The 123957-nt window shown below is 37.1% G+C and overlaps 2 protein-coding genes across 2 annotated transcripts; one reads left to right on the forward strand and one right to left on the reverse strand.

Moving 5' to 3' along the window:
* Positions 1-2528: 2528 nt before the first annotated feature.
* LOC140150094 (uncharacterized) lies at positions 2529-71073 on the reverse strand. The gene is made up of 19 exons (XM_072172099.1): positions 70720-71073; positions 62575-62679; positions 42161-42203; positions 38712-38790; positions 36678-36775; positions 35928-36048; positions 34109-34196; positions 31920-32078; positions 31249-31418; positions 30671-30807; positions 29953-30055; positions 29334-29406; positions 29056-29194; positions 25081-25384; positions 15317-15334; positions 14568-14769; positions 12423-12752; positions 7961-8008; positions 2529-4398 (listed from the first exon to the last, which is right to left on the reverse strand). Exons 1-19 carry the CDS (start codon positions 70888-70890, stop codon positions 4168-4170), a joined length of 2619 nt encoding a protein of 872 aa, XP_072028200.1. The 5' UTR covers positions 70891-71073; the 3' UTR covers positions 2529-4167.
* Positions 71074-74047: 2974 nt separating this feature from the next.
* LOC140150757 (ATP-binding cassette sub-family B member 6-like) lies at positions 74048-117121 on the forward strand. The gene is made up of 20 exons (XM_072172860.1): positions 74048-74207; positions 77414-78113; positions 79133-79337; positions 79830-79928; positions 82561-82660; positions 88232-88321; positions 88911-89032; positions 91042-91151; positions 92873-92938; positions 93720-93845; positions 96034-96110; positions 96884-96947; positions 98813-98898; positions 100156-100213; positions 100934-101038; positions 110230-110303; positions 110918-111018; positions 111697-111809; positions 114800-114963; positions 116661-117121. The coding sequence occupies exons 2-20, from the start codon at positions 77466-77468 to the stop codon at positions 116797-116799; spliced, it is 2547 nt and encodes an 848-aa protein (XP_072028961.1). The 5' UTR covers positions 74048-74207; positions 77414-77465; the 3' UTR covers positions 116800-117121.
* Positions 117122-123957: the final 6836 nt, after the last annotated feature.

Consider the following 123957-nt stretch of genomic DNA (forward strand, 5'->3'; position numbering starts at 1 on the left):
TAATAAAGATACAGACGATTCACCAACAGGCAAAGTTAAGCATCATTTGTTAATAAGGGCCAATCGTTCCATGAAGCGTGTGCATAAATATGCAATCTGTTACAGCATATTTTTTTTAAAACAAGTCTCAACATATTTTTCGTAAATGTACAGGCACCATAGAGTTGAGTTCATGAAGTGCGTGATTTGTTAAACACATGATAGAACGATCGGCAAATATGCATGAATTCTCATTGCATTCAAAGAACAGGGACTTTGCCTGTTGGTGAATGATCTGTAGTTTATTAGTCTATGATCTTGGGTGATTATTGTTTATACACAGGCAGGTGTAATGAATCTGTGTGCTATCAGGCAGGTGTAATGAATCTGTGTGTAAAGTGTGCTGAGGCTTGTGGATCAACGTCTAGGCGTTGTGCCTGTGCGTAGCGCACTATAAATCACTGCGCTTTTTTTTTTTTTTTTTTTTTTATCTTTACATATGCACTAAGTGTGAGGATTCCTGGCCCTGTCCTGTGTCAGGTGTTCAGAAGAGGCCTAATAATGCTACCTGTTCTTAACACAACTTGGGTGCACCAAATGGGCTATTCCAGTTGAAATCCATACACCCCTTATGCAAGACATGACCTCAATCTCCCACACACAGGGTGTAGATTTCAAATGCAGTCACCCACTCAGGTAACCCCATTTGAAATTCACACTCCCTGTGGGAGATTAAGATCATGTCTTCCAAAAGGGTTGTATGGATTTCAACTGGAATAGCCCAATGCCTTCAGATTTAAGCACCTCACCATAACTACCGTACATTAAATAGCAATAAGAAAGCTTACGAAAATATGAAAAAGATGCGTTGTTCCGACTACAAAACGCAGAAGGCACACATATTAATAGGCTCTTCGGATTTTGCAAGGTGACTTTTAAACCTTTTCATAAAGATACAAAGTGAGCCATCCATATTCCCCGTAGAAGTGATGATATAACAGGATAACTACCATAGCAATTGGTTCAAACAATTTTTGAATATATTGCCCTGCACTACAAGCAGGTTGCACCCATTACCTGTGTATGTCTGCAATCATAGATTGAATAATACCGCCCTTTTTAAAGATACTAATCTTACAGGTGCGAGTGATCAGCACAATATGCATATTCCTTCGAGTTTCGATCTAGGTCTTTATCAGTGTTCTTTGACATCTATGATTCAATGCAGAGGTACTGTGTGAACGGACTAGTGCAGTACGGTACATGTATATTCAAAAATTGTTTGAACCAATTGCTATGGTAGTTAATCCTGTTACATCATCACTTCTACGGCGAATAGAATTTTCCAGTTTTGTTATTAAAATAACAGTCTATTGTATCTTAAAATTCAATCCCATTTATATATGATTCAATTTTGTGGTTAACAGAATAACCTCATGATCAACCACATGCTATGACAAAATATGTAAGTACAACAGCTGTTCACAGGCTTCGAAAAATAAAGCACATAGTAACTATGATGACAAGAATACAAATGGACTACTCCTTAATTCCAATAATATCCTACCAATTAACAAATTTGATTTGGTTTAAAACATTTTACTGTATAGTGTCAAATTTCTATGGCAACAGATACAATCAATAATTAGCATCGCCTCAAAATTGAAAGTTTCATCTCAAAAACGAAAGTTTCAATATTCAGACTATATGATGCTATTCATATAAGTTATTTTGTTACGACAATTTTCATTTTATGAATATAAATTTGCTTGCCCATATTACAGGCTAAAATATACTGAAAACACCATCCTAAAATATGTTGAGAACACCATCAAATTCAAATAAAATCTCTTTCCTGATTACTTTTATATTGCTGGAATACAATAATTTGAATACTTCCATTATACGTATCAATTTTCTGCTATATCCAACTTAAGGAATCTGGAATGAGCGTTTTAAGAGTTTCGACAGTATTTTTTGTGGGACATGAGAGCACATCAGGCATATCGAATTGCATTCTGAATACGCAGAATGTCTTTCTGATATCAAATAATTTTCATTTTTTGAAATTTACGATATAATACAAATTTTATGACAAATTATTAAAATTTGATATTTTTCACATTTTTGATATATAACAGTCCTCGAAGTAATTTGATCAATCTAATGATATATTCTTAAACTGTATGTAGCTGGGAGGAAAAGCCGACGATCAATTAAAAATGTTGACCTTTCATATTGAAGATATGGATTTTTTTCCCAAAAAGACCTAATTTTTTTGGGTGTTTTGGGGAAAAAAATCCATATCTTCAATACGAAAGGTCAAAATTTTCAATTGATCGTCGGCTTTTCATCCCACCTACATACACTTCAAGTATAAATCATCAGATTTATAAAGTTTACTTCGAGTACTGTTAAATATCAAAAATATCAATTTTTAACGATTTGCCATAAAATTTGTAATACATTTCAAATTTCAAAAATCAAAATTATTTGATATCAGAAGGACATTCTTCAGATTCAGAATGCAATTCGATATGTCTGATGTGCTCTAATGTCCCACAATAAATACTGTCCAAACGCTCATACCCCAGCCCTTAATCAATCTAATGAACATCATCACTAAAGATACCCTTTCAATTCGGTATCAATTCAATAAAACACTATCTCAACATGATATTGACCTTTTTGGTAAATCCCATAAGGCTTTGCGAGTACACCTGAGAACTTGTCATTTGACGTCACGACAACTTGCAATGCGCAGTAACAATGTTCGATAAACGATGTGCGCATCGGCGCAGATCGGCGTGACGTCAAATGATGACATATCAGGTGTGCTCGCAAAGGCTTATGGGATTTACCGAAAAAGTCAATTGATACTGCCATTTTGAAAGTCCACAGTACAAGATTGATTTCCCTCTTTTTCACCTTGCTCAGGAGACTGTACAATGGACAGTACTTATGCTAAGTTGCGCTAATACCCAAATGCTAGTCCCTATTGTTTTATGAAAAGGATTTTACCACATTTAGCATGTTTATACTGAGAATGATTACCACGTCGGATACAGTTCGACCTGTAATCATGCTCGGTTCAAACTGCCTGTGCCATTATTTCTGATCAACATGACACATCAATATAGGGTGCATTAACACCAAGCATGCAACGCGCTGGTCCAGTGCTAGTCCCTATTGTTTTCAGTGGAAACATCCGGGATGTAAAAGGTGTGTTGGTTATAGCACAGCAAAACGTGTATTGCCGTGTTGGAAGTAGAAACATGTTATTATTTTTAAAGACTAGCAAAGGTATTATCATTTCCCAAATTTTGATTTCTCTCCATCGGTCTAACAAATCTTTGAATGTCCATAGCATCAGCATGGAAAATAATAAAAGTTCATAACACAAACCTTCAAAGAGGCACTCGCTGTGTACAAAACGTGAGTGAAAAGTAACAAGGTTTCCTTTGTCAATAAGGCTATATGACGAATGTCACTTTCTGATATGAAATTTGTTCTCTAAATGATTATGTTTTCTAATAGTACAAAATTGAATTGAAATGTGACAAGGTTGACTTTGTCAGTAAGGCTTTGAACATTGTCATGTTTTTAGATACGAAAGATACTCCTTAAATGATATGGTTTTATAATTGTGAGAAGGCAATTGCTAAAAGGTATAGTGGAAGGCACTTTACCGTACATAAAATGCATCAGCGGAAATTAGTAGCCAATACGCTTAAAGTGAAGTGGAATTCATACTTACTAAAACAGGCTTACAGTATAATAGTGGACCTTGTCTGGATATTATCCACAAAAAGTGAAGTGTTGCTTTATGTTTATCAGAAGACATGTATCATGCATATCCAGTAAGTAAATCACATGATATATAAAAAGGCACCCAACAGCAGCTTTGGCCCAAATCCGATGTATATAGTCCATGTCCAGATAGCCACTAGTACAATGACGATGCAAGTTGAACCACATAGACAATTGAACCACTTACATGTAATATCTCCTATATGTTAGCATGAAAGTTCATCTATATTGATAATCCTATATTAATGAGTCGTGCGAGGTCTAGCAGCATCACGCCATCTACTAGTCAGTACATAACGCTACCCACGATGTCTCTCAAACAACCCCAACCATGTTTTTGTCCATTATACCCATGTGATCAATCACAGGCATATCGTATCACAGTTCCGTTGTCATCGTAGAGCGTTTATTGGATGACACATCTACACCCATAGGATCCCCATAGCCTTCTATCTGCCATGACGCATTACCATTCGACGCCATGATGGGTTGCGCAGGAGTTGTATACGTGGTTGGTTTCTTGTTACTTGTGAAACTCTTGTTGCTGCTCAGGCCAGAGAGCTTCTTCATACTGCCTGATGACGACTGTCTTTTGTTGGATTCCAATGCCTGTGGAAGGATAAAGCGATTAAATATATGTGATTAAACACAGTGGAAGTAACGCACATAAGCCATTTTTATGATTGAAACAATTATGGCATGGGGCTATTCCATTTAAAATCCACACTACCCCTGTGCAAGACTTTGGAACAGAGGGAGTATGAGTTTCAAATAGAATAGACAGTTGGGTAACTTCCATTTGAAATACTCTCTCCAGTTGTGGAAGATATAGGTAAAGCCATAATACAAGGGGAGTATGGGTTTCAAAATGATTAACCCTGACTAATTACATTTGAAAAACATACTCCTCCCTGTGGAAGATATTTCCAAAATCTTCCACAGGGGGAGTGTGGATTTTAAATGGAATAGCCCATTACAAACACTCTCAAATTATGCGCTGCTTCAAATCACCATTGAAACACAATGTTTTACTTCAAAGTGAGGCCTATAAGGCCAAAAAAAAAAAAGGTTTGTCTCAAAGCTCACAAGATTTTTTTATTTTTTTTATTCCCGACTTTTTTCATGGTATTTTGATAAAAAGTGATTTTCACGATTTTTTCTGGAAAAAACTAAAAACAAAAAAATTTGAAATAAAAAAATTTCCGCATTTCTTTTTTGTCAAATCGTGCGCTTTTACAAATGCGCGCGCAAGCTTTGAGACAAACCTTTTTTTTTGGCCTAATACTGATTTGCAAAATATCTCAATTTGCTGTCTGCAAAATGCCATAATTGTGCCAATCATAAGAATAATTGTCAATTAGAGGGAAGTAATATTCTTCCATTTTGAGACAATCACGGCAAGAACAGCAATCAGTGACCCACAATCAAGGACAGAAACAGAGCTCATAAACTTTTATTTAGTCAATAACATTTGTCACTTACCTTTTCAGGCTAAAATAAAATTACCTTTGAACCTGTCATCTATTTTGCACTTACAACTAAATATGTTTCCAGTTCGGATTGGTTTTATTTAACACACCACTTTATATACCTCATCTAAAGATTCCCGAAATCTGATTGGTTAAAAGAGCGGGCATAGTTTTGACTATGCCCGCAAAAGTAACTATTCCCCGGGCATAGTTCTGCGTGTGCGTTGTTCCCAATCACCGTAAAATGATATTACGCATTACGTTAATGTTTTCGCGCTATAATTACGCTGGAAATCGCAGATTGTAATGATCTGTGTCGTTCGCCTTGAAACTATTAATTTCTCTTCCCAAAATCGATGCTTTTAACCAAGCAGATGACAAGAATCTTAAGATTTGGTATATAAAACAAATATTGACAGCTTTTTATTCGGGGCATGGTTTAAATTATAGCCCCTCGATGATCTCAAAACCATGACTATGCCTAGTCATGGTTTTGAGATCACCTTGGGCCTATAATTTTAACCATGCCCCTCATAGCAGTCAATATTTGTATACTGGCAGTCAAGACATCATGCACATGTTGTTTATTCCCTTTGCACAAAATTGGGCAATTGCAGTTGAAATCCTTACACCCCCTACGAAGGACATGACCTTAATCTTCCACATATGGAGTGTGAATTTCAAATGGGTTTACCTGAATGGTGACTCCATTTGAAATCTACACCCCATGTGTGAGATGGGAGACACACAGACATATATCACATGTGCACAATTCTTTTATCGGTGCTTGTTGAGGTCAGTCTTTGTGGGCAATCAGTCTGACCAAGAGAATGTTTATGCTTATTTATTAAACTACAGTTATCAGGGATAAATAGTAAAGAAGCATGTATAAATTCAACCCTGCTTTTGATGTCAGTTTTCATATTAATTGCCTTTTTGGATTGGGGATAGACAGCATTATAAGTTGCAAAATGGATGACAAGTTCTGAAACAAAATATACACATCGTCTGCTTGGTACACACAAGTGCTAAATGCATTAGCTACTTGGTGCACAAATGAGTTAACTGCTGAGGTGAAATGAAAGCAGTTAACCTTTTTGTGCTCCAGACAGCTAATGCAGTAACCCATTTTGTGCTCCATGCAGTCAACGATGTCAGTGGAACACATCTGTACAAACAAAATATCTGTTTGGAATCATGCAAAACAACATCCATTTCGCAGTCAACTAAAATTTTAAAAGATAAGGAAACATTGATGTAAATATAAATTAAAACTTCCAACATAGGTAGCTAAAAACTTCATCAACATTGAACTTTTCCCGAAAGTGCCATTAAGATCATTGTCAACGCCTGTCAGACTTCGCACACCTTTCAACATTTCAATTATGTTGATGAAGTGTCACAGCACCAATGCAAAAAATTTAAAAAAAGAAACAACCAAACAAACATTTTAAACAACATTCAAAAATATTAAACCACATATTACATGCAAACAACAAAATTGAGAAAACAATAAATGACAAGTGTTTGATATTACGAAAGTACAAAATTAGCATGATCCACAACCAACACCGGCAATTTTACAGGTTACATTTCTGATGGAAGTTATGATTGAACAGTTACGTTAGCATAATGTGTTTCCCAGCCTTCACTACTGTTTGCAGTTAATCATGAAGTAAAGTGTTAATACCACCACCTTTAATAATGATGTGCTTTCAAATTGTAAGATATAGCTTGGTGACTTAGTAATGCGACCTTTGACATGCCTAGATCAGCGAGGAATGTAATGACATTGAAACGTATAACTTTTACATCATAAAATACATGTAAAATTGTTACGTCCTTGACTATTTTATTTGCATTGATTATTTTGTACATTTTAAATTCAAATTGCCTATTGCTATTAAAACCCATATGTGGGTGTGGCTGTTGCCTGGCTTCATCATCTACATCAACGTTTTTTATGATGTGCAGTTTTGAAGGTGTTAGGATTATCAAAGCCCAGGCTATTATATTACATCCTGGGTTTTTTTTTTCAATTACAAATTTCTAGGCTAAAAATTACATATAACAATATGCAATTCTTACTAGATTCTACCTGGGCACCTTGGGAGAATAATGCTAGTGCATTGAATGCTCAACCCAGGTTAAATAAGAAATAAATATGGGACAGCACATTTTGGGCCTGACCTTGACTCTCCTATTAATCCCTTTTTGTTGATGATTTTGGAGGAAATCAAGAAAAAATTCCAGGGGAAAATTACCAAATCTAATTTAATTTCTCTTCTAAAACTGTGTTTTTTTTCACAAGAAAATCCTTGGATTAAGAGCAACTACGTCATAGTTTTTAAAGTATTTCTTTCAAAAATGATAACAAAATGAACAAAATATGTCAGGTTATGAAACACAGATATGCTGCAGCTGATGAAGTGAAATATTACACTGGACCCTAAAAACATAAATTATGAGAACGTGCAAAACTGTTTTATCTTTATTAGTGTTTACACCATCTTCATGAAAACTTTGGCTAAAAAAAGAAAGGTTTATAAAAATAAAAGTTTGAAGACATTTCATGCACATGAGAAGTATATCTACGCTACATTCTACAGAGCATGCTAACTAAATTTAGTTTTTGGATGCAAGCAAGCAAGCAAGCAATCACACACAAACACACAGAAGATATATAATTATCAGCAACATACTTCTAGCTTGTTGGCAGGGTTTGCTGCGCTAGTTGACGAAACCATTCTCTGTGGAGAAAAGAAGTGACCAACAAACAAAGCCACTCAAGTGAGTAAAATTTATGGTTTGTTTTTATCAACAAAACTGCCCAATGTGGATTAATTTCTGACAAAATTTATGCTGATATACCAGGGGCGGATCCAGGAATTTTCAATAGAGGGGGCGCTGAGCCACCACCGCTGCCGCGGAGGCTCGGCACCCACACAAAGTCAGGCGCCACTCTGCCAAAATACATAAAGTCAGGCACCGCTCTGCAAAAATTAGAGGGGGCGTGCGCCGGGTACACCCACTTTAAATCCGCCCCTGTATACAGTTCCTCATGTCCGCGGTACTATTCAGCACTTCTAATGTTAAACTTGTTCAGGTTCATTCCATTTTATACTTGGACTGACACAAAAGACTCAAATTTGGATGATGCAAGCAAATGTTTTGTTGGGCTTGTATCACTATCGCAATACTTATACATCAAATTGGCAGCTCTTATCCATGTGAAATTGTGGCACTATGGATGATGTCATTCCAACAGGGTTTGAATTCAAATGGAATAAACATCCTGGTTACAATGGCTGTCAGAACAGAACTTAACACATTTGGCAGATATGTTGATGCTATAAAATGCAGTTATTGCCTTTAATAAGATTGTGTTAGTGTTAGTAGATATATGCATTTAGATATGCTATCATTGACATAGCGGTTCTTTGATGTTATATCGACATTTCAATTGGTTCATTTCATTGCTTACACCTAATGGGCTATACCACTTAAAATCCATACACCTCCCATATGGAGACATAACCTTAATTTCACACACAAAGGTGTAGGTTTTGAATGGGGTCACCCAATCATGTAACACCATTTGAAATTCACACTACCCGTATGTAAGATTAAGGTTGTGTCTTCCATAGGGGTGTATGGATTTCAACTGGCATAACCCAAATATATCTTATCAATAGCTAAATGAATTGTTTGTTGCAAGATATCAGTGGAAATTTTTCAATAATATTCTTGCCCATTCCAATGGCTACAATTTGCTAAAAAAGGCATTGGATTTATGGTTCTTGAGTTGAAATGAACAACAAAGAAATACCACAAGAATAGAAAATTTGAACAGAACAAATGAAGAATAATCTTTCTTTCAACCGTATATGGAAATTGATTGGATCAGAACCTTTTGCAAATTACTTGAACCAACTTACAATTTAATGATAATTTTTTTATTATAACTTAGCCGGAGATCTGTTTAGATATTGGGAATCTACCAATGATTTCTGATTCCTTGACAAAAGTTGAGCATGATGTGCAGGCCCTGTATCCTAAATACAGGATCCAGATTCACAAAGCAATAGCAAAAAGTCCATGCTACTGTCGCACAGTTAAATTATTACAGTAATAGATGCATCTCTTGCTCACTACACATTACTCTGTTTGGTGAGTGGTGGCCCACTACAAGCACAAAAAAAATCCCTGACACAATGTTTTCAGTAATCTTTTAGTGATGTTGTGGGGGTGTGTGTGTGTGTGTAAATAAAAAAGTATGGTTGTTTTTATCAGATTGAAATCAGGTACCAAGTGATCATGAATGCATGACTTGAATCACTGTGCATGCACAACACAGCCATACATTGTACATTAGAAATCCTTATGTGTATGTGAAAGGTTGACCAGTCAAACATGATTAAACGTATGCACACATACATGTTGACAAGTCGAACAGGATCATGCACACATATCAATCTCATTCCAGAGCAAATTATGTAACTGGCTGTAGTGTCTTGCTTTGTTTTGTTTTGATGTGATCATTACAAGAATTGTATCAGTAAGTGTGAAAGGATAACTCTGAGACTCATCGCCGTGTTGAGACTCATCATTCATAATTAAGTTTACTAAATCTTGAATCAAGTTGATTGGTCAACTAAATCTTGAATCAAGTTGATTGGTCAAGATTTAGCATGCCTCAAATCTTGTGTAGTACAAATTATACTCATCAAACATGCACATCATGCTTCATAGGTGTCAAGAAATAGGCCAATTTATTTTCTATAATATTCATACTCTCAGCAAGTCACTGACTTCAGTGGCAATTTAATGGGGTACAGCTTCAAAATGCAATCGTTTACTAAAAAACATACCAAGGCACACATTTAAAGAAACCACATAGATACGCTTGTGAAACCACTCCCACATCAGTGACTCGCTGATAGTAACAATATCATAACTAGCTATTCGCTCACTTCCCACAACGCATCCTAATTGGATTGTAATCCAATTACAATGCATCATGGTATATGGGCAATTTATCAACCTAACGGATGATAAATTTCCATTTTACAGTCTCTAAATTGTGTGCAAGGTGCAATAGAAGTGAAAGACAGTGCAATGTCTTTTGATAGGGAAAAGTGACTTACACAAGTGAAAAATAAAAGAGTCAAGCATGGAGGTAGAAGAAATGGTTTTGGGGAAACATTCTATGATATATTTTTGGTTTCAATTCAATGTATTTTACATCATGCAGCATTGCTCCATGCACAGTGTGTACAGTCAGTTTATGCAGTTCAGTTCAATGCATCAGTGCTAAGTTAAGACAATGTGAAGGTTCTCTGGGACTACCTACATGGCACCATAGAGCCAATAGGAACATACATGACCAGCTGCAGTATATATGCAGTACTGTATAATTGATGACCTACTCCCGATTCTAGAATTTATTGTTACCGGTAGCTCACGTCGTTTGGCAGTGGCCCCTGAACATGTTTAAAACAAACTGCCAACAGGTTACATAGGAGGTTTTCCTATAAACATGTTCACGGCCAATGACACATACGAGGTTTTTCCTGCCCAACGACGTAATGTTGCATGTACTTTCTTTAACAATGTGTGGCCCATAATTGCCCCATACCCTCTGCATGCTCTTTCTGTTACTTGTGTGGACATGGGCTCGAATATGGCATTTAAAAATTTTCAACTGAAGGCACTCATTTAAAGGTTTATGGCCCGATTTTTTCAAATGGGTTTTGTACCCCTTACATTGAGTCCTATAACCGAAGCAACCCAATTCCAAATTTGGTTATTAGAAGCAAATCCGTGTATCCCAGTGGCCCATAGAACAGTAAGGATGGTACACCACCATGGGATGAGGGTGCTACTTTTTCATTCAAAACAAAACATATCTTAAGCCTAAAATTGTACTGGGTTATGAGAAAATCTGACCTTTCTGCTGATGCCAAAAAAAAATCTGAATTTTACCGCGGTAAATGGGGATGAGACTGTCAATCAGGTTACACACCTTTAAAACTCTCAATTGATCATATGCTCAGCGAATATTTGTCTCAAAAAACGTTTGCTAAAATTTTGGCAGGCTAGTTGTGACTCCAGCAACTGGACCAATGGGCAAGTTGATTAAAAAAAAGCATGAAACCTGTCGTTGGCACAGAAGAAATACCAAGCAACTTTAATAGGCAAAATCCACAGCTCCTGTAGATAGCCCCGTTGTGAACCTTAATCCAATTTGTTCAACAAAATAAGTACAGCAACTTTTGTGCAACAGCTATTCCATATGCCAATGTTCCTTGAAAAGAGTATTTTGTACCTCATATCAAAAGTGGAACCGGCACATAAAATTAGCATCAAATATGCCGTCACATCAAACTGAACAAAATGAAAACAATCGATTCCAAATGCTTCTTCATTTCACATTGTCTTAGAACTACCTGGCTTGTGCTTGGGAAATGAAATGAGCGACTCTTTGGTTTTGTCAAAAACAGACCACTGCTTATCTGTAGGTAATGGATCAAAAGCATTGAGAATACAACAAAGTATAAAAAATAACTTTTTTGGCAAAAACGGAACTTTGTTCCTTGCGAAAACTGAAAAAATAGCAACAAATTCAACTACTGGTGGGTAAAAAGAAGCAAAACTGAAAAAAGTAACAAACTCAACTACTGGTGCTATAAAAATAATGTTACAAAACAGAAAAAAATATAAGGAAAGTAGAAAACTGAATAATATAAATTAAAGCTAATTGCAACAAAGTAAAGAAATAATTCTCTCTACCTGTCTTGCGCCTAAGGTCAGAGGTTAAATGCTTTAGCCAAAAATCTGTATAAATGTATCAGCTTAGATGTACTGTACAGTTGTGCTCTACTTTTTGTGGCTATTAGCAGGGAATATATCTGACCTGATCTGTTATAATCAGTTTGAAATTTATGCCATGAAATTTTATGTTCAGAGGTCAAATCTGATTTATGATATCTTAGGGAGTAATCGTCTTGAAGTTCAACCGTCAACATATTTCTTTTTTTATAAAATTGACCTCTGAATGATAAATTTAACAGCAAGTTCAAACTAATTTAAACAGAACTGGGCACAGTTTAGGAGAGAGGGTGCAAACGGAAAGTGTGTCGCAAACTTTAAAAAAAAACATACCACATCACTTGGGTCGACAGACACTGCAGCAGTTGCAGACACAGATGACGAAATACCAGCAGTACTAAGGGGGTCTATCTCAAAATCATCGTCTGGCGTTGGAGGGAAAGCGCCAGCGCCGGGGCTTGATACCACGCTGCTGACACCTGATTGAGTGACTCCGTCAGTCATACTGGTGTCAAAGGTGAATGCGGTGGCACTAGCCCCGACGGTGGCGCTTGTTGCAGCCATGGAAATGGCTGCAGCGGCAGCCGTTATGTTATTGACTTTATCGTCTGCTGTGCGATTTGGGGTGTTGGGTGTTGCTCCGTGTGCTTTAAAACCATCATGCTAGAGAGGGTTGGGATTAGGGGGAAAGAGAATTGTAAGTTACGAGCAAAAAGAAGATCAAAAGTATACTTGTCATCCTAACTGGTGCAACAAAGTTTTATAGATTCTGTCATTGTTGCCGTATGCTATTGGAAATTTATATGACTACAGAATGCCAAGGGTTTTTTTTTGGGGGGGGGGTTGGTTCCTGAGATTTAAAGATAAGTTCTGAAGCAACCTGACGGACCAAAGACAAACACTCTGAATTATGAGATAAATAACTTTCTAAATCCATAAATGTGTTAACTTGTTTGTTTATTATGTCTGACAATTCTGGCAAACTCTTGAACACAGTTTTGAATTTTGGTTAATTGTTTTTGATTCTATGACATCTATGATTTGTGATACAAAAGGGATAGATTTTGCTTTAAATTCAGGATTTCAAAATTGAAATCATTCATTGGAAGTACAAAATAATTAGATATCGACATATTTCATCATTTGTGGTTTTTATCATGGTATGTACCTAATGAATTAGTTTTGAATATGAAATAAATAGTTGCTTAATTATCTGAACTGAATTATGGCATGTGATTAAATAAACTTGGATTAAAACACAATGAGGAATGTTTCAATGCTATCTAGTTTTTTGTTCTTTTCGTCTTTACTCAATGAAATTGAAATATGTTTATAATCTGTTAGATATTGAACAGAAAGTGAAACGAATATGGGGGTTCGGATTTGAAAAACAAAGTGTACAAAGTGGCACAACAAAAGAAAAATAAATAAAAGCATAAAAACAGAACATTACGAAAAACATGCCTCTAAAATGCATATTGAAAAATTGAGCAGTGTAGTTTTATGGCACGATAGGAAAGAAAAGTGAAACAGGTTTCATTCAGAAAATAAGCGATTTCATGCACAAGTATTTGTACACTATCTTGCATACCCACACCCTGACCAGAGACAAAAGAATCAGATTGCATATTCTGATCATAATAATTGGATGCTATAAAATGAGCAATGTTGCTATTGGTAAATTTGAATGGAGTTAGTTGATTTGGCACCCTCACTTTTAATGTTAACACTCAATACCATGATAAATGGATAAAGCAAACTTGATAAATACATTATAGTAATCAGAGTTAATGCACTCCCATTTTAATGGACTATTCAAAATTTACTCCTTACATCCAAAATTTAAAATTTCAAAAGTTGAGGGGAGGTGACTTTTATTTTCCTTTAAATCAAAATATCTATCAAACAATTTATCAAAACAAATTTCTTTCAAATTCCAAATCAGGATAACTTAGAAGGGAGTGAGGATAATATTTAGAATAGCCATTAAGTTCCCTCTGTTATGAAACAAACCATTTTGCTCAAAATATTACGATTGACCTTATCTATATGTCAATCATTTTGACTTGTATGCACATACACCCCCACCCCCACACCCACAAAACCCACCACATATACCTGGCAAACAGACAGATTTGTCATTGCCTTACCACAGACATACACATTTTGAGTTTTAGTCAGCTGACCACAGACTTAACGACAAGTGTCGACTCGCATGCTTTTTGATCAAGTAACACCTTCCAGGAAGTTCCTGTGCATCCACTTACACATAAGATTTGTCATGTGCATGTCCTCGTTTGCCATGTTTACAAACACTCCCTCACTATCATACACCCCCCCCCACACACACACCCCACCCCATACTCCCCCCACACACACACATGCCCCCACCCCATACTCACACATTAATAACTCATAGCCTTTATATCTAACAATCAAACATCATCATTTACTCCCAGCAACCCTGCCATTTGTTACCTGTAAGCTCGAAGCCGACCCCGATCCGTTCAAGTCCGGATTGCTAGCTGTACGGAATGACAGGTCTCCGTTGACTCCCGAGTGCATCTGATGGCTGTTTGTTGCCTTTCCCATCATGGCTGGTATATCCTCCGAGGAAGACATATCTAAGCACACACCTGGTGGTGTACACGGGTCTTCTAGGTCATCCATGTCTAATCCACTATGTAGATTATGAAAAGAAATTGGTTAATAATATATCAATTAGTACTCATTAACATTGATTGACTTGATATCTGTAGGTGTTTAAGTTAAATCTTAGGGTAAATTTTCCCTTTGCTAATTAACCAGGAATGTGCTTCAGACCACAAGTTTTCAATGTGGAGTTATATTTTTAAATGCTCGCCACAAGATAAATTGCACTTTCTGAAGTACATTTTGGATCATAATTTGCATGCTTTATCTCAAAAATTCAATGAATATTATGTTTCATCATAATGAAAAAAAATATGACCAGTAAGATCACCTTTTTTTATTAACATTATATAAGAATTACTTTTTTATTATTGGATAAGAAATAATCTGAATCATAAACAAAGATCTTTATATTTTAGAACCGCAAAAATGTACACAAAAAGTAAGGATAAACCAAAAATAAAACACTATCAGATATGAAAACTTATTTTTCAACAAGACTTGAAACCAAATTTCCACAAAAAGACACCCCTCTAATACATTTGCGCACATGTATTAACTTTATATAAACTCACATGAACTGTTGGCATGGCCTATTGGCATATAGTTGAATGCATGTGTAGAAAAGTGAATAAAAAAGGGTTAGTAGGTTAGTATGCCAATCACAAAATGACAACTATGAATGGTGGTTAGTTGCATATGTATAATATATCATTAGTATGAAAATGAGTTAAGATAATGTTTTAGTTATTACAGAGGTTGCTGACCAGCAGGTCATGACCCCATTTGAGGTTGTGAGCCTTGTGGGTTTAGCGAGACTACTTGGTGAATAAGGTAAGCCATTCTTTGCAAGTGGTTCCAAGTTTTAGAAAATGAAAATGAGCTGAAGTTAAACATATTCCTCTAAATGCTGTTGTCTGTAAAAGATAAAAAAGCAAGTTCTTTGATTTAGTAAGTGCATGCTATGCAGCATGTGTATATATATACAAGCTGTATCAAAATGATTGATACCTAGCAGTTTCCAGTGGTAAATTTGTCAATTAATATCTTGAAAGGTCATGCAACAATAAATTGTGTTCGTTTCAAAAGGATTAAATGTTGTATTTGTAAGAAGCGGTCTAACATAGAAACAAATGGGTAGCAATCATTATGATACAAAACATATGGTTAGTAGCAATACTGATATGAAGTTAGGTAAAAAAATTAATATTAAGTGCTGCAATGACTTTTTCTTTATGGTAATCAGCTATCATCTGATCAGAAGCAGAAGTTAAAACCAATAACTTCTGCATGTAGAGTGTGCCCAACTGCCAGCTCTGAGCCCTGCTAAAAGCAACATGTCCACTCAAGGGAAAGTACAAATTCACTTTGTCCGTTCTATTTTTTCCCTTTGCTCAAAGGCATTTTTAAACACCTTTCAATGTCTCCCCTGTATTATTGTATTATAGTTCCTACATGTATTCCTGAGAAATGTGTCATTTCGTGTTTTATTTTATTTTAGATGTATCATAAAAATCTACTTTGGCAACAAAGTCCTCAATTTACTTGCTTACACTACCAGATTCCTATTGCTGCCATCCCCAGAGGTCTACTGCCCAGATACTTCATTGGTACCTGTGTGGGTACTAAGGAGTACCCAGTACCCACATCAGATTCCCATGTACAGTCCACACACTGGTAGTGGATTGGCCCTGCACAGTAGAGTAGCCACAATGTAGAAGGGCAGCACTGTACCTCTGGGGTCAAATAGGAAGCTGGTAGTGTACAAAGTACTCAATTTGCTTGCTTACATTGCATCAAACATGCTGTGGATACCAATACGTAAGCAATACACTACAGTTAAGTGAAGCATTATATGCTATCAAAATATGCAATTAAAGCATAAATAGTGCAAGCAGCAAAACAGGAACAATGAATGAAATAAATGTATGATAAAATGGAGCATGCTTGGTGGATACTTAGCAAGCAAAATTACAAGCCTGTGCAAAAAATGAGTAGAAAATACAGGAATCAGAACATAGCCCTGTAAACTAGTTTGGTTAGAAAGGGAGGGGATTCAAAATATTGGTTATATTTTTTATCAGTGGCATTGCCAGGGGCAGTTTTCCTATGATTAGTATTGCCCCCCCCCCCCCTCCCATTCCTCCTACTCCCAAATGCTGACCACCCTCCCTGATATTTAAGAATTTGATGTACCTTTCAGTCCATTTATGATCATTTTCATCAAATCCCCCCTTGATTTGCCTTGCCCCACCATGCACCACCCCCCACCCCCCCCACCATGAAAATGTCCTGGCTACAATACTGTTTCTTTATACTAGTAAGAAACATCAATGTTATTTTGATCTGCTTCTGATTTTGTTACATATAGGGAGGGAGCAGCATTGTAACAAACTAGGTTGATCAATCACTTGCTTGATTCTCCGTGTTACAACAAGCAAGGTACAGCAAGCAGAGCAAATGTTGCTGGTTGTGGCTAAATTCCTCAATTTAATTTCTATCACATGACCTACATTTTACCATGCAATGCTCTTGAGGTATTAAAGTAAAGTTTCAAATTTGTTTTACCAGATAGTCATACATCATCAGAGAAGGTATCTTGCCCTTCCCAGAATCCTTTCCAACATCACCTCATTCCATCAAATGACACTCCAATCACTTTGTACACATTCCCTTTGTTTCACTTTGCGAATAGACTGGCTAAACATGGGTCGATAGTCAATCAATACACATAATTTACCAGATCTGGATGTGCTCTGCTCATTGAGGTACATTTTGTCACTATCAACCCATGTTGCAATGGATAGCAAATCAGTACAGATAACTGAAATGGGAGAAATGCATTTTGGGAAGTGTAAGCTACCTTCTCTGATCATATATTATGTAATCTTGACTGTAGGCAGACTGTGAGCTTTGTGATCTAAACAGAACTGGCAACAACTGTAAGCATGTGCCAAGTTGCCAAGTGCTGATGATATTCGACTATCTCAGGTAAAATTATTTTGAGGTCTTACTTTAATTATACAAAGATCACTATCTAGTCTACATTTACCTCTATAACTACTAATTATAGTCCATTTGGCCTCCTTGAGGAAGTGACATCAGTGTATGCTCCAGTGGGCACAGTATTAAGTCATATGTGTTGACTTAAAGAAGTGGCACATTTACAAAGGTGGCACACCAGTAAAGCTGAATTTATACTCCATCGCTGAGCGACGAGTGAACTTGACCAATGAGGTAGCGCGCTTTCACAACGGAACAAAATGCGCTCTACCTCATTGGCTAGAAACCAATCGCTATCGCTCAGCGATGTAGTATAAATTCAGCTTAACTGTGACAAAGTCCTGACATCATTGCCTTGAGGAAGCCAAATGGACTATAGTATAAATAAACATACAAAAAAAACTCATTTGAGGTGTAACACCTCTGCAACTATAACACAGAATCACATTTTGGCAAAAAGTCAATTGAACAAGGTTAATATATCAAAATGGTATCTGAAAACATTAAAGTGTTTAGCACCCAATTCAAGGGGAGACTAAGGATGACTTGGATGGTGTGGGATCAGTGATTTTGAAACTTTCTTCAGCCCACTTTTTGCAAGAAGTTATATGTAATTGTGGGGTGGTAATTGTTTATTTGTTTGATCTGAAATTGAAAGTTGAGCTCAGAATCATCTGTAGTACAATATCAACTTCTTTCTGTTCACAAAATGAAAATGCAAAAATGTGTTCCTGTTTTGCTACATAAAGCAACAAAAAAATGATGAACTAAAGAGGCATCATCATCCTAACATTTGGCACAAAGAAACCAGGTTCCAAATAAGATCTGAAGTCAATGTCAGTCTTATTGGATGACCTGAACTGTGCAATCTAGTGAGTGATGATGTCCATGACTTACACGCCTTGCATACTACTGTACTGTTTGGTGCCGGCAGTGGCAGCAGCTACCCTCTGGCGGGCATCGCCAGTAGCGTGGGGTGGTAAAGAGTTGTGACGCCTAAGAAAGATGATCAATGACACACGACAAAACACACCAGAGCACACAGAAAAATGAATAGGTGAAATTTTGTAACAGAAACTAAAATATAATACAATAAAATCACACTCAGGGAAGATTTTTTTTTTTTTTAGGTTTCATCAGATGGGTTTCCGAGTGCCTGCGTCACTGCATCAACTAACATCCCATAAAAGTTGCTGACACAGGACAGGTCCAGAACATATCTAAGAATTATTCAAATTAGCATGTCAGAGGAGAAGCACCCACTATTCCTTGCACCTGCCCGTGTGTGAACAAGGGATTGGATTATAATCACTCTGGATTGGCCCAAGCCATGATGAAGAGAATTCAAAACCCAAGAAGGAGTGGGAATCCCTAGGACCACTGTGTATTGGCATTTCAAAAAGTGCCCTTACACTAATTCTATATCGGTGCCTGCATCATGAACTGTTTGAAACCTTGATTTCAAAGTACCGCCCTTCAAGTACAGAAGTAGTGAGAAACAAACGAAGTTATTCTCATTGTAAATTTTGTTATCTTTATCCTAGGTCTCATAATGATGGTATGATCATCTTATGTCACTATCAATATAATTCCAATGAATCATAATTTGCACTAATAAAACTAATGGAAAAGGCATTTATCTACTAGAATACTTTCACTACCCAATTCACCTTTTCGGTAATCCCATAATCCTTTGCGGGTAGACCTGAGATGTCGTTATTTGATGTCACGCCGATGTGCACATTTTGTTTGACAAACACTATTACTGTGCATTTGAAAGCTGTGATGTGTGCAATAATGATGTGCGCATCAGTGTGACCATCAGAGGTCTACACGCAAAGGCTTAAAGATGAAGCCCCAACAAAGCAGTTCTTCTGGGGTGAAGCAAACCTGCCTGGTTATCAAATTAATCAGTGATAAGGTTATCTCTGAATTTGCTAGGTGCTAATTGATATTTTAATGTTATTGCATCAGTTAGCACCTGTCAAATTCAGAGACAACCTTGTCACTGATTAATTTGATAACCAGGCAGGTTTGGTTCACCCCAGAAGAACTGCTCTGGCGGGACTTCCTCTTAAAGGGATTTATCGAACAGTTGAATACAAAATTATTTCATTATCTCCTCTAGTGCTCTACCAAGTCATGTTGAGAAAGGCCCTTACTATACATGCAAAACAATTGATGCATGTTTCTACTGCAGTAAATTTAATACCTAGCATCATATCGCATGATCTACCTCATGCTCAATAGAAACATACAGATTGTTTCTGTTTGGGATGTTACATCTAGAAACACAGATTAAGATCACACAGCCAAAGAAATGCTGCTACAAGTTTTTGGTCCAATGTAATGCCACTATGCCACAATAAATTGTATTCAAAGACTTGTTTCAACAGTCACTGTACTGTATGTGCCATAATTCAGTCCTTTATTTCTGAAAAATGCAGGAGCTTTGTTAATTACTCTGATTTTTTGAGGAGCTTAATAACTAAATAAGGATAAAACACAGGATTTCAAATATTAAGGGGCTCTACAAATCACACTCCTATAATGCTGTTAAGGAGAGCTGTAGGAGCTCTGGAGTAATTGAGCTCCTTAAAAACGAAGGCCTGATAATTTGTAAGATCTGATATCTCTGATTATGCATGATAGTGAGCAAAGTTCATGTATTTGGTTCAACAATATGAGAATAACTAAGTTTGTCAATAGAGGTTGGTGAATTAAAAAAATAAATAAATGAATAAATTAAAGTTGAAGAGAGAAGCCAAGTGCTGAAATATCATCTGCAAATTATTGCACATCAATCATACACAAAATAGTACACCAAACAATGATGAATTGCTTTATGACGGGAAAATAAAAATAAAAATAATAAACATCTAAATCATGGCAAAACTTAATTGAAACAAAGACGATAATGAAATCTTAATTAAAACAATGAAGATAATGACATCTACTTTCATAAAATAGCAAAGATTTCCACAATACACTTGACAAAAAAAAATTGATATATTATTTTTACATAATCAATCAGTAATTTTCAAAATGTCACTTACCAGGTCAAACCCTATCAAATTTGTTATTTATTTTCTTGACATCTAAGATATTAACCACTTATAAATAAAATAATTACCAGTTTCTTATTTAACATAAATCCCATAAATTGTAATCATGTTTTGAAACAAATAACATGCTCTTTTTTTGTTAGTTGACTTTTCTTTGAAAATAATATTAATTCTGAAATCAATATTTTTTTCATTTTGTATAATTTATCCATTTTCTTTTCCCATGCAAGTAACACATATGGATAATAATTATTAGCATTAATATTAGCTCCCATCACCACACATGGAAATGAAAATGTTGTATATATTGCTTGGTTTGTGATTTTCTGCATTGCAATCAGAACTGTGTTATATAGCATTTTGCATGAAAACATCTGGCTGATGCCCAAGCTTATTGCTAAATTGAAAATATATTTTGCTGTAGGCTTGCTATAGTCTATATATCTACCTCAAATCACCGGTACAAGCTTTGAAGTTCAGAGCGTTCTGCCTTAGCTTAGTGTTACTTGGTGCGTGTACATACTTTTACACATGCGATCAAGGTGGCGAGGATGTACACGCAAGAAACATGGCGCTTATGTACACGCAAGAAACATGGCGCTTATGTACACGCAAGAAACAATGCTAAGCCAACGCAGCACACGCTGAACTTCAAAGCTAGTGCCAGTGACTCGAGGTAGATATATAGATTGATTGCTGCTAGGAATACGCAATTGCGTTATTTGCAGCGCAATTTGCGTATTTTGGCTCCAAATGCATTTTTTGACATTTTGGGAAAAAATAATTTAAAAAAAATTTCTTTGCCACGAATGATTGCAGTACTTCGGTCTAGGTCAAGGGACTCTCCAAATTTGTGAAAAATTTGTTTTAAAAAAAAAATCGCAAAAAATAATAATATTAATACTTCCTTATTTTTAAATTTTGCATTTTTGGAGGGAAATCTCAGATTTGTGCGGTTTTTGGCCTCCAAAATCGCATATTCCTAGCAGTCCTAGGCTAACTGCACCCATAAAACTCCATCCCTAGGTACCAAATGCGTTTGAAATCAGTCAGTCAAAAAGTGTGTTGCTGCACTTGTTTATTAATTATCACTTCAGAAGTGTGCCAATAGGAGAATAAGTTTGTGTCTAGCCCCTATTATTTTGGTCTAACTTTGTACAGTGTTTCAGTCTATGTGTCCTATGTGCCCTGATTTGTTACCTACACATGGTATAATCCAGTGCTAAATTCTGAGTGTTTATCTATTCGGACTTCAAGCTAGTTTCAGATGTGCTAGAGAACTCACTTTGAACTCACTTCAACAGAGTGCCATTATAGAGAAAATTTAATGTAATGCATTGTAAACTACCTGTGATGTATGCATTTTTAGCCTCCTGTCAGTAAAAAATTGTTTGAACTATGTGACTACCTTGAATTCACTTCAACAAGGTGCCATTATATATAGGAGAAACTGTGTGACTATTTACAGACTAGAGTGAACTCATCAGCTATCTTGAATAGTGCTACCTACACATGATGTAAAACCAGAGCCAGATTCTGAGTGCTTGCCTAGCGTGTTGGAAATTACCTCAACAAGAAGCCACGATAAGAGAAACTGTGTGATTATTGACAGACTAGATTGAACTTGGCTATCTTGAAATCACTTTAGTAGTGCTACCTACACATGATGTAAACAGGTGCTAAATTCTGAGTGTGTAACTAGTATAACAGTCAAGTTAGCTCAATCGATAAGGCGTTCAACTATGGTGCGAGAGGTTGCGGGTTTGAACCCTGGCGGTGCCTAGTATGCTCTCGTGGAAAAATCGAGTTAGCTTGAAATTCCCCTGGACAAGGAACTATAACTGCTAATTGTCTCGTTGTAACCCGTACGAAACTCGGGGAGCTGATCCTGGTTGCGATGGTTATTTGTGGAATGTCTAGGGTGTGCGCTCTTAAAGCAACAAAGTCCCTGATTTGTTGTTAAATGGTTTATGGAATGATGTGGTCCGTAGTGGTCAGCGACAACCTGTAAAGTGTGCTGAGGCTTGTGGATCAATGTCTAGGCGTTGTGCCTGTGCGTAGCGCACTATAAATCACTGCGCTTTTTTTTATATAGATATGCCTCAGTACATTTTAACTCTGTGACTACCTTGAGTTCACTTCAAGAAGGTGATGTAAACTGATGTTTAATTCTGAGAGTGTAACTACTTTGACTTTAAGTCATTTTCAGATGTGCAATAGTATATTTCAAATCTTGTGACAACCTTGAGTTCACTTCACCAAGGTGCCATTACAGATAAAGCTGTGACTATTGAGGAGCTAGAGTGTACAATCACTTCAATAGGGCTACCTACACACAGTGTTGCCAAAACTTTTCAGCTCCAAGGCGCGGCACATTGGCTCGCCAAGCCGCGGTAAATGAGTCTCAAGTAGCCCAATTTTTAAACTTCCTAAAAATATTTGGGCGGATTTACCCTAATTTAGAACGCAAATCAACCAATTGGGCGAAAAAGCACTTGACTTCAAAACTTCCGGTACTTAATGGGAAGTTAAGGACCGATCAATAAATGGTCACAAAATCCATTGTAAATGCAATTTCGAGCTTCAGTGACTCAAAACCTTTATAAATCGGCTAAATTGAAAGGAGAATACGTCAAATTACTGCCGCAGCCTGACAATGACAAAAGTAGCCCAATTTTAGGCAAGTAGCGGCATGCTTTTTTGAGTAGCGGCAAGTGATCGCCAAGTAGTCCAATTGTGCGCCTAAGGCGCGGCGTTGGCATCAGTGCCTACACATGATGTAAAACCAGTGCTAACTTCTGAGTACTTATTTATTTTGACCTCATGTCAGTTGTGCCTAGTATGTTGGAACTCTATGAATACCTTGAGTTCACTTCAACAAGGTGCCAATATAGAGAAAAGGTGACTATTTAGAGGCTAGAATGAAAATTGGTGCTAAATTCTGAGTGTGTAACTAGTTTGACCTAAAGTCATTTTCAGATGTGCCACAGTACATTTAACTGGCATTCATAACTTGCATTCACTTCACCAAGGTGCCATTTACAGAGAAGCTGTGACTATTGAGGAGCTAGAGTGTACTCAGCTATCTTGAAATCACTTCAATAGTGTCATTGCATTGCACATATCTGTAACCTTAATGTGCATTCATCTTACCAATAATAAATATCTGAATCAGGCCGCTTTTCTGGACTATGCAATGCACATCTACAGAAACAAATGACTCTCTAAAGGTCAATGCACTTGTTTCAAACTTGAGACTGTAAACATGGTAAATGATAATTGCATTGTTGGGAAAAAGTGCCATTCTCCCATTTGTCATAACCGTTGGTATATAGTTAATCATGTCGCTTAGGCTTATACCTAACTATTTTCGACACTACATGTAGCCACTTGGGTTGGTAATCCTAAAAGCAACCTACTGGCTCTACTACAAGAACAACTGACCCTATATTAAAATTATTTCTACGGATCTAAAATAGTTACTTATTTTAGAGTGTTAAGCTAACAGCCCTATCCTTATAATACTAACATATTCACTAATTACATGAAATTTTGACATGACAGTCCATTGCGTGAGCATCTTAAAACACAGGCACATTTCAAAGCGTGCAATTTGAAAGCTTGCCACACTTATTAATTATGTGAGAAACATGACCGAAATTTATGCAAAATGTACACAAGCAAAAAGAAATATGCAAAAGCTATGCTGATGCAAATTGACATGCAGCCGTTTTTTGAAAGAATTCCATTCAAAAGAAATCATTTTCCTGTAAAGTACAATGTACTCCAAATGCCCACAAGCATGCTAAATCTGGATTCAGCAAGAGTTTTTTTAAAAATAAGCTACTGTTGTCTATATGAAAATAAATATTGTCTTGGATATTCTGACCGATTTGGGAGATTCTATCAATGAGCATGACTTGTCTGAAGAAAGAAATAGTGGCTGCTTTATGTACAATTGGTAAAAGTTTTGTATTCATCAATATTCATTAATATTCAATCATCAGTAATGACTGGCTGGGAACTCTGGTAGTATGTTATCAGTCAGAATATGGTGTTGTCAATGATTCTCTATACATTATGTATGACATGTACTGTATGGTAGAGATATGATTATTGCTTGATTTTTTTATTCCTGTTAGTTGTCCCTTCACCAAAAGATTATGAGGCGTACCCAAAATCACAAAACAAAATTTGTTAAAAATATAAAGACATCATGTTCTTATATGAAGTGATAAATAATTGAAAAAACAAGAAAACAAATACCATACCTAAATTGCGAGTCGTCGACAGATAAATTGTTCTCGGGTTTCTGTAAGAGTTTATATTTGGCTTCTTCAACTTTTTCAACGTCAGTGGCTGGCATGCGATTCCTGGCGTCCATCTGCTCTTTTAGAGGGTTAAATTTGAGTTGGTCTGCTGTCAGCTGGCCACCGACAAGTAATTTGCTAGTCTGTTGGTTGTTGGGCGTCGACGTGAGGTTGTTGCCAACACGTAACCTGGCTGGATTGGGCGTGATGGCGCGGTTTCGTTTTTCGAGTCCTTTTAACTTGGCTTGAGCAAGTTCTGCTTCACCTATGAAATACATAATTTATATGGGTGTAAATCAGTTTATTATTAAATCAAAAGGTGGCTACAATATATGCATATCACACTGCCAAGGTTAAAGTTATTTACTATTAAGTTAAATGGAGATAACTTGGTGCATATCACACTTCACTGCTTCAACTGGGTATGGAAATTTCACAAGAAGTATCTAATAAGTTACAACTTCAGCTGAATACTTAGTCCAGCATCTTAGTGACAAGTATTTGTTTTTCTGACTGATGGCCTGAATGGTTCTTTCATAAACAGGAAAAAAAATAGCCAACTTGGTCAATTAGTTAAATCTCAAATACTTGTCCCTAGTGACTGTAGTAAGAATTAAGCTCTACATGTAATTTGATTATTACAATTAATTCAATGAACAAAGGAAAATACTCTACAACTATACTTCTTCAGTCAGTGATGCTAAAAAACTTCTACAGGAGTAAAGGTCACTTCATTACATATATGGGCATTTTGGGTTATTCCATTTGAAATCCATACAACCCCTATGGAAGACTTGAATTTAATCTTTCGCACAGGCAGTATGTATTCCAAATTGAGTAATCTGAATGGGTGACTCCATTTGAAGTCTACACCCCCTGTGTGGACAATTACGGTCATGTCTAACATAGGTGGTGTATGGATTTCGACTGGAATAGTCCATTGCTTTTTGCATATTAAATATAATGATGCATGTGTATGTGTATTTAAGGATTTGCTAGGGATGAGCTTTGCTGGTTCTCAGTGACCTGTGACTTTGGACTCACAACATCTCTAACTGACAAAGATAGAGGTAGGGGCAGTGATATCTACCCACCAGTATTGTTTACTACCCCTTTGCGCTATCCTAGACTCATACATGAGTGAGTATGAGACCATTAGCTGCCATTATATATCAGGCCAAAGTAACATTTGTCTGCATCTGTACCATCTTTTGAAGACGAATTTTGGTAGAATAGGCTTACTATGTATGCCAAAATTTATTGGACTAGTTGAATGAACATTTCTAATCATCTAATTCTTATCATCCTGATGAACATTTCCAAGCCACCCCTGCATTTTGAATGGACTCACGGACTCCATAAATTTGCATTACACAGATATTCAATACTCAGCGGCTACTTGCATTCAAAAAATGACACGAATAAGAAATAGAAAGGAATTATCAAACCTGTAGTGCAAGGGAAGCAAGGGAAGAAGTTCAAACTTTGAACACACATTTCATATATTTTGTGAGTCTAGGGGCGACATGTAGGGATGACATCAGAAGAACAGATGGAGTGAGCAAGGCAATAACTTTAAAAAGGGTGTTGCCTTCATGTTAGCCTAGTATCAAGACACAGATTATACAGCCCACAGAAATGAAGTCTTGACTATAGGCTAATTCAGTGTATGCTTACACAAAGGAAAAACCGGTAAGACAAGAGGTTCATGGATAATTTATACATCTACTGTAAAAACTTGATAGTTAGCATATGTGCTTACTATCGAGAGCTTTTTAAACATGCAAACATGAAGAGCCCCATCCACAAAAGTGTAAAGGGTTTTGAGCAAATCATTGATATATATATACATGTATTATATACGAGCAAGTAAACCTGCAAATGTGTGTCTCAACTCCATTAGCTCAGTTGGTAAAGCGCCAGACGTTGGTACAATTTCATGTTTTCAAAAGTGCTCGATAGTAAGCACATATGCTAAGTTTTTACAGTATACATCTTCTCTATGGGTATCCAAACATATCATTTGCAATCATAAGTGCCACACTGAAGGACAGCCATATATGAAGATGCAAAGCTATGAACGCAGGCATAATCTTACCATTAGATCCTGTGTGGTAAAACAGCGAGGACAAAGCAGTAAAATAGATAAAGGGTTGTATCATGTAAGTTTTCAAGAACATTAAAAAAAAGTTTTAAACTTGTAAATTGTGTGATATATTTTGTGTGAATATTAAAGAGCCAGGAACAAAATTGCAACTACCTGTACAGAACACTAAAAATATATGACCTCAAGTCACTTCATACATTATTGTACTAATGAACTTTCGCAAGGATTCTACAATAGGCTGCTAGGAAACAGAACTCTTAACCATTAGATTTTAATCACATAGCTAATCTCTTAGTCACCCAGTGCCATATCTTGTCTTGATGATGGGCTGCATGTGAAAAATTACAATTTCACACCATTTTGGCCCATATTCAAGTTAAATTTAGGTGTAAAACATGCCAAACAGATATGCACACTAAAATATTGGTACAATTTCTGCTTGGTAGACCGAGCTGGACAGCCCTATAAGCCACCCTTCAGAGCCCAATTTTACTAATCAAATTCCCAGTCCTTTACACCCTGGCTATGCCAATGTTACATTTTCAAGGTTTAGCTACGAGCAGGGTTGCCAAACCCGCGATTTGGTAGCCCAATTGGGCGACCTTTGAAGATTTTTCCCGCGACTTTTGACAATTTCCGGTCCCATAGAAAACAATGGTTAAGAAAAAAATTGGACGACTTTTCAACATTGGCTCCCGCGACTTCCGCTAGTTTCCTGCCCCATAGAAACCAATGGTTAAGAGAAAAATTGGGCGACTTTTCGATTATTTGACCCACGATTCGGGCTGAAATCTTTTGGCAACCCTGGCTACGAGGTGGATGCAGAGTGTGGACCAGATGTCATGGACAGATCACCGATACTGTAGATTGGACTTTGGACTCACTTTCCCACATGGTCTAAATATTCACAGTCTGTGCATAACAACCATATAGCACTCTAAATCAACCTTTTAGCTAAAACCTTGTAATTAATCACTTGAACCAAGGAAAGTCACCACAATTATTTTCCTAACAGTCAACTTATATACTGCGCCAATAAAATATCCTTACACTTGGAAAAATAATCACAATTCCCAAACTGAACAATATTGGGGTAAATTTGTTTTTTTAATAAATGCACTAGCTAATCGTGCACATTATGACACCACATTGAATCCAATGTGACTTCAAGAAGCAAAGTTACAAGCATTTGAAGGTCCGGTTTTGAAATTGACAAACTGACCTATTCAAAACTCCACAGACTAGACATCTGGTTTGAGAGTGGTGAATGGCTATGCGTTTGGCTTTAATTTAAAACAAAAGGAACAAAATAACTCACATATAAAATGAAAGTTATGAAAAGTACAGAGAAGTAAAAACTGAAATAAAAACTGCTTTAAATAACGCTTCATTGAAGAAACTGTGTTTCGCTTGTTGGAATCTTTTTGCCTTGTATAGGCCAGTTTGTCACTTTTAAAACTGGACCTTCGCTCTATTCAATTGCTTGTAACTTTACTTCTTGAGGTCACATTGGATTCAATGTGGTGTCATAATGTGCAGGATTAGATAGTGCATCTATTAAAAAACAAATTTAACCCAATTATGTCCAGTTTTAAAATTGTGATTATTTTTCCAAGTGTAAGGATACTTTATTGGTGCAGTATATTTCTACTTCACTGTGCATATCAAGGCTCAACAGAACCATGTTGAATCTTAGTGCAAATATATGTTATCTCATTTGCCTCACCTCACTCAGATGTAATGAGATAAATTTATAATAATTACAACTCTTCTGTCAGTTTCTTTTGAAAAAAAGACCTATGTAACTAAAGAAACAAGGTAAAACTTACTCATGCCGCTGTTCATATCAACTGTTTTCGGCTGATCAAACGACGATGACGACGACGACATCATCAAATCCCTATTGTTTGGTTTTCCTACCACTCCGATAACAACTTCCGACGTTGCACCCGTATCGACGTTTCGTCTCGGTCATCGCCTTGCAAACCCCGCCTGCAAGGGATGGGCTCTGAGATGGTGTGACGCGTGTTGCCGAGATACCACCCATGTTAGGCGAGAGAGCTGGCCGAGTGGTGGTCATAGCGTGAGGACTGAGTTCATTGTTTACATTAGCTGCTGTTTGATCTGTCGGTGATGATGGTACTGAATTGATGATGGCAACTTCTGTGCGATGAGTTGTCCTGCGGAAATCATTGGTTAAGAGGAGCAACACAGAATGTGTCAGCTTCTTATTTATTTCTCCTAATTATTTTAGCAAAAAAGTTTACAACTGTAATATGTTTTTTGCAAAACCTCATTGAATGGAACATACGTTAATTCACCTCAGGAAAATAATTATTTTAGCAAAAATGTTTAACCTGTAATGTATTTTTTGTAAAGCCTCGTTGAATGGAACATTCCTTATTTCACCTCATGAAAATATTCTTACTATTGTACTCATAAACATTCAATATTGGGCTATTCCATTTAAAATCCACACTACACCTGTGGAAGATTTTGGAAACACCTTCCACAGGGGGAGCAAGTTTTTCAAATGTAATTGGTCAAAGTTCCCATACTCCCCCTGTTTTACCGACATATTCCACAACTGGAGTGAGTATTTCAAATGGAAGTCACCAAATTGTCTATTCAATTCGAAACTTATATTCCCTCTGTTGAAGACTTGAGTTAAATCTTCCACAGGGGTAGTGTGTATTTTCAATGGAATATCCTATTTGTATACTTACCTATGATGTGATGATGCCTGATATGTAGGCGTACTGTCTGGAGTTATACCGGCAGCCGCTGCATGGGCTGCTGCCGCGTGAGCTGCTTCAGCTAACTGACGAGCTGTATACGGCAAATATAATGTGGGTAGCACAACTGGTTAGAGCAGGACGGTCCATTGGTTAAGGTTTTTGACTATGGTGCAAGAGGTCCCAGTTCAATTCCAAGTGGAAGCAAATATTTATTTTTACAAATTCACTCTAGATCTCAATTTCTGCATCTGAGTGTGTGGCAGAGCCGCAGATGCAGTGGAATACAAAGATCTCACAGCCATTTCAGATCAGGGTAATGCCTGACTGGCTGACTGACAACATGATCCGCCCAGATTAAGTAAGAAACATATATATCTTTTTAAATGGTCAATCACATATGTATGGCTTACAATTACAATTTTCGCAGGTTTTTTTTATTTGTACCAGGCAAGCAACTCATAATACGTATTTAGGGGTAAAAAGATACCATATTTTTGAGAAAAGTAGTTTTTCTGTTCACATTGTTTACGTAAGTTTCTCAATTTGGATTGTTATAAATTCCGCTCAGAATGGGGACATCTGTTGGCCTAATTTGGTCAAATTTTGGGGTACAATTTTGTTGTTTTGGTGGTTATTTTGGATGGTACAGTATTTAGAGGGTGCTGTGAAAAATTTAGTGCACACAAAGCTCTGCTAATTAATTTACATTCTATCCATCCATATGCATACCTCTTTTTTTGTGCATACGACGCTCGTCTTGAGAATCTCTGACTAGGTCGTCTTTCAAACTGCATGCTTCTTCTCGACTTATTCGTCTTGGCTGTCTGGAATTCAGTTCTACCACTGAAATACAAAGGAACATGCATATACAATTGAGCACAAGTTAATGTATTTGCAACTCGTATTTAGACTTCGTATATAAGATTGAACTTGCTACTTGATGCTGATACTAGTGTATAATGTCAGCTTAAAAAGTGAAACAATGAGATAGATGGATATATGTGAGGGAGGGAGGGAGGGAGGGAGAGAGGGAGGGAGAGAGGGATGGAGGGAAGGAGGGGGAAGGGAGAGTGGGGGAAGGGGAAGGGGAAGGGGAAGACAATGAGAGAGTAAAGGAAAGAGAAACACACTATGTAAAATTGTGGAAACAGAATTTTAGGGAAACATATAATAATACAGATGCTAGATTGACAATTTTTTATGCGTCGACTATTTAAATTAAACATTTTTTCAGATATGGACATATGTTCTGAAAGTGTCATTAATAACACACTAAGCTCATACCTATATCTGAATCTGGACCCCATTCTTATAAAACCCTGTCTCTGATTTTGTGTCCTAGCAGGTCCTCTTAGCCTGAAGAAAGCATGATGCTCTACTGCACAGCGCCATAGGTGCTTGCACGCCTTGGAGTTCTCCAAACGGAAGACAAATGTGTGTTCTTGTTCATGGCCCTGACAACAAGAGAAAAAAAATTATGTAAAATATTATTTAGAGAATAAAATGCACCTATCCCCACAGGCGATGCCATTATAATGGTTCCATGCATTATACCAGATGATAGATTCAAGACAAATGAATACCTCTATTGCCTTGTATCAATTAAGATATTTAATATTAAGAAGTAGGTAAATAAAAGGAAATCAGAGATCTTCCCTTGGAATTACCTAAATTTCAGAAAATCAATCCTGCTGTCAGCAAATCTTGTTTTAAAACATTTTCCTTCCTTCTTTTTTTAGAAACCTGTTCAGGTAGCCCCATTTGAAATTCACACTCCTTGTGTGAGATTAAGGTCATGCATTGTAAAGTTGCATAGTGGTGTATGGATATCAACTGAAATAGGTTATTCCTACCAATGTTTGATCATCAGCAACTTATTTCTCCGTCGGTACCATGGCTGATGTCATATAGGCATTACACAGAAAAAAAATGAAACATAAAACTTGACAACTTACATTTTCATCATCTTCTACTACAGCTAGGTTAAGCTTCTTGCCTCTGAAATCTAGCCTCGTCACTTTGGGCCAGAAAAATAAACCTATTTTAGTGTCGCCTTCAAACACCAGGATACCTGTTGGTGTTAATCCTAGCTTGTATTCATTATAATCTTTGCCCTGTAGTAGAAAAGAATGGAGAAAAATACAGAGGTAAATTTAATTTATTATGTGCTGTTGCATAATTCTGATAAAACAAAATTATTAGTTACAAAATTGTATACAAATGATGAAGTTCACACTTTAAAAGTTGCGATCCTTTTTTTCTAAAAATCAGAATTTCAGCAAAAACAATTGATTCTCCAATTCTCCTTGATGTAATTTTTAATCAAAGGACATAGCCAACTCTGGCAGGCAACATGTCAATGTTCATGGTGGACCCACAGAGGAGAGAGAAACAGAGAAAGTACCACCAGTCAAAGTCTCCGCATCATCCGATAATGAGGGCCGATTGTTCCATGAAATGCGACAGGTGAGACTGCTACGCAATTACCGCGTATTTTCATGGTCTATCGCGTAATCGCGAAAACACGCAACGCAGCGCTGGCGTGATTGTTTGACACGGCACGATCGAACAATCGGACCTCATGAATATGCGAGAACTCACCGTATGCAATACACGGGGACTTTGACTGGTGGTACGTACTCTGTAGTACTCTGTGGGTGGACCACATCAAAATGTCCCTTTAAAGCAGAGAGGATATATTACACTTCCCATAATGCATTTCTCCCATTTCAATTTTCTGTCTGATTTGCTATCTAGTGCAACATGGGTCGATAGTGTCGGATATTAATGCACCTCAATGAACAGAGCACATCCAGGTCTTGCAAAATGTGTTTCTTTCTTGACTGTTGACTCACATTTAGCCAATATTTTCTCAAAAGGAAATCAATGGTGAGCATCATTGATAAAATGAAGGGATGTATTATGTTGCAAAGGATTCTGGGAAGGGTAAAATATCTTCTCTGCCTTTCAAGTACATTGTTACAAATTGTAAAAAATAAATAGGTACATGTACACATATAACCAGTTCTTGGTCTCTATAAATATATCAGGTAGCAAGAGCAGATTAAGCATGATGCTGCCTGGTTGATAGGTAGGTCAACTTCGCTCAACTAGTAAAAAGGCAAACAGTGTTTCATTTTGGTTAGAATACACTTGTTGCCAATTGCGTCTCAACTTACACCAGTGTAAATTCACAAAAGCGTGGGCCAGTCACACAACATGTTAAATGTGTAATTGCCATAGGGGGTGACCTAGTTGCATGTTTGCTGTTCAATAGGAACCCACAATGTTATAAGTTTTGCCTATAATGAGTTGATCACTCAAGTGTACCGTATGTCACAGTAGCAGAAGGGAGTATCCCATTATGCTTTGCAGTACCATAATAGAACTGTACAGGCCAATGAAAATGTACACAAAATCCCTCACTTTCAATTACTCTCTTAAATTAATGGTGCTTAGATTTTTGTTTGAAAGAATATGACCCCTGAACTTAGTATTATGAAACTATCCATAGCTCTTAATAAGCAGCTCTTACTCATTTTTTGTATTGGAGCAAGCAAATACACTGCAATGCATGATGGGATACTGCCTTCAGCTGCTGTGACCATATGAATCTTTTATTATCCTCTGGTTGCATTTCAGATCATGATCATCTATCTATACTACTGTCTACCACATACTAGTTCAAATCAATGTTTCACTCAGAATCTTAGAAAGGATTTTACAAGTGCCTTAATCATTTTCACCAAAATTGGCTGTGCAAAATTTTAACATTTTGCACAGCCAATTTTGGTGAATTTTCAGAATTAAAATTCTGAAAACATAAACCAGACCTCTGCCCCATCTGGGGTTCAGTCAGTTCAAATAGCAAATTGCTATAGCCTGGATTTATATTATTATTAGTCAGGTTTTGTGTTGAGTTCTAAAAACTTATTCAAGCATTATTTTTAGAATTTAGCATATGTCACAAGATTAATTTTGCCTGTCCCATGAGCAAACTGCCTGTCCAAAATGACAGGTGGACTGCTAACACCCTGATCATTCAGTACACTATAACACAAGGCTACTGTCACACATACATATGTCTACAGAGGAAAAAATACTTCACTTCAACTAATTAATTAACAATTAACTTGTTCCTTACCATAACACTATGAATATCCACACCGTACATTTCTAACCATTTTGCTTTGTTTAAATAATTCATTTCTGCTTGCGCTGGGTTTTGTCCTCTGTGAAAAATAAATATAAAATGCAACTGGTGAGTAAGGTGATTAATTTTATTTACCTAGTTGTCATATATATGCTTACAAATACTTTGCACATTTTTTTTCAGAGCTTGGGAATACAAATATTATCATTAATAACCCTAAAACTGGTAACATGACTTTTCGCATAAAATTCCATCAAGTTTCAATTACCCGAACACATTTTAAAAGTATTTTTCATTCAAACAACATTCATAGGCTTAAAATATATTTGATATTGATGTTTAATACTCTTTCCACATATCTTTGAAATCTCTAGCAAATCTTGCAAGATCCCACACCCTGTATACCTACCCAGGCTGGAATAGGGTGGGGCTGGGTGACACACAAGGCACACCGTCCCCTACCCACACCACCCCGGTTGATTATGATATGGTTGATTCTGTTCGGTGATTTTCCCAGATATGTAGCAAAGAGGTACCGGTGTCCATTTACATGTTATATGGCCATGTTTGACCTCCCATGTCAGGAAATGCAAGGACATATATAGAACGACACACCCCTGATCTGGACTGATCTGCTTCTGCCAGGGTGCCCGTCTGTCAATTAGTTACAGTATTGACACAGTGACAGACATATAAATATCGGTTATCAATTTGAGTACACATCAAAACACGCAATATTGATAACCTCTTTATATATGCAAAGAACAAAGTATTGTTTTATGAAGGGATGATGACTCAATTTGTTACATTTTGAAAGGTGGTTTGTCATTTTAATAATTTATACACAATAATTATCAAGTAGTCTAAGAGCTTATAACTAGTCATAATTAGCTGGAACTGAGCAATTCTTAACCAAAATTAAAATCTGAAATATTTTACCAAAAATTCAAATAAAATTTTTAAGCGTCAAATACATAATGGATCAAGTTTAATAATGTTGAAGTTTACAGAAAATGCTTGTTTTGACCTTTGACCCAATAATATTCAATGTCAAGTTCTGACTGTTGACATTAGAACGTATCGCGATGAAAATTTCAACCAAAACGGCTCATGATAACACCAGTATGTCGTCACTGTGCAGGAATGTTTTTTGTTTTTTTGGCGTGCACTTTTACTGTTAGTTACCTGTTTTTTCAATAGGTAACAGTGCAAAACATCCAATTTAACGATATTACAAAGATGCCAGTCAGTGATGTCAAAAAATAATGAAATGGCAAAAAAATTCCTGAAAATGTACATTGCCTATACATTTGTACAGATCATCAAAGGAAAATTTCCTGAAGACTAGCAACACTGATATTGTCAAACTTTTCAAAGATAGTTTTTATGTGTACCCCCATGGTGTTGCATTTTTCAAAATGATAATTCCCAGGAAAATCATCGCTAGTACCATCTGGCGGTGCTGCGGCGTTCCACAAACAATAAGGAAGTTCTATGCACATGTAGATATCGTGAAGTTGGCAGTCGCATGCATCTTCGAAAATACGGGTAGTGGTACTGTATGATATTTTCAGCATTTATGGAACAGTTTGTTTGAAAATAAAATGGTGGGGCATTTATTGGAGAGGGGGGGGCTTTAAATAAGAAAGAGTACAGAAAGCGTTTTTGCCCAGCGACAATGTGCATTTTGCTATGTGTGACAGTTTTGTTCAGGTTGTGATGAATTTTATAATTTAAACGATGGACTTCTAACTTTTTTTCTTTTCAAGCAGCATGGATATAAATCTGAAATCACAACATTTATACATACTTGAAACCCTTGAATTTGTCCACGATGTCCTCTTCAAACTCCTCCGACTGCTCTGGGACAAATCGAAACTCTGATATCGCTTCTGGATTATGTTCCTCGATGTCATAGTCCCCAAGTTCAGCTGTGGAGAAAAAAAAGGGAAAACTTTAATGATGTAAAGTTGATTTCAATTAAGTTTTTGATCTACACACTATGTAGTGTATATATTGCTTTTGTGTGCATGATTTTGTGTTTTCATCATTTTTGCATTATATAGCTGACTGCAGGGAATTGGCACACATTGCCCCTTGTTCTTTTCTCGTTTGTTTTGTGTTTCTTCCTTTTGATCAGCTGTATGAGATTTGTGTTAAGGTACTTTATAAACCTCTTTTATTCTTATTATCATGTTTTCCAATTAGCCGAATCAGTATGGTAGTTAAGGTATCCAATTATCGAGGTTGTGAATGGCAAATATCGCTATTTCAGAAAATGAAAGTTGCATTACCGTTTCTGCCCCTTCCTAGCATGTTATTGATTCCGATAAGTGTGCAAATAGAAGGAAATTGCAATGAGCTGATGAAGATGACCATGAGAAACATGATTTTTTTATTTAAGAAATAAGGGGTAATGCAGTATGCAGTATCCTTTACACACAAATAATGCGTCTTTAACAGTAAAAACGTACATAATGGCTGAGGCGCAGTCGAACCCATTATTTTTTAAAAACATTTTTACTGCCCTTTGGTACATGTCCCTATCATTTATACTTACATTGCAATGCTAGTGCAGAGAGTTCTACAGCCGTCTCATACGGTGGCTCCAATCTTCCTGTTAATATATCTTGCTTTAATTGCAGAAAGAATAGATACCTGAAACAATAAATGCAAACAAATTCAACAAACTTATCCAATTTATACCAAAAACATAATCCTAAAATCTAACCCCAATCCTTACCTCTACCCCAGGGTCAGAATTTCGTTTCACAGTGCGAGAATCAATCTTGATTCTTGCAGAATAAATTTGAGGAAATCATTTGATTCTCGCAAATCAACTTCAGTGTAAACTACAAAAGTTTGCGGGAATCAACTTTGATTCACGCAAATCTGTTTACGAGAATCTTTGCGAGAATCGATTATCTGATTCCCGCCAAAATTCTGACCCTGCTACCCTAACCCAAACCCTTATTCTAAAAGCTAACCTTCATCCTAAAACCTAACCCTAATCCTAACATAAACCTAACCCTACTATTCTCATCTCTTGGGTGGCAGCACTCTAGTCTTGTCTGTCAATTATTGTTGAAAAAAAAAAGAACGCCTCCACTCTTCCCTTCTCCCACAGATTTAATAAAAGGATGAAGAGTTACATTTTCTCACTTGACATCATAGAACGTGCTATTCCAATTGAAATCCATACACCCCCCTATGGAAGACATAACCTTAATCTTCCACACAGGGAGTGTGAATTTCAAATGGGGTTACCTGAATGGGAGACTCCATTTGAAATCTACACCCCCTGTGTAGAAGATTACGGTCATATCTTCCATAGGGGGTGCATAGATTTCAACTGGAACAGCCCAATGCAAGCAAAGCAGCTGGTGAATAACTTGACCAAGATGTTTCTCTTGTAAGATGTTTTCCTGGATATGCTTCCTCTTGGTACAGCCCGATACACTATCCCACGTTACCTGATTGAGAAGCGCTTTGTCTCTTATTGACAGCGACACTTGGCTTGTAAACAACTATTTTGCGGCTGTTTGATTTCATAGGAAGTCTTAGCATCTCTAATTTTACGTTATCTGACGTGATCAATGATGTACGACTAAAGAGTACCGACTCTGCAATGTTTGCGTGCCATTAATGGCAGGCAAATAGTGTACCTCCGGATAATTTTGTTATTAGCCCAGCAAACGATCGAAAGTGAGTTGTTGCAACGTGTTGTCCTATGTGCTAAGCCCTGAGTGCACAAACCTTTGTAATGCTTAAGCTTTTAAATTATCACTCGATTTCAGGCTCATGCCAAAAAAACACTGTAAGTACAGTACACTATCTGCCCTCAAAAAATCAAAATGGCGGTTTATCATAGTGTTTTAACAGGGTAATTTTGAGTCGGTACTCTTTAAGTATAATCTCTTTGGACGTGATGTAATCATGAGAGTCTGCTATCCCTGACTGAATAGACATTGAATGCGCATCAGTTCTTTTTCAAGTACTGTGATAAATCAAAACACTTAAAATCTTGGAATATCCTGAGAGGGCACATCCTCACATATTCTTCCTTTTCTTTTGGAATATCCTCCTGACTTCCAAGAAAAGATAATAAAATTTCAAACAATTTCAAGAGTTTTAATTTTGTGCCACCTTGAAAGTACAAAAAGCCTGAATATCAGTGTCAAAAACCTTTTTACACACATCAATTGATCTTCCTTGTCTATAGAGGTAATTGCATCTGTCAGGTCTTCCCCAAGCCCAGGTGGATAGTTCAATACTATGAAAGCATAGGCCGTCAACAACATGATGAGAGTAACATTGAGATATATTTGGGTAATGTAAGTGTAAAAGTGGAAATTTTTGCGGTACATTAATTTTCACGCTTTTCGTGCTCAATGCAGCTACCGCGAAAATAAACACATGCGAATATGTTCTTTTTATGTATGGGCCTATGTAAGAAAATTCAAAATCGTGAATTTAAAAACGAGTGAAATGGTTAAAAATCGGCAAAACGCAAAAATTTACACACACGAAAATAACCACTTTTACAGTACACTACACATGCTATCACCAGATATCCATCTCTGCTGTTACTTACCTTGTAAGCTCTTCATGTAAGTTGTTGGGCTCCGATGAGTAGAATTTCACTCGAAATCTCAGTGTGTAGGGTGGACCAACTATATAATACAAACAACAAACAAAACAATTCAGATTTGATTACTATACGTGTAATGAGGGCATATTTCAGCTCAGGCCCATGCAGGATTTATTTTTCTGGGGTACAGGACTTCCAAAAATTGGACTTTTTCTGAATAAATGTGCTTGGGAAGATTTTTCGTAAAAAGTTTACCTTAACCCCTAATGTTCCTTTACCAGTGGCAGCGCCAGGAATTTTTTTCGGAGGGGCATGGGGGGGGGGCAAAGGGGTCAAAATTAGCAAATTTTGTGCAAAATTGCCACAGAATGTGGAAATTTACATGATTTGGGGTTTTTTTGCCTCAAAAGTGGAAGGGGGGGGGGCAAACTGGGGCAAAAGTGGACTGTTGCATGTTTGCTTCATTTGAATCTTTCAACATGTATTGTTATTATTGATGTACATGTTCCTGTTAAACCAAATTTAAAGTCAAACTCGCCACAAAAACAGCCCTAGTCCATTTCACTCAAAAACTGTCCACTGTTGCATTGTACAAGTAATCCAAATATACATGTACAACACAACAGCACCATGCATGTTTGGGTAGCTCAACCACAACTTGGTCTGACCCCATACACCTTCTGACCTTTTGACCTTTAGATGGGTAAGCGATGACAACTGAAGATGGGCTCATTTTTGCCGACTCTACATGTACACCTACTGCTAAAGAGTGTCTTACTTGATGCACACAACATGTATATTGTTAGGGAAAATATTGTGACAGTGGTCAAGAAAACAAGAGTCATACATGCAATCTCCAACTACTTTCATCATCTATATCACCCTACTAGTTATGGTGTAGTACTATAAAATCAGCTCTAAAGAAGAGATTTGAAGTCCATTTGGCTTCCCAAGAGTGATATCAATACTTTGGGTGTGACCGTGTGTATAAATGTAACACCTTTGATCACATGTATAAACGTACACCAGCTCTTGAGTCTATGTGTCCGATTTAATACTACCCGCATTGGATCACGCACTTACATCACTCTCTCAAGGAAGACAATGGACTAGGACTATAGTGTGAAGGCCATTGTATAGTCCATATTTGTCGCAGTATCTCGTGATGCTGTGATGGTGGGTTTCTTTAAATGTAGGGGAAATGAGCGATGAAATTGAAATATACTCATGCTATATAGCGCTATCATAAGGAAGATGTGACTATACCGTTTTATAAATTATTCTTTGGTGTTCACCAAAACTGCTCAGCCAATCAGGAGCGTAAAGCACTGAGATCTCAAAAAAATTCAACTCTCGGTGATAACTAGATTATCCATTAGGCAAAAAAAAAATATTGTTGTGTTGCCCTCAAGTGGAAAAATGGGAAAGTTGGGTCACAGGTCGGATTTCTTTTTTTTTTTTTTTTTTAACCTTCAGATTTTAAAAATCCCTCAAATATTAAATAATGCTTCTTCAATAAGGGGACATTCGCCAATTTTGACTTCTGGATACCTGTTAGACATCAATTAAAGACTAGTCTTTCAATATAATATTAATTTTAAGTGAAAAACATTGATTTTTTGAACAAATCTGTAAAAATCATCATTCAAAAAAAAAAAAAAAAAAATTACGACCCTGATTTTTCAGGATTTAGGACCGGACGGTTGAGGGCAACACAACAATTTTTTTTTTGGCCTTACTCAATGATAACTTTTATCGGTGAGGTTGTTAAACTCTGGTTTTAATCAATTAGGGTTAGAACAATGACTAGAGTTATTACTTCAGTATTCATGGTATTGTGTCTATTGAAAATAGATAATTTAATCCTAATTTGAAAGGGAAATAATTAATTCTGTTTTTCATTATGGATATGTTGTCGTCTTCTTGAGATCCTCAAATATGTTACAAATTTTGCCCAAAATCTTGATTGGCAAAGAATATTCTGAGACTGGGTCAAAGGGACCCACCCTCCCCTCCCTTGCCTACTATATTACTGGTGTACATGAGACCATGCACACTTAACGTTTCAAAACTTTTAAAATATCATTATAACCATATAAAGTTTTGTAAATACAAAATAAAAACTTTCTGCTGTTTTAGGTTGTATTACAATTATCCAATACATCAAAAGCATTTGATGCAATTGATCCATTGCCATGGAACCAATACATGGATATCCAGGTACTGAAACCTATAGCCACCGCCTCATCACAGTTCATTGACCTATGATTGGCTGGCATGAGCAGCAGCAATGTAAACCACAGGTAACCTGATGAAATGGAACCGCAAGCTCAATTTACAAGACTTTGATACCAACGACCCATATAGACATAGCTAAACAACCCATAGAAAGTAACTGTGGATCATTTATAATACATCGGGTATGGTGTTGATTTGGAGGCACAGAGAGGGCCATAGCTATGCTAATTAACCCCATAATTATGTTCAAGTTCAAGAACTTTTGTGCCTTAGAGAGAATGTGTGATGGAATAGAGACTTTTTTTTAAGAGTTACATATGGGTGAGTTAGGGAGTGAATTGGAGTGAGTTGTATATAGGTATGGTGTTGTTTGGAGGCACAGAGAGGGCCATAGCTTTGCCAATTAACTCCATTACTATTATGCACAAGTTCAAGAACTTTTGTGTCTCCCAAAGAATGTGTGCGGGGTTAAAGAGTTACACATGGTGAGTTGAGCGAGAGTTGGGGAGTGAGTTGTAGAGATGATGTTAATTTGGAGGCACTGACAGGACCATGGCATATATTAACCAACCCCATAATTATGCTCAAGTTCAAAATCGTTTATATCTCTGTGTGTGGATCAAAGGGTTGAACATGAAAGAGTTGTTTGCACCTGTGGATGAGATGCAGTCTGCATCACAGGCAGCAACTTAAAACTCAACTCACTTGCATTTATTTCTGAATGGCATGTTAGCAAGTTGTGGTGACATATTGCATCCTACTATTGTAGGGCAAATTGCCTTTGAAGCAAGTTGTATTAATAGTCCTTGCTTCATAGAGAGATTTATGTTCAACACTTCCAATCACCTAAGCATGTACAGTAGTCGATCAGACAAGGTACCTACACATATAAAACATTAGATATGTTCCTCTTGTGGATAGTATAACAGTTATAGTTTAAAGCGAGTTTAACAACTTGAACTCACCTGCATATTACTTGCTATTCAGACAACATCCCCTGTGAGTGCTACATTGTTTCAAACCTTGGGAAAAGCTGTACTTTGAACACGCTACTTAAGGATACAGAGTGAAAACATCACATTTTCTGCAGCATTTTGATGACATGAGACTGGTATTACGTAGCCAAGCCTGAGGGAACCAATTTCAATTTTCCTGATTACATAATTACGTAATTTTTATACAAAAAATCCGTATTAAGATTTGAGACTACTTACTTTTGATTTGCTTCTTTACTGTTTTGGTTGGATCAAGCCAGTGCTGAAAACAAAAGAAAAGAAAAGAGAAGATAAATCAATTAACTTACAAAATGTAATATAATGTTAATAATAATTATTTTACTATTTCAAAAATCAAAGAATTTTGAATTTTGGGAAGCAAAGACAATCTTTTCAAAATGATTAAAGAGGGAGTACAGTTGTCCACTTCAAATTTTTACTTATTTGGATAATGTTGGATTTAAGTATATTTTTCTACTTGAAATAGACTGAACATTTTCTTCTTACTGTTCTCAGGACTGTTCTGCCCTTTAAACCAGATAACATGATTGGTTAAACGAGAGTTCAACTTTCTCCCTATTAAAATAATGATATATTAGAATGAGAAAACTTGCACTCCATCAGGCATTTGTTATGGAAAATCTGCCACATTTCTAGAGAAACTTATTCAGTTACCTACATTTGTATGGGTTAAACTCGAGTTTTTAGAATGAGAGACCTTGTACTTCACCATGCATATCATATGCTATGGGAAATCTGTGACATTTCTAGAGAAACCTATTCAAAATATATGGACAAAACAATTCAACTGAATACATGAGTTAAACTGGAGTCCACCGTTTTGACTAATTAGATATTAGAACGAGAAAACCTGTACTCCTGAATGCATATCATTATGCTTTACAAGGGAAATCCACCACAATTCTAGCTAGAGAACCCTATTCAAAATAACCAGAGAAAACACTATGGCCCACAAGAGCCTCATCCCAATGACATAGTCCAATAACCTCAATTACATAATCATAGTGCAAAATTTGACCTCAAGTTGCAGAATATGAGTTTTTGTACCCAAATCTTCTAAGGTCATTCAATGAATGTACAAATGTATTGGGGTTTAAGAACTGTTCCCCTGGTAGATGAGCATGCTGTGGATCCTAGTAAAATGAATCAACTAAATACATCTATGGGTTAACAGTTCACCTTCTAATTTCTTCCTAATTAGATATTAGAACAAGGGAACTGTTACTCCACCACAAGGCATTAGCCAGAGGGGTGTCCAGTTGTCATTTGGACACCTTGTTTTCAATTTTGGACACCCTAAAATTCTGATATTTATAATGGAGTGAATAGGAAGTGGACACCCTGATTTTGTAGAATGAGGTATTTTTGACCATCTTGGACACCCTAAAGATACCCTCTGGCTAATGCCTTGCTCCATCATGCATATCATGCTACATGTATAAATGGGAAAGTATTTTTAGAGAAACCTATTCAAAATATTACACTGAATACAGTATGGGTTAGAGTCCACCTAAATTTCTTTTTTTGAAATTAATTGTCACAATGAGAAACTATATTTCTAGCTAAAAGTTCCAACTATTTCACTACAATTTTTGTACTTACACAGTAGCCCCATTTGCACAATCAGATGAAACTTTTCAAGTTGTGTTAGTGTTTAAAATATCAATATCATATACATATATTAACTCATAGCTCAAACAAGAAATTTATCTATTGCTACTGTTTGTCCAAGAAATTTATGTATTAGGCCCTTCACAATTAATTCTTAGTTTCCTGTTTCATGGTTGAAAACCAGGGATGAGGCGACTTTTAATTATTAATTATCTTTTATTTTCTTTATTTTAAAATAAGTGGTCGCAACCTACATCAAGCCATTTTGACAAGGAGCATGAATTAATTATTTTACTACTATGTTTGATTTTATACATAAGTAATGGTACAATTAGGTTCTATGTTTATTCATCATTATAGATGATATGATCAAATTCAGAAAGTAGCAAATGGTAGTCATTAAAAGTTATTTTTAAAGAGAAAATCCAAAATATAAATAAAATAATTAAATATTTTGCAATTCTCTACTTTGGACGCGGGCGGGAAACAGGAAACTAAGAATCAATTGTAATTGGCAATATGCTCAATTCCTCCAATTTCATGAAGTTTGCCAGCCATATGTCAAAATATTTGTAATACAGTATTTTCCCCTCCCTACGGGGTCTATAAATTCAATGCTTCCTCTCCGTCTGTTTTGTTATCATTATCTCAATTGGTAGATAGAGGTTCTTGGTTCAAATCTTGGAATAGTTAGTGTACATTTCCCCAAATTGTCAATGCATCATCTGTGCAGAACTCCCTCTTGAACAACAACTTCCATGGGGTTGAATGTTACGTGATAGACATGTACGACTGTCTGGCAAGCTTTAAAAACAATTAAAATTGACTTAAAGGCCCCTTCCCGGAAAATACACATCTCTGGGGTCATTTACAAAGAATGTTATGGGCTGATTAGTATAGCATGTGCCTTGTACACATACCTATTATCACCGATCATAGGTACTGCATTACTTTGCATTTTAGTTTTGATGTACTGTAATTCCCTTTTGATTGTATGGAATTCAAATATTACATGACATGCAAACAACATTCTGGTACCGAGGGCCCCTCTCCTCCTCATCATCACATGCATCCAATTATTAACCATTCTCCTTTACATGGATTATGTTGTGTTGTGACTGGTTATCATAGCAACATAGACTCTTGTGTAGTCTGACAATTTTCCTTTCAGTACATACAAGAACTATTGTACGTTTTATTCATGGGTAAGCATGGTAAGGAGACCAACTTGTGGGACAGCTGTTGTGCTCATGCTGTTTGGCAGTATATAATATTCACAAATTTTACTTTCACACTCTTTTGAAAGCATATGAAAGTACAGAAATCCTAAACAAAATATACTTTATATTTTCCCCTAGTAACACATTAGTTCACCTGCAAATTAAAAATCTGACACCAAGTGTCCTATATTTTGTACTTTAAGCTGTAAAACTTTTGTCATGTACAGTAAATATTGTTGCTATGGTGGAGAACCTTTGCATCTCATCATCTTGCTAAGGAGGATCACAAGGATGACTTCAGACAGATATGAATCATAAATGAAATGAATGATCTATCTGGCATGTGATGGCTGGCTGGCTGGATGATGAAACGGGTAAAAATAAGACCAATCATAATGCCCTAGCCACTCAACTACATGTATCTGCATGCAACTACTCGAGATATGATTATTTTAAATAGTCAGATTCTTTTCTTTGTTTGTTTCTATCTTTACAAAAACAAACCCTCTTGATTACTCACAGCACATGAAATTCAATTTCTCATTTTTTGAGTCATGTGTCTTGAATGATAGTAAAGTTGTAGCATCTTCAGTTTGTAATCACTTTTGGGCTCGTTGAAATCGTTCATTTGGTTCACCATGATCACACACGTTTTGTGCTGCATTACATAAACTCAAGAATGTTGCGTCTGACATCAAGGGAGAAGCGTCCCGTGATTGGTTGCCGACCTGCACATCACGGTATATTTCGTCTGATTAACAAGACATCAGACGTTTTAACCGTTGATATATCAATAATAATCAATAAAGCAACTACGGTATCCAATAATATTGATCACCAATATCACTTTCTGAACAAAATATATTCAAGTTGCTGATAATGAAAAAAAGTATCAAAAAATAAGGAAAAAGGACTGCATGAAATTGAGCTCCATAAGTCGCTGGAAGGTGGCTGGTGCATTTGTGAGTCCAAATGGCATAGCACTCCATAAGTTACTGGAAGGTGGCTGGCGCATTTGTGAGTCCAAATGGCATATAGCACTCCATAAGTTGCTGGAAGGTGGCTGGTGCATTTGTGAGTCCAAATGGCATTTATAAGTCCAAATCTATTGTTATGTCATAATAAATTTATCTGTGTTGGTAGTAAACATAATTTAGTGGTTTAAACCTTTGAATAAATTTATGGATGAATGTAGAAGATAGTAGCAAAATTGGGAGGAATTTTTTTTATCGATATTGAGTGGCCAATATATTGATTTTTCTAAATTGATGATCCTTCAAACACAACATTCCGAGTTTATCTCAGCCGGCGATTATATCATATATTTTATATACCCTTTATATAACCCAACATCCAAACATTTTCTGTAAAACATTTTGTGTTTGCAGAGATATCAAGTTGCAAGCAAATTTGAACAAGAACTAAATAATAACAGAGTGTACATCAAATATGAACAAGAATAACAAGAGTATACATGTACATAATGACATGAAAGCGCTTGTCACACCAATTCATGTGTAGCAAATTTCAGTATAGATGTGTGTTATCTTAGTAAGTTGCACATAATCCTACAGATCATGACAACGGCACAAATTCTATTGAGGGGAACAAAAAAATTCAACATTTTTGAACAACACAGCAACGAAGAATGTACATCAAAATATTTCTCTTCATGCCAAATTTACTTCAGTTTAGTAAGTTTCTGATAAGCACATGTTGAGTATTTTAAAAGTGTTTACATCAGAAAATAAGATCTGGGCATGGCTTGGGAAAACTTCCTCAGAATGAAAGAACGATTTCCTTTAACAAATTAAGGAGAACTATCAATTCTAAACAGGGTTGCCAAATCTAGCAGTTAAATTGCCACATCTGCGAGTTTAAAGCCCAAACCACGATTCATGACAGACTCTTTGATTTTTAAAATGCCACCGGGTGGCTTGATGACACACATTTCAGATCACCATTTTGTGTCATTTTGTGTCATTTCCTCATAATCTTATTAGAAAGGCTTTTTTTACAAGACCAATGTTTAGAATATAAAACTACCAAAAATGAAATAGAAATCGCCACTGGGTGGTGCTTATTGGTGGGTGCCTTTCTTTAAACTTCTACTAGTCTTAGAACCGGGCTGATGGTTAAACGGTGAGCATACAGCAAACAGGGTAGTTTTTTTAAAACCCTGGAGCTGACATAACAGACTGAACTCATCTGACTGTTAAGTGTTCATTAGGAAATAAAATTTTCACTGAACAAAAAAGGTATCACAGCTTAGAATAGAAGCTATTATTATGTCTAGCAAAATACTGCACTGGGAAATTGTAATTATATGGATGAGAACATTCTTTCGGTTTTGCAACCCTATTCAACTCAATACAACTTGATTGAAAAAGATCGCCATTTTAAAGACAAGTACAATGTACCTGTACAGAGGTGGTTAAAAAAACCTGCTTTGTAACAGTTTCTGAGGCTCCCAGCTTACATGTAATTCTAAAATGGTCTGAAACAACAACAACCATAACAATAACAACAATAATAAAAACAACAACAACAACAATTTAAATCACAATTTACATAAATATTGAATGATACCATAGTTACTTTCACATTCAGTAAATATCTATGGCAACAGAACAATTATATTGTAAACAGGTAGACTTGTTCACAATTCAATCAGCTCAAGTATTTACCCCAAACAAGGCTGTACTATTTATATATAATTTTTTAGAGGCTTTGCATAGTTGGTTGTGTAAGTTTTGATTTGATTGAGCTGGGAACAACTGAATAATATTTGCTATTATTATGATTAAACTTCTGTATTGCACACACAAGCAGGCATACAACTATAAAGCTTGGTCGGAACTCGCAAATGAAGGTGAACCAAAACCTAAGGCAATATACAGATACACAAGCAGTCAGTGTTTACTGTGCGTCAACTTTCCTGATTGTGATTTTCACAAAATTGTGGTAAAGTGTGAAATCATTGACTAATTTATACAAGAGCACCAATGGCGCTGTGGCTCTGTGCTTTTTTGAATGTGAAAGTAATTGCAGTCGAATGTGCAACAGGTGAAATCATATACATTGTATGTGCCAGATCACACGCAATCATACATCTTGCTGGTTGGTAGCTATATCTTATTTGCAGAGCATAATACATCCATCAATAAGTTTCATATCCACATGAGGTTTTAGTAATTTGACCACAGATGACCCTGAGTGACCTTGGATGACCCCAAAATGACATTCCAAAAATTTGGCTTGAAATGTTGACTGTACCCACCAAGTTTCATGCCCATGCGAGTTTTTAGTAACTTAACCTCAGATGACCCCTGGGTGTCCTCGGATGACCCCGAAACTTCCAAAAATTTGACTCTAAATGTTGACTGTACCCACAAAGTTTCATGCCCATACAACAGTTTTTAGTAATTTGACCTCAGATGACCCCTTGGTGACCTCAGATGACCCCAAAATAACCGTCTGAAAATTTGACTCTAAATGTTAAGTGTACCCACCAAGTTTCATGCCCATACAAGTTTTTAGTAATTTGACCTCAGGTGACCCCTTGGTGACCTTGGATGACCCCGAAATGACCGTCCGATAATTTGACTCTAAATGTTGACTGTACCCACCAAGTTTCATGCCCATACAACAGTTTTTAGTAATTTGACCTCAGATGACCCCTTGGTGACCTTGGATGACCCCGAAAATACCTTCCGAAACTTTGACTCATAATGTTAAGTGTATCCATCAAGTTTCATGCTCATACGACAGTTTTAGTAATTTGACCTCGGATGACCCCTAAGTGACCTCGGATGACCCCAAAATGACCGTCAGAAAATTTGACTCTAAATGTTAACTGTACCCACCAAGTTTCATGCCCATACGACAGTTTTGAGTAATTTGACCTTAGATGACCCCTGGATGACCTCGAGTGACCTTCACCCACTAACCAATACAAACTTGTTCTGTCTGGGGTCAAGATGCACCCGCCCACCAAGTTTAAGAATGTGCGACCCCTAGTCTCCGAGAAAAAAGGTTTTTGCATATTATGCATAAATTATGCAAATTAGGTAGGTAATTACCATATTTTGCGCTGAAAATCGAATCAGGTCGAGATCCTCTGGTCATGCTACCCCACCACGTTTCATCATCATAGGGCTTAGCATTCTTACGGATCCCCAGAAACAGCTTCACAAGGCGGATTTCTTCAGATTTCCAACCATTTTGTAGAAGCGTTCCGCATAAATTATGCAACTTAACAACTAAATGCGCATACTTTTCGCCAAAAACTAATCAGGTGATCAGCAGGTGTGTATCATTCCTGTCACAAGGTTTCGTTACCATGCACCGCTATCAATTTGCGCTGATATTCGCATAAATTATGCAAATTAGCTATGTTAATTTGCATATTTTCACCGAAAACATACAATTACGGAGCAAACTTGGATACCCTTCCTCCCACCAAGTAGCGTCCCCGTAGGTCTTACGGTTCCCCAGATACAGCTCCGGACAAACATTCGGACATCCCACCCCCACACACAGACGGAAATAGTGATTACTAAGTCCCATCCTGAACAAAGTTCAGAAATGAAATTTTATCAATTTGCGCTGATTTTTGCATAAATTATGCAAATTAGCTATGTTAATTTGCATTATTTTTCACCGAAAACATACAATTCGGAGCAAACTTAGATACCCTTCCTCCCACCAAGTAGCGTCCCACGTACTGCGTAGGTCTTACAGTTTCCCAGATACAGCTCCAGGCGGACACACGGACATCCACACCCCGGACAGACAGAAATACTGAGAGGCGAGACAAAAAATGAAATTTTATAACAAATTTTTGTGACTTGAGATCATTTGCATTTTTTTGTAACACCAAAACTGTTCTGTCCTGACATGTCTGTTGTGTCATGTGTGTTGAACCCGGTCCAACCGAACAATCATAAGTTCTGTTCGGATCTGGATCTGCCTGGTCTGGATGCTGTACTCCGATTAAGCAGGACTAGCCTACATCACATCAGTGTTTATTTCTGATAGATTTCACTTCATGATTTTTTCTTCAATTTCATCACTTACGAAAGTACAAAAGTAGACAATCTAGTAGTCAGTATAACCTCGGAGCAGTTCGTGTGAGACCTACGTACATGGAATAGTAGTACATGGCTTCCGAATTTGGAACTTCACATGTTCAACTTGTCATGCCTGTCGAGTCCCGCGTTTACTACTAAACTCCAACCACTTCTATATTAAGTCCATCGCTGAATTTTACAAATAACTTAAATAAACATCTTTATATTTAATAAAAAAATATTATGGTATGCTCAGTAAATGCTTCGAATGACATTTACCAGAAGCTCATGAGCTCAGAATGGTAAACAAACTAGCGTATTTTCACCTCGATAATGCACCGTAGCTCTCTGTGGTTGAGTTTGCAAGGTCAGTGGGTCAGTGAACTTAGTCTCCTATGCAGCCAGTTTGGTTACGCTCCCTCCACAAAAATGTTTGTGTGGAAGGGCGGAACCAAACTGGCTGCTGTGGAGACTACTGCAAGAATCGATCAATCACACAAAACTGTTTGCTGATTGGTTCAGAAATGGTGATGTCATCAATCAAGAAAAACTAATCGATTTATTGGTTCAAAATAGCCTCATAGAAAAGTACGAAGTTTGTTGAGCATCGCAGCTTATCGGTAAAAACGTGACCTTTAACAAAAAAATCGGCACAGTGCTTTTGTACTGCACTTGCGCAAGCCAAATAGTCCCCAGAAAAGTCATTTGTTCAGATTTATTCGGGATTTATTCAAGATTCAGACATGTTCTTGACTATTTTTTGACATTCCTTACCTATCTCTTTATTTAAATTATAAAGAAATAGTGAAGAAAAGTTAAGAAGTAGTCAAATAATTTCTGATCTGAACTAAATCTTAAGAAATGTACCTCCATTGGTTTCCGTCTGTATTACGCATCTTAAATTATACAGACCAGAATAATCTCTAGCACACACAGGGAACCAAGATATAACTCGATTATCGTGACTATTTTGGTCTTTTTTTACCCAAAAATAATACTTTTATCGCCTGAATTTCAATAAAATCTGGAGTGCAATCGATTCAAAATAACTTAGCCAAACTTAGAAACGAAACTTAAGTCTTCATATCAGTCATTAAATGATCCTTAGCATAAAAACCAACAGCGTATTGTGGCCTGAAAATGAATGCTAGTTAGTTGCATGACAAAGGCACTGATAAGCTCCGCTCAGAGCCAAAAATGGCAATGCCAAATCGAGCATGACTTCCATTGGTTCATGGCTGCTTTTATGTATATTTTACACATACACAGGTACAATGAGCTACCATATGTAGAGCATTTTGTACTTTACTACTTTGTCAGGCTTTTATTCTCCAGCCAAATTGATGTATACAATGAGTTTTTCGTATAGGCCTACATGTAGGTACATTGTACAATGTACATACGAAAAAGTCATTGTGGGGATACATCAATTTTGATGGAGAATAAAAGCCAGACAAAGTGCAAAATGCTCTCCATGGTAGCTCATGGTCAAATCAACTCACATGGTGCCTTCTGACATTATCCCAATTGATTAAAAATAATGGATTTAAAAATAAACCATTTTATATCAACTTACATGTGATTAAAGGGTGCTAGATGGGGATGATCCTGTTATAACCAATTAATTAATTTTCAACTCAACCAAGAACGTCACTGAAATCATTATTCCCATTTTGAACATACTTCTTATCTTCATTTGCTGGCCATATTAACATGATTAAAAATCAGGATTTCTTTTAGAATACCCTACCACTGTAGATTTTCATATCAATGGTGGGTCTTTTATGAAGGACCCATACACATATACCGTACTGTGAATGTAAAAAATGGTAGGGTATTCTAAAAGATAGCCAAAAATCCATTCAAAAGAATCAGACTTCATTATTTTTATTTAGAAATATGCTTTTAATTCAAACATAGTCACATGATTGATTATGACATGGTAAATTCAATTACCATGTCATAAAAGGGAAAAAATAACATCTGTGGGGTTTTTTTTTATAACTTTTGCTTGTTTTTGTATGTTAAAATACCAAGCAAGTGAGAGTTTCCTAGGATCTGTGGTTTGGAATACTCCTAAAAGTCACCACAGACTTGAAAACAAACATTATTTATAACTTGACTTCTGACACTAGGTATACTGAATCTGGCATCTCACTCCCTATTTCTCTCTTTACATGAACTGAAATCAGAGATCCGACTCATTGCTACCTGTAGGCACATTGGCAGTTCACATGAACTAGGATAAATATCTGAAGTTTATGTACATGCAATAAACATGCACAAACTTTTATACATCAGAGCTGCATGAGCTTGGATGTTAGGGTGGATCCAAGATTTGAGATGGATGGGTCGTATTGGAAGGCTAAAGGGTGGAGTTAGTTGGTGAGGCTCTGGTCTAGAATATTTCATCCTAATTCCATGTCATCCTTTTAGGGGGTTACATGTAGAGGGGCGTACATGTACACCACATTTCGTCATCCTGCTACGATGGCCTAACTCAGTTTTCAGCCGAATTGAGCTTTTTCCCTAAATCATGTCTCTATTACATTAGCATGTGCACTTGCTGTAATAATGCCATTAACATTGAGTCGAGCAACCATTTAGGAGAGGAAACAAAGATTCTTTGGTATGTCAAAAGAGGGGGGGGGAGGGGCAAGTGATTTTTTGCAGACTATTTTGAGAATTTGTCAATTGTCATCCCAGGTGTACACATATTAATTATTACACAGCCCCTTAATAATGTTTGCATGCGTTTATTGCAACACATATTTATTTTGTGATTCTAATAGGCCAATTAATAATAGACGAAGAATCAATAAATGTATAAATTTGACAAGAACATCACTTTCAACTTATAAATAAAAAATATCAATGAAGTGTAAAAAATAGAAAAAAGGGACAACTTCAATAATAATTATTTATACATTTCCTTGAATACACAAATCTTTATCAAGTGTCTTGACATGTAGCCCACATAGTCACCACACCTTGGAGTAGTTTCTATTTGCAGTATGGATTGCATTGATCAATTGATATCGGACCATCACACTACTACCACAAGAAATCAAATTGTTTGCCGTCACACTCAAACAAAACTTACTAAATCAAAAGTCGTGGACAAACATTGGGGTATTCAATACCACACAGGTGCAAATGAGACAATTATTAGTTTGCTGTTGTTGACATTATGAAACATTTTAAGGGAAGGGGTATGAACGTTTGGACAGTATTTATTGTGGGACATTAGAGCACATCAGACATATCAAATTGCATTCTGAATACGAAGAATGGCCTTCTGATATCAAATAATTTTGATTTTTTGAAATTCGCAATGTACGGTAATACACATTTTATGGCAAATCATTAAAATGGATATTTTGGATATAACAGTACTCGAAGTAAACTTTATAAATCTGATGATTTCTACCTAAAGTGTATGTAAGTGAGATGAAAAGCCGACGATCAATTGAAAATTTTGACCTTTCGTACACCAAAAAAATTAGGTCTTTTGGGGAAAAAAATCCATATCTTCAATATGAAAGGTCAAAATTTTCAATTGATCGTCAATTTTTCCTCCCAGCTACATACACTTTAAGACTATATCATTAAATTTATCAAATTTACTTCGAGGACTGTTATATCTCCAAAATGTGAAAAATATCAAATTTTGATCATTTGTCATAAAATTTGTATTATATCTTGAATTTCATAAAATGAAAATTATTTGATATCAGAAAGACATTCTTCGTATTCAGAATGCAATTCGATAGGTCTGATGTGCAATAATAATAATATGCAAAGCTCAGCTCACTAAATATACAAGCACAACATATACTTTGTTTTTGGCCTACAGAGCAGTGTGATGCTGTACTATCACCAACCAATATACTTGGAGATGAACTTCTCTATGATACTATATGCGTCATAAATCAATGTCTTATGAGTATTACACACACTGCCAAACTCCAATCTTATCCACAAATTAATTGCTTGCCTCAGCTTGCATGTAGGTATGTAAGATGATAATTATATAGGCCTATATTACAACATACTCAGGTACCAATTTTAATATTAGAGTTATTCGTAACATGTTTCTATTGACCATCCAGAATTTTTCCAGAGAAATTGTTCACAGGTGAACAGCGAAGAATGTCGAGGGAGGGGGGTTGAGACAAACTATTAATACCCTAAATTAAGATGGCCACAAATAAATTCATGCCCCCCAACTCAACCAAAACAGAAGTGTAAACAACAACACATGGGATTGCAGAATAATGTTGAGTACATTATTATTTACATAAATATGTAGTATTCATAATTAGAAGTCAAAGTTACATGGACATAAATTTGAATTGTTCATGCATCCATCATTAAAAAAATATCCTATAATATACATGCACGATTGCACGTAGTGCACATGCAATAAACTTGTACATTTTAAAGTACATCATAGAATCCATTCTGTCTGCATGTCTGGTGTGATAAAGGGAATGCAATATCTCTGTGGTGTGATCATGGCATGATCAAACTACATGAAGGTTTATGAGCAGATTTATGAGCCAGTTTCTGAAGAAACAAAATCCTTGCAACAACCACTACAACAAAGTACAGCCCACAAGAACAGAGAGCTGTCAGTTTTCCAGGTAACTTATTCACCTGATCTTGAAATTGGGTCATTTACTACACCTAGTTATTCCCTGTAGGCCTAAATAATTGGTATCAGACAACAATCTGTAATCATAGGTCAACTGAGGTCAACCCAAACACCTGCTGACCCTCACCCTCAATTTTTCACAATATTAAGGTCACAATGAAAGTTCTACCACTTCCATGTCATCCCACTATGACAGATTTGATTTAAAATGGATTATTTCATATGTGGAGAAATATGTATGGACACTTCACACTTGAAACATGCATAAATGACAAACAAATAAACTAGAGCCTTAATTAAGTTTTCTGTCTTCTACTTTTATTCTGTTTTATCAAATGTCACTTTCAATGTTTGGTTTTTTTTCGCTTTCTTGTGGATTTCTGTGTTTTGTCCATTAATAATGGCCCTGATGAATCTATTTCGCTAATTATAAGTTCGTTTTGACCAGTAATATTTGTTCGAAAGTTACTGTAGTATGATACCTGGAATTGCTACATTTGTTTGCTTGGGGAAAATGTCCAAAATTTTAACTTCAATCCACTATAAAAAACAACAAGAAGTGCCTCATTTTTAGCCCTTTAAAACAATTTTATGGAAATTCATAACCAATCAGTGATCATTATTTCGAGCTCGTCACCAGATGGTTTGTTTCCGGGGGAGGGGGGGGGGACTCAGCTATATTGGTGTACACATGCGTGAACACCGGTTTTAAAAACACCCCCTAAACAGGTTCTACTCTGTTTTTCAAAATCACCCCCTGAACAGGTTTTTAGCGTGCTTTCCCCCCCAAAAAGTACCCCCTAAACAGGTTCTGGTCAAAATTAGACCCCTTAGCAGGTTTTTGATTAATAACAACAATACACTTTAATGGAGAGGGTCACAATGGCTAAAAAAGGAATTACAATGTAGGGCCTACACATTCTTTTAAAATTCATCAGGTAAGCATTCAGAAACCGGTCACAAACTTACCAATTATCGGACTAATCCTCGGCTAAATCCCGGTGCAACATATTTCTTGAGTCTCCCGCAAAATATTAAAATCTCAGCAGAGAAAATGCCTCCCGTGGCTCTGTCACATGCTGCTCGTTCTTACTTCATCAACCGAGTAAAAACGATAGAGAAAGATCGAGCATGTGGTAGAGGCAATGGGTGGAAAATTCATCTTGTTTCATGCAGAAATGAACGCTATTGCTAGTATGGGGGACGGTCATCAATACACTGTATTGAGTATAGCATACATGGAGGGTCGAGATGGGGCGCTGTATTATCATAACGATTGGTACGATGCTAGTTCTTAATTGGGAAAATTTGCGAGGGGATCGACAAATGTTCAAAAATTTACCCCCTTAACACGTTTTGCTGGTTACCAAAAAAACACCCCTTTTTGTTGAAAAACTGCGTTTTTAGACCCCTAAACACGGAAAGCGCGTTACGCATTCGTCAAAAATTTGTTTATAGTGATGCAGCAAGAGATGACTGGGACAGAGACTATCCGCACTGTACAGTATATGTATAGGCTATATTCATGGACTACTGATAAACAAGAAGTTGTCTGCTGTCTGTGGACTTTAAAGCACCTTCTGAACCTACCAGGTGAAAGCTTCTCCATGACCCACTGGCAAATTAAAGGTACAGTAGGTCTATGGTATGACCCAGACAGATTTATGGCGGCCTACATTGATATACCACCCTTATTTATTAGCCTCAACTTTTCTGGGTTAGGATCACAGCTTCTGAAAATAAACATGGCACATGTACTGTGCTTCACCCATGTATTATTATGTCAGATTTACAAATTTGAACTAGCAAAAACCAGTGCACTGTACATATACTAAAATGACAATTTGTATCCAATGTATTAATATTACACATTGGCTATCGATCTAGATTAAAAATGATGTAATCTACATGAGCCCAATGGCCCATGCCCTTCATAATGAATATCCTGATATACCAGTATCTGCATGGCAGTGAACTTGACACAACATCATTGGTATGTATTATAAATAAGATTAGTTCCAGTTGACCTACCATACACAAAACAACAATGAATTTCAGTACAATAAGGGTGAAAGGGTCGCCCGGTCGCATGACCTAATTATTAAATCAGCAGGTACACAAACCCCCCATAAAAATTGTGGGATCAATCTCAATTCTCCAGCCTCTCACCTGCTACCACATAGAAAAATTACTGGTCAGCCACTACACTCAAAATGCCCTGAACAAAAAAGTTGCCGCTGGACCAAATAGTTCAGAAACAGTTCACTTGGAAAGCCAGCCCACTAAATACTTCATTTGCAATACACAATGAACTAATTACATTAGCTTTCAAAAGATTACCCAAAAGCCAAAAAAAAACACCACAATCCAGGTTGTGCAATTTTTAACTGTCCATTGTTATCCATTCTGGCATGAACTGTCATAATTCTTTGTTTTCACTTCAAATACGTTTTATAACAATAGCAACAAAGAAAACAAGTTGGGAATTGTAGGTCATGATCATCTCCCTTTATTCTCATTTCCAGTGGAGCAGTTCTTTAACCTCAATTGCGCCATCACATCTCACCTAAGTTGCAGCGGATGAGTTTTAGCACCAAACAAATTCAAAGGCCATTCAAAGTAGGCACAAACATAAGGGTTACTGAACTGTGTCCTGAAGGTTGAGCATGAGATCTTAGATAACATTACGTTTGACTGGGTGAACTTTCCCACAAATGCTAACAAGAGCACCAATGGCGCTGTGGCTCTGTGCTTTTTTGAATGTGAAAGTAATTGCAGTCGAATGTGCAACAGGTGAAATCATATACATTGTATGTGCCAGATCACACGCAATCATACATCTTGCTGGTTGGTAGCTATATCTTATTTGCAGAGCATAATACATCCATCAATAAGTTTCATATCCACATGAGGTTTTAGTAATTTGACCACAGATGACCCCTGAGTGACCCCAAAATGACATTCCAAAAATTTGGCTTGAAATGTTGACTGTACCCACCAAGTTTCATGCCCATGCGAGTTTTTAGTAACTTAACCTCAGATGACCCCTGGGTGACCTCGGATGACCCAAATGACCTTCCAAAATTTGACTCTAAATGTTGACTGTACCCACAAAGTTTCATGCCCATACAACAGTTTTTAGTAATTTGACCTCAGATGACCCCTTGGTGACCTCAGATGACCCCAAAATAACCGTCTGAAAATTTGACTCTAAATGTTAAGTGTACCCACCAAGTTTCATGCCCATACAAGTTTTTAGTAATTTGACCTCAGGTGACCCCTTGGTGACCTTGGATGACCCCGAAATGACCGTCAGAAAATTTGACTCATAATGTTAAGTGTATCCATCAAGTTTCATGCTCATACGACAGTTTTTAGTAATTTGACCTCGGATGACCCCTAAGTGACCTCGGATGACCCCAAAATGACCGTCAGAAAATTTGACTCTAAATGTTAACTGTACCCACCAAGTTTCATGCCCATCGACAGTTTTAGTAATTTGACCTTAGATGACCCTGGATGACCTCGAGTGACCTTCACCCACTAACCAATACAAACTTGTTCTGTCTGGGGTCAAGATGCACCCGCCCACCAAGTTTGAAGAATGTGCGACCCTAGTCTCCGAGAAAAAAGGTTTTTGCATATTATGCATAAATTATGCAAATTAGGTAGGTAATTACCATATTTTGCGCTGAAAATCGAATCGGGTCGAGATCCTCTGGTCATGCTACCCCCCACCACGTTTCATCATCATAGGGCTTAGCATTCTTACGGATCCCCAGAAACAGCTTCACAAGGCGGATTTCTTCAGATTTCCAACCATTTTGTAGAAGCGTTCCCGCATAAATTATGCAACTTAACAACTAAATGCGCATACTTTTCGCCAAAAACTAATCAGGTGATCAGCAGGTGTGTATCATTCCTGTCACAAGGTTTCGTTACCATGCACCGCTATCAATTTGCGCTGATATTCGCATAAATTATGCAAATTAGCGATGTTAATTTGCATATTTTCACGAAAACATACAATTACGGAGCAAACTTGGATACCCTTCCTCCCACCAAGTAGCGTCCCCGTAGGTCTTACGGTTCCCCAGATACAGCTCCGGACAAACATTCGGACATCCCACCCCCACACACAGGCGGAAATAGTGATTACTAAGTCCCATCCTGAACAAAGTTCAGAAATGAAATTTTATCAATTTGCGCTGATTTTTGCATAAATTATGCAAATTAGCTATGTTAATTTGCATTATTTTTTATTTATAACATACAATTACGGAGCAAACTTAGATACCCTTCCTCCCACCAAGTAGCGTCCACGTGCTGTGTAGGTCTTACAGTTTCCCAGATACAGCTCCAGACGGACACACGGACATCCACACCCCCGGACAGACAGAAATACTGAGGCGAGACAAAAATGAAATTTTATAACAAATTTTTGTGACTTGAGATCATTTGCATTTTTTGTAAACACCAAAACTGTTCTGTCCTGACATGTCTGTTGTGTCATGTGTATTGAACCAGTCCAACCGAACAATCGTAAGTTCTGTTCGGATCTGGATCTGCCTGGTCTGGATGCTGTACTCCGATTAAGCAGGACTAGCCTACATCACATCAGTGTTTATTTCTGATAGATTTCACTTCATGATTTTTTCTTCAATTTCATCACTTACGAAAGTACAAAAGTAGACAATCTAGTAGTCAGTATAACCTCGGAGCAGTTAGGTGTGAGACCTACCTACGTTACATGGAATAGTAGTACATGGCTTCCGAATTTGGAACTTCACATGTTCAACTTGTCATGCCGGTCGAGTCCCGTTTACAACTAAAATCAAACCACTTCTATATTAAGTCCATCGCTGAATTTTACAAATAACTTAAATAAACATCTTTATATTTGATAAAAAAAATATTATGGTATGCTCGTAAATGCTTCGGACCCGGGCTTGAATGACATTTACCAGAAGCTCATGAGCTCAGAATGGTAAACAAACTAGCGTATTTTCACCTCGATTATGCACCGTAGCTCTCTGTGGTTGAGTTTGCAAGGTCAGTGGGTCAGTGAACTTAGTCTCCTATGCAGCCAGTTTGGTTACGCTCCCTCCACAAAAATGTTTGTGTGGAAGGGGCGGAACCAAACTGGCTGCTGTGGAGACTACTGCAAGAATCGATCAATCACACAAAACTGTTTGCTGATTGGTTCAGAAATGGTGATGTCATCAATCAAGAAAAACTAATCGATTTATTGGTTCAAAATAGCCCCATAGAAAAGTACGAAGTTTGTTGAGCATCGCAGCTTATCGGTAAAAACGTGACCTTTAACAAAAAAAATCGGCACAGTGCTTTCGTACTGCACTTGCATAAGCCAAATAGTCCCCAGAAAAGTCATTTGTTCAGATTTATTCGGGATTTATTCAAGATTCAGACATGTTCTTGACTATTTTTGACATTCCTTACCTATCTCTTTATTTAAATTATAAAGAAATAGTGAAGAAAAGTTAAGAAGTAGTCAAATAATTTCTGATCTGAACTAAATCTTAAGAAATGTACCTCCATTGGTTTCCGTCTGTATTACGCATCTTAAATTATACATACCAGAATAATCTCTAGCACACACAGGGAACCAAGATATAACTTCGATTATCGTGACTATTTTGGTCTTTTTACCCAAAAATAATACTTTTATCGCCTGAATTTCAATAAAATCTGGAGTGCAATCGATTCAAAATAACTTAGCCAAACTTAGAAACGAAACTTAAGTCTTCATATCAGTCATTAAATGATCCTTAGCATAAAAACCAACAGCGTATTGTGGCCTGAAAATGAATGCTAGTTAGTTGCATGACAAAGGCACTGATAAGCTCCGCTCAGAGCCAAAAATCAGGTCTTGAACTTCAACAACTTCAGAAAGTTCAGGAAGTATTTTGTAACTCCAAATGACTTTGATTGTAACAGAATGTTTTGAACCACAATAAATAGCGATTCCATCTCTCTCTTCACAAAACGAGTTGACCTTCAATAGAATAATCACAAATTATATTGACTTTATGATTCATCTAAAATCAATTTGCCAAAACAGAAAATATCTATAGGCTCATAAAATACATATTTGCATGGCAACCGCATTTTATTTTTAAGTGAGACTAAACACTGGTATTCCCCAAAATGGTCAGGTACAAAGGTACATCGCCTAGATCTGTCAAAACTGAGAGCCTTTTTTGTGAAAACTTGGAATTTTAAAGCAAGTTCATCATAATAATTTTTGGTTTCATTGTTGTGTTTGTTGTGTTTTACAAAGTCAAACTAATAACTCATCATTAAGTTGACTATTCACTTAATGTTAAGTTGGGAAAATAATGTTTCTTATTTATCATTCATTTGACCAATTTTGATAATAATACGGCCATCTTTGAATTTGTTTTGGAATGGTGCTAATGGATGAATTAGGTTTTCATTCATATATTAGTAGTTTCACGACTAACCGATTGTTTATGCCAGAGGGCTGCTTACCACGTTCATACTTGTACCAGATCATTTTTTGATTCTCATTTCATCATAATAATTTTTTTTTAAACAAGTATTTTTTAAAGTGATTCTCCTTCATTTTCCCAAAACCGTGATTGCACACCCGGTTTATACAATGGCTCTCGACCAATTAGAAACATGGTAATGGTGTAAGTAAGTATGAACACATGATCAATCTTGATTTGTACCATTGTAATTGCTATTAGGTTCCCTAAATGCAGCATGATAACAACAAACACACATACATTGGACTCATGATCAATGTAAACTTGTACTTGGTGAAAATGACACGTCTGTGCACGGCGCCTCATGTGACAATCCTCTATTGAAAATAAATGAACAATTTACACTAATTTTCCCCACAACAAAGGCATAAGTGCAGCATGATACTCTGTTACCATGCTTACTAGCCAGTGAAAAACAAACTGATTAATTGATCCTGAATTTAGATTATTACATCAGGTGGTGTAGCCATTGCTAGTTTTTTCTGTACAGTGTAGTGCACGTTAGAATATGACCATTGCTAGGGCAACTGGATTACGCTTTCGTTGTTACGAACCAATGATTGAAATGATCACAAGTTGACAAAGCCTATGGCATATCATAATTCAGAATTTGGTGTATGAGCCTAGGCTTGAACCAGTAACCAATGGATACTGGATACTAACGTGCACTACGTCAGCGAACACAGTAGTAGTGCCTGTTGCTAGAAAATTAGCAAAAATAATGTTAATGTCTTCGACCTAAGTCGGAGAGAGCAGAGTTGCAACTCAAAAACACAACATTCCAAGCACGCACTCTGCGCCAGGTGCAAAACTTGCGATGCGCAGTAGGTCCAGTGACCTAATTTGATTGATCTGCATAAGTTGTTTTCACCGGCACTTGGTTGTTTTCACCGGCATGACGTAGTCCCAGCCTAATGCTTCAATGCAACAAGCTTCCTTGATACAGAGCTAGCCCAGAGGTTCCAAACTTAAATCCTGATCAATTTTGTTTTATTATGGACAACTTTTTAGGAGATAATATTTTGTGATCAAGATTTGAACCTCCCATTCTTATAATTTCTTCCATCAACAGATCATTTGTTTGTGGCAATTATGTGACATCAGTATTATTGTCTCTGGGTGAAGTGCAAGATGCAGGGACTGCCTTTTGAGACGAGTGAGAGCAATTGCTCTGAACTGCTCTCCTTAAATCTGATATAGGAGAGTAAATTTTAGCTCTCCTTAGTTGACCATTCTATCCTTACATTTTATTATAAATGCTCTAAACAGCTCTCCTTGAAGGCCCCAGAAGAGCTATTTATTAATGCTCTCCTGCAAATTCCGAAAGACAGTCCCTGAAGATGATTAAAGTTTACCTAAAGTTTAACATCCAGTTCCTTAATTAAGTTTCAACATGTCCTACAAGTACAAGCAAGCAGCTTGCAATGTTGCTTGACTGGTCAAATTCACTAGACTAGATGCCATGGTGCAAAAAGAGTTTGGGAAGCTACACTTGTTGTTATACAGAAAAATATCTTACCTGTACTTGCATAGCATCCATGAAGCTCAAGCCAAAGTAATCCTTTTCTACTATGTCCAACGAGTACAAAACTTGCTCAAACAGCTCTTTGGATTTGGCATTTTTCTGTAATGAACAAAAACAGTAATAATTTTGTTAGTTCCGATACCACACAAAGCTTAACACTACCTTTAGGTTGATAGAAGCAACCACTTTTTAGGTACATGTATTGGATTCTCATTCATGAGAACCAAAATAGCGTACATGTCCCGGGGTACATGTACATTGTACCTCCAGCTTATTATCAGCAAATGCCCAATAATCAAATGATACATGTACACATACATGTAAGTGGCGTACAGGATTTCGAGCATACCATTTATCACCTGCAAATGCCACTAAATCATAACAACAGTCCACCCATTACCAGGGACAGGCGATTTGCGCAGAACTTTTTTTCCGCGCAATCTCCGCGCAATTGGCTATTTTTTTCCAATGGGCAGGGATACATGGTGAAATAATCTGGATAGTTCTATACATTTTTGCCCTCCATAAGAGACAAGAATTACACAAACATGGCTGAGTCTATACTCTCCAATAAAATCTCTTTGGTTGGAATTTTGCCTTTAAACATTTGGTTAAAGGGAAGGGAATTACTGATCAGATCTTACACATGCCTACCAAAAGGTTAGTTGAAGTGCAATTGTCTACATCTACCATACATGTTTACTGAAGATTCAGACACCATTTGGAAATCATTTGAATCCAGTTTAGCTCTAGGCCTAAGATACTGGATACATTAACACTTCTATATTTAGCTCATAATGTTTTAATGAGTGACATCATTTGGAAGTTGGCCAATGTTTGATTTATAAACTTGTGGCTACCTCTGGTCTCTGTGTGGCGAAAACAAATCAATTATCAAACAAATCACAAACTATTTCCTAAATATTTAATTTCACTGCTTATCATTAAACATTTCTAGAGAAAACATGTCAAGATAAATTCAACTAAAATTGTGCGGTTCTCGGCTCGGGTTGCACGTTCTTGACGCAGAGTGTTGGCAACAATACCTCCACCTTGGCACATATCATTTTATCCAGGGGATTTCACTTGGTGGAATTTTGTTTAAATCCCAATTAAAAAATAAATAAATTTAATAAAATAAAAAATAAATTTATGCAAATGAGCTGCCACCTTATGACCATAGTTGGCAGTGGTATACAAACCCACACCTTTTTATTTCAAACCCACCCTTTTTATTTTATACCCTTTATACCAAAACTCCGAAACCCACCCTTTCTAAACGTGGTTACTAATCATGTAGATAAGTGGTTATGATGGTCCAGGAGGTGCAGATTTGCATCCAAAGAGAATTACATATTGAAGTTTTAGATGACCATTGACCAAACACTACAGAACGGGATTTCAATATTTTTTGTGTTTCATTTTAATAGTGTCATTCAATCGGAAATTACAGTAAGCTTTGAGATTGCAATTTTTGACTTCTAAACCCACCCTTTTTATCAGTGACCACCCTTTATACTTGGACACGCATTTTAACCAGAAATTCTTCAAACCCACCCTTTTAAGCATTTTGTGGACCTCTCAAACCCACCCTTTCTAAAGCGTGGGTTACCAACAGTGTTATCACTTATCAGTTCATTGCACTCAGGGAAACAAATTTATGCAAATTAGCATATTGACGAAAACCTAATTTGAAGACCGCTAACGCTGCAAAGCTTGTCCGTCGACTTTTTTAAAACCCCATGGGAACTGCATTTCTTACAGTGCCCCCAATTGGTGAATTATATGATAATCATCTGAGTACGGTAACCAATCAAAATAGGACTTTTCAGATATTTTGAACTTAAATCCCATTCAGCCTTTGTTTGCCTAAATTCTGATTGGCTCAATATGGCGCCTGCTCTTTGTAATAACCAATCAAGAAGGTTTTTACCTGGGGTTTTTAGAGACCAATAATTCAACCGGCAAACCAGCCCACAGTCTTCTTCATGTCTTGCACTTGAAGGACTATTGTACTCTGGAATAAAGTATCACTTCATTTTTGCAGACCTACATTTTACACAAAACTGGTCACTGGAATTGTGTTTGCACACAATGAGTTTTCAGGTTATGCCAACATTCTCAGAGTATTTCATATACCCAACACAAAAGAAAATAGGCACAATGTGTGTATGTGTCTATAACCGACATTACCAACAAAGTTTGTGAAAAACAATGTAGGCCTACATCATGGTAACATGGATCTATAGGGCCTACAGGTACAATATTCATTCCATGAACCACCCATGCACTTGAGTAAAATGTATCATATTAAAAAATAATAGCCAAAATAAATTTCCAAGAGTGAAATCAAAGCATGACCAATTGACCATTTATCAGGAATCAAAAATTAGAGAGTTACAAAGTATATACCGTACTGACGCGAGCATAGTCCCACCTTCGAGTAAAGTCCCACCCCCAAAGTTTTTTTATTTTTTTCGGTTTTGTAGTGTCCCTGGACCTAGACCTAAATGCTAGGATCATTCATGGTTGACCTAAAAAATAAAAAAAAATAAAAAAATCTCAAGATGTTTTGTATTTTTAATATGAAAATTGATAATTTGGATAAAATGTCATACTCTATTAATGATTTCAAAATGCATTGAATTTGAATTTTTTTTTTTTTTTTTAATTCGAGTATAGTCCCACCCCCCAATTTTGAAAAATGTTCACCCAAAAACGGGGTGGGAATATACTCGCGTCAGTACGGTACCTGGTAAACTTATACCCCCCTAGAGATGTAATTTAAATGATATTGTAAATGAAATTGCTCAACCATAAAAATTAATGGAAATTATTAGCACTTGCCTAAATGCAGATTCCATTTTCAAATAAACATAACATAAACATAAACAATGTGATTTATAAAGCGCCTTTTACAAAAGTAGGCAAAGCGCTAAAAGAGAGAAAGACAAGAAAGGAAAAAGAGCTAATAGGAGATGGTTTACATTTAAAGCTGCCTTCTTGCACAATCTCGGCACAACAATAACATTTCATTGACTTGGACATTTCAAAGGGCTAGTGCAAGCTGCAATTGCTGCCTCTGCATTCTATATTGTATACGGCCATGTGTCTTGAACTCACCTCCCAAATTAGGTGGAGGCGTTGCGCTTTTCTGTATCTCTCTGTAATAAATTTACTGTAACTTTACAACCATGCAAGCAACATCTTTGGTTGTGGTATCATTTTAAAGCTTAAACTGCCTTTTCAGTGCTGTGCAAAATTCATAATATCAAGTTGCAGGATACTGGAGAAGTGTCATTTTGTATTGTGAGTATTGAGGGTGGAGGAGGAGGCGGAAGCGGAGGTACAGAAGCGGCCCTGTACAAACCCTATGGAAGGCACTATATTGCACTTGGTTTTTAAAATTGCTAACACTTCATACATGTATGTAAGTATGAGGTCCCTGTCCATGCAACTTGGACATAAGAGTCCATGAGTGAAGAGGTATTAGCTAAGCTATGTTTTAGGTCACACGTGGGGTCAAAGGTCACATGTCAAAGGTCATTTGAGGTCATTTACCAAAGCAGTAGTATACCCTACCCCTATACAAGTATACATTTTCTGAAGGAAAATTTCATGGAGAGTTCAAATATGATGAGAAATCAAAGGTAGGGGTAGATGTTAAAAAATTGTGGCTTGAAAGATAAAAAATTAAAAAGTTAATTTTTAGCTGATATTTTCAGTCTGGACAACTTTACCCTACTTCCTATAGTTTTTTCAATGCCAGGTGCATATGTAAAATGTTATGTTGATTTCAAGCTCGAAGGATGTAAATATGCTCAAAAAGGCTGCGCAACGCAAAATGGGCGAGCTCAAGACACGTAGCCATACCGTACATCTGACACATGGCAGCTATTGCACACAAGGACTGACCAGGCCTTACGATTTATTTGGATTTGCAACTACTGGCCAGTACGTAAGGCCTAAAAAAAATTGTTTGAATGGCTTAACATAAAAAAAAATTGGGTATATCGGTAGGCATATTTTTTACATGGTTTTTAAGCCGTAAATTGTGTATGATAAAGGTTGTGGAACTTTTTTTTTCTTTTTTTTTTTTCTTTTTTGCAAAAAAATAAGAAAAAAGGCTAGGGTCGGGCCTATTTTTAAAGTCGGTGTCGGTTCGGTTACGCCAATCAAACAATTTTTTAGGCCCAGCCGTACATATGTGTATTTGTACGTTTGTATTTTGTACATTATACCGATACCTAATTTTGACATCTTTGTGGGCGTACCCAAAATCACTTTTTGACAGGAAGAAGGCTTTTTAAGAAGCTCCTGGATAATGTTAAAAAATAATAATCCAGGGCAAGCTACAGCTTCAATACCTTTCCAACATCCACACAGCAATTAAACTATAGATGGATGAGGGAACCAGCTGTTTCAGTTGGCTTTCCAAAGTATAGGCAATTTCACCTGTATGAGTGAATTTTAATTGAAAATTAATGTTAATTAGTTTTGTTGCTTTTCAATGGACTTTACTATTTTGTACTGAAAATACCAAAAAGATACTGTAAATTTACACAAATGAAACAAAAATTAATAAGATAGAAACAAATGCAATGTCCACATGGTCCAAATCCCTTTAAAACGGGACGTCTGGTTGAATTTAAATTTTATAGAATTCTTGTTCTAGAAACAAAGTAAAACATAGGAATACAGTTTTTATACAACACTCAAAATCAACATTGATCAGCGACAAATACAACTCGCTCCTCTTGACAATTGTGATGGGAAGTGTCCCATTTGCTTATATTCAAGGGGGAGGCACTCAGACATGACAGGCTTGGCAGCGTACCCAAAAAACCCCAATGTACGCAAACTATGCATACCTGTACTGTGAACAATTTTTTTTAGCACCCACTATTAACAAGTTTTTCTCTGTGAGCAGTGAGCACAAATTTTACCCCCAAGCAAGTTTTTAGCATGTTTCTCCCAAAAGTTGATCAATCCCTAAACAAGTTTTTGCCCAAATTTGACTCCTAAACAAGTTTGATATAAAATTGGATTGATTCAGCCCATATTTATTCGTCGAGCTATGAGTTTTGAAATATTGGACGAGATGCATCGCATTTTGCTGCACAATCTATGTTAACTATAACTAAAATTCACATGAAAAGCATCCATCTCAGTCTAGGTTGGTGATGTTACCTGATGAAGGAGACTCTACCGACATGACAGATACAGATCCAGATCTAGCCAAAATGCTATACAATCACACAAACATATGTCATTGCTATACATAATTATTGCTATACACATAACAAATAAAACTTTGTCACAATTTTGCTATATATGCAAAATTCTGACACTTAAATTATGCCCTGACAAGATGTGTTTGACTAAGAAAGTGGAGTCCAATTGACATTTTGAACTCATAGCGAGACCAATAAATATTGGGTGCATAAAAGCATCTAATTTTATCATTATTATGTTTTGGATCCAATATTTTGACACACTTGGATTCATCAAAACAATTAATGGTCCAAAAGAAACACAAAGTAACCCCACTTCATGATGACACATGGCCATACAAGAAAATCAATATCACTGTGACATGTGAATTGGCATGCACCAGTGACTTTTTCCTCAATATTTTATTATTGTGTTGACTGACTGATGTACCAGTACATTCTGTGTTGTAAACCTGATTGCATTCTCTTATTTCCATGATTTGACTGATTTAAGTTTGTTATTCTTTCATTTGAGTTATACAACTTAGGACTGTCAAGAGATAGTACTATTTACTCATGCTGTCAAGTGAAGGAAATTTAAATTTTCTGACAGAGATTCCTATAAATTTTTATAAGGTAAACTAGTGGTTTGGGGATTGCATGTTAAAACTATCTTCAGAGTTGCATTCTACATGTACCAAAAAGTAGACCATTTTGGGGCTGTGTATATATGGTGGTGTACATTAGTGCCGTCGTCGACATGCCTTATGTCGACATAATGTCGACGTTGGCACGAATCCCGACATGTCGACATCAAAAAAAAATTCTTAAAAAAAAAAAAATTTTTTTTTTTTTTTTTTTTTTTTTAATTTTCAAAAAATATTTTTGGCCAGAAAAGTAAGTTATAGGCCCAAAATTACTTGTTATTCAAGGTTGGAACCAGAGAAATACTGCTACTAAAAAATAAAAAAAAATGCCAATTTTTTTTTACAAAGTTGGATAAATTTGTTTATTTTGATTACCTTTGCTTCTATTGAACAGTCAGGGACACATTGAATTAGTATGCATTGCTAGCTGTTCAATAGAAGCAAAAGTAATTAAAATATACAAATGTATCCAACTTTGTAAAAAAAAATTGGCATTTTTTTTTTTGAGTAGCAGTATTTCTCTGGTTTCCAACCTTGAATAACAAGTCATTTTGGGCCTATAACTTGCTTTTCTGGCCAAAAATATTTTTTGAAAATTAAAAAAAAAAAAAAAAAAAAAAATTTTTAGAATTTTTTTATGTCGACACACTGTCGACGTCGGTATACGAATTTTATCGACATGTCGACATTAAAAAACGGTGCCAACGACGGCACTAGTGTACATGTCATGTTTTGAATATTGAGTGGAAAGTGAGACTAGTGAGTATATTCCCAACAGCACAAGTGAAATGTTGGACCTTTACTTTATTTTATACCAACCAGGCATAGCATAGCTTTTATTATAAATACATGTAGTTGCATGATACCGTCCGCATAACTACAAGTACAAGTAGCAAAATTGCCATTCGAAGGGTGAACTATTTTTGCCTAGTTTGTAGGTATGAGAGGGAAACATCAGTTTTTGCTAGTCGGCAAAAATGGCCTAAACCGGCAATACAAATTTACATTGAAATTTAAAAGAACCGCTTGAAAACCTACATAAATGTTGTCTATACTTCACTTGACCCAAATATATGATTTTTTTTGGTGATGAGAGACTCGCACATGGAATTTCAGATGGATTTTGATAGCAGTTCCATTAAAAAAAGCTGCTATCGTCATGAGACTAAGATAGATCTAGAAACACCCCCCGAAATGTTTTTTTTGGGAATTTTGCTAGCTGAATCTTTTTGATGAAAGTCAATCTTTGACTAGATGTAACTTTGCTACGGAAAGTGCTATGACAAAAAGGTTTTCAGTGTTGGCTTTCTTTACTCAAGGGCTTTAAGTTGATATATAAAATGATGCAGTTTGATGGCAAATTTGAATTCACCTGGCATACCATAGATTGTGTAGCAAAAATGCGACTATGATTATGAAATCTGATTGATACCAGCTGAGCCTGATCATAATCATCATATTTTTTATACAAACGTCGTCTGTAGGCCTACCCTAAAAATGCGGTATTTTTATTAATATTTTTTATTTATAAACAGATTAAACACATGAACATGCATTTAAACATGTCCACGGATGTGCATATTGGCTAACACTTTCATATTGATATGAATGACCCTCCCCTTCAACTTTGCTCAAGAAATCTAGCCAAGAACTTGCTCACCGATAGTTTCACATTCAAGGCTAGAGACCATTGCATTCAAAATTTAGTCGGATTCGCCGAAGCATGACACCGTGTAAAGCAAAGGAAGTTCAGAAGTAAACACAGCCGATCACGACAGGCGATTGCATCAAAAATGTTGCTAAAATTGCACTTCAGCAAAATTTTAGACTCTCCAAAATAGGCAAATCTTGCTCAAAAGACACAGTTGACTCATCGAAATAACTTTCATCCAAATTTCAACATTAACAGAATAAATAACCTCCGGTGCAAAAAATTGCATCGCTGTCCGACCGAAAAATGATACCAACGCACTCTAGCATGCTAGCATCGAATGCGTAACTATCGTGTGCAAATTCGAAGCTAGAGTTCTCGAGTAACTTCAACTCAGTAAAGATCCATAGATGATGGAATAATGGATAGAGAACAAGGGTACTCCGTCCTCCGACTCATCAGCTGGTTCAGCATTACAAAACCATGAAACAAGTTCAAGGCCACTCATCATGACATGATCTTCTGTCATGATAATAACAAAACATTCACGGAATTTTCACCCTCTTTTCCAAACTGTATCGTCACTTTAATACATCATATTTAGGCCTACAGAGAAGCAAATACTCACATGTATTTCATATGTTTTATCTGTTCCATCTAAAAACATGACACGACAGATCACAAAGTGTTTATTTTTGGTAGCAGGTACTCGCACCTCCGTACCGTATTCCCCACGGCGACCCGTCCCATGTTCTCGCCTATAGCGTCGGGAGAATCGCTTGGACAAAAATCGAAACATTTTGGCAGCCGATTTCTTCTCAGCCGGTATTCCAGGCACTCAGGTACATCTGCATTTGTTTTGAATTCCACTAACTAGCAGTAATAGCCGGTATATCGGATACGATATGAGTAATTCACCTCAGAAATTCTCCGTATTACGTCCTGAATGACAACCAAAGACTTCCGTAGTTTCTACGCTGGTTTCCTTTCTAATCGCTCATTTAACGTGCAAGTATCCTATGAAATGAGAAACTGGGAACTGAACATTTTTAACCTCGTTACAAGTGTTTTATACCTCACGCGTGTAAACATTGCAATGGCAAAAGCACTTTCAAAATGATTTTAGCGTTCCCAACAGTTACAAAATGAGTCTATTAAAATTCCATTTCTAGTACGCATGCGTTCTTCAATTAAAAATTAAGGGCACGTCCCAATTTATAATTAGGCTAAAGCCTAGAAAAAAAATGTTTGATTGTCGTAACATAAAAAAAAAAAAAAAATAGGAAGGTCGATCGGCATTTTTTTAAATTTTTCTACACATTTTTTTAAATGTGTGTAGAAAAATTTTAAAAAAAGCGGTAAATTGTGTTTTTTTCTTTCTTTTTTTTAAAATTAATTAATTAATTTTTATATGCCCCTACTTTCGATACGTAAAACGTGTACCGTAAAATGGGGTAATATTTTTTTAATGGTCATATTTTCGTACAGCAATATTGTTTTTAGTCATATTTGGTGTCAATTTGTTAAGAAATATATTTGGAAGAAATCATAGTCGCTTATGCCAATTTCTGGATTTTTGACCAAAAATGAGCATTTTTTTACATTTTTTTTCAGTAAAATTAAAAATCGATATTTGAGAGCAAGGATGTGTGCTTGATTGATTTTACAAGGGTCAAATGTCACAAAAAACAAGAACTTACCCATGATAAAGCGAAGATCAATTTTTTGGATTTTTTTTCTTCATGGAATGTATAGTATTATTACTCTGACCAAAGTTGCCCCAAACGCGGGGTAACTTTGGTCATGCTATATTTAACCCCTAGGGCACCCTTACAAAATTATTTAAAAATCTTTTTCAACTTCAAGGTGTAGAAGGGAACCCTAATGTCATAAAAGAGTTAATTAGAAATATAATTGGTTTTGTTTGGATGCAGTGGTTTCAAAACTCTGAAAAGTGCCCAAATTTACCCCATTTTACGGTACCCCTGTGCATTCTAATAATATTTTGCATAATTAAGCGTTGCAAGTTTCCCGTCACCCGCTCACATCACCTTTTCATTTTGGGGGCCAAAATTTTCGTTCATGAAAAAGTCAATTAATTTGAAAAGTTGAGATGGAATGAATCATGTCTGACATGCATGGCCCTGTACATGAGCTTACATGCAGATCATCATAGGCCTACAGTACAAAAACTCAGGTGTTAAAAGTAATGACCGGTTGGAGTCAATAGAGGGCCTACATCCAGGGGTGTTTAATATTTTTTACACTTTTGGGTGTTATTTTTTATAATTATTGGTGTCATTTTTGACACCTGGATGGTGACATTAACAGCAGGCCTAACACCAAAAGTGTTTAAAAAAAACGCCCCTGGGTGCGGTCTTCTATTTAGTCCAACCGGTCATTATAACACTGGCGTTTTTGCAGTGTATCAGTTTTTCTTTTTAGTTGTAAGGGTAAAGGATGTAGTCAAAATAATAATTTAAAGATTACGTAGGCCTACTATACCATGTATTTGACGATTTATGCAAAAATTGCTATTATTTCTTTTCATTTGAATCCCGGGATTTGAATAAGCTTGAATAAAAAATAAAACAAATTCAAATCTTTTCTCTGTTGCAAAATGTCTATAAAAATGATTTATTAAGCATTCCCTAGTATGGTTTGACATAGTTACATCAAGGTATAATGAATAATGAATATAAGAATAATGAAAGAGCACTCACATACCTTATCACTCTCCAAAATGCCTATTTTCATTGCCTATAGGCCCTTTTGTCTGATGATGTGGAAACGTTTTGTCAATGAATTTTATGGTCGAGCGAACTTTTTATTTTTTGCCTTTTAATGTTATTATAATATTTATTTCCGACCAATGCAATGTTTCTTTGTAAAACAACATTTTTACTGTACTTGTGTATGAGGATTAATGGTCTTTGGCAATGTAAAAATTGGTAAAACTACTTTATTACTATACTACACATGTTTATAGGAAGATTAATGATCTTCGGCAATGCATAACCTGGTAAAACTACATTATTAATGTCTTTGGCAATGCAATAACAGGCATACAAAACTTAATTATTACTGTAGGTGGAAAGTAAAGATTAATGGCCTTTGGCAATGCAAAAACAGGTAAAACTATATTATTAGGCCTCTGTACATATAATGTGTGGGAAGATTAATGGTCTAATGCAAAACAGTAAAACTACATTATTAGTGTAGGCCTACTTATTATGTGGGAAGATTAGTGGTCTTTGGCAATGCAAAAACAGGTAAAACTACATTATTACTGTACTTGCATGTGGGAAGATTAATGGTCTTTGGCAATAAAACTACATTATTGCTGATGTGGATGGGAAGATTGGTCTTTGGCAATGCAAACTGAACAGGTAAAACCACATTATTACTGTACTTGTATGTGGGAAGATTAATGGTCTTAAGTTGGCAATGCAAAAACTTGAAAACTACATTGCGCTTGAAACTTTACTTTTTCTCTGCCAATTTCGATGCCTAGTGTACACTTAGGCCTATTATTAAATTGTAGGCCTATTAATTACATTAGGCCTATGCATGTTGTATCACATAATTTTATAATAATTTTTACCGAAATGTTGGTAAAAAAACAACCAAACAAACAAACAAAAAAACAACGGCAAAAACAACAACTAAATTTACCGCTATTTTTTGTATTCATTTACTTTTTGTTTATTATTATTTTCCTTACAATACTCAATACATATTGTACTTTAGTGGCCTTGACTAGATTTTCTAGTTCTTTCGTTTTAGTTGAAATCTTGCAAAGTCATCCATGCGGTTGATGTGTTTGTGGTTTTGGCCCTATCCTTGAGCATGTTGAGCAACAGAGCATGTTGTGTTTGGTCCACGGTCTAAATAAATAGATAAATAGAGGGCAGCAGGTCAATTTTGCGGTGTGATTTGTATCCAGGGCTCTGTATAGCAAGTTGAAGGTCACTGAGTGAATTCGCGTTTTTGATTTTGTTCAACTTCCAGAGCACAGAAAGTATTGTTTTCTGCAATTGCAAGCATTTCTTTCGCATAGTGGAAGTGCTAGTTGTTCGATGTGAAGTGAGTATTTTTTGTCACAGGAAAATCAAGGTATGAAGTATATTTTCACTTTTCAGCTTTTTAGGGACCGATCGTTATTTACGGCAGGGGGGAATGGGTGTTTTGGCAAAAATATCGACAACAAATTTCGCGTTCCCCCCTCGCGTCCGCCTCAAAATTTTCGCGTTCCCCCTTGTTTTCCCACTTTTCTCCATTTAAAATTTAACAATCCCCCTTCTGGTTCAACTAAAATTTCAGGTTCCCCCTCAAGACCACAAAAAATTTCGTGTTCCCCCTAAATTTACCCATTCCCCCCTGCCATAAATAACGATCGCTCCCTTATGTACACGTGTGTTGCTGTAAATAAGCTTACTCATGTACTGCTGACAAGTGACATAACAATCACTTGATTGGATCAGACATGCATGCATTTATGAGAGGCAAACCTTAGTTAACACATTTGCTAGTCAGCCAAATTGGCCTAGACCGGGGCCCAAACACAATACATATTTACATAGAAATTTAAATGAAAAGATTGGTCAAGGAAACCTACATAAAGCTGCAAAAGGGTGATTGGGCTTGGGGTTGTCACCAGGAATTTCAAATCCTGCTCCCGTGATATTAAATCTAAATTGTACCTCTCCCTGGTACAACCAAAATTAGAGTATGGCTCTGCTGCATGGCACCCAATTACAAAACAAGATTCTCACAGGCTTAATATGATCCAACGGTCTGCGGCTAGAATGTGTATGAATGACTATTCAAGGGAGTCGACCGTCACTGAAATGCTGAAAGATTTGAAGTGGACCAGCCTTGAGAATAGTCGCATTATCACGCGGCTCATCCTGATGTTTAAGATTTCACATAATCTAGTTGATATTGACTGGAAAGACCACCTCACCAAACCCCAACGTTTACTTAAAAATACCCATGCTCTGTCCTACAACGACAACAATCCAGAACTCGCATCCGGGAACTAAGTTTCTTCCCATGGACAACCAAGGCCTGGAATGACTTGCCCCATGGCATATTGGATTCAACTAAACTCACAAGCTTCAAGACAGAACTTGTCAAACTCCTGGACTCAAATTTCATAGCCCTCAACAAACCCAGTCACTCCAACAATTAGGTCATTTATAGGTCAAACCCTCTGATGTGATGTAGGCTTGTCCTGCTAAATCGGAGTACAGCATCCAGATCCAGATCCAGAAATATGTTGTCTATACTATAGGTATGCCAGGTGAATTTAAATTTGCCATCAAACTGCATCATTTTATATATCAAATTAAAGCCCTTGAGTAAAGAAAGCCAAAACTGAAAACCTTTTTGTCATAGCACTTTCCGTGGCAAAGTTACATCTTTTCAAAGATCGACTTTCATCAAAAAGATTCTGCTAGCAAAATTCCCCCAAACAGCATTACGGGGGTGTTTCTAGATCTTAGTCTCATGATGATAGCAGCTTTTTTTAATGGAACTGCTATCAAAATCCCTCTAAAATTCCATGTGTGAGTGTCTCATCAGTCATCACCATAAAAAATCATATAATATATTTGGGTCAAGTGAAGTATAGAAAACATATTTATGTAGGTTTCCTTGACCGACCTGTTCTTTAAAAAAATTGAAATTTCTATGCAAATAATTATGTATTGTGTTTGGTCCCCGGTCTAGGCGAATTTCGCTGACTAGCAAATGTGTTAACTAAGGTTTGCCTGGCATACCTATACTAGTACAATGTAGGTAGTGCCGTACTATACCAATGATTACGTTGCCTTTCGTATTCGCCGTGGAGGACAATTTCGACCTCCTCGTTTATTTACAAACAGAGTGGTAGACAAAGGGCCTGTCAAAACTGTTCCGCTTGTCCAAATACTCAAGTATCAAAAGGATGGTCCACAATAGAGTGATTCACGCAACATGAACATGATGAATAGGATATTAAAAAACTGTGAAGTAGGACCATGTGCTTCTTTTGTCCAATTTGGCATCAAGATTTCGAATGGAAACAGTTCAGACCCAGAACACTATCATGTCAGAAATTAATATTTTGTTCTGGGTCTGATTATTCAGACTAACTTGTAGGGTGTCCACAATCAAACTACCAAGTTAAAATTATGCAAATTTCCTAGCACTGCCACTGCCCCACGCACCCACTGCATAACATCACATGCACAGAACTGACGAATCGTGTGCGTAGGATCGGTGAAATTTTTGTAAAATCTGGTAAAAAACACCTCGTGCATATTGTCCGTCTCCGTTGAAAAACTGGATCCTCTGCAGTAAAATCCATCATGACCAGCAAACATCTTTGTTTTGGACGATACCACTTCTGGCAGATCATTGACGTACAGGACGAAAAGGATTGGTCCCAATACTGAGCCCTGCGGTACGCCGCTTAGGACATCAGCCCACTCTGACAAGCCTTTCCTTACTCCAACTTGTTGTTTCCTGTCTTGGAGGAAAGCTGCAATCCATTCAAGGATTTTGCCGGAGATACAATAGGCTCTCAGCTTTGACAAAAGCCTTTTGTGAGGGACTGTGTCAAAGGCTTTTGAGTAATCAAGGTAGATAACATCAACTCCAAATCCTTCATCTAAGCTGTGTAGTATATGTGTGCTTTTAAAACACATCATACACATTGTTGATTCCGCCATATACATGTACATGTTGTACATGATATATGCATCATACGCATTGTGAGTTCCATCTTGTCAACTTACAATGTAGAGCAAAAATATTTTGGTCCGACATTTTTAAGTGTGGACAAGTATTGTCACAAGTGGATAATAGGGAGTTTCGATATCCACAACAGACTGTTCTGTGACGATTAAGCACCAAATTTGTCGTCATCGATTTTGTATTTCATCGTTGTCCAAATTCTACAATAAGGAGTCTGACATCTGTCGTGGCAATGACAACAACGTTTGGTGTTTTACCGTCGCAGAACTATTCGTCGTGGAAAACTCCCTATTTAGTAAACAGGAGACATACTGGTATATCAAGCATGAACAGTATTGGGGCACCATGTGCTCCAAATGGGGTGACAAAGTTACCCATGGGGTTGGGGCTACTTTGCCAGGCATTATAAATTCATCCACTTTGAAGTAAGTTATTCCTTTCAAATGGTCAACTCTGTCAGTCTGTCACCCTTTACACAATAATGTTACCCGGGTACCCGCCCTTAACCATACCTGGGCACACAAGTACCTGTGAAATCACACCCTCGGTTCTAATACATTTTCTATTCTTTTAAACTATAGATTATCAAGTGAAATTCTACACAGACCAGAACCCCACTGATAGATCTACAAGATGGCAGTCGCACCATATTGCCCTTCCAACACCACCATGGCAAATATCTGGATTGACAACGGTCTGTCCAGATGCTTTCTAGAAACACTGTTTGCCTCCTTTCAAGCATTTGTCATGCTCATTCTCGGAAGCATCCAAATCCTTCTCTTCTGGAAAAGATCCGTTCAAATCGAAGACCGCTTCAAACCCGGTCCATTGTGGTCTCGTATTCAAATAGCTGTAACGATACTAATGATCGTACAGTACATCGCACGTATCATCTTGCTTGCAACGATAGGTGATGAAGAAATTTACGGCTACATAGAGCTTAGTACATGTTTCTACATAGCAACTTACATCCTCTCTGTGTTTATAATATACATGGAAAGATCCTGGACCTTCCTATCCCGACACGCTCGTGGTCACGGCACCATCATTCTTCTGTTTTGGTCAGCTGCGTTTCTGCATGAGAACCTTGCGTTTATTTCGTGGAAGAGCCCTCATTGGTGGTGGAAATTAGACAGTGAAACTCACAAGATAGAGTTTGGATTGTGGCTGTCTCGTTACGTGTTGACGTTGTTCTTGTTTGTGGTAGGGTTGAGGGCGCCGGGACTGCCGAAGAAGAGTTACATGTTGCTGGTAAATGAAGGCGATGGAGAACAAAGGGTGGTGAGTATTAGGAAAAGGGTAAATACCAAATTAAATTAAGCCATAATGTACAAGTTCTATCAAATTTAAATTTTGTTATACTTAACTCAAAATTCTGAAATAATAAAATAGTAGTTTTAACTGTCAGGAAAGGTTTAAAACTGTCCATTTTAGCCAAAATAACAAGGTAAAGTATTCGCTGTTTTAATGTGGAGTTCTACATGTATGTTTGAATATGACATATCAAAATTGCTCTATGGACCTGGCAAACACAACTAACTTGGCTGATTGCATTTGGGTGTAAGTTGAGACATGTAAATATGATTACAAATGTGCCAAAAAATCAGGTTTGAAACAAGTTAATCAATTGAATATTATAAAATTGTATACATGTATGTGGTTCAATGCAAGAAATGCACTTGATTAATCAAAGCGAGTTTGGGGGTTCAGAACAGGGTGCATTGTGGGATATCATGGTTGGATTCACGCAATATTTCAATGGCCACAAATTAAACTTGTACAATTTGGAAAAAAAGCTTTTCAAATTTAGCTCACCAATTGTTTGGTCTGGATATCGACCATGAGGTTGTTTGGACCTACCTTTAGAAGTGCAAGTGTTGTAAAATCAAATCACAGGAATTTCCAATCAGTCAAAGTTTGTTCTCACTATGAACTATGGGTAGATTGTATTAAATTGTGTCATGTGTCGCATCAGACCATGCATTCTGTTCTGAATTACAGAATCAGCTTAGTGTGCACTTCCTGTTCCAACCTTCTTGATTATAGCATACTCCAAAATGTAATACATGTATAAACATTATTTTGAAGAGTGTACACTGTAAAAAGATTGAAGCTATAATCAACCGTATGAGCTTGTGTGTAAACCTAATGGCTGGAGCAGCAACAAATTTGACACCTTTTGGCGATGGAGTTCTCTTCTTATGCATGATGATGTCAAGTATATGTATGTTGGGATGGTTATTTTATCAAATTAATATTTTTGCATTGAAACAATGTTTTGGTTTTTACTTTTTTTACAGCCCCTGTTAAATGAAGATCCCAACAGCAGAGATGCCCTCACCGAGTCAGCTTGGGCAGATTTCTTCCACAAGTGCTCTCTGATTTGGCCGTACGTGTGGCCAAAGGGTCAGTATTTACTCCAGATACGTGTGGTGATCTGCTTGTCGATCCTAGCAGCCGGTAGAGTAATCAACGTGTTCGTGCCAATGCTGTATAAAGACATCAGTAAGTATCGAGATGATTATTTTCATATCCTTGAGTGTTTTGATTTTCATGTATCATATGTGCATAAAAGAATCTTAAAGCAAACAAAAAAAATTAATTTTTTTTAAAGACGATGTACCGTAACTAATAAAGTGGTTGATAGATGGAGAAATTTTTACTTTTTGATACTGCATTTTGCATGTTGCGACTTTATTTCAGAACTTATTCTGGTTTGATGAATGATTGGTAATCTGTCACACTATAATAATCCTGTCACAAAAGGCGGCGGAAATCACTCTGCAGGAGGAATCCAAATTAGTCACTTTTGAAACTACCCTTTTGTAATTCAAATGCGTATAACGTGGGTGAATGAAGTATCATCGTGCCAAATGAGGTATCAAAATATGTAGCTACAAAATTCCCTATCAATCAATTATTTTATTTTGCAATTTAGTTTTAGTTTTATTAATTACAAAGTGACTTATGTTTTATCATTGTTATTTTTGCTTACAGTCAATGCTTTGACGCCACAAGATGGTGAAAAAGTAGTGTTTCCAGCTGCGCTGATTGGTTATTATGTGTTGGCCAAATTTGCTCAAGGAGGCGGCACTGGTAAGTGTTTGTTTGTTTGTTTGCACATCATCGTTGGGCAGGAAAAACCTCCTATGTGTTTGTGGCCCCTGAACATGTTTAAAACCAAAATGGCCAACCGGTTACATAGGAGGTTATGCTTTAACCATGTTCAGGGGCCAATGACACATGAGAGGTTTTCCTGCTCAACGCCGACATCTTCCTGGAAAAAAATTGTTGGGTCGCTTTAGCACAATGTACTGAATCCAGTCCCCTGTCCGGTACACTCCGTAGTTTGTAAGATTTCGTATTGTTAGACCCTTCAGCATTCCATGACTATTCAATTTGAATTTTACCATCCACTGTGGAAGATAAAATGGAAGATTCACACTGCACAGGGCAATTTTGGGGCCCCAAAAATGTGGGGGCCCTGGGCCCGGGCCCATCTGGCCCTATGGTAAATCCGGCCCTGGGTATTGAGGGGGTCTGTATGTGGGATGGATGTGGGGTTAGGGGCCAGGAGCATAGCCAGCTTAGCAGCCCTCGAATTAAGGATCTGAAGGGGCACGGCAACTTTTTTAGGGCAAGTTGATAATTGCCTTGGATTTTCACTGAATAGGCAAGGCAGCACGGCAATTTGTAATATTTCAAAAGGGCATAAAGGCAACTGTTGAAAATTTGAGAAGGGCACCAAGGCAATTTTTCAAAAGCGAATTGCCGTCAGCTGAATTCGACACCAAAGTAAAATTCGACTCTCAACTTTACACTAAAACTAACCTGATTGCTTAAAAAACCTGCTTTAAAAATAAGCAAGCAATCAAATATCAACAGTTTAATTTACTTAAATTTTGCGATCCCTAGTTCTGAGCTGCAAAACTGACTCGAAACAGCGATGAAACAGCTGTAACTTTGGTAATAATATTGATCGAATTCGCCGGGATAAAAACTATTTCGTGCAAAACATATTTAGAGATGGGCTCACATGTACAAGATAAGACGATACCGGAAGGGTATCGCTATCGGTTTGCAATGGGAAGTCAATGTTTGCTAATCGAGAGATTAACTGATTTGCCCAGCGCTCAGATTTTGTTCATGACACGAGGTCGAGGAAGCTTAGCTGTTTAGTTACTAACAGCGTTTCTGATTGGTCGATGGTACGCTGAAGGTGTTTCTCTGACCAATCGAGAAAATGAAGTGATTTCTAGCAACCAGATAATGTATAAAAGCCGATGTGATTGGCTGAATATGTACGCTTACGTAGGGGTAATGAATATTAATTCACAACAAACTATGCTCAAAATAGCGATCGTGTTCAATATTTTCGATCTAATTTTCCACAATTTTGCGGGGATTTAACCAGTACTTGTTATTGATTTTATAATGAAGGGGCAGGGCTGGCCGGCTAGCTGGCACCCACGGCAACTTCATTTAGGGGCACGGCAAGTGACTGCCGTCGGTAAAGGACATATTTTGAGGGCATTGCGGCAATGGGGGTGGGCACCCACGGCAATATGCCGTCGGTGCCGTGGGTTAATTCGAGGGCTGCAGCTTAGGCCAAAAAAAAATTGTTTGCTTGTCCATAGATCACTTTCAGAAGTTGTATGGGTTGGTTAGTCGGGAAAAAATTTTTTTTTCCAAGTACCAAAAGTATAATAATGTGAAGTACTTTTTGTATGTAAAACACCTGGGTAAAACACTCACTGACCACAGAATTTCCACCAAAGACAAATTCAAAGTAAACCCTACTTTATTTGACATGTAAAATACTGCATTTCTAAGTTCAACAATGTTTTTGTGTAGACACTGAGGGTGATAATACGAAATATCGAACCCCTAGCCAGGTTCGACTGGACAGGGAAAAACATGCAGGAAATGGTATTTTACAACATTTATTTTATATCTTCAGTTTTTCAGACGAAAAATTCATGAATCTTTTGGGAAAATGGTAAAAAAACCCTTTTTTCAAAAAAAAAAAAAAAAAAGTTCTACGGTCGGGACTGCCAAGACGGTCGGTCGGACGAGGACAAGCAAACAACTTTTTTTTTTTTGCCTTAGATAAGTGTAGCCTGGTTCTTCCCTTTGGCTTATTTACAAGGTGGTTATTTCTCCCAAGTTAGAAGGGGAAGAAGATGCAAAAAGGACTGATTAATATCATTGGCTATTCCAGTTGAATTCCACAACCCCTATTGAAGACATGACCTTAATCTTCCACACAGGGGGTGTAGATTCCAAATGGAATCACCCATTCAGGTTAACCCCATTTGAAATTCACACTCCTTGTGTGGAAGATTAAGGTCCTGTCTTCCATAGGGGGAATATGGATTTCAACTGGAATAGCCCATCTCTACTTCTCAAAACAAATTCAGTAATGAATGATCTTTTATTTTGTACATTATACCTCATTTTGTCGTCTGCATCACATAATTGTCTTATCTCAAAAGGCTGCCTTGTGTGACTTTTTTTTTTATTAGTGTCACTGATATTAATTTTGAGGTTTTATTGTCACAATATTACAAATCATGCCCATTAATAAAAGAAAGAAGCATGTGGAAAAATATAATAACAATACAGCAGTGATAATAAAAATACACAAGGCAGCTTTTTGAGATACGGCAGTACTGTGTATGATGCAGACAACGATTTATCCAACCATTCTACTCCATCCTCATCACAGGTACAAGTTTACTCAACAACTTGCGTACATTCACATGGATTAGAGTTCAGCAGTACACAACAAAAGGCATCATGGTGCGACTCTTCTCTCACCTTCATAGGTAATAAATTATTCATCTCTAAAATCTAAACAGGTATTTCTGGTTTGTTTTCAGATGTTGGTGTTTCTGTTGGTGTTTCTATTTTCCATTCCATTATTACATACCGTATTTCGTCAAATAGTCGCCCCCCCCCCCTCAAATAAACGCCCCCACCACTTTTTTTTTTTTTGTTGTTTAAAAATGCCGATATTTCCATGCCATCTTGTGTAGTAAGCTTACCAAGTTCCCCACATGGTCGATAATAGCGTCAATAATTGGCGAAAATCTGGATTGGAAACCCGGAAGTGAGCCAGAAGTCAGTGTTTCTAGTTCATATTTCATCATTTTAGCGTTTTTTATCGTTCTAAAATTGACCTTGAATAAACGCCCCCCCCCCTCTTGGGAAAATGTAACAATTTGATTGATAAGGTCGTGTGCAGAATCTTGATACCAAATTTGCTACCAAACACTTTAAACTGACAAAGATTGATACCAGTATATGAAATTTGGTGCATTTTCAAAAGTTGCAAATCAAATCGATGCATGTGGTCGAAATTGCTAAGCGTGGTCAAGCTTGCTTGCCCGCCCGCAATGGGCCCATGCAGACTTTCTCAAGTGTCAGTACAATGCACAGTTTATTCAATTGTTAATTTGAAAATGAAGACTTTATCCAGGTGTTTATATGTGATGTGATCAAGCTAAATAAGGGCTCATATTGAAATTCCCTTACACAGGAAGGTGTGTGCCATCCTGCAGCTTTTCTGTGCTAGCCTTCTTTTGTTAAAATCCTGTGTGATTATAACACTACAATTAGCCACTTAAATTAGGAGCGCGCTTTCCTGGGTTGTGCGATGAGCCGATTAGTTCAATTAGTTCAACAATCAATAAAATTGCCAGTCTTTGATAAACTTTTATTATAATCCTTGTCACCAGACCACTTCAAAAGGCAGGGTATATCACTGATGCATATAATCCATCCGCTTTATGACCGAGCTTTCCTGAGGCTCGCGCTTAGCGAGGGGAATCCTGCCTTCTTTCTGTGTGAAAGCGTGGTAGGGTATTTCAATATGAGCCCTTAAAGTCATTTGTCGCTAATATTGATTTTGAGATACAGCCAATAATAGTATTCAACTTCTTTTATATTTTATTGTTCTGAGCAACACTTAAATTCCAATTGTGATGGAGTTTTCATTGAAATGAAGATCTAAAAAGCGGCATACAATGAAATTAAAAACTGAATTTTGATCTTCCTTTACAAACAACTCATTTTGCTTGATCTCTTGATGCTTGATATTGGCGGCTTCCATTAGTTAATTATTATTAAATTCTGCTTTTTTAGGTGCATAAAACACAAGGACATGAAAATGTAAACAAAAATTGTAATATAATGCACCCTAATATTATAAAAGGGTTTTTAGCCAACATATTTGGAATATTTTGGCAAAAGGATATTGTGCAGGTAAATTTAACATAACATTTTGGGTGGGTAATTAGAGGATGTCTCCGGCAATCACAACATTATGCCTTATATGATAGAACATTAATTATCAAGCACAAATCACCTGATTTTATTTGAAACAATTTCATATTGACCATTAAAACGAATTAATACAGCCGTCTCTCAACATGCAATATTCAAAATTCCCGGGCGCCGGAATTGTCCAGTGCAGTGACATCCTAGTAATACAATGAAGGCTGACAACAATTGAGCACAAGTAACCGTGACGTCATTGCACTAGACAATTTTGGCGCGGGAATTTTGAATATCGCGTGTTGAGAGCTGGCTGTTTTTATTGGCTCTTAGCGTAGCTAGTGAGCCTTAGTCATTGTAGTCAGTGAGGACTGTATTTTTGCTACATATTTTGGCCACTTGCGTTCTTGCTTTTTATGCTAAGGTTTCTTTTGTTTATGATATTTGGCTTTGAAATTACGTTCCAAGGTTTGCTTAGTTATTTAGCAATCGATTGCACTCCTTTAGAAGTGAATTTGGGGTGGGGAAATTACTTATTTTGAAGTGAGAAAAGTCAAAAGTCGTCATGAGAAACAAGTCATTTCTATCGTTTTGCTTGGTTCCCTGTATGCGCTAGAGATTATTTTGGTCTGAGTAATTTAAGTTGTGAGATCATGGCGGGAATTGACGGATTGCACTATTTTTCTTTGGGAAAGTGACCTTTTATCATTGCGGTGATCTCACATGGATAGAAACGTGATTGGATGATTCCTTTGTCCAGATTGTTTATTGAGTTCTCGGGAGTTTTGTTACCATGGGACAACACTTCAAAATATTTAGAGACCAGCGGCGTAGTAATTTAATTAAATGAACGCTAAATAACCATGGTTGCCAAAAAAATTCAGCCCGAATCGCAGGTCAAATAAAAGAAAAATCGCCCAATTTTTTTCTTTACCCTTTGTATTCTATGGGGCAGGAAATTGTCCCTGGGAAAATCTTCAAAAGTCGCCTAATTGGGTTACCAAATCGCGGGTTTGACAACCCTGAAAACAACGTCTCGACAGCGAAGGTCACATCTGGCTATTCATTATCATTGTTTGTCTGGCACGCTTTCTACAGCGTGGGTTGGGAATTCTGAAAATCTGTAAAAGGTGGGTTTCTAAAAAGCGTGTGAGCAATATATAATTATAAAGCGTAGGGGTAACGCTACCAATTGAAAAAAAAATATAATAAAGTAATTTGATGATCTGTTGAAAAACATTCATATTTTCTTCATAAATCTGGAAAGAAAATGTCAAAAATTAATTTGCTGATGTTTTCAATTCATACGACGTCACCTGTAGTAGAATCGACGCTACCGTGAGTTTTATGAATGAATATAATTTTCAGTCTCTACATCAGCCGCTTTGGCCCGCTCGCTCACACTTGTTTTGTTCTATTTCTATAATGTGCTGTTGTTTGTATGCATGCATTGTGTGCTGGGGGCGAGGTGTTTGCGCGGATACATAACTTGAGTATGCGTGGTTCTTAGGTGTGGATGATTTAAATGCATTTTAGTCGTTTATATTGCTATGTTTATTTGGTGTGGTATTTTACAGGGATATATAAAAAGGGGTGTGTTCTAATTATTTTCTTATTCTCCTTAATCATGTTTATGTAATCACGTTTGTAAATTTTACTCCAGTAGGGCCTACATGTGTAATTTTTGTAATTTTGTGTATGAACGCACCGACGGGTAGGCGTGTGCCGCTGGTTCAAAAGCGTATGTTCGAATAAATAAATAAATAAATAAATAGAAGTGGAGCGATCCGAACCACAGCGGCCGTGTAGAGAGTATCCCGGGGAGAGTATAGACTGACGTATTCATGTATTCAGGATCTCACAGGTATCTCAGCATTCTACCATTTGCCCATGTGTTACTTCGATAAACAATCTAAAGTCGTATCTTTTCGATGCAGTTGCAGTGATGCAGTTTTGCCAACATTTAATTTGTCGCAAATGTTTCAGATGAATAAGAAAATCATGAGTATTTGATAGATGAAGATAAATTCTGCATCAATTCGGATTCTGAAATGGATTGATGGCGCAGATAATGATAAAATGGACCCGGAAGTGACTGTATGAAACGGCGGGCGCCGATGTTCAGTCTTCCGAATTTGATATTAAAGTAATGCTGTAAACAATCTAAAGTCGTATCTTTTCGAAAGATGATTGCAGTTTTGCCAATATTAAGTCGCAAATGTTTCAGATGAATAAGAAAATCATGAGTGTTTGATAGATGAGGATAAATTCTGCATCAATTTGGATTCTGAAATGGATTAGTGATGGCGCAGATAGCTGAGACTATAATAGTCTCAGCAGATAGTGATAAAATGGACCCGGAAGTGACTGTATAAAACGGCGATAGCGCCGATGTTCAGTCTTCCGAATTTGATAAAGTAATGCTGTAAGCTTTGGTCACAAACACTGCATAAGGGTGGGGGTTCAATTTTTGATAAAAAGGGTGTCTGTCTAAAAAGTGTGGGGGAAATATAAATGGAGGGGGTTTGACCCCCTGACAAACGTTCGAAATTTGTAGTTGCTACATACAACTGATCATCACTATTTAATTCACTAGAATCTGTTTGTTTGTCTGTGTCTGCCTCTTTTCTCAGAGACTAGTGTACGTAGTAGTAGCTCGTTCGTTCACGTAGTGATTCCGTTGTCCCACTGGCCTACAAAACTTAGATTGCATGGCGATCGGAGTGTTATCGTCAGAGCACTAGCATAGTAGGGGAAGCATGTTCCTCAAACTTGGTGGGTGGATGCATCTTTAGCCTACGGTACAACAAGTCAGACATACAATATTTTCTCAATTCGAATTTTATCCTTTCTGGGTATGACTGATTTTGTTACCGTAAAATTTGTGTCAATTCCCGATATCACATAATAGTACCGTACACTATAAATGCACCACATTTTGTAGGCTCCAATTGCTGATTACATAGGCCTAAATGAGAACAACTGGTAACCAGCGGCACTGTGCAGTACCGGTCTGTTATTCAATTGCGTTGTGTGTGGGTTATGTGTATTTTATTGTGTAAAATGCCTATGCGGTGATCCACCCAAAAAACAAAATCATCGTATAGATCCCTGGTACTGGGTGCATCTTGACCCCAGCATAAGTTTGTATTGGTTAGTGGGTCAAGGTCACCTGAGGTCATCCAGGGGTCATCTGAGGTCAAATTTGCAAAAACTGTTGTAGGGGCATGAAACTGTGGGTACAGTCAACATTTGAGTCAAATTTCCGAAGGTCATCCGGGTCACCCAGGGGTCATCTGAGGTCAAATTACTAAAAACTCAGTATGGGCATGAAACTTGGTGGGTACAGTCAACATTTAAAGTCAAATTTTGGGAAGATACTAAAATTGTTGTATGGGCATGAAACTAGGTGGGTACAGTCAACATTTGGAGTCAAATTTTGGGAAGGTCATTTTGAGGTCATCCGGGTCACCTAGGGGTCATCTGAGGTCAAATTACTAAAACTGTCGATGGGCATGAAACTTGGTGGGTACAGTCAACATTTGGAGTCAAATTTTGGGAAGGTCATTTTGGGGTCATCAGGGGTCATCTGAGGTCAAATTACTAAAAACTGTCGGATGGACATGAAACTTGGTGGGTACAGTCAACATTTGAATCAACATTTTGGGAAGGTCATTTTGACCTACCAACCTGTTGCGCATTCGACTCCAAGAACAATTGCTTACCCACAAAAAAAGCGTAGAGCCACAGCGCCATTGGTGCTCTTGTTCGTTTTTATGGTCATGATGAGTTTGTTTCAAATAAAATTATATGCTTTGTGCTTGATAATTGTTTTTCTAACATATAAGGCATAATGTTGTGATTGCCGGAGTCATCCTTTAATAATATCAGAGTCCAAGTTTAGAAATTGCTGGGTGGGGCTTTGGGGCATGGGCATGGAACAGAAACAGTATATTCTCAAGCATGAAAAGACTACTAACATTATGTTTCAGAATTCAGTTCACATAGTAAAGTGTGCTGAGGTTTGTGGATCAACGTCTCTAGGCATTGTGCCTGTGCGTAGCGCACTATAAATCACTGCACTTTTTTTTAGTTTAATCTTGTCATCATTTGTGTTTCAGTTTGTCCCTTGGCTGGCATCTGAACAGGAAAACGGGTGAAGTATTGCGTATGATGGATAGGGGCACAACTAGTATCAACAGTCTGCTCAGGTAAGAGCAAGTGTAAAGTAGAGGTGTTATCGACACATGATTTCTAATTCAAAACTTCGTTGGGGAAAAAATACAACAATCGACACATGTCGACACTGGTAATGTATCTAAAAAATGCTGAAAAATGTTGATAGATAAGCTTTTAAGCTTTATTAAAATATCACGCCGATATGAGTTACATATGTACGATGTCCGACTTCCAGCGTAAACAGTGTGTCCAGGGCCAACAAGTGATAAAGAATGCCTTGGTAGTTGACCAAGATCTGGGGCACCAAGGCCAAAACTGAAAAGGCACAGGGCAGGCAATTGTGGACTCCATGAAAATTGAGCCCTGAGAAGCTTATATCGGTACTGAAGTCTAATACCTGTATCATAGCAATCATAAGTGCGTAGCATATTTTATGACATATTTCTGTTGCTTGATCAGAAAAGAGACTGCCAATATATCAATCAAAAGTTGCTAGCAATGCACCAGCCTCAAGTCGCAAATAGTTTACTTCAAGGCAACTTTGCTAACCACAAATAATGCCTAGAACTTTATCAATTGTTACCAGTGTTACCAGTCCCTCACTCTTTCTTTTTTCAACAGTTACATCGTATTCAACATCCTTCCAACAATTTTTGATATCATCATAGCCATTGTGTACTTCATCACTGCTTTTAATGCATGGTTTGGGCTCATTGTCTTTGTGGCTATGGTTCTATATCTAGGTGAGTGTTTCTTGATTATAGAGTGTTTCTTGATTATAGAGTGTTTCTTGATTATAGAGTGTTTCTTGATTATAGAGTGTTTCTACTCAGCCCCCTGCATTAATTTGTATGCCTCCATCATGAATCATACTGTTTTTGCAATGTTCAACGCAGGGGTGCAAATTGTGATTTCTTCCTCAGGAGCAAGGTAGGCTCAAGATTTCCTCAATCATACAGGCATAAAATAGCTTTATTCTGCACTTCAAAAGATGAGAATGTTAACATAGCGTGTATTTTTAGCGCGACTCTATGGTAAATCTTTGAGCTTGGTATTTTACACTAGTTGGGGGTCAATTTGGTGGGACAGAGGCTCCTTTCCCCTTTTATTTTCCTTTACCCCATTTCCTTTTTCATTTTTTGTCAGAGGGAGCACAACTTGTTTAGTGCTTTATGGTTCTTCTTTTTAAATTTCCTCAATATTTTCAGTTTGTCCTCATCTCAGTGGCATTAGTATTAATAAACTGAATTCCTTCATGACTTTTGTTCCCATAAAATCCTCATTGCTGCCTCTCTATAAATTTCCTCAGATATGATTGCCGCCTCTCTGTAAATTTCCTAAGATATGTGCCCTGTTTCCACCTGCCTTCATCCAACTTCCTTTTTTCCTGTTAAATTGCATTGAATACCTCATTACCTCATATGGTGATGAATTGTAAATTTCCTCATATCCCATTTCCATATTCTAACACCAACACCTTCCTCTTTTTTTGCTCTTATTTCTTGAACAATAATGTGGATTCCTCCAAATTTTGCACTTCCATTTAATAGCTTCACTGCCTCACAGCCCTCCTCTATTACCTTGCACCTCACTCAGTCACTCCTCTTCTTTTCTTTCCCCCTTTCTCTCCCCTTTCTTTTTCTTCTCTCTCCCTCCTTTTTCCTCTCTTTCTTGTTTCTTCCCAAGGCATTATTTCCTCATTTTTGACTCTCATTTCCTAGGAGCGGTGCTCCCCACTCCCGCACAATTTGCATCCCTGGTTCAACGTCCATCTGTCCATAATACCATCCGTCCAGATTCTGTATCTCTTGAATGGATAGACAGATTGACTTCAGATATTCTAGGATAAGTAGGCCACAGTCGGAATCTCTGGCTACACTGTTTAGGTATAATTTGCATATTTGTTATTATAAAAAAAAAAAATTCACACATTTTTGACAACATGCATCAAGGTGAGATACAGTGGTGGCACAACAGTGGGGCATGGGGAATAACCCCAGTCAGAACTCTTTTCTCCCCAGTTTTTTTTTTAACCCAAAATTAAGAAATTTCCACGTTTGCACCTTTTTTTTGGCACAAAATTGGTTGATTTTGCCTTCTGAAATTCACTCCCTCTCTCCAAAAAATTCCTGGTGCCACCGCTGTAGAGGTATTGCCTACCAATTCCCAAAGTGGTAGTCCATTTACTATTAAACACCTCCCATTTTTCTGCTGAGACTCAAAGAGCAGGAAAGCTCACAGCACACTGCATTAGGCAAAAGCCCCCTTGAGATACGAACAGAGTTATATCAGATGGAATGGATAATCCAAGACTATTAAGATTTTTAAATTAAAGCCATATTATAACATTTCTGTAAAAATAGATTAGTATATATTTTCCATAAAATGAACAAGGAAAAGAAGGCCACTCCCAACAATCTTGTGAACCATTTTACTGACAGCCTTTGGGTCAAGAGAAAGGAAGTGCTTAATCCAATCTCAACTGCCAGCGAGGCTCTGTAGCTCTCATTCTTGCCATGAATTCTAATTCTAATTTAAATTTGCGGGGTTTAATTTTGTGCGCTTTTCACGGTCGAACAGGAAGCCGCGAATTTTAACCCTGCAAAAATATTTATTACTCATAGTACTTAATGTGTATATGCTTGGAAACGTGAATTTAACACCCACTAAACTGTCCAGAATTGATAAAATTGCGAAAAATAATCCTAGCGAAAATATCTCACTATACAGTATTAATATCTCCAAACTGCAGGTGCTACCATTGCTGTGACTGAATGGAGAACCAAGTACCGTCGTGAGATGAATCTGAAGGACAACTCATGCAAGCAAAAGGCTGTGGATTCTCTACTCAACTTTGAAACGGTGAGAAGTGCAAATAATGACAAGTGCACTTGATTTTTCTTAAATTTATAATTTGTCATAACAAATTGTACGATGGTGTTTATTAGTTTTGTTAAATGTCTTTCTTCATCATTATGATAATTGCAAGGCTGTTGTTGACAATAGAGGTTATCCGTGTTCTATAAGCTGCATATCCTATCAAAGACTGCTATACCTTGTTTAGGACTTTCAAAAGAAGTCCCTGCATGTGCAACCATCACTGTTTCAAAATAGCCCGCCAAAGTCATGCAGGTAACTCCGAGGTCGTGCATTGAATTGGTTTGAATGAGGAATACTATGGGAATCAGCGCCTTTTGTTAGAAGTCACACATGAGTGAAGGTGGATAACCTCTATATAGTTTACAAAGCAATTTTATTGTGGACAAACAAAGATCAATTGTCAACAAAAATCTAGTCAATAAAAATATAAGAGATAAGCTTAAGGGATGGGGTATGAAAGTTTGGACAGTATATAGTGTGGGACATTAGAGCACATCAGACATATCGAATTGCATTCTGAATACGAAGAACGTCCTTCTGATATCAAATAATTTTGATTTTTTGAATTTTAATATTAAACACTTCAGGTTTATTCATGAATGATCATTCTCATGCCTGTGATTTTCACAATTCATCAAGCACAAAAGTCCCTCAAGATGAAATCAGTGAAGGTGCAAATACAATAAGATATGAAAGAAAAAGTGCAGATTCATCAATTTTACAAGGAAATCCATTTTACAGTGATTAAGGTTACCGGACCATTTTTGCGTAATTATAGAGGGCCAGGGGATTCACTCTATCATTATCAAAATTACTTGAAGAAATCAAAGAGCCTTTGAGTAAAAATTGTAGTTTTAACTCCAAAATGATTGTCAGACACAATTTCAATCAATGACAAAAATTATTTTTTGTTAAATCAATCAAAAAACAAATGTTTTATATCAATTTTGAAGTTAGCCTGAAACTGTAAATATGGCCCCTCTCACCTTTTTTAGGTCAAACCATTGTGGAACCTATTTCGCATACATACAAAAAAGTCCAGAAAAAGAATGAGGCCATATATTGTTGAAATATCTTTTGTTGATTTCGAATGATAATGTTATGAAGTCGTAAATTTACAGGTCAGATTCCAAAAAACCAAAACAAAACATTGAGACTCAAATATTTTCCGACTTACGCAATTTCATCATCGTGTCAGTGTCTTATTCATCATTCATACACTCTAAGATAGCGAGAACCAATCAGAGCAAGCGTTAGAAAAATCCAAACCATGCATTAATTGTGTCTAATTGCACTCCGCAGTGTTTTCGCCGGCGTTCGCGGCGCGTAGGCTTGATTCCTTTTTTCGGGCGGGTTGATGCATTTATATTTGGTTCTATTTTCTAATATTTTTAGTGATAATTTTGTTATATAAAAACAGCAAATATCACATGATTTTTCTTCTCGTGTATGAAATAGGTTAATGAACTTGTATTACTTGTTTTCGAGAAATTAGACAAAATAATGCACTTGCGCTGATGTTGATCAACATCAGCGCGTGTGCATTATTTTGTCTAATTTCTCTTCCAACAAGTAATACACGTTCATTAACCTATAATTATTTGTTAGAAGATAGTAGCATGTTTTTTCTGCTTGATGTAATTTTGAGTAAAAATGGAAATGTTAAAGTGTACTAATGTAGCATTATGATACTGCCTTTACAGGTGAAATACTATGGAAATGAAGAGTTTGAAGTGGAGAGGTACGATGAGGCTATCACAGACTACCAGGTATGTATTAAACTCAATTTATACTCAATCGCCTAGCTTCCCAAATTTCAGCTTGTATAGCAATTTTTTACAATTATGTAAACAAATGCTAATACCATAAGAACATCACCTAAATAATGTTTTCACTAATAATTGCTACACAATTTTTTTACAGTAAATCAAACCCTGTTTATACTTATCACAGGGATAGTGATTGCAGACAACAATTTAAATATTCAAAATGCCACAAAATACATTTTTAGAACATCCATTGCTGTCAATAATTATTGCTTTGAATTAATTCATCACCGAAAGTTAATAATCAAGAAGGTAAATTAATTGGCAAAATAATAAATCCAGGTGGTTGGAAATGATTGGTTGATGCATTCATGTGTTGCGAAATCGCTGGGAAGTTGAGATTTCTTCATCTTGCAAAAGCGACATCGTTTTTTCCTTGGGGTTTTTTATCAATTGATCGGTTTGACACTCTGAAAACGGAAGTAAACACTGAGCATGTGTGAGAATCGCTTTTCTGCAAAAGCGATCAAGTATAAATTCAGCTTTAAGAGTGATTAGTTTAAGACAAAAAAGTTTGTCTCAGTAGAAAATGAAAAAACAAACAAAAACAAGCGGTTCTCGATTTAAAAAACGAATCAAATAGTTGAAAAGACTATATGCGAAATACACTTTTCAATTGCTGCTTCGCTGTCAAAAAAAACCCCAATACATAAACAGAAACTCTTGTTTGAGTTTATTTGTGGGCACAGAAATGTTAATTTATTATTATCTTTTCTCTCATCAGAAAAGTGAGTGGAAGTCGTTGGCCTCACTGGTGGTGCTGAATTCAGCACAGAATGTAATCATTTGCGGTGGTTTGTTGGTGGGCAGTATGTTATGTGCATATCTTGTTTCAAAAGGAGACCTTACTGTAAGTGGAATACCATCAAACTTATTTTGACATATTTTTTACATTTTTCAAAAAGCATAATCATAATTTTTCTTTCTTGAGGTGCTAAATTGCATCCCACTTTTAAAGATTTACCTCACATAGCTAATAAGGTAATTCCAGTTGAAATTCACACCCCCCCCCCTATGTGGGACATGATTTTAATCTTCCACATACAATGTAGGGAGTGTGAATTTCAATGGTGTTACCTGAATGGGTGACTCCATTTGAAATCTACACCTCCTGTGTGGGAGATTAAGGTCATGTCTTCCATAGGGGTGTATGGATTTCAACTGGAATAGTCCATTTTAAATGGATTTTCAAAGTTTCCAAGAACACTTGTCATTAATCTGAAAATAGATCATTAGAAAGTTTCATTAACTATACTCCCTATAGTACTTGAGTTTTTTTTCCATGCACGATTTGGTTGATTTTGCTGATTCTCAGAAGCAAGTTTTCTTGTACTCGTAGGACGGCTATTAATACCGATTGGGCTTGCATTCACACAGTTTAGTAAATACCTACAAGTTTCATATCTCATACCATTCTTGTGACTTTCAAGGTGCTGATAGAACTCTGTGTGGAAGAACAAGCTGTTAGAAAAAAAGGCTTGGCAGCAATTGATGAAAGCATTGTTTGTTACAAAATAAAAATGCACACAAATATGTTTGGAATACATACTGCGCAGTTATAAATAGTTGCATGAGGATGAGCACAGAGAACATAGGCGTAGATCCCGGGGGTGGCAGGGATAAATCCCCAATATTTTGCCAGGGGGAATGGTCCATACAAGCATCCGCCCAATGTTGACTGCTGTATGTTGGTTTCTGACCAAATGAACCTCATATTTGGCCATTTTAGCCCCCAAAGTGCAAATTTTTGCGCGCTTCACACAAATTTATTCCACTTTTGCACCATATTTTAGCTCCAAATTGGCGAAATTTTTCGAGCACGAATTCTGTCACCAAAAGGTGCTGGATTTACTATGCTTCATGAATTTTTTTCCAACCCCATCCCCCAATGTCAAAAAGAAATCTATGTCACTGACAGAGAATATGTTTAGCAAAGTCATAAGTACCCTGTGTGGTTCCTTAATGCTCTGCATGCTAGCCATAGGTTTTAACATAAAAATTCAAGTTTTGAGATATTTTCATAAAATATCAAAAGCAATCTTAAGAACCACTGAACCAATCATAGGTACTTGTTTGTACTTATTTTAATGCATTTTTCATGATGATTCCACATATGTTCATGACAATTTACATTTTTTAATTTTTAAAAAAGAAATGAAATTTGTCGTCTGCTGTCTGCAGTCGACACCCGCATAAGGAGTTAAATATCATAAATTATTGTAAGTGTTTTGCTACCACAATGTACAAGAGACCAGTGGGACATACAACTGTGATATATCGTGCCCCTTTGATATATAACTGATTCTTAAACACTTGAGAACGTTCCTGCAATCTCAGTTGTTCTTACCCGTGTGATATGACACGATATCACATGGGTCAGCGTGTGTGCATCAACGCGATACGCGTGCTTCGCCATTTGAACCAATCGGGAGGCGATAGCAACAACGGGACTGATCGATTTTAAGCCCTAGGTAGTTCCTTATAAAATGTAGGATTTAATTACTTATGATATTTCTATTTGAATTGAATTGTCTAAGAATCAAGAATAAAGGTGTTTTTTTTTGCTGTTGTCGTGCATCTATCGTCTCATATAACACGAGGCGACATCATTATTTTTGGCGTAAAACAACTCGGCTTCGCCTCATTGTTTTACTTAAAATAATGATGTCGCCCATGTTATATGAGATGATAGATGTACTCCAGCGGTTAAAAACAATACCTTTATTCTCTAATTATTGTAATTGTTTTGCTACCACAATGTACAAGAGACAGGTGGGACATACAACTGTGATATATCGTGCCCCTTTGATATATAACTGAATTGTGAATATATTATGTTAAACCAAGTAAAGTATTATTCAGATTTCCTTTTACAAATTAACCATCGTGTATACGTGCGCGACGTCTAGCGTGTGCATTGGACCATGTGCAAAATAATACGCGCTGGATGGCTAGCAGTACGCTTAATTTGTAAAAGGAAATCGGAATAATACTTTACAATGTGTATTTAGTGACTTTATTTTTTGTCTCTCCATCAGGGAGGTGACTATGTCTTGTTTTCAACCTATATCTTGCAACTGTACAGCCCGTTAAACTACTTTGGAACATACTATAGGTAAGCTTCAGATTCATTTAGGTGATGCTAATTGCCCGGCGAATTGGTAGCTAGCTTCATTATCTTTTGTAAATTCACATTAGCAGTGAAAAATAAATAAAAACACATGATTCTTATTGAACAGGTGTTATGGAATTTAAATAATTCAACAGGTCTTGCAAATCTTGAGATAAGCAGCAAATATGAAATCCATTAAGGGCTGGGGTATGAACGTTTGGACAGTATTAATTGTGGGACATTATCGAATTGCATTCTGAATACGAAGAATGTCCTTCTGATATCAAATAATTTTGATTTTTTGAAATTCGCAATGTAATACACATTTTATGGCAAATGATTACAAATTGATAAGCATGGCCCGATTTAACTATATAAAGTTTTCTTCTTGATTGAATGACCTTTACCACAAATTCTCATCTGTGATGTTTCATGCCGCTGTTTCAATTTTGATATGAGAGCTTAACAATGTAATTTGCTAGCCTCATAGAAACACTGTGTATTAATTAATTGGTCGACCAAAAAGGCGCTCCTTTTCATTCATAACATTCAAACTAAATATCTTTGAGCCTTGAAATTTCACAGGGTGAATGAGAAATATAGTATCCTTCTTTTGATACCAAACTTTATACCACTTCCGGTAAAATCTGGGGTTCTGGGGATGAGGCTATTAGTGATCGGGCTATGCCCCTTTAACTTAAACTTGACCTAATTGTGCTTAGAGTCCATTATGAAATGGTTTTATTGTTGTATTGGATTTGTATCTTTGTTTACAGAATGATTCAAGCTGCATTTGTTGATATGGAGAACATGCTTGTACTGATGGAAGAAAAGCAAGATGTGAGTAATGAGACTTGTTTTATTAGATATTAAGTACCTTATTCATTCCAATAGGCATTTTGGGTGGGCGCTTATTTTTTACATTGTTTTAGACATCAATCACCGTCTGAAAGTATTTAGTTACTCACAGTTAGTGCGCCCTCATAACATAAAATGTGTCTATATATTATATTGACAAAATGTTTTTGAGGATGCACTAACTGAGTAAACATGGCCATCTGAACATGGTGACCGCCGGCAACAAATACGAATTTGAGACAGAATTACTGTTATCTCAAACTTGGTCTTTTAAAGGCATTTGCAGGTGGTTATTGTGAAGTATTTTTAATATCTATACATCTGCCCACTATGAAATAGCATCATAATATAATTTTGGTGCACATTTTGGATACTTTTGATGCTCAATTTCCCACATGCATGCATGTAAAGTCACTCGACAGGTAAGCGTACAGGAAGTATTTTGACAACCTTGGATGAGCGGTTAATAATTGAATACATGAATCCAAAACCCACCCAAGTCCATGGGAAGTGTATCATTTTAATTCCTTCAGTTAGATTTGCCTGGTCAATATGGTAAGTTGTACATGCAAATGGGTGAGTTAAACTGTATTAGGTATGACGATTAGCATTTCAGGGACTTCGTGGGGTTCATTTTAAATTCTGGACTTGGGTGGTTTTTTGAATCATATGCAAAGACAATAATGTTGGAATGAGATTACCACTAGTAAGATAATACAAAATAAAACACACAGTTATGTATAATGTTGATAAGCATTCTGCCATGTAATATAAACCACACCCTTTGATTAAACCTATTTTTTTTTCAAAAGTCACTCTCAGCAATGAATGTGTTGCAAGCAGTGTCCGAAATAAGGAAAATATGGAGGTTGTCCTGAGGACAACTAAAGCATAAATTCTGCTTGTCCTCAAAGCATTTTGGTTGTCCCCAAAATGTGTCATATTTTTGGATTTAAGGGGGGGTCAATATTTTGTGCGTAATTATAGAGGGCCAGGGGATTCACTCTATCATTAAAAAAAATATTTAAAGAAATCAAAGAGCCCTAGGAATAAAAATTGTAGTGTAATTCACGCCAGATACAATTTCTTTTAATAACAAAAATGAATTTTTGTAATCGATCAAAAACCAAACGCTTTTATACAAATTTTGAATTTAGCCTGAATCCATAAATATGGCACCTCTCGCCTTTTTCAGGTCAAGGCTGTTTTACCATTATGCAGCGAATCATTGTTGAAGCTATTTCACATACATGTCTAAAACACTCTAGAGAAAGAATTTTGCCATATACTGCTGAAATATCTTTTGTTGATTTCAATGATAATGTCTAACGTCAGAAATTTTAAGGTCACATTTCTAAAATCAAAACAAAACATTGCGACGCAGATATTCCCCGACTTATGCAATTTCATCATCGTATCAGTGTCTTTATTATTTGTTTGAGCCCTTTTCCAAATGTTTGTGCTATTTATACATAAAACGGCCAATCTATCTTTACAAAATGCGTCATTTTAATGTAAACAAAAGGCTAAAGATAGCATTATGAGATTTATCTTTTATTATTACACTCTTCCGTACATCTGCCTCCGTGGAAGGACGACCCAAATCCACCATTTTACAAATATGAGGTCTTCCTTGTGTGTAAAAATGTTCTTGTGTGTAAAAGAAGGGCCTGAATATACTCTCTAAATAGTCTTCCAAGTACGTTTAATCATGGTTTCATGGAAGAAACTCCATAGAGTTTGGCCTTTCATCCACAAATATTGGGTATATTTTGGGAAAAAAGGCCCAACTGAAGATGATTATGGTTATACTGACAATGGTTTAACTAAAATACTATTTATTGTAGGTATCTGATTTGGAGCGTGCAAGAATACTGGAAGTTGTTAAAGGCAGAATAGAGTTTGATAATGTCAGCTTTTACTATAACGAACAGTAAGTATGTAAATGATGGGTTCAGTATAGAATTTGATAATGTCAGTTTCTACTATTATCAAAGACAGAGGTAAAAAGATTTTATCGCGTCTGATGTCACTGTCAATTATGATCCTTGATTGGTTTACACAGGTTAATAGCGCGTAAAAGGAAGGCCGATTTATCTGGTGCCGATCGGAGAAAAGGTATAGCAGCAAATGGCGAAAAATTATGTACTTTTACAAGGCAAAAAGCAGCTTTTCTAGGCATTGTTGACATGGTGCCTTCGCCAAAGAAAGTTTTCTACTACAAAGACCTAACTTTTGAGATGGTTTGCATGTTTGAAGATGCAAAATTAACAATAATGCGCCCGGTTATACCGCCACGTTCAGCAAGTCATCATCACAACACTTGTAAACAAACCGTGTTCGAGTTTGATTGACAGATAACGTCACACACGATAAAATCTTTTTATCTCTGTCTTTGATAATATAATGAATAGTAAGTACGCAAATGATGGGTTCACAAGTTTTAAGTTTCCCCCAGAGACTTTTTTAGTTTTTAGAATCACTGAGAAAGTTTTCTACAAAATTAAGAAATTATGAAAGTATTTGGTAGTAGCACATTTTGTTTGACTCAGCTGGTTAAGTTTACAATGTCACACATCATCGTGTTTGGTCACAATGGCTCATGTAAGAAAAAAATGCAATTTTGAAAGTTGCACTTTGGTCCATTCAGCTCTTTAACAATGCAGTAGGCATGGCCTACTGTAGATTATATTATGCATTTTTGTGAGAGTTGCCTAGAGACAGCCTGTGTGAACTCACAGATTGGGAGTGATTCGTGTGCAAATGCCAAATGCAGAGCCAACACAAAAGATCTGTTTGTCCGACACACACTGTGGCCTGCGTGTGTGACTATTGCAGGATTTGCTTTATGCTCGTTCTGCCACACAATGTAAATAAGCATGTGATGAAAATGAAGTGTCAAGAGATTATAACATTTTCATTTGTTTTCTATTTTGTAGGCTCAATACGAGTTTAAACAATGCGGACCACATTTGAACAATCTATTTTGTAAAAATTGGTGTGGAAATAAAAAAAAGGTGTGTTTTTCATATTGCGTGTCTTAATTGTTTACATCTAGACCCAATATACTACAGGCTGTCTTTTGGTCCCAATTTTATGAATTGTGAAGTCATAGAAAAAAGTCTATAATGTATCTGTTGCAAGTTCCTATTCCATACCATCATTATAATTTATAATTTTTTAAAAACAGAAAACCAATCTTGAAGAACGTCAGTTTTACTGTTGAGCCTGGACAGACCGTTGCTTTTGTAAGTAGAAGGCAATTTATACTTCATAAATCTGTGTTAGCCGAAGAAAAAAAGGTTTTATGGGCTCAACTCAACCCAGACTTTGGGATACATGTATGTAAATTGTATTTTATTTTTTGGCTGCATGCATTTGGAGTTGGTTTTTTTTAAATTTTGACTGAAAAAAAAAAAAGTGAGTGTAGTTAGTGAGAAGGAAAAATGTGTAATTTTTTTACAGATTTTATAGGCCATCTATGGTCATTCCCAAAAGGGACTACCGTAATAATATTATTGTACTTGAAAGGTCTGTTAACCCATAGAGCAGGTTTGTTTTTAGAGCAGGTTTGTTTTTACGTCGCCTTAATGGCTTAATTTGGGCACAGGTTTTATGTACAACCTTGTGATAGCACAACTCATTTATAAATTCGCTGATCTTATAGGAAAGGAATCAAGGAAGCCAATAATCGCATTTATATTTCCATAGCTCTTGCTATTTTTGAATTTAGGTCAACAATATATCAAAACGGGAGTTTGCACATTTTCCCCCTCCCAAGAACAATCATGCACACAGGGTGGATATGACACTCCTTACATATATCAAGCCTTGGAATCTCCTTTATAGAAACCATACCATTCCTCTTGGGCATCAGCTTTATTTGTCTTAATACTTGAGTGCCCTTTGTACCATGTTGTATGTTTGGTTAAATTTTATTGATTATTTTATTGTATTTTATAATGCAGGTTGGTCCATCAGGTGCTGGCAAAAGTACCATAATCAGACTGATATTCCGATTTTATGACATCCAAGGTGGACATATATTTATAGATGGACAAGATATAACACAGGTTAGTGATTACTGAAAAAGAGACAATTTTTGCAGACTTTTCCTTCCACAAGTTACAGTTTACAATATTGACCTTGTTTTTGTGTGTTTGGTCATCTTACTATAAATAGGCTAATGTTGTATGTTAGTATGAAGATAGAAAGGCTCCGTCAGTTTTGATTCAAATGTCGCCAAATTCATATGGGAGATCGGGGAATATACGGGGAATGGACTGGAATTTATTTGGTTGAAATCGGTCAAGAATTGGCTGCAAAAACAGTGAAAATATGGGTAAAAACACGGTTTTTATTATGAAAATCGGTTGTCAGCCTACGCGTCACTGCAGCTGGCAGGCAGCGAGTCGGCGCCAGCGTGCGTAATCGCGACTACGCCAATGCGCTGCAGAACGGCGCAGAGAGCCACGCGACTTAAGTAGCCAGAGACCATTGGACATGATACGGAAAGAAGTAAAAAGAAAGGACAAAAAGGTACATGGGCGGGTCACCCGATGAACACGTCCGCAGACACGCTATGAGAAGACGTAATAAGAACGGGAAAAAGATGTGTGTTGTATAAACAACATGAAGCGGTATAATAAAGTAAAATGAAATTAAAATGAGGACAAAAAAGGTACGAGTATTGGCCTACAGGTTAAAGTAACTAAATGGGCGGAAAAGAAAGAAAGAAAGAAAAGAAAAGAAAGAAAAAATGGAAATGTAAGAAGAGACAGATTTAGATAAATAAAATGTAGTTTAGTTTAGTTTAGTTTTTATTTAGCATTGCAACATATACAAAAATACAGAAAAATGGTAAGACATCAAGTACAATGCATCAAAATTTAACAACAATAATAAAATGTGCACAAACCACAAAATGCCATCCCAGATTGGAACGGCATACACGCCACAACACCAAAAGTTGCAAGGCAAGGATAGCCCATAAAAGCCTGGCTACGTATGCAGGCTTATTTCCAATGGGGTCCCAAAACAAAAAATGGCTGTGGACGTGGAGGAAAATAGAAAAAAGACATTTTGACATAAGCCTACATACGTATAAATTCTGCAGATTCCTGCTTCAAAGCACTATCAGCCAGGTGTTTTTGACAGCCTTTTTTGAAAGCCATCCTGTTGCTTATGGACTGAATTTGAGGCGGCAAGTCATTCCAATCTAAGATGGCATTATAGTAGAAGGACTTGTTGGCAATACCTTTGACTCTGGGCACAAAGAAATTAAAATTACTAGATCTGGTACGATGGGTATGAACACTTGAGGTTCTAATGAAGTTGTTTCTGAGGCGGTGAGCAGTCACGTCATCTAGCAGTCACGTCATCTAGCTGCTGCTCAAAAATCGGCTGAAATCTACCATCTTTTCAGCCATCCGCACTTTATTTATCAGTACTGTGGTTTATAAATATCTTAACCACAAAGTGGTGAGCTTTTTGAGCCAGCATTTTTCATCTGGGTCAGGTATTTTCTATCTAAAAATTGTTGTTATTGTGTGATGATATACCAATCCAAGATGGCGTCCAACATGCAGTGCTAGCCATAGCGTAACACCGGGTGTGGTTGAAAGTAGGGCTGGGATGTGTGAAGGTGACCTTGCGTCTCTCCACCATGAAGGTCATCTTGTTCAACATAGTGTTACTTGCAATTTTTATATTCTTATGTATGCAAGAAGTGATTGACATCCATGTAAAACCCAGTGTAAATTCTGTACATCATCTGAATGCGCACGTATCCAATACTGATGATTATATTGTATATTCATACCATACATGTTGTATTTTTGATACCGTACCATTATGTAATTACATGTATTACTATTGTTATATATATTATACACCAATGTTTACAAACATATATGATCTGGAAAAGTATTCTGACATTACAAATATGACTTTTGATTACAAGTATTTTCCTGCTGATATCAAATTGTTGCTTTGTAAGCTTAGATTTAGAACCAAATCTGGATTATCTGACCATCGTAGTAGTCCCCGCCAACTGGTCCTCACTTATTTCTGTTTGATAATTGTTATGCAAGCTGGCGATGTAGAGACCAACCCAGGTCCTGAATTTCCTTGCAAAATTTGTAATGAGGAATGTGATTGGTCATGTTACGCAGTTGGTTGTGATGCGTGTGATGCATGGTTCCATGCCAAATGTTTGAATATGAGCACTCAAACTTATGCAGCCTTGGAGGACAGTAGTGTCACCTGGGTATGTACTTGGGCTTACCGAACTTTGCAAGTTCGTTGTTTACATCATGGTCCACGATAACTGATAATAGTTATAGAGTACTCGCTTCTATAAGTAGTGAAGATGACATAAAATCTCCCTTGGCTGCATCATCACCAATTCACATACCAACTGCTAACAATGTTTTTGGTAGGCGTACTAGATGGTCTGATAAACCCCCGGCTACCAAAAGTAGTCTTGGTACTGGTACCCCTTCTAGAAATAAACCAGTCAAAGTCATGATCATAAATTTCCAGAGCGTGTGCAATAAAGTTGCCGAATTAGCAATTTGTCTGGATGTAAACAGTCCCGATATTCTCATAGGAACAGAGTCATGGTTGACTGATGACATCAGCAACAGTGAAATTTTCCCATCAAATTACTCTGTTATCCGTAAGGATAGGCCTCTCAATGATCATGGCCAAAGATACGGTGGTGTTTTCATATGCATGAAAAATGACATTATCATGTCACATCGTGCCGATTTAGATACTGAGTGTGAAATACTCTGGGCACAACTGGAACTAGTCGGTTCCAAAAGGATTCTCCTTGGTGCTTTTATAGACCCCCGGAATCAGGAAGTGATATCTTAGACCAACTACAGTTATCTCTTTCCAAGATTGATGTTAACAAAGATCGTAACATATGGGTGGCTGGAGATTTTAATCTTTCACATATTGATTGGGAGAACTAGACCACCATCCCGGGTTGTCCCAAACCGGGATTATCAAGGCAGTTGCTAGAAATAGCAAATGACTTTGGTCTAGAGCAGTTAGTTAGAGAGCCAACTCGTGGTTCTAATATACTAGACCTCTTCTTTATGTCAAACCCTACCTTGATGGACAGAGTGAGGATTTTACCTGGGATGAGTGACCATACTGGTATCCCACTGGTCACAATTAACACCCGTCCTAAAGTAAATAGGTCCAAACCTAGGAGAATTCACCTTTATCACAAGGCAGATTGGTCAGCCATTAAAGAAGATCTCACAGACATAAGCAGTGACTTTCAAGATATCTGTTCAGATATGGTCACAGTGGATGATTTGTGGGATGACTTCTGCTCTAGGGTCAAAGGTACCATGGATAAAAACATCCCTACCAAGGTAGTTACTCCTCACAAAAGCCCCCGTGGTTCAATCGTAATGTATCACGGATCTACAGGAAAAAGAAAAAAAAGCTTTTATTAAGGCCAAACACTCAAATAACACCGATGACTGGGAGATCTTTCGATCACTTCACAAAGAATTGAACCGGCAATCGCGTCGGAACTATCGTCAGTATGTCAGAGATACATGTTCAGAGTCAATGAAGAAATTCTATTCCTTCATTAAGAGTCTAAAAGAGACTCCTTTGGTGTCCCAACTTTAAAAAGTGATGGTACTCTTATCTCTGAGAATGTCAAAAGGCTGACATTCTAAACCAACAATTTGAGTCGGTCTTTCGACAGGAAATAGTTGATAATCTCCCACACATACCAGGCCCAAAGTTTCCATGCATGCCTGACATACACATATCCACAAATGGTATCACAAAGCTACTGACCGATCTTGACCCAAACAAAGCGACAGGACCTGACGGCGTGCCTGCACGTATCCTTAAGATGGGGGCAAAGGAGATTGCGCCAGCCCTGGCGACCATCTTTCGGAAATCACTTGAGACAGGAAATTTGCCTGAAGATTGGAGGAGTGCCAATGTTACTCCAATCTTCAAAAAGGAGATCGCACTAAACCCTCCAACTATAGGCCGGTATCGCTTACCTCTATATGTTGTAAGGTGATGGAACATGTCATCCATTCGAAAGTGTCATGAACCATCTAGACAAATATGATATATTGAATGACCACCAACATGGCTTTCGCCCAAATCGATCATGCGAATCTCAACTGATTTTGACCATTAATGACTTCGCCAAATCCCTCGACAAGGGGCGACAGACAGACGCTATCATAATGGATTTCAGCAAGGCATTCGATGTGGTAGCACATCAAAGGCTTTTGCTGAAACTTGCCCATTATGGTATACAGGGACCGACTCACACATGGATTACCAACTTCCTGATGCATAGAAAGCAAAAGGTTGTTCTTGGAGGTGATGCTTCGGACTGGGTGCGTGTCCAATCAGGCGTTCCATGAGGGCACAGTGCTCGGTCCGTTGCTCTTTTATTATATATCAATGACCTACCAGACCAGATCACCTCCACCGTCCGACTTTTTGCTGACGACTGTGTAATTTACAGACCCGTCAGCAGCGACGCAGACGCAGACCTACTTCAACGTGACCTTGACCGACTTTGTAGCTGGGAGCAGACATGGTGTATGGCGTTTAACACTGACAAGTGTTTTGTTTTAAAGATCACAAACTCCAAACACCCCAAACAACACAAATACTCATTAAACGGTACATTCCTTGAAGAAACAAACTCACATACATACCTTGGTGTTGATATTGCTAGCAATTTGAAATGGAATTGTCACATCAATCGCACAGCTGCAAAAGCTAACAGATCGCTGGGTTTTATCAAACGTAACTTACGGGGATGTACTGAGGAAATCAAGAACATTGCCTACAAATCACTCGTTAGACCTTCGCTGGAATACTGCGCAGCAATATGGGACCCTTACACCGTGGACCAAATCTACCATCTTGAAGCTGTGCAGCGCAGAGCCGCCCGCTTTGTCAAAAACAACTATGACAAGCGCAGCAGTGTCACCGACATGCTACAAGACCTGGACTGGCCGCTACTTGCTACCAGACGGAAGATATCTCGTCTAAGCCTATTCCAGAAAGCACACGAAGGTCACCTAGCCGTCCCAGTTCGAACCCTACTGCACCCGGTAACGCGCTTTACTCGCAAGTCACACAGCAAGTCATTTATTCAACCACAACCATCCAAGGACTGCTACAAATATTCCTTCATACCACGATCCGTTACGGAGTGGAACTCACTACCAGAAGACACAATAACCATATCTGACCCAATCGCATTCAAAGCTCAACTACAGCAGCTGTTCAAGTAATAAGCAACAAAAAGCACACACACCGCAACCGGTTCACTTTTCCCCACTTGGGGTGTTGAACTGTAAAGAACCAGAACCAGAACCAGTATCATTGAAGATGTTGAATACGTGGTTAAGCCTTAATTGTTTAGCACGGTCCTGAGAATTTAGAAGTTTAATGGAGTTACGAGTCAACTGATCAATGTGGGTCCTGGGAGACAAATTTAGAATAAAGCGGACTATTTTGTTTTGGGTGATCTGTAATTTGTGTTTAGCTCTGGTACTGATACCAACAAACCATGCTGAACAGCAGTAATCAAGGTGACACTGTATGAGAGCAGCACACAAATTTTTGCGAAGGGTTTGATTGAGATAGTTTGAATGCCTATAAAGAAACTTAAGACGCCCAATGACTTTCCTGACAAGAACATCAACCATGTTGTCACCCGAGAGTGTTTGATCCATTGTGATTCCAAGAGATAATTAATACTATCTTGGGAGCAGATAACTTGCCCGTTATAATTGATGTTAAAATCAGTGGCTCTCTTTAATTTCACATGAGAGCCAAATAAAATACACTCGGTCTTACCCACATGCAGGGATAATTCATTGTCGATTAGCCACTGATTACATGATTGAAGTTCTTTGTTGAGTTCATGGGAAGCGACAGTGTCATCTTTGTCCTAAACTAAGATGACACTGTCGTCGGCATATAGTAATAGTTTATTGTGCACGGAGGACACCATGTCATTGCTGTAGCAAAGGTACAGCAGGGGACCCAATAAACTACCTTGTGGAACCCCACAGGTAATTTTCATGAAATCCGATGAAATGCCATCAACCGAGACAAGTTGTTGCCTGTTGGACAAATATGATCTAAACCAACCAGGGTTGATTCCCATGCACTCAAGTTTAGAACACAAAATATTATGGTTTACGCTGTCAAAAGCTTTCTGTACATCTAGTAACAGCATCCCAACATAATTGCCCTTTGAAAGCTCAGATTTTATATAATCAGTCAAATGAATAAGGCAGGTTTCTGTGGAAAAGCCTGGACGGAAGCCAGATTGGTATTGGTATAAAATCTGTTTTTCTCTTAGGTATTCATCAAGCTGAACAAAAATACATCTTTCAAGAATTTTTGAAATACAACTCAGAATGCTCACTGGCCTGTAATTGCCCACGTCCAATCTACTGTTCTTTTTGTAAAGGGGAATTATTTTGGCACACTTCAAGTCATCCGGCACAGTCTTGGTGACAATTGATAGATTAACAATATGGGTGACAACAGAGGTAAGTTGGGGGGCCCCATCTTTCAAAAACTTGGGCGCCAACCCGTCCAAACCAGCACCTTTATGAGCATCAAGATTGGATAAAGCCTTGAGTATAAAATCTTCGGTAACTAACTCAAGATCAAACTCATTAGGAGTCACACCTTTGTCCAAATAGAATTGTTTAAAAGTCACCGAGTCCGTGCCAAATTTCTTGAGTGGAGAGGGCAATTTACTGACCAGTGTTGAGGCAATATTTGTGAAAAAATTGTTGATGTGGTTGCAAACAGAAAGAGTGTCGTAACACAAATTACCAGCAATGTCTAAGACGATTTTCCCTTTACTTTTGGATTTGTCACTGTAACCCAGAAGTTTTAGATGTTCCCAGAGCTTCTTAGGATTACCCATGCTATCCTCGAGTTTCGATTGAAAGAATGAAGCCTTCGCATTTTTGATATCCCTCTGGACTTCATTGCGTAATGCAGTGAAATCCTGATAGAAATAGTCACTACTACCTTTGAGAACCATTTTCCTGATCGTATCACGCTTCCGTATCTTTTCGAGAATAGCTGGGGTCATCCAGGGCTCTGTGCGTATTTTAATCGCACATCTCTTCGGGTGCAATTTGGTCTAGAACATTAGTCAATATGATTTTAAAATTGATCCAGGCAGTATTGACACACTCACAGTTTAGAACAGTTGACCAGTCACAGTTTGATAGCATATTTCTAAAAGATTCAACAGAGTATTGCTTCATTGATCTAATACTGAATAATATTTTGAGAATTCAATGGAACCCTAACAGACTTTCTAGTGCAGTACACCAGAAAATGATCACTAAAACCCGTGAGGCATGACACCACACTGAAAAACCTTGTCAAGATTGTTACATAAAATGTGATCGATACAGGATTCGGTTGTTGCAGTTACACGGGTAGGCTCTTTGATGACATTTTCAAAACCTGCACCAGAAAGTCTGTTAAGGTAAGATCTAGTTGTGCTGGAATTATGCACAGACTCTTCTAAAGTGCAAATATTAAAGTCACCAAGTATGTAGGTTTCCTGTTCAAGTGGAAGAGTATTAAAGATTTTATCTAATCTGGTTATAACATCAGTAAATATCTGTGACCTGTATATCACACCAAGTAAGATGGGCTTGGACTTGGGCAACAACAAATCACACCAAACCACTTCATTATCGCCTTCACTCATAAGGTCATTGCGAAGATTAAAAGCCAGGTCGCTTCTTATATATAAGCAGGCGCCACCACCATTCTGGTTCCTATCGCATCGTAAGACGTTGTAATTGTCGATACCAATCTCATTGTCAGTAACCGATGAATCAAGCATAGTTTCCGTAATTGCGATGACAGCTGCATTGGTTTGTTGGGCGATAACTTTGAGGTTTGAAAGTTTGGGTATTAGGGATCTGGTGTTGACATGAAGAAAGTTGAGACCTTTCTTAGGGAATAGACTGAAATCTGCTGGGGTCGTGTTTGACATGCGTGGCCGGGGTTAACATGAACGTCACGGATCTTATGAGGGCATAATTTAGAGGATACTGAATGTTATGATTTGAATGCAGTTGGGTTGGTGTTGACCAACCTGCAGTGTAGTCTCTGGAGACAGTCCATTTTATATAATTGGAGAGCTTACATGGTGGAACAGGCGGAGCTCTCAGAGAATCATTGCTGAAGAAAAGTCTTAGTGACAATGATAAAATGATGATAGTATAAATGATGGCTGACTGTTTCCCGAAGAGGGCGGCCATGTCCATTGATGTTCAAAATACAGAAATACGGTATGTGAAGTCAAAGGGTAAAGCTTAAAATGATAAGCTTACTGACATGATACTGCCATAAAGTCTCAGCTCATGTACAAGTCCAAATATATCATTTGGGAGCACTTGGTAATATATACAGTTGATGACAACCATAAACAAGCTAGATGTAGTAAAGCTTAAGATGTGTTACAAAAGCTGTCAAGTCTGCCGAATTCGTGGTGTTTACAATTCAAGACCGGAAGTGATGGACAGGCAGCTTAAAGTCTCAAGTTTTTTCTCAAATACTGATGGAGAAAACTCACCAAAACACATCTAAGGATGCTGCAGAGTCTATTGATGACATTGAAGCCACAAAATGTGAGCCAAATATACAATTAGGGCTCAAAATAATAACAAAAATGAGAGCATATTACAAGTATGTGCTCTCCCTCCACGACCACAGCAAAAAAAAAACCTTTTCAATGATTCTACCTGTTCAGTAATTCTTCCTGTTATAGTGAACATTCCCATTTACACATCTAGCGGGGACCTGCGTAAAGCGCGGGTATCCCGCTAGTAATTCTAATAATAGAAATCTCAGAATACATCACATCAAACCCAGGAGAAATGGAAATGGCCAATAGCATCAGAAATAGTTATAATACTGTCAACACTCAGTTTTTTAACCAAATATTTCAGAGAAACCATTCTCTGCCATCAGTGGTGTAATGATGTTGGTAGACTGATGATCCTGTAGTGTTTCTAGATGTTGACAAAATCCTTTTGTTCTTTGTGATGGTGTTTCTAGTTCTCGTCCATCCCTACTTAGCAGTTTCATCTGTTTTCCTTACCAGAAAGTGTTTCTAGATGTTTTTTGGTTGTTTCTTTTTCCACTGCAAATAAAATGAATGTAGCTATTATATACTGTTCTTCATTATTTTTATCAGGTTTCTCAGAGCTCCTTGAGAAAAGTGATTGGAGTCGTGCCACAGGACACAGTACTATTTAACCAAAAGATTATGTAAGTGTATTTTAATTTTTGATAATTTTTTATCATGATATATAAAAATGATTAATTAAGTAGTTTATTTCTACCAGTAGGTCAGTGTTTAGTTCTTCTGGTATTTGTAAATGGATGTTTGTGTGGAAAGGGAAGGGGGGGGGTGAATGGCAAGGCATCCCCAAAATGTGGAATTACAAATTTTCCATGCTATCCAATTGTGGCCCAGAAACCTTGTACGTCATAACTACTTGCAAATGATTACAAATTACAATACATTGAGAGGAAAGCATGTTTGTTTATTTGTATTATTTTTTTTTTAATCTTGAGGCCCAGGATGTTCCAAAAGGCCCAGCATATTCAAAAAGTGTAAAAAACAGCCCATAGGTGATGGGTTAAATGACATTATTTATACACAATGTCCATGGATGGTGCACAAACATCTGATGTTGGAAATGTTCATGCTTTACCTTTGGTGGGGCTTACAGGTAGGTGGGCATACGTATTTGCCATCAAGCAAGGATGAAAATCTACAAACCTGTGAATTGATGAAACAGTTGCGATCCATAAACCACACACCAAAGTCGTGTTCATATGATTTCTTCAACTTTTAATGTATTTCTGTCTGCTTTCAGGTACAATATCAGATATGGTAAAATCAACTGCACAGACCAGGAGGTAGAAGATGCAGCAAATGCATCCGATATCCATAAAAGAATTGAAACATTCCCTGAAGGTAAGAGCTGTGATGAGGTCTGTTCTTCGAGGTCAGTTCTTCAAATAATCATTTTCACTCAACCACAATCTTAGAAATAATTATTCAAACACTTTTAAAGGCCTATATTGGAAATGTACAATGTACAATGTTGGCATACCCAATATGCTCATCTTCACCATTTCTTCTCCCAACATTGTTTGTGGTGGGCAAAGGGGAGGGGTACGCGTAAGATGAGCATTGCGACAACACTATTATAATTCTTAGTTTCCAGTGACTCATATGCATGTAGCGTGCGCACTATGATAAGAAGAATATGGAAAGAGTAAGTGTTCAAAACACAATTTTTTCCAGGATTGCGGTAAGACTAATATTTTGTCCATCTCATCAGATCTGAACAGCTAACCCACTTTCTTGGGAAACTGGCTTCCGGATAGGTGTAGTTTCTTTCCCAGACGTCAAAAGTGAGTCATACTCATATATGTGACTTGGGAAAGAAGTGCATTCTTCAACAATTTTCACTAGGACTATAACAGAAAACAAGGTGCAACTGGAATGGAGATGGCAGTGAAATCTTCCACAGAGGGTATGTGGATTTTAAATGGAATAGCCCATTTGAAACTATTACTAGTCTGTGAAACTACTTTTCCTCCTCAAAAGTTAAAACCAATCTGTATTTTGCATATTTTGTCTAAACAGGTTATAATACAGTAGTTGGTGAGAGGGGACTTAAACTTAGCGGAGGAGAGAAACAGAGAGTAGCAATTGCAAGAACAATTCTCAAAGCACCTGAGTTTGTTCTATTAGATGAGGTAAGCAGGATTGTAGCCACAGTGGTCGGCGCCAGGGTCTTAGCTAGCCACCCGTCTGGCCGTCATTTTAGACGGCAAGTTTGCTCCTGGGACGGGCAAAATTAATGCCTTTGACAGATGCTATATTATAAATTGTATGTTTTGAGAAGCTAATTGACCTTTTTAGTAGACCCAATTTGTAGAACAAGGCCATATCAGCACATATTTGAACTCTTTGAACCCCCAATGGGCTATTGATGTCTGGTAAATGTTTTAAAGGTCAAATTAGGACAAGCAATTTTATTCAAATGACGGGCAACCCTTAATTTCTAGCTAAGACCCTGGTCGGCGCTGGCAGTAACCAGTACTCAGCCTGACCGACCGGCACTCAAGGGAATTATAGGTCTTGCCGACCAGCACTAAAATGATTGTCCTCAAAACAGCTGTCAAATGCCAATACTGTCAAGTAATTGGCATTCTGATTCCATTTTCTCTTAATTTTAGCCGGCACTAAAATTTGGCTAGCTACAACCCGGGAGGTAAGTGATATATCGTCATGTAAGTGCAAGAAAGACATATGTGCGAAAGCTGCCTTTTGTCATTACAAATTCGTGCTGTTAAGGGGTGGGTATGAACGTTTGGACAGTATTTATTGTGGGACATTAGAGCACATCAGACATCAAATTGCATTCTGAATACGAAGAATGTCCTTCTGATATCAAATAATTTTGATTTTTTGAAATTTGCAATGTAATACACATTTTATGGCAAATGATTAAAAATTGATATTTTTGATATTTAACAGTACTCAAAGTAAACTTTATAAATCTGATGATTTATACTTAAAGTGTATGTAGGTGGGATGAAAAGCCGACGATCAATTGAAAATTTTGACCTTTCAGTATTGAAGATATGGATGTTTCCCCAAAACACCAAAAAATTAGGTCTTTTTGGGACAAAAATCCATATCTTCAATATGAAAGGTCAAAATTTTCAATTGTTCGTCCGCTTTTCCTCCATGCAGCTACATACACTTTAAGAATATGTCATTAGATTTATGAAATTTACTTCGAGGACTGTTATATATCAAAAATGTGAAAAATATCAAATTTTAATAATTTGTCATAAAATTTGTATTATATCATGAATTTCAAAACATGAACATTATTTGATATCAGAAAGACATCCTTCGTATTCAGAATGCAATTTGATACGTCTGATGTGCTCTCGTGTCCCACAAAAAATACTGTCGAAACGTCCAAAACGCTCATTCCAGATCCCTTAATGTGTAAAGTCTTAAGGGTAGTGGGACTTGAGATGCTTCCAGGAGCAACCTTATTATCACCTGATGAATAATTCAAATCTAATGCCCTCCTGAGATAAACATTTTTGTCATGTGTTTGGATTCCTCTGTAAATCGACTGTTCAGTGCCAGGAGTGGGTAAGTGCACTGGCTGCCATTTGTAGATAAGTACAATATACTGGAGTATGTGTGTAAATTGCTGAATGTTCACAGGGCAGCAATTGCACTTACCCACTTCTGGCACTCAAAATATAATTCCAAAACCTAACATGAGGCACTCATTACATATTCAACTTTTTTGCATTAATCTAAAGTTATGTTTTCCTGTTTGTTTTCATCAAAATATTGCTTGTTGCTCTTGGAAGGCAAAATAGGTTATATCCTTGGAGAGCTAAAATAAGTCAGTTATTGTTCAACAACTCTTTCTATACCTTTGTACAGGAGCCAACGGTTGTTAATCCGTGATGAATCCACACTTTTACTGTAGCGTATACGCGAACGAGATTACGCGTTATGCGAGAGCGCATAAAATTTGTCATGCCCGGAACCTTTGTGCGTATGCAAGCTTACAAGTTGAATTCAGTATTTTTTTAGGTAGCGGCTAAAAATTGCCGTTTATTCTGTAGTTTTATTGCTGATATCAACAGAGAAATCATTGAAGTTTTTGTAAGGCTGTTGAGTGGCAATGATTAACTGACATTCCTCGTGAAATAATCGTGAATTATACGATCTTTAGCTTCTTTTTGTTGTTGAAAGGGATTCAATCACGTTTCACCGTTGTTCATCACCGATTAAGTAAACCACGTAAACCACGTAGACGACGCAGATGCATCATTGTTAATCGGTGATGAACAACGGTGAAACATGATTGAATCCCTAATTCAATTTCGCTCTTTTACAGATAAATGTTGGGTTGGGTTTTTTTGGGGGCCCCCACAAGTAACACTTAATATGGTGGAAATATATTAGGGTGTGTTTCTTTGCATAAAATAATGAAAACACTTTGACTTTAAAGGAGGATTTCGTGATCCTAGCATCCTCTTTTTATGACATTTTTCAGTAGATATCCACGAAAAAAGCTTATTTCCAAAATTTCAGCTGATTCCAATTGTGCGCTTATGCGAGTTATGCATGATTATGTGTATTACACTGCTCCATAGACAATGTGTTGTAATTTCGTTCTGGTGCACCAGAACGAAATTCAAATTTAGCGATATTTTTGCTAAACGAATTAATCTGCAAGAAATATTTGGTACATAAACATTATGTAGCCAGAGGTATCCAGTGGTGTAAAAATCTCAACTTTTTGGGGAAAAGTGGGGGATGAGGCTGTGGATCACGAAATGCCCCTTTAAGTGAACCGATCATACCACTAAAGTCATATCGTCAGCCTGCTACGCTAATTGTCCAAGTCATATTTTGTAATTTTGAGAACTAAGTACAAAAGATGGTTCAAATAGGCATTTAAACCTATTTATTCACCAATCTTTGCACAAGAACAAATGATAATGATACAAATGAAAGGGAATAATCTGAAATAATTAGGGTGATTACGTAACTTATGCATGCTGAACCACATTTTGTTCTTTGTTCTCAAAATTACAAAATATGACTTAGGCAATTAGCGTAGCAGGCTGACGATATATAGTCATCGATATTTTTCTTAATTGTTTAATATAATCTTATTCTATTGTTCTCTCCAACACAGGCAACCTCAGCTCTCGATACCAAGACAGAACGTAACATCCAGGCTTCTCTTTCCAATGTGTGTGCCAATCGTACTACAATAGTCGTCGCTCATCGGTTATCTACCATCATCAACTCCGATATGATATGTGTGCTAAGAGATGGGGAGATTATAGAAAGAGGAAGGTCAGTAATATACCCAAGGATGGAAAAGATAATAGACCGCGTACAAGCAGTCAAAGTCTCAGCATCACCCGATAATGAAGGCCGATTGTTCCATGAAATGCGACAGGCAAAACTGCTACGCACTTACTGCGTATTTTTACGGTCTATCGCATTATGCATGCAACACTCTATCTCGTATACACGAAGGCATGCAAGGCTGGTGTGATTGTTAGACATGGCACGATCGAACAATCGGCCCTCATGAATATTCGAGAATTCACAGCATACAATGCACAGGGACTTTGACTGTTGATACATGGTCTGTAGAAGTCTGTGAATATACCACATTCTGTCTGAGCAAAAGTTGTCATTAATTTCACCATAGTCATAATATACTTAAGTTGTGTCTTAAAGGGGCATTTCGTGATCCACAGCCTCATCCCCCACTTTTCTCAAAAAAAAGTTGAGATTTTTATATCACTGGAAACCTCTGGCTACATAATGTTTATGTACAAAATATTTCTTGCAGATTAATTGTTTTGCAAAGATATCGTGAAATTTGAATTTCGTTCTGGTGCACCAGAACGAAATTACAACGCATTGTCTATGGACCAGTGTAATACACATAATCATGCATAACTCATAAATGCAAAATCGGAATCAACTGAAATTTTGGGAATAGGCTTTTTTCGTGGATATGTACTGAAAAATGTCATAAAAAGAGGATGCTAGGATCACGAAATCCTCCTTTAAGTGTGAACAGGGTAAGTTAAACTCCAAAAATGGGCGATACGGACAGTTGCCAGTAGTCATTACAGAAGTCATACAGCCCCCTTGTTTGCCAAATATAACATTTTAGCAAACAATGACACCTATAAATTAGAACTGGGAGTTTTTATGTATAAGAACAGTATTAATGAATTACCGAGCTTATTTGACAGTTTATTTACCCTACGATCTAATATTCATGATTACCAAACAAGAAACGCTAATAACTATAACTTGACTAAAAATAGCCGGGTTTTCACCGATCACGCTGTCCGTACAGCTGGTCCTATATTATGGAATCTTTAAGAGCGTCTTATTCAGTGAAACATTTCCGGAACGTGTACAAAAGACACTTAATTTCAAAATATGATTAATTGACGAGCATTGTAGTTTTTTGTCTCGCCTGAACTTTGTTCAGGATGGGACTTAGTAATCACTATTTCTGTCTGTCCGCATGCGTGTGTGGGGGGGTGTGGGGTGTGTGTGTGGATGTATGTGTGTCCGTCCGAGCTGTATCTGGGGAACCGTAAGACTTACGGCGACGCTACTTGGTGGGAGGAAGGGTATCCAAGTTTGCTCAGTAACCGTATGTTTTCGGTGAAAAATATGCAAATTAACATAGCTAATTTGCATAATTTATCTGAAAATCAGCGCAAATTGATAGCGGAGTTTGTGGACAGACTATCTCAAGATCCGTCGGGCGCATGGTAACGAAACCTGGTGGCAGCTATGATACACATCTGCTAATCACCTGATTAGTTTTTCAAGACATGGCAGCTATTGCACTTACCCACTTCTGGCAATGAGCAGTCGATGTAGGCTTGTTGATCATTTGGTTAAGCAGACAGACAAATATTTGCACAGAAAAACTGATTGTTCTTTTATCTTTTGCATTAAAAACATTTCATATGATAAAAATACCTTCAAATTTTTACCATTTTCTGTTACAGACATGAAGAATTGCTAGAAAAACAAGGCATGTATTCTGAAATGTGGATGCAGCAACTGCTATCTGAATCTGAGGAAGGCTCTAATGGTAATGGCGAAACATCAGGTGTGAGCAATATGGAAAATAAGGATAAGCTATGATTTGTACAAAAATATTGTGAAACAAAAAACTATTTGGTTTTATACATGATGTATATTGTATAAACATCATGGTGTATATTACATTTTTTTAAATGACTGTCAGGTACAAAAACACACCATTAATGTACAGCCAATTCACTGGCATCGTTTTTGCATACACTGTATGGTTAAACTGGCAACCAGCACAATGGGAATGCTGCATCCAATCTTGGAATTAATTTTTTTACCTTGGGCTGCGTTTTTGCACCCCATTTTGAAAGTTGTGCAATTTTATCTGACGCAGAGCAACTTGAAGTGCAGTCTCAGACAATCAACACATAAAGTTAGTACAATTAGCATTAGGTAGCGCAATTTTGCACCACACTTTTACCTGTTGCATCGCAACAGGCAAATTTTGGGGTGCAAATTGCAGTGCGATAGAGCATGATAAACTCCCATGTTGTGCTAAATGTGCATTATATATGCATCTAATGCACGAGCCCCGAAGGGGGGTAGTGCATTAGATGAATCAACATCATACACGTACATTAACCTATTTCATACACATACATGCTGTTTTTGTAACAAAATTATCACTAAAAATATTGGAAAATAGAACCAAATATAAATGCATCAACCCGCCCGAAAAATGAATCAAGCCTATGCAGCCGGCATCCTACGATAAAAATATTGGACCTGTCTGTCGTCTATCATAGGTAGATGATTGTCAAAATAAAATTCCTATGGTTTATTCTCATTCTTAGTCAGTTAAATATTATTTTAATAACTGTATAAACTATTTTTTAAAGCAAAAATTAAGTTATTGTCATAAAACTCCCCTTTTTATAAAATGAACGAAACTTGTTTACAACTTCATATCTTTTATTGCGCGTACTGCTAGCGCGTGCAGGTATACAACGCGATACATATGCGCACATCTATGAGCGTGTTACGCGTTATCAACACTCATGATGACGTGGGGTCGTCTACGGCCTGATAGACGACACCCAAATTCATGCGATTGTCCAATCAGATTATGTGTCTACAAACTAGACCACTCCCACTGACTAAGAATGCTGGTTGTTGAATGGTTCTTAAATTACCGCACCATGGGCATAGCAAGGGCAGATGCAGATTGATCAGAATTAAGCCAAGAAAAAACAGTACACCTTGGGTCTGTGTAGCATGATGAAAAATAGAGTTGGGCTGGAATTGTTTTCTTAACACTGCCATTAGGGCTATATATCTAGAATATAAGGTTAGTTAGTGTATGACTAATTCAAAACAGTAAACAATAGAGGCCGTCAGCGTGACGTCATATGCCGCCATCTTGTGGGTACATGCTGCGATGGTCGTTCTATCTCCAAAATCACTGTGTCGATGCGTGATAACAGCTGCGTGGCAAGCTGCGCCCTGCGCGTAGCCCAGACAAACAAGAACCTAGACCTATGACTTTGGTTCGCGTAGTGAAGTCAACACTGCTTAGCAACAACTTTGACAAGGACGCATACCCGGACGCAAGCAAGCAGATATATTCGCGTCACGGAACATGTCGCATTTGACGCGGGCGATAACGGCGCAGCAATTACGCAAACGAGCGCGTCAGACATGTATGCGATATTCTCCTCGCCTAGTAACCCCGTCAATCCGTCAATATCACCTTGGATACGGGACTTCACCTCCCGCTGTGGTAAGGGATGGGCAGTAATAGGTCTAGGTGGTATGTCTATGGCGCGTAGTGTCCGATGCATGAACACACGTATCATTTGTACCCACAAGATGGCGAAAGGCTGGCGGCCTCTATACTCCATTTTGATTTGATGATTAAGTGTCATTTTATGCAGTATTTTGTACTTCAAACCAGCTAATGTTTCACACATATCACAAAGGGATTTTTTTTGCCTCTAAAAAGTATATGTGACCGTCCAGGTCGAAACGCTCGTAAAGTCGGCCCCTGGTCAAATTTGTTTTTCTTCCATGTTTAGAAAATATATATCATAAGCTTTACAATGATATATCATTTGACTTCAAACGATATCCAGAAGCGGAGTTATTAACTAGTTAAACTTTGCTCCTTCACTAAAAGGGTACATTATTTTGGCACTACATTATTTCTTTTTTTTACCACATTGCTGGTATTAAATATCAAATGGTCATAATTGGCGGTCACTTCAAATCATCCCCAACTGAACGAGGTTCAGGAATGTCCTCTCATTGTTAATTGTTGGTTAACCCACCACTTGAACAGGATTTAGCCAAAGCAAACAAAGACTTAAGCTTTTTACTAATGCTATACATAAGTATAAGCTTGTTATCCTCTTCAACAATAGGATTAAAGATTGGTGTTTGACTGGACTAAAATGAGAAACATATGTCGGACAAATATTGGGGACATATGAATACAACCTCTATGCATATCTTGCACTGTAACTCGAAATACAATTTGCCGACTTTACGAGCGGTTTGAGATGGATGGTCACATATGATCAGTATTAATTTTGAGTGATTGACACACTGAATGGAATGTGTGAAACAAACCATTATTTTTGTGAAGCGATTTATTTTGTAGTCCATCCGTTTTAAACTCAGGTACAGTGGCCTTTTTTTCCGAATGTTTCCAATGTTGAATTGAAAAGATGTTCTGCATAGTTGAATATTTTTGCTGGGTTAAATTTTTTGCGATATTATCAATTCTGGACAGTTTAGTAGGTGTTTAATGCACGTTTCCAAATATATTCACATTGAGTACTATGTGTAATAAATATTTGGCAGAGTTAAAAATTCACAGCTGCCTGTGCGACCGCGAAAAGCGTGAAAATTAAACCCCCGCGAAAATTTCCTGCTATACAGTATTGAGTGAATGTTGTGCAAAATATTGGGCATCAGTGAAATTAACTGTTTGCCTGTGATTGCAGAGTCTTTCAAGTAAATTGTAATATTCATAAATGAGTTTGGCAATAGATCATGTTAATATATCTATGAAGTTCTCTGGTATGTGTGTGATATTTAATTGTATGCAATGTATATATGGAATGTAAATATGCATACGGAAAGGTGCAAGTTCTGTACATAATTTTGTATTTTTGTAATTTTTGGCATATGTGGTGTGATCAAGTCAGACATATTCAATTTTCAGTTTCTTACAAGATTGTAAACAGCATTTGCAAAGCTATATTTTGCAGAAACCCATTGAATTTCGACAACCAGCTCAAAAGATATGAGCACTTAAAGATTGTCCAAAATGATAGGAAACAAAAGGAAATACTTCCTTTGTTTGGCTGTATCTCAAAATCAATATTTCCGACTTCCGACTGATTTTGCTTGATCACATCATTAGTGCATTTTAGATGTTTCAGTTTTGAAAATATGCATTTAGAATACTTCAACAAATTATTTTGTATAAAGGTGATATAAAAATTTATAGTTTCCCCAACAAAATCACTGGCATGCAAAAAGTGAACTTCATCCCGAAAATGAACAATTTATAATTCGAGACCGAAATAAAAAGACTAGTTTGTGTATGACGTCCTGTCAACCAGACCAAATATACTGTACTGCGCAGGTCAGCAACCAATCACGCCGTACCTTTGCCCTGACGTCAGACGCATACTAGTGTTTTTACTTTGATTATAGTATGAAAAAGTGGTCTCATTGTCTTTCTAATGTGGAGCTTTGTGGACATTTTTACCTTTTTTGACTTTTTAAGGGGGGGGGGTGCTGATATGTTTGAAAGATTTCAATTTGTGAAAATAGTCCAATTCAGTTTTCAGCATTTTAAATGGGTGAGAATATTTATTGATAGTATGAAAAATTATATTATGTAACAAACTACTCTATTTGGTTAATCATGTTATGTACACTAATGGTGAAAACTGGTGATTTACTGTAAACTGAAAAGGTCCTAAGAAGGACAAATCAACCTAAGAGTTAATACCCTACTACAATGGGGAATTATCTCTACACTCCTTTGTGCCTCAATTCAACTTAGGCAAAGTTAGGTCACTAAAGAATTGAATTTAGGGCACTTTTTAGGACACCCACTTCACTTAATAATGGAACCACTTCACTCCCAGGAAATCCACTTGAAGTGAAGTGGCTGTCCTAAAAGTGAAGTGATTGCCTTTGTTAAGTGAAGTGGGTGTCCTAAAAAGTGCCCTAAATTCAATTCTTTAGTGACCTAACTTTGCCTAAGTTGAATTATAATTCCCCATTGTAGTAGGGTATTAACTCTTAGGTTGATTTGTCCTTCTTAGGACCTTTTCAGTTTACAGTATATGTATATGAGAATAATCATTAACATCATGAAGGATGCTAAAGTACCTTGTGGTAAGATAAATGTGTTTAAACTTCATCCAATTCAGTTTAGCTAATCTGTACCTTATTTTTGTAGTCTGCATCTTATCTTGTGGGAACAAGGATCTCTATTTGGTTAGATCATATCACATATTATTGTAGACTGTAATAGTAAACACTTATGAATTATATGACGGTCATTAACATCCTGAGAGATGCTAAAGGACCTTGTGGTAAGATGTAACTTCATCCAAATAAGGTTAGGTTATGTATCATGCACAAGAACAAATAATAATTGGGAATAATTACTTACTACAAGAGGTAAATGAATACATAATAGGAAAGAGTAAACATTTAAAGGAGCATTTTGTGATCCACAGCCTCACCCCCCCCCCCTTCCACTTTTCTCAACAAAAAAAAGAAAGATATTTGGGCAATTCCAAGCACCATCATTCCGCAACGCGAAGTTTACACATGAATTATTTTTAATGCAGCAGCCAATTAGGTAGGTGAATAGTATAATGGAAACTATTTTTGGTAAGTGAAAGATTAAGGTGGGAGAAATTTTTCCAAACGACCCTAATTTGCATATGCAAACTTTGCGTTGGGGAATGATGCTTGGAATTGCCCATTTATACCTCTGGAAACCTCTGGCTACAAAATGTTTACGTACAAACAATATCTTGCAGATTAATTTGTTTAGCAAAAATATGGTCAAATTTGAATTACGTCGAGCAGTACAATACACATAATCATGGATAACTCGCAAACACAAAATTGGAATCAACTGAAATTTTGGGAATAAGCTTTTTTCTTGGACATCTACTGAAACATGTCATAAAAAGAGGATGCTAGGATCACAAAATACATGTACTTCTTTAATATATAATATATTCAGTTACTTCTTGTAGTTGTAGCGAGCAATCGTTCTCTATTGTGAAAATCTGAGCATTTTTTCAGGGTTCATGAAAAACTGCCAAACTGTCGCTATCATCATCCACATTGTGCTTATTTGTGACGTGTCATGTCAAAAGGAGACACTTTTGGGCAGGATCGTAAATGGAGAAATAGCCAAAAATCTGCCGGTGGGTGATTTTTTCACAATTTAGGTTTGTTGCAAATTAGTGATGTTATTAATGTTAAAAATATTGTCTGATAGTTTCAGACCGAAATATAACTGGCATCTTGTATTTTTTGAGCCATTTTTAAAGTTAATTCCTACTCTCAACATTGCCAATAATAATTTTAAAGGCCGATATCTCAATTTCCAATTTTGTAATACCATAACTTCCGTACTCAATATCTTCGCTTAGGAATGTCCGATTTCATTGGGGGAAAACGGCATTGTGGAGTAAAATATCTCTATATTTAAGATATGTAAAAACCTCAAAATTGATAACCTGCCCAAAAGTGTCTCCTTTTGACATGACACGTGACGTCACATTTGTTCTTGTTCGTAAACCCATTACTTATTTGATTAATGCTGGGGTAAAGATTTTAATCACAATCTATCAGTGTAAGCTGGTAGTCTGATAAGGACTAGAAGTTTGTGGGTTCGAATCCCATGCCATCACATTTCCTTGCTTTTTTCAGTTTTGTTGTGCACCGGCTGGGATTTCATTTTTGGGTTGGTTAACTCTTCTCTCATCCAATTCCTTTTAAACTAATTACTAATTACATTTTGTCATCTGTATGTCATTTTGTGGGAACAAGCTTCTTGGTACAATATAGAGTGGAATAAAGTTAATTTATTACAAACAGAGTGTGGATGTGTATACTGAGAAGTATCATTTTGTTGTGACTATTTCAAAGTTGTACATGAAATCAACAGAGCTTTTGTGACGTGAAACGTCGGGTATTATAAAATAATATAAAATGTTTGCCTTCAATGAGTCTGTTGTGCCATGTGGCCTATTACTTAAGATTTGCAGTCACAGGCTAGCACTGATTTGCCTACTTGCCAGTGGAAGGGGGTGATCACTCGACTTTATCATCCACTGGGCCTTGCCTTATCACATACGACTGACATAAGTTATCGAGTCGATACTGAGCAATCGGGTATGAATGGTGCACTATCGATTTGCTAAGCTTCTTATCTATTCAGCTTGGCCGGTTATGAACCACCGTTATTGCGACTTCTAAGCAGAATGACATCATTTTTACCCACAAAGCATTGTGGCCGTGGCCATAAACAAAGGAAAACAATTTACTTCCGGTAATTTTATAACGCCAATATTTCTTATGGCCAAGCTTGGCGGATCATAGAAACAACATTGCCAGTCTTGGAAAACCTTTCCAAATCATTTCCACTTCTAAGCAGAATGACATTATTTTTACCCACAAAGCATTGTGGCCGTGGCCATAAACAAAGGAAAACAATTTACTTCCGGTAATTTTATAACGCCAATATTTCTTATGGCCAAGCTTGGCGGATCATAGAAACAACATTGCCAGTCTTGGAAAACCTTTCCAAATCATTTCCACTGGTTTAAAAGTCCCGCAGACACCCGCCAGTATTACTAATCATGATCAGAAAAAATACATAAATTCACCGTAACTTTGGAAGGAAATGAGGGAATTCAATCAGGTTTTCGCTAGTAAATCAACTTGAACTCGGAAACACAATGACGCAATCGAAGATCATGTGACCGATGCAAAAGGGCACTAATACCATCCATTTCCGGTACGGGTCACCTGGGGGGGGTCTGTTTAAATTAAATTTTAAAATAGATGATCGATATTGTGGCATAACGATCATAAACATCAAAGGCCGTGTTTGAGGGACTGCAATTAAATCCATTCAAGTGATGACTCGTGTTGAATAGCGTAATCGGATTAACCCTATTGAGTGGATTAGGATTTTTCTGTGGAACCTCCTTCTATAAT

This window comes from Amphiura filiformis, chromosome 4 (assembly GCF_039555335.1).
Source record: "Amphiura filiformis chromosome 4, Afil_fr2py, whole genome shotgun sequence".
Taxonomy (NCBI): domain Eukaryota; kingdom Metazoa; phylum Echinodermata; class Ophiuroidea; order Amphilepidida; family Amphiuridae; genus Amphiura; species Amphiura filiformis.

What these genes read in the sequence shown, in the direction of transcription:
- LOC140150094 (XM_072172099.1), bottom strand. Translation starts at nt 70,890, where the DNA reads ATGTTTCGATTTTTGTCCAAGCGATTCTCCCGACGCTATAGGCGAGAA. An exon ending in TGGATGCTATGCAAGTACAG is followed by an intron (nt 42,204 to 62,574) that starts GTAAGATATTTT and finishes TTTTGTTTTCAG; the next exon opens with CACTGGCTTGATCCAACCAA. An exon ending in CTCTGCACTAGCATTGCAAT is followed by an intron (nt 36,049 to 36,677) that starts GTAAGTATAAAT and finishes TTTTCTCCACAG; the next exon opens with CTGAACTTGGGGACTATGAC.
- LOC140150757 (XM_072172860.1), top strand. Translation starts at nt 77,466, where the DNA reads ATGGCAGTCGCACCATATTGCCCTTCCAACACCACCATGGCAAATATC. An exon ending in CTCTTCTCTCACCTTCATAG is followed by an intron (nt 82,661 to 88,231) that starts GTAATAAATTAT and finishes TTTGTGTTTCAG; the next exon opens with TTTGTCCCTTGGCTGGCATC. An exon ending in AGGCTATCACAGACTACCAG is followed by an intron (nt 92,939 to 93,719) that starts GTATGTATTAAA and finishes TTCTCTCATCAG; the next exon opens with AAAAGTGAGTGGAAGTCGTT.